Raw genomic sequence first — 141871 nt, 5'->3', positions numbered from 1 at the left:
ACCCTACTTAACAGAAAGCCGGGACTCCCAATTGCAATCAGAACACACTATAAATATTCGGGTCATTGTTCCTAGTGATTAATCCAGTTTGTAATCTCAGGATACCGATAGTGGGGATGTATGTGAAGAATGTGGAAGGCGCGCCTCCTTTTAGACACGTGTGGTTATGTTTACATGCCTTTCTGACCCCCTGCAATATGATGTTCCTGTCAGAGGTTATTAAGGGACGTTGGGGTTTGCCAGCAAGATCTTCGTGATGCTGCATTTGGTTCTCACTCTACATTGCTGCTTAGGCAGCAGGCTGAACCTCATGGGCACATGGAGGTTCCCTCTCCATCCTGTAGGACGTTTAGTGAGGGTGCTGGTGCAATTCTATGACTTTCTAGGTGAGTATCAGCTTTCAAATGCCAGGATCAACTGGCAGGGTGATGTCACTGTAGAAGACAAGGGTCTGTTAAAACAGATTACTGGGGTTAGTGTTACTTGAAATATCAGCCTTCCGTCATTCTCTAGAGCTTGTTTCTCTATAAACACAGCGCTGCTCATTTTGAATACATTTCCTTTTTAATGAATGTTTTTCAGGCTAATGCAGAATATTAGACTTTTTCTATAATACTCTGTGGTTTTGAGGTCTCATGCTCTAAGAAAAAAATAGATGAATAAAGCTCCCAAGGATTATGGGATTCTGCTTGTCAAACAAATGTCACTGGGTTTTCAGACTGGCGGGACAGTGTGTGGCGCTCTTGGCTCCAGCCTCAGTCATGGGTTCGAGTCCCACCGCGCCATGTGTGTGCATGAGCAGCTTGCATGCTTGGGTTTCCTCTGGGTGTTTTTGAGTAGAGTGTGGTTGTGTGTCGATTTGTGTATGTAGATGCCCTCTAATGAACCGCGGTCCCATCCAGGGTGTCCCCCAGCCTTGTGCCCGCCGCCACCTGGCATTTGCTCCCCCATGACCCTCATCAAGATAAGTGTTGGAAGATGGATGGCTTTCTAGCTCTGTTGTCTTTGTTTGAAGTGGTACTACTCTCAGCAAGGCTTGTTCGCTTTCTAGGATCACAGTAGGGACCATTTGTGTCCTGCTGGAATTAGGAACCTCCAGTTGGTTCAGCCTCTATGTCCTTGACAGAGGCCAGCAGGTGTTTTCCAGTGGGAGGAACGACTGAGAAATGGAAGCAGAAAAGAGATGCTAGTAATCCAGCAGGATGGACTGCATGGCTATAGAGAGATCTCTGCACTCTAAGAGAGGCTTCATCGACACACAAAGGGGAACTGTATAGGGATTGAACAATGAAACTGAAACAATGGCCAAAATAGTATTATAGGTTGCATGCCTATATATGCACAGCCTGTGGCCAGTCTTCACAGTCTGCAAGTTCCGTCAGTAAGAGTAGAGTGTGAAGGCTGAATTAGCAGAGCAGTAGCACAGCTGTACATACATCACTGCAGTCCACACAACAGATTGGGAGACGCCTCAGAGTTCAAAAGACGACAAATTGTTGGTGCACATCTCTCTGGCACATCTGTGACCAGGACAGCAAGTGTTTGTGGTGCATCGAGAGCCTCGGTATCCATGGTAATGTCAGCATACCAACACGAAGGATGGACCACATCCGAAAGGAGTAACTGTGGATGCCAGAGGAAGCTGTCTGAAAGGGATGTCTGGGTACCAACCTGGTGTGTATCCAAAAACCACTGCAGAGTTAAATGTGTGTCTCCTGTTTACACCAGAACTGTTCATCAACAGCTCCATAGGAGCAGTACTCATGATTGAGCTGTGTAGCCAAATCTTTGGCCAATGCCGAACTTCAGTTTCAGTGAGGCCAGAAACTCAAATCTTGGGCTATGGACGATGTGAACCATGTGTGGTTCTCTGATGAGTCTCCCTCACTGTCTTTCTGACATCCAGGAGCGTTATGGTGTGTAGAAACCGCAAAGAGGCTCACCACCCACACTGTCGTATACCCAGAGTGCAGCATGGGGGTGGATCAGTGACTGTTTGGACTGCAGTATCAAAACATTCCCCAGCCCACTAATTGTTCTAGATGGGTTTGTCTCTGCCAAGGACTACTGAACCATTCTGAAGGACCATGTTCACCCAACATTGTACCCTGAAGGTGGCGTCCTGTATTAGGATGATAATGCACAAGAACCATTCCAAATGGAAAAAACACACAAACAAACAGACAAAGGCTGGTGACAGAGTAGTTTGGTGAACATGAAAGTGAAGCTGAACATCTCCCATGACCTGCACAGTCACCAGATCAGAAGATCACTGAGCCACTTAGGGGTGTTTTGGAGGAGTGAGTCCGAAGATGAAATTTCCTCCACCAGCATCACATAGTGACCTGGGCCCTCATGTATAAATGATGCGTACGTACATTCCTAGTTTTGTCCGTACGCCATATTTTAGTGTGAATTCCACGCACGTCGTTATACATGAGGCCTCTGGCCACTGTTCTGCGAGAGGAATGGATCCCTCCGCCACTGGGCAGGACTTTGATGCTGTATTGGCTGCAAAAGGAGGCCTCACACCATACTAATAAATTATTGTGGTCTAAAATCAGGTGTTTCAGTTTCATTGTTCAACCCCTGTATGTGTCTGGTCCTGAAATGGTTCATGACTTTCATTGTCTCACATTGTCTCACTGTGAGATGCACATTTTTGACCTCACACCTTTGGAACATCAAGCAAGTTCTCCATGAAGTATTACTGACATGAAATGTTTGGATTTTCCTTTTTTTGGCATGCAGATGGAAAAAATTAAGCTTGAAATCCCACAGTGGGCAGGATTACCGTGAGCTTTCAGTCACTGCCTGGTTTAAACCAATTTGAAACAATAAAGTGGACCAGAGAGCGACTGACAGCACACATAGATTACCCCCAAGGCTGGGTTCAAAACCTCAGTTCCCCCAATATGTCCCACCTGTGAATCCCCTTAATGTAGGACGTCAGGCATGCACCATATCATGCCTGATCAGTTTTTGCTGCCCACAAGATGCAGAAACTTAAATTCCAGAAGATCATAGTTACACAGGGACTGCCTGCAATTCCTGTGGTGGGAAAATCCAGTTAAAACCCTGGTGTGAAAAGGGGAGGGCAGTTTTCAAGGATTCCAAGTTTTATTGTCATATGTATAAAGTACAGTGTACAGAGTAAGGTGAAATTTTAACTTTTTACTAGTTAACAAAGCAGTGCAACATTACAATAAGTAATTTTAAATAAACAACAGACAATAAACAGCTAACAAATAAGGTGCACTAGTGACCATGAGCAGCCATAGCAGTGCAAGTGTGAAGTGATTTTGGCATGTATTGCACATTATAAGCATTATTATTATTGCACATTATATTGCACATCGTATTGAACATTATGAGCATTATTATTATTGCACGTGAATAAACCTCTATACCTCACTAGTGTATGTGTTTATCAGGAGTGTCCGTCACTTGTGAAGCAGGCAGGGGTGTTAAAGGGGAGCGGCAGGGCAGACGCAGTGGCCGTGTTCAGAACAAACAGTGGACCGGCACCAGTTGGGGTATTAAGTAATTAATATTATCGGGAGCCTATTGATGAGGGTCAGGAGGCCACCCAACCACAGAACTGCTGACAGCCCCGTTCAAAACAGTCGTTGGCTGGGCTGAGATTTGGGGGGGGGGGGGTGGATTGGGCAGCTGGTGTTTTTCTCCCCCTTCCATTCTTTTTTGGGGCTGGTTGTCAGGCATGCGGCCCGGATCCGAAGAGATGAGGTGATTGGATAGCAGTCTGGGTACGGGGGCTGACTGGCGAACTGCCACTGCGAGGGCAGGGTGGGGGTGCGTGTGTGTCTGTGTGTGTGCGTGTTAGAGATCGGAGTGTGGGATGAGGGTAGCTGCTGAGACTGACGCTTCTGGTGTTCAGGGACAACTCCACACCCCAGACTGGATCTGCCTCAGCGGAGCACATGGGGGACGGCAGACCTGTCATGTTCTGCCTGAAAGGTAGGGGGCCAGGTGGGACCCAGACAGGGGGCCAGGTGGGGGACAGCCTCGCATGTGACTTGCAGCATAATGTCTGCAGCTCCGGGGAAAATGTTCTTTGTGGGAGACAAAGAAAACAATCAGATTTTCTGCTGCCAGGGGTGAAAAAGTGCCGTGTCAGCCTGTTTTCCTGCTCCGCAAGCTTCCCCTGTTGCCCAGTGAGGAAGTGGCCGGTCACACTGGGAGTTATGGCAGTTATGTCAAAGTTTAGCCTGCGATACATGCGGCCAGCTGGTGGTGTGTGTATGTGTGTCAGGAAGAAAAGAGCCAATTCGCTCATTTTGTGATGCATTTTCTAGGAGTTGAGTGGTTAATTTTGGCGTATCGATTTTTGGATTTACTGTTTATTTTTTTTTGCAGCTGCCCTGTGTGAATGAATTGACTGGCACTAAATAGATTTTGTTTTGTACCTTCCTTAGGGGTGCAGCACTGCAGTGCTGAAAGCTATTGTCAAGTGCCAATCACAGCACAATGGTAGTAATAATTGTTGGACAGACGAATGTGGTCCTGGTTACTGTCTTGAGCGTTTCACTGTTTTTCGGAGGTGTCTGTTTTGCTGATGTCATCGCTCTGAGATGTGACAGCTGGACTTTTCTGGTCGAGAAGTTAACTGGAGCTCCATCTATACCTGCCCCAGAAACTGGAGCTGAAAATATGTAACTTGTGTTGATGCTAGTCTTCTGCATGTTTTCGGGAAGTTCAGTGTTTCCAGTTGCAGAGCTGGAAACCAGGGCTGAATGCGAGTGCTATAGCGCCTCAGTGTCCTCCGTCTCCCTTGCGTGTACCGAACCTCAAAGGCTTCAGTTTAACCAGATCCTGCGCCAGACCATTCGACCGCGCTGAACTTGGGCTAGTCACTGTGGGTACGTAAAAATTACACGGAATGTCATCTGAGCCAAATACAATATGTTCAGTCTTCAAACCACTAATTACCTTTGTCCTTTTTAAACCAAACGACCTCTGCTTTTTCAGCTCTTTCGTTCCTCCATGCAAACTGCAGACCCAAGGCATGGTCTTCAGACGCGAGTCAATCACACCAATCCATTGCAGTGAATTTGTTGCCATTAAAATGATATTTCAGCCTCTTCCTGTAAGACTTCCATTGGATAGCAGTGAAAAAGGCGACCGCCTCGATCCAACACACTTATGTGTGAGAACCACCTTTCCTGGGGGGAGACAGGGATCAGAGGGTATGGGGTCTACGAAACTCAAACCCAGACATACTCAAAAACCAAAAGTACTCAAACATACACATGTTTCTGAGCACGAGAGAAAAGTGGAGGAAAGCAATATGGATAATCCCAATCATCACCCTGATATGGCCAACGACTGGAAACTTGGCAGCTGTGCCACTGTATTATGGAAAGATACTCCTGTAGCATTTGTATCTGTGATCATGCCAAAACCAATGTTCAACAGCAGTGTGAGGCAGATAGCGACGTGAGGCAGATAGCGACGTGAGGCAGGTAGCGACGTGAGGCAGGTAGCGACTTGAGGCAGGTAGCCACGTGAGGCAGGTAGCGACTTGAGGCTGGTAGCGACGTGAGGCAGATAGCGACGTGAGGCAGGTAGCGACTTGAGGCAGGTAGCGACATGAGGCAGGTAGCCACGTGAGGCAGGTAGCCACGTGAGGCAGGTAGCGACGTGAGGCAGGTAGCGACGTGAGGCAGGCAGCCACGTGAGGTAGGTAGCGACTTGAGGCAGGTAGCGACGTGAGGCAGGTAGCCACGTGAGGCAGGTAGCGACATGAGGCAGGTAGCGACGTGAGGCAGATAGCGACGTGAGGCAGGTAGCCACGTGAGGCAGGTAGCAACTTGAGGCAGGTAGCTACGTGAGGCAGGTAGCTACGTGAGGCAGGTAGCGACTTGAGGCAGGTAGCGACTTGAGGCAGGTAGCGACGTGAGGCAGGTAGCCACGTGAGGCAGGTAGCGACTTGAGGCAGGTAGCCACGTGAGGCAGGTAGCCACGTGAGGCAGATAGCGACGTGAGGCAGGTAGCCACGTGAGGCAGGTAGCGACTTGAGGCAGATAGCGACTTGAGGCAGGTAGCCACGTGAGGCAGGTAGCCACGTGAGGCAGATAGCGACGTGAGGCAGGTAGCCACGTGAGGCAGGTAGCGACTTGAGGCAGGTAGCCACGTGAGGCAGATAGCGACGTGAGGCAGGTAGCGACTTGAGGCAGATAGTGACGTGAGGCAGGTAGCGACGTGAGGCAGTTAGCAATGCGCTTGCATAAGTGCTTATTCACAACATGGATTTAATCAGGCAGCCTCCTCCATAGACTTTAGCCTTTCGCCCTTAATGAGACAGGCGGAAGACATGAAAAGCAAGATTCCCCCCACACCATCAGGGAGTTATGTGTAAAGAATGATTATGCCAGTCATGGGGGGCTTGACCCGAAAAGTTCCAGGAAATATCCTGCTGTTAATATCCAGAGTAGATAATAAACCGCTTTGGATGAACATGTAAGATAAACAGATACGTGATAATAAAATTTCAGCTCCGTTACATCTACTGTACTATGGTATTTGAGCTGGCCTTAGTGCCTGGGGTAATTAATTTTATCATGCAGTCAAAAGAACAACACTTGTTGTGAAAGGCAGAAGATGTAGTGTGCTATTATTCTGATTTATTGGTTGGAGCGGTTAATGCTGTCCAAACGCGTTGTCTAAGTACGGTTTGCTTTGGCCCAGTGCAGTGTTGGCTCCCTGATTTATACCCAGCCTTCAAACTGGCAGTGAGCTGAGCTCCATGTCTGCCGGTGCCTGTCTCACTAGCGCCGCCCTGCTGGCCTCCGACATGTTGCGCTTGGCAGCTCGTCACCTCGCCGCGGTTGCCACTGGTACTGGCTAGCATTGCCGTTCTTAAACGCTGGCCGGGCCCCTTCTGCCCTGGCCCAGTCATTATAAAGGGGCAGCAGTCTTATACGCAGGAGACAGTGATAAATCAGATCCTGGGGGTTTCGCCATATGTCCGTGCTGGCCTGGTAATAAAGCCAAGCAGAGCGTTATCTCTGCTGGCATGATTTCACATACTGCAGGCCGCCTCTAAGCTTCTAGACACATAAAATACTGATAAGTCGGCTTATGATGTATGATCATGCATACATAGCTGTGTTCTTGTATTCTAGTATTTTTCTGTATTCAGTGCAATATTTTTTTTCCCTTGCGGAAATTCATCTGCATTACTACAGGCATGTAACCCATAATCACAAAACTCTCAAAAATAATGTCACCCGTGTAATTATATTCCTCAAAATATGAAGGGACAGCCTGAAATAGTGAAGAATCTCCCAGATTTAAACTGGCTTCCGCTGTCAAACAGTAAGTTGTGTTTATTGTTTATTTGTCAGACATGGTTTGGAAAATGTCAGACGTGGGTTCTCAGTTCCTGCTTGATGCTGTGGTCGACGTCTGGGCTTAGTGAAGTCCTCAATCCATTCCACCGTCTCCTGTTAGGTCCCGGAGTTCCAGTCAGTGCTCACTGCTCTACATTAAATCAATCGAATGCTTCTAACGATTTGCTGCATCGGGCTCACAGCAAATTCTGTGGTTGCCCCGTGGCTCTCGTGATGGCCCACAGATGTCCAGCTGTGGATTCTCCGTGTTGGTACTGGCTGGATGGGCTGTGTTAGTTTGGACCTGTCTCCCTCCTGCCGTGATCTTTCTTTTTTTGAGTTTACTATGTGGCAACCACCCTCCCATTCCTGACCCAGACTTCTTAATAATCATAGATACTTGGTCCCTGGTAGGGAGTGCTCCCTATGCCTTCCTCACCTTGCTCTCTGTAGGTGAGAGCAAGCTGGCACGGAAGGGCAATCACCTCTTGCTGCAGAGAGCTGGGGGCTAAGGGCTTTGCTCGAGGACCTCCAGATGTGCCAAGGCTAAGCTTGAACTGGTGACCTTCTGCTCCCAGGCACGGGGGCTTTCACCACTGAACCACATGTTGCCGGCCACGTTTGCTGAAGAATTAATGGGTGGAATAGGAACCTGATTTTTTCTGGAGGGGAAATGCGTCTCCTTAAATGGAGTCAACTGGGATAAGTATCACCAATCAGGTCCAGACTTCCCTAATGGGATTTTCATGGTATTTTCACTGGTCACTGTTGCCTGGTCCTCAGTACCCATGCTGCAGTGGTTTGAAAATCGAGGGTAATGCTAGTTGCATGGCCTTGCCTAACACTCCATTTTGGTGCAGTACGGCTGTACAGTAACTGTTCAGTGATACAGTGACAATATACAGGACCCAAGCTGTAAAATTGCACTGTGCAACTGTGAACAATCCTGACATGTCTTCCGGAAGGACAACAACCGGAACAGCCCTATCGGTGAACAAACAGTTCTTGAATGATGAAGGGAATGGATTCTGTGTTTCACTCGTAGAGTCTAGTATGGATGAGTGGCTGATAGTGGGTTTACAGGTTCAGTGGTGATAAAGCGATAGCCAGTGAACAATGATGATGGTGCAAACAATAAAAGTAAATACAGGCATACAAAACAGACATAGAAAAGGAATCTCCACTATCTTATGCAAACACTGAATCTCCTCTTCTCTCTCATATCCTCCTTCCAATTTCCCTCTTCCTGGTACAACACCTTTTTTTAAATGTAGTCTAAGGTCCACACCTGAGCACACCCCCCCCATGTTTACAGGAGGGCACAATACACCAGGGGGCTCAGTGGTGACCCTCAGTTTTTCAGGCTTAATTTTTTTGGTGTCACATGCACCCAAACTGACCCCCTGCAAATTTCCCAAATGTGAGAATCTCAACTGCATCATTCCTGGAAGTGGGGGGCTTGGAAAGGTTTTTTTGGGGGGGGGCACTATATGGCTCAGTGGGTGCCGGATAAATGACTGACCCTGCGCTCAGACCTCGAGCTTTGCACTCGACAGTATGTGTGTGTGTGTGTGTCTCACAAAGGATAAATGCAGAAGGAAGCATTCCAGTGTACCAGAATTTATGTAAATAGGAAATGAAAGAAGACCCCATGTTAATTAGGATGTCATTTAACGAGTTATGGGATTGGAAAAGTTCCTTAAAATGGTGACCTTTTACGTACAGCACGACGGCAGCTAGCATAGTTGTCAGTGATACAGACTCATAAAAAATGAACATTGGCATTTAGAGTCCCAGCAGAAGTTAGTATCACGTTACCATGCACAGTTCTATGTGATTTTTCTCATGTGGGATTAAATAAAGCATATCTGGTAGAGCAGCCTGCGGTATTTGCGGTAAAGACACATTAGCGATAGCTGAATGCCAGGCCACAGTGCGCCGCCTCGGTTAAACATGTCCCTGTTCGCTCTGGGGGCTACATTCCATCAGCATCAGAGAGACATCTGTCTGTCTGTCTGTCTGTAAGTCTGTACGCCCTGGCACCGTTAGCCCCCCCCGGGATAACCTGACGTGTGGCGTGTACTCAGACACCCCCACTGCGTTGGCCCCACCATATTTCATTAACCGTTACAGTGAAAAATCTGAGACTTATGGAAAAAGAATCGCTTGCCATGGTGGGCTCAGCTATGTTTCTGTTCTCTCGGTGTGGTTTTGCTTGCAAAGCTGTTCGTGTAGCCAGAAATACTTCTATTCGATAATGGTATCTGTGTACAGGACTGGAGTTTGACACCCCTGGTACAAACCATTGTTTCCTGGTTTGAGAGAGTAGTTGCAAAATGATTCCATTCTCAGCAGCCATTTCTCCCTAATCCCCGGGCCTGTGCGGTTAAGGCATGACCAGGCTACGCTCTTTGTGCCGCTGCTAACTCTTTGGTACGTCATGTTCCCACCCCTTGCCCCTTGTTTGATATTCCTCCGACCATTAGGGGGCATCGGCGATCTGTGTCACGCACATGGACTGGCAGGCATTTCTTTCAGGCTCAAGGATAGTAGATTTCTCTTTTTTGGGAACTTTATTCATGCTGACTGTGTACTGTGTGACGCCTTTACGTTTAAAATTATAATGGAGGACTGGCTGCATTCTGTGTTTGGCTTATTTTATTTACCCAGCTGGACTGAAAGGAGAGAGTTTTTAATTCAAAAACACCAGAGGAGAGGATGTTAGTGGGTGTATCAGCAGCCGGGGTTAGCAAGGACTTTGGAGTCCTGCGCTGACAGGTCTTACAGAACAGCGATACCACTCAGGAGGATCCACATGTGTGGTTGTCAGCAAACAGGGAGGGTTTAAGGAAACTCTAGTAAGAACAGTCGCAGAATGAGTAACGAGCAAAGAAACCTTGCGGAAATGTACCGTCTGAACCCCCAAGTTCAGGATGGATCACTGCTTTGCCCGGCACTGCCTCTTCACCATCAGAGTGGCTGTATTCTGCAGCTTCAGGGGTCACTATTGATTACATAAACAGTTGAGCAATCTGACAGTTCATCTAGTAATCGCTTACGTACAATATAATAAGTGCGAGGAAAGAAACGACGAACTGTCACAGGATGCCCGCTCAGTGACACGTACGGTTAGTTTACGCACTGCAATTCACTGAAGTAGCGCAGTGTTGGAGAGTGGAAGGAAACTGGAGGATCTGCCAGAAAGCCAGACACACACAGGGGCAGCATGCAAACTCCACACACGGAGAGCACTGGTGTGTGGCGACAGCGAGATCCATCGTGCCGACCCCAGCGTGCAGGATGTGTGATGTGGAAAGAAGGAAGGAAGGAAAGATTATTACTAAATAAATAATTATTATTATAATTATAAATATATGGTTATTATTTATTGTATTATGTAAGGTGACGCGACTAAGTGACAGGCTAACCTTTGTTTTAACAGTGATTATTCTGATATAGAGGAATCGTACAAAGTAAATTAAGCAAAATAATGTAAGTCAGTGACTACAAGGACAGGCTGGGCTACTCCCAGAGGCTAATTGGCACATATCTATGCTAACTTTGCAGTATTGGGTGAGTCTGTCAAACCCGAACATCTTCTTCTTTAGATGTATCTGCATTGCAGTCATGCTCTGGTGAAAGTTCTGCTTTGCAATACTGACAGTCGACAGAACTGTCATTCACTTTTAATGTGAAATGCTTTGCGCAAAGATGCTGCTTTCGTTCTTTATTTAGACCCTTATTCACTATGCACTGTCTACCTTCTGCCATATTGCCGAGTAAAGGAGAATGAAATTTTTAATCGATGCTAGTTTTAGTAATTGAATAATCAAGTTTAATCACATAATCATGGCAGCTCTGTTGAGGTGCATGTTCTGGCTTTAGTCCAAACCCTGTTCTTGTGCCCCCCTCCCGCCCAGAAGAATGCTTAAAAGATACTTGGCATGACACCCCTGACTCATATCAGTTGCAATCTGCCTATGCACTGCACCTCCGACAAAAGAAGGAGGGAGGAACCTTTCTGATTGGTTAATGGGGGTGGGAGGTGCCTTCCTGTGATGTGGATTCATAAAAGCTCACAGAAGTGGCTGAACAGGAAAGATCACAGCAAAGCAGGCGGAGCCATGAGTGGGATCTTGCCAGGAGAATAGCATCCTGGTGGTGGAGGGGGCTATTAAGTGATATGGGGGGAGGGGGGCATTTTATGAGGACCCCGGCAGAGACCTTGTTTTTTGAAGACCCCAGAAGTGAACCTCAAATTTGGGGTAATGAAAGAACAAGCTTTTACCTTCCTTGGCCTGTCCCTCTGTCTCTCTCTTCCTTCTCAGTATGGCTGGCATGTAACAGGGTAATTTAGTCTCTGGCATGTGTGAGCACTGGGAAGCTCTTTGACAGAATTCTTCCTGCTCATCAAGACACGCAGAGAGTAACAGAGGGCAGAGCGGCAGCGAGCCAAGCCTGCGAGGGTCTCCCCTCCACCTGACACTGTTTCGTACTGTTAATCCGTTCGGGAGGGTGCCACTCTGCCAGAAACGCCCCCCCCCCACCACTCCTCTGGGTTATGGGGGGAAAGCTGTGAGGAGGATTCCGACAGCATGGCCTGCATGTCGATTAGCCATGTGGACCATGAGCACCAGGCTGGCTCTTCCATGCCGGAAGTACGCCCCGGTGCTGGAGGCAGGCCCCGAAACAGCCTTCCTCCCCAGCACGTCTGTCGTGGTTCATCGTTCATCCGGTTTTCCCTCCGTTTGTTCAGAAAGAGGACTGTGTGGCAGTCAGAAAGGTCGTGTTGGTTTTTAGGCGCTTGGCTGTAGTTGCTTAATATATACTGCGTTAGGAACAGATTCCCTCTGCTGTAGTGTTGACTAATATTATATTATTATGTTGCTGAGGTAACATTTTGCATATAGGTCGATTGTAAAAATATGTAAATGCATCTTAAGATTTGTTTCATTAGCATAAGGCGCTTTCAGATTGCTCCCCCTTGTGGTCCTCTGCTGTAAAAGTCTTCAGTTGCCTTTATGACCAGAATATTTGGGGCTGTTTGTTTTAGGTGCCTTCATCGGTCAGTGGGAAGCTGCAGTTCTGCTGGTCCCTGCTACTAAGCTCCACGAGATGCCAGGAGGCCACGCCAGATTTCTGCACGCTTTGCTGGTGCGCGATCAAAGACTGTGGCTCCTTCGTAAGGGCCAGGTTAAGGACGGGGGGGGTGACATTTGTGTCAGATGTGGGGAAGGACATTATGGCACATTAGCCTGGAATGAAATGGAGACCCGACGCTGCCGGTCAATTTTTTGGAGGAGATGGATGGGATCGATGGTTAAGATAAATGAGTCCAGCTGACCACGTGTAAGAACGTTAGCCCTGTTACCGTGGAACCTAAGCCCGGGTCCCCCTCCCCCCACACTGTCACATGGTGTAATCATTTGAAAGAGGATCAATGGTAAGGCTGCAGCGCGACTCCCAGCCCTCTCCCTAACTGTTAGGCCAGTCCGCTCTCCAGTCTTAACAGACCGTGTTAAAGCACAACACCAGCACATCTACGTAAATGTATGTTTTTCAACATTCACATAGGGAGCTAGATGTTTATGAAGTTCTACTAAGTATCCGCGTCTCCACAAATGCTTCACACCGGCAAGTCGGCTGCATATTCCTGGGGCAGTGCTACAAACTGCTCCCAGAAGAAGCCGGGGGTTGGGGGCATAATTACCTGGAGTGTGACTGCCATCTGTGGCCCTGGCTCCTGTCCGGCTCACCATGGAGACTTACGGATAATCTGGGTTTAGGGATTAGTAGCCGCCTTGGGAACAAATACTATGAAGAAAGAGGAGAGAGAGAGAGAGAGAGAGAGAGAGCGAGCAGGTTCACCAGGAAGAGGAAGTTGCCAAGGAGACCTCCTGGATCCCCACACTGATTCTGCTAGGTCTCAATTAGTACTTTTTCATCACAGGTGAAGAGCCGGGCGATGAAGCATATTCTGGATGTTACTCTTGTGGGCTGTTTGCCGAAAGGCAGAATTCAGCTGGTTCAGCCAGACGAGTTGAGTTCTGTCTGAAGCCGGGTCTTGTCAACTGACACTGAAGGGGTTGGGCTCTTTGTTAAGGAAATCGATGTGATTGAGCTGAAGCCCCAAGGAGAGCCCATCTATACAGAAGGCTCCCCGGGGGCCAGTGGTAAACAAGCTCCTCCCTTTCTGTGGGGGGGGGGGGGGGTGGAGGACAGCAGGAGGCTCCAGGAGAAGTGAGTGGGGGGGTGGATTGCTTACTGGCCCCCTGCCCCCCCCTCCACCCAGGCCATCGCTGATGTGGATGGGGGGACCCAGGCAGCATGACTGCATATGTGCACTGCCTCTCCTCGGAGCCAGAGGTCAGCCGCTGGCACGAGTCCTACTATGAGGACGAGGACGGGCTGCAGCCGCTTCACACCCAGAACCGCATGGGCAACACGCCGCCCAGAACCACGGGCAGCCTCCGGCGCCGGCCGCTCGCATCGAAGGGCCACCAGAAGCAGGATTCGCTGTGGGCGCCCAGGCCATTGCTGGGTCCCGAGCCCACGAGAGGGCCACCAAGTGCTGGCTGCTCCCCCATCCACACCCACCTGGACTGGAAAGGTAGATGCACTTTCTCCTGTTAGCGTGAGACTTTAGCCATGAGCTAATCTTCTTTGCTTTCACGAGAGATTCACTTAGAATAGCTTCAGGGAGGATGCATTTTATGCAGAAGAACTGCTTAGATGTTCTTGCTTTGGCTGCCATTTTTGATGTCTTTTCCTCATACATTGGTTCAGTGTAAGTACTCTGACTTGTGTCGGTGTAGCTGCCTGCCTGGTGTCCATGGAGTTGCTTAGAATGTGCCCGTAAGGATGTGGGTTACTTCCGTGTGCAAGACACCCTTCTGCTTGGCCTGAGGAACTGTGGGGTTCATCACTTTGAAATGGTGCATGAGTGCTCACTCAGTACATTTCCGTCAGTGGTCTTGTGTCATACTTTTTGTAAATTTATATGGCAGATTGATCAGTTGGTAACTTTCACAACAAAAATAATCTCTGCAAACTGGCGGTTTAAAGAAGGCTAGTTCACAAGCATTGTTTTTGTTCATTTAATTGACGTGCATCCCAGCGTAGGTGTGTGCTGTGTAATATTCTCTTTCTGTGCCGTTTATATCCATACTGAGGTCTCTAGTAAGAGAAGCAATTTTTTGGGACATTGCTGAGGTCTCCAGTAAAAGAATCTCTTTTGTTATGCTTTTGGGTCCTCCCAGTTTGCCCAGTCATCCACAGCAGGGTTTGGCTTATTGGCTTAGAATCTCATAGCAGTGCAGCGTATGATTTTCTTAACCACCCCCCCCCCCTGCCCCCGCATCACCCCCAGGGTTGTCTAGCCACACTGTTGAAGATCCCTCGCCCGCGACCATTGCATGGGGGGCTTTTTGTGGTGAGCTGGTCTTTTTTTATTTAAATCCCCCCTTCCTAATGAGGGATCAGTCACTGCTGGGTGGGGGGGGGGAAGTGATGGGTAGAGAAAACATGGAAAACAGCTTTTTGTCGTAGTATGACAGAAGGAAATGGAAAACAAAACAAGAAGAGAATTAACATGCATTTTTGAACTAACTAACTAAATCTAAATTCCAAATTTATCTCTTTAACAAAAGTGGACAAAAACGAGGTCCTCTGCAATCCCCTTAACCTATAGGAAGACGGGGGAGGGGGAGGGGAGTCCCACCCAGGGGAATCCCACCTTTACATGTAGGACCTTTCCCAGCAAGGTTGCCCAAAAAGCTGCACAGATATTTAGAATCGATGGGCAACAGGAGTTCAGTTGCCCAGATCCAGCCTAAGAAGGTGAATTCGAAATACGAAAATGTTCTTAGTTGTAATCTTTGCTTGTACTTTCTGTGTCTCTGACCTGATGGATGGGATCTTCTCTGTGATTAATTACTCATCCCCAGCAGCAGCGTGTGCATGAGCAGCTGTTCTGGGCTGAGCGTTAATCAGTCACGCCGGAGAGTATGCACAACCCCTGTTCTCGGTTTCGGACAGCTCAGCATAAAAAGAAAATTAACCAATGACACCAACGACATTACCTTTTTAAATGCTTTTAAAGGCTTTATACATTTAATAATTCGACATTAACCTTCCGATCTTCTTCTATTTTATATAAACAGGTGTGATTGAATGAAACAGTGGAATGGGGTCAGTAAGTGGCCCGTGAATGGTAGCCCTCTGAGAATAGCATGTCTTCTCGCCGATAAAGCGCACAGAGAGACCTTCGGGCATTATTTGCCATAATCAGTCAGCGTGATATCTAGCAAATCTGTTAGCATGTTGCCTGGCTAATCTTTTAGCATGCTGTATGCATAATCTGTTAACATGCTGCGTTACAAATCTGTTATTATACCAACAGGCTAATATTTTAGCATGCAGTATGGCTAATCTGTTAACATGCTGCGTTACAAATCTGTTGTCATGCTAACTGGCTACTTTATTAGTGAGCCGTGCGGATGGTCCGCTCATACAGTGGCAGAAAGTTCCGTCTCTCTCCGCGAAGCAGGCAGGCACCGTATCTGCTGTGGCCGATTAACCGCAGCCTTTCACAGTCGGTCACAAAGCAGTTTTGTTACACCGTGGCCTGGCTGTCCCCCCGCGCACACCACCTCTGCTCCGGTGTCCCCCTTATATCTGACTCGCCAAAGGAAAGACCCGGGAGAGACGGGCAAGGGTGGAGAAGCACGGTACAGGACTGTTTCTAAATGGGAAACAGACCATTGGGATCCATGTCCATATTCAAGCACAGGCACACATTACCCGAGGGGGTCTGAGAGCAGCAACCTGTAAAGCTACAGACGGATGGACAGATGGAGGCAGGCAGGTAGGTAGTAGACACATAGATAAGCAGACTGATCCTATTAATCCAAAGCAGGATGCTCTGGAGAAGGTGAGACTGGAACCAGCAACCTGACGGTTTATTCTGTACTGCTGCCATCCTCGGTCAGGGCTGGACTGGAATTAAAAATCGGCCCTGAACTTTGGGGTCCCTGACAGCCATTTTACCCGCCAGAGAAATGCACCCCATGCCAGCTGGTCAGTCCAGCCCTGTTCTCTGCTCTACGGGAGGGTCTATCCACTCCCATATAAACCAGACAGATAACCTGATGACTGCGTTGATAGTAACAAACGTTTATTATGAAGTTGTATTATTTTGTTCTGCTGATCCGTTTGAGTACGGGTTCGATAACTGAATCACGTGAATATCTAAAAATGAACACAGTTACTGGAACCATATCTGCTTGTGGTCCATCATAAGAGCATAATTTTCCGGTAAGGGTCCCTGCCGTGGACGGAATAGGGTTCCAGTTTGGGAGAGTGAATATGTAATGGGCTGTATGAGGGTGTGGTGGGGGGAGGCATGCAAAAGGTTCACGGTTGCTGCTGGAACATTTAGATTGGAGACACATTTTCAGATGACACTAATAACTGTAATTAACAGTAATTGATGTGCTGGGGGTGTAAAATCTGATGTTCTGTGTAGGCCTGATTCTGTTTGTGCCACTCAGGGGAGCCTGGGAAACGTTGTAATGAAATCACAGGTACTTCTCTTATCTAATTACCCCCCACTTTAAAGAAAGAGTACAGGGATTGTCGGACCTGTGCTCCCCCCTCAGTCTGGATGGAAATCCCAGCTGTGCTGACTGTCTGCATGTTTTGGGCATGAGCCTTATGGGGTTGAGGGTCGGGTTCCTGCCCGGTTCTCCTTTTTCGGATATTGCGTGATATTTGCATGGGCTTCCTGAGGGTATTCGGTTTTCTGCTTCAGCCCAAAGGCAGTTAGGGCAGACCGGTGTTTCTGGATTAGGGAGTGTGTGTTCTGCCATTCTGCCATATAAACTTGTAACCCACGGGTTGTTGGTTCAAGTCCTTGTCATAGTATTTCTGAGTGAGGGAGCTTGAAACAGCTGAATTGCCTGTTGTTGTCATTTAGCTTGATTGGTGTCCCCCTTGTTAAGTGACAGCTTTACGATCTCGCTTTGTAATTGCTCTGGTGAAATACCCAGCTGTACAAACAGTAGGGAAAATTATAGGGTGTGCGGATAAAAGCAAATAAAATAGCAATGTGCTCCAATCAGCCGGCTTTCCTAGGCGCCCTTCCAGGCCTCCCCCTCCAGAGAGGTTAAGCGGTTGGCACTCGCAGTTCTCTGGCAGACGTCCCTGACTCAGCTGCTCTGTAATCTCGCTTTTGTTTTCAGGACAGGCTCCTTTGTTTACAGAGGGCTTCATGCCATCCTGCAGGCCCACAGGCAAAGCAGAAAGGTCTGGGGACCTCGGGGGAGCCTGGCCCAGTGCCAGAGGAGTTAAACGAGGTGTAGAAAAGCTGTTTATTACAGTACAAGACCCAGTTCCTGATTTGAGGTCTGTAGGTCCCCCTGGGTAATATGGAGGGTATGGGGAAGGGTCAGGGGGGCGGGGGAGGGTGGACAAGGCGGAGTCAGGTGACCATGACCAAAATCCTGCCAACAGTCCGAAGCACTGGACCTGGAAAGTGCCTGATTTGGCATACAGTCTGTGTGAGGCATCGAACACAGATCAGTTAGACTGAAAAAAATGATGGCAGAGATGTGCTAGTGATGATGAACTTGTTCCTTCACCGCAGAACACCCTGCACTCCCTGTCTGCTGTTTGTGTTTCATGAACCCTCTACTCCAGTGATTCCTAATCCGCTTCTCAGGGACCCACAGTCGCCCCATATTTTCGCTCCCTCTCAACTCCTGGTAAATGTGGACTGTCTGGCAGGGAACTGAGAGGGAGCAAAAACAGAGCGACTGGGAGTCCCAGAAGACTGGGTTGAGAAACACTGACATTGACATAGGATTTATGGAGAGGTGCTACATGGAGATAGTAAAGGACACTGCAGGGGTAAGACGGACCTAACCTCTGGGCCAGGGGAACATCGGTCTGTCTCTCACAGCTCAGAGCTTAGCGACAGACAGTAAAGTAGGTCAGACACAGAAGAGCGTCAAACTCATGAGCTCAGCGTTCATTCGCCTATATCTCCATAGTCTGTTTACGTCTATTACTTTAATCAATTGGCATTTGTGAGGTTAAGCACTGGGCTTTGAACCAGTAACCTTCAGATCATTATAGTTTATGTCCTTAACCTTGATATTGTTCAGCTGAGTGCTGTCCATGACTGATTAAGAAAGCATCACCATAATGAGACTGGTAGCTATGCATAAGCAGAGTCCTAATTCATGCTAATTACTGTTTAATTGCTTTTCAAATGGGCTTTATTAGGTCTGGGCAGCTACTCAGGACCCACCCACAGGCTGCTGTCACCAAGCACTGGGACTCCAGTCACTCAGAGTCGCCTCTGTTACGTGGCCTCCTTAAGGGGCCTTGTTAAGATCTCTGTCATTAGTTGGCTGACACATTAATGACGCATGAATTTAATAATTTTACACTTATTTCTTATTGTCTGACAGTGTTCACTATTTGAGCTGCTGCCCATTTTTTGTATTCATCACAAAGTTTCTGATTAAATCTTGGGTTTTGTGCACTTACTTTCTCATTTCTGCTTTATAGTTACACGTTTCTCACGCTCCGGGTAATTCTTCCGCCAAGGTGTGAAACGTCTTTCGCTTCAGTGCCATTCGGACTCTTTTTTTTTTGCTTGTTTATAATACGTGATCTGTAGCCTTCGTGCAGTGAAAGCCGCTTTTTAGGAGTTTTCCTGGGCTTTCCTTTTGTTTTTCCCCGCATTGGTGTGACTGATGGTTGAATGGGAGGAGAAACCCATTGTTTCCGTACTTCTGCTATTCGCACCTCGGGCTCCTGAAAGTCGCTTTTTCCTCGATGATTTGAAAACCCCCGTTAAGCGGCATAATAATGGACCCGCAGGAGGAAACGGGGACCGCAGCGGGAAGCTGCAACTGAAAGGGCGGCGGGGCTGAGCGCCTGGGTCCGGCGCAGTCGGCGGCGCCTTTGGGCTTCGGAGTCGGGGCTTACACTTAGTAGTATATAAAGACGCTTATCGATCGCAAAAAGGTGCATATATTTTGAGAATGTAAGTAAGAAAATAAGTGAAAAATATACAATTCATTGACGTGAAATTAAACTTTATAAAACTGAACCCATCATTCTCTATCAGATCTGTAATCATCGATTTAATGTGATGTGCCTAGTAAAATGACATTGTTATAGTGTTATTTCAGATCATGAACTATTTCACAGTTAACCTATTTGCAAGTTTAGTTAGTGTTTGATAATTTTTCTGATCTTTCCATCACTTTATCGACCGTTGTTATCTATCTTGCACACACGGTGGCGCCACATACCACATCGTACCTTCAACATGAGGAGATCGTGTTGTAATTAATTTTTCATTATCCTTGTAAGACATATTGACATACACAATAAAATGTCTGAAGCAGCTAATGGTCGCAAACTACGAAATTAATGTTTACTAAATGCTAATTTAGAATTAAATTATTCCATTAATACGCCAAGCCATCAATAACCAGTCAGAGTAAAATGTAGCATTAACTGTGACCAGTCCTTTTCATGATGTGTCAATGTGAAGTTGTTGATGTCCCACACAGGGGCTGTTCTGAGCTGCCTTCCATTGTCAGCCAATCTGTACCCTTGTGTGTCTTTTTCATTATATTCCCTTAATCACTTAAACGTGACATTGAAACATAAAGGGTTTGGGATTTACTTCTAAGCAGCTGTCCCTTCCGAAACTGGCAGAGCTCCCCTGAGATCACTTTAGTGTTATAATACATGGGTAACCCTCCCCCCCCCACGCCACCCCAAAATCCTTACATCTTAGCTGTGCTCTGCCCAGCTTTTCGTCCCGTATATTGATGGTTTTTCCCTCCTGAATTACGTCTCATGTGCCAGACGTAGTTTTGGCGGCACAAACAGTGCCGATTCCCCCACCCGCCGCACCATCCACCAAAAACACGCGTCCGTGTTTCAGGGCGGGCGACACTGCAGAGAGCGCCGTGCCCATCCTGTGCCAGGCTACGGCAGATGGCGCTGACTGCAGTCGCCTAGGGAGGGCTGGCGTTGGAGAGCCGTCCGCTAGACAAGCAGGCAGAAGCGGGTCTGTCTGGGCTTCACCTTATTTCCGTCTTACTCAGTATTGACTTTTTTTCATTGTCTCGTCAACTTTTGGTTGTATGCAATTCTTGTTTGAATCTTCAGATCTTCCTATTAAATTACTCTAGATGAAGATCTCAATAACATACGTCTTAATATTAAATTAACAGAACGGGTGTGTGAATCGATGTTATTAATCGAATCGGTCTTATTTACTCATTCGCTTGGAAGAAAACTTATTCTGCAAGTGTTATGAGCTTTTGGGGCGTCTTTCCAGGTCTGTGAACCAGTTTTTTTTTGTTTGTTATTTAGTGGTTGAATACTGGATCCGTGTTTCCGTTCATCCGCCGCTAATGAACGCCCCGTTTTTACGCCTGTTTGCGTTCCCGTGGCAGCACTCCTCCTGTTTTCACGGTATCCATTTCGTAAAATACTCACCATCTTTATTGCTCAGCGTCCACAGCTTTGTTGTTGTTGCGCTACTAAGGACGTGCCCTGGTAGATACCTAGATGCCCATGTGTTGTACCCTCATTTCCATGGAAACCCCCTCCCCCCCATGCTGCTGGCAAATCTATAGGCTTCCATCACTGAAGCATGCAGTATTAATGAGAATGGACTGCAGCCCCTGGAGACTCTCTGTGATGCAGAGCCCAGGGTGTGCCCGTCCAAATGACTCTGACTACTTGAAACCTTATTGTTCGCATGTGCCAACACTTCATAGAACAGGACTGTTTAATGAAGGGCGTATTGAGCTTCTCAATGGCCTAATTAATAGAAACATTTGCACAGTGCTTATTTTGTAATGTTATATTTTGTCAGAAGTATCTGTGGGTTATTTTAAATTATTTGTTTTTTTTTTGTATTTGAACATCCTTCCTATTGATGACCTTCTGCACAGAATGTCTGGGGGTAACCTGTGTTTCTATGACGATTGTTTGCCGAGGAAGTTCATGTAGGGTTCAGCTACCCGAACAATGCGGACTGGGATCCGGGGAGCCTGCCTACTGACTTTCTGGCTCTCATCCTCTGCGATGCCTCCACCACCGGAGTTAGATACATTAGGAACGTAACAGTGACAGGTAGAGCAGTGTGATCTTTATCCGCTGGCACATGTGTGAGACACCCTAGACAGAATAAGACGTCTCTCCCAGCTGAATAAGGCTGCGGGGCTGTGTTACCTCTCCCACCATGCATTGGTATGTTTTGACGTTTCTTCAAAAGTCACCTTCTCAAGATACAAAGCCTGCAGCGGTCTGTGGGAAATGCTGAAAACTAGTTGCAGAATCTCCATACTATGAACCCAACGAAGACCATCAATGGAGATCAGAAGAGCTGCCAGTTTAGACCACGGGGTTAATATGAAGATAGCCAGGGAGGTTATAAGCTTGCGTATTGAGTAGCAGAGATGCTTCCCCGTGGCCTTGTGTTTGGGTCTTGGCTGAAGACCATGGTGCTTTACGGAAACAAAATGTATGCCTGTATTTGTCAGTTCCTCAAGCCTACTGGGGCAGCACCGACTGATGGGATGGACACAGAACTGGTCGGGCACATGCTCAGTCACTCAGCCACATCCAGTCTGGTGTCACTGGCAGGTTGCACGCTCATAAACACATTGTTGCTTGTGTGCTGCTTCTATCCTAACTGCAGAAAGTCCGGGATGAAGGACAGGAGCGTGATGTCAGAGTATAGTTAATTAGGTAGTCCTGATGGATTCGCTGGCATCGTCTTCCCTCTTTAACAAAACATGGTATGTCCATGGTGATCCTGAACATTCCTGGGTAAGACCCTTTACTGTTATTGGTCTTGTTCAGTGCCTGGACCAAATGGCGAGACAAGTGGTCCCAGCTGAGCAGTGTGGGACCCCCCCCCGGCAAGGCATGGGGGGTGGCAGGAGTTTGGCGATTCACGACTCTCCTGTCTCCATGTAGACGCCCAAGTTGCTGGATTATTAATGAAGGCTGTCTGCTCACCATCCCCCAACCCAGAAAGGCCTAGACATTGCAAGTTTAAAGGGAAGTGTCGATGGGCGGACATGGGGGGTGGGGGGTTTCAGGGTCTGCAGCACAAACACTAAAGGCCCTGTGCTTATTGCCTCTTGAAAAGGCGCCCCTAGGAAGGAAGACTGGTAGCTGTTTTTTATGCTTTTTTTTCCACAGTTGGAGTACTGGAGTACAGGTAAAAGGATGGTGACTTTGACATGGATCTCAGTATGGGAAAACCCCCAACCCTGTCCCACCGAGGATGGATCTCAGTAGGAGAAAAACCCCAACCCTGTCCCACCGAGGATGGATCTCAGTATGGGAAAACCCCCAACCCTGTCCCACCGAGGATGGATCTCAGTATGGGAAAACCCCCAACCCTGTCCCACCCAGCTCTACTATGCTGTGAGAAACACAGAACAAAAAATCCCAGTTAATTCTCAGGCTCTTACCCTCTGCTTCCCTTGGTCAGAAGATCGGTGACTTGAATCTTGGGCTTGGTGGAATGGTCACATAGGCGTTGGGCCCTAGGGCAAGACCATAACCCCCCCCCCCCCCCCCCCCGAAAAGTGAGGGGTGCCAGACAAATGGCTAACTCTGCCCTCTGACCTCAAACTTCTCTTTCACCTGTATATGTGTCTGTCCCTAAGAAGAGCAAGATGGAATTTGTCAAAACTGAAGAATTGCAATGTAGCTTTACTAATGGTGAACAAAGCATCATTGTTATTAGTGATTTCCGCTGCATTGTCATAATACAGTGATTTGCGTCACTATCTTCTATGTACCAGGTGGAAATGACAAAGCCCAGCATGATACAAGGTGAACAGTATCATCTGCAGCCATGTAGCCCAAAGAAATTCGGTTAGCTCTGGGGCTTTGTGATTTTCCATTGTCTCGAGACACTTAATAACCGTAAAACCATTGCGATTTTGCCTGAGTAATAAGCTCCCATGGTTTCAAAGCACATTGGCTAATTCTACACTAGCTATCTCTTCGCAGAGCCAGGCTGTCGTCTCTCAGCCGCATTCGAACCGTAACCCCCCCCTTCCTGCACCTGCTCTGAGCCACCCCCCTCCCCCCATCCACATCCATCAAGCGACATCAAAACATCCTTTTCATGTAATGGCGCTCAAAGCTCATAATTGTGTTATTAAGCTTGGTGGAGATCCAACGATGGCTTAGAAGTTAAGACCATAATGTATAAGGCTTCACACAAGGGCGCCCCACCCTTATCCGCGTCTTTAAAATAACTCTTTGTCTGGCAGGTTGTTGGCTTTGGTTTGAGTAGGAGTGCCGCCGCGGCCGGTGAGAGGTTTCCTGCACGTTCTTTGACAAACTGGAGAGTATTGCCTTCGTTTGAACGCGCTTGACAATGGGCCGGAACCCAGGTCCAGGTTGACACACCAAATGGCCTCACGAGACAAAGCTGTTTCGTTCGCGTCGCGTATTCGCAAACGCCGCAGAATCCCAGACGCTGCTGTCAGGGGCCCGGGGGCCGTAGCTGGCTCACCTCAGGGGCGGGCACCCCCCTCGCGGGAGTTGAGAAACCATCATTCAGGATGTATCCCTAAAAAACGGGATTGTTGCCGAGGAGCGACGCCCACAAACAGCAGCAGAGAATGAGCTGCGTACTTCTAATGCCTCCTGCCAGTGGACGTTGCGAGCCCCAACTCCCCCCCCCCCTCTGTTTTTATACCTGCCCTCTTCACCCCGAGAGGGTGGCAGCTTGGTCTCAGTCCCAAGGAAGGTTCTGCACAGAATTGTCTGAAAATTTATGTCTCTTTGTAATGAAAAGGGTGTGAATATTAACCTCGCCTTTGCCTCTGAATCACGTCCAAGTCCAGCCCAAACCTTGTCATGAGGTCACCCTTTGGATTTATGGCCAGATACAGGCTATAAATCAAATTTCCCTTCATTGCTGATGGTAGATGTTTATATTTACTGGTATGTTTATTTATTTGGCTTGAGGCATCGATCCAAACTTATATAAACTTAAATAAAATAATACAACAAAACACTGTGCACAATAAGTTAAATCTGCACATATATGGAAGTTTATTGTAGTATATTAAATCTCTTTGTTACAGAATATGTTGATTTTAGATGTAATCCAATCATAATAAAATTTAAAATTGTGTATTTCCAGAGAGCAGTTCTGTATACCAACAAGACAGCAGTCACGCGACAGTGTGATCTAACAGATCCTGAAATACATGGGGGATTAAGGACCACGTGCCTAAATTGCAGTGGGGATTCCTTCGGGGGCTGAAAAGATCCAAGTTTCTGCTTTTGAAGAGCGGGGGGAGCACATATCACAGAGCTGTTCTGACTTCCTGAAGCAAGTTTAAAAAAAAATAATAAAAGGGGTTAAACGGCCTGTTTTATGGTTGTGGTTTGCCCCGGGTGGAGCAGTGCTAATAGACGCATTAAAGGTATCCCTGTCTTCAAAGAGGACTCTGCCTTCTTTCCTTTGAAAGAACTACATTCTCCAGCAGGTGTCTGCATGAAAAGGTGCAAACATGGGCTCCAGCTGCAAGACAAACCAGAAGCCTTTCCTTTTCCATACATCTCAGCGGTAAAGTGACGTGCCCAGAAACTAACAGCACGAGTGTTTGTCTGAGGGAAAGACAGCCAGAGTGTGGGAGGTCCATAGCGTGGGATTAGAAAAAGGCTTCCAGCTTCCAGGTGGGGACGGTTAAGGCTTGAAGCCAGCAGATGAAAGATGGTGTCCCGTGTTTGTGTGTGTGTGGGTGGGGGCGGTCTGGGCGGGGGTAGGGGTACAGACATCCAAGAATACACTGAATGGCTCAGCAGAGACAGGGAGGACTGCCTTACCCATTGAACATTGCTCTTACATTTTGAAAAACACGTTTGAAACCACACTTGTTAATTAAAAGAGAGCTTAAACTTGACATGTTTTACAGTTATTAGCAGAAAAACATATTGAAATATTTAACTTATTTACTTATGTGATTGATTTTTTACACAGTCTTCCTTTACGTGGTGGATTTTGAGATCCTCTGACAGACGTTCATAGCAAAGAGGTCAAACGTGTGTTAAGCTGGTGGCTGACCTTTGACCTTTTGAGTCACCTGCTGCCATCGATGGCGACGATTTGGGCCCCAGTGCAAATGCCGCAGGTGCGCATGCCAGAGGCACTCTGCTTTTCAAGAAGCTTCTGGATCTCGTGTTCAGTTCTATCAATGTCAACACGAAATGTGTAAGTTGCATAAAATGACCTGGGAAGTAGCTAAATAATGCATGGGGGGAGGGTGGGAGGGGCCTAGTTCTTACCCCCCCCCCCCCCCCCCCCCCAACATATTCACTTAAAACTTACAATGAAGCCCCATGAGCTGCCAGCAGCGCTGACCAAGGTGGAATAAGAGCACTGGAGGTGACAGTCCCCCCCCCCAAACTTCTGGGGGGGTTAAGCCTGAAGGTGCACATTGCCTCCACACAGCAATACAGAATTTCACTACTGCACTGCGCCTCTGTCCATCATACCTCGTGTTACGCACCAAATAGATTTTCTTTGCGTTCCATTTCCTGTTTGGAATCAGCTATTCTTTGCGTTACTGAGCTGTCGCTGGGCGGATGAGAAGATGAGGCCTCCTTCCAGACTCGGGCTTCTCTCTCTTCTCTCAGTTCCCTTTAAACACAATGGAGGAACGGAGGCCTTCAATGGAGACGGCCTCCATTGACCTCGCACAAAGGCCCGAGTCCCTCTTGAACTGCTCCGGGATGCACAAAGCTGCCCCTGAATTGTATTCTCAGCTCCTCTCACAGCAGAGACTGAAATGCCCTAGAACATGCCAAACTGTTTCCATCCATCCATCCATCCATCTTCCCAGCTCTTATCCAGGGCAGGAACACAGGGGCGGGGATCCTGTCCCAGGCAGCACAAGACACCAGGCAGGGAGGCGCCCTGGACAGGATGCCAGCCTGTCACAGGACACACACACACACATACAGTCACACACTGTGGGCAGCTTAGAGATGCCCCACTGCCTTTGGACTATAGGAGGATATTGGTAAAACATAGAGACCCTGTTTTTTTTTTTTACGAATGTTTGTTGAGTGGAATCAAGGTGAAACATCACACTCAAGACAAGACAGAATTAACACAAGACAAATGAATTGTACAAACCTAATTTTTGGCACCTCGTGGAAGAATTCTGGGAGCAGATTTGTGCCACCCCACCCCGAAGTCCTCTTCTCACTTCAAGGTCTCCCTGTGACCTCATCTCCCAGACGTCTGAGATGGGCCTCTCTGACTCCAGCTCCTTGTTCTGAAATTTTCTCTCTTTTTTTCCTTCCTCGCTTTCTGTGACCGGCACTGCCCCCACACAAAAGAGCAGGTCAGTCGTAGAAAGTTGTGGGGGTAGGGAGGCGTCCCTCTCCTGCTATGCATGACCCTCAGAGGATCCAGTAGTCAGGCAAAGCGTAAAGTATGAAAAAAAAATTAATTTAGAAATGGAAAAACTACTCCCTTCACAAAATCTGTCCCTTCAAAAAGCTATTTTAGTTTCTTTTTTTTATCATTTTATCATTACAATTTTTTTTTTATAATTACGTTTTACAAAGGGAAATTGTTTCTGAAACTCACTGCCCCTACCACTGCTTAAAAAACTGAAAAACCAAGATTTCCTGCCTGATCTTTTGATTCGAATAGATCTTTGTGGCATTTGGGTTACCAAGGTTTTGTGTAGCTGTCAGTTTTTGGAAGTTCCGTGGATGTTGGTTTGTGTAAAGGGGACATTTTATAACCAGTAAATAAGCTCAACCTGATGAGAATGTGAGAGACACTTCAGGAAACTTGAAGTTAAGTTGGTCTCCCTTAGGGAAAGCAGATGTGTTAAATAATCTCACCCCATAGTTTACTCCATTAATCCATGCTGGAAAGAGATAAGTAAGGAGATAAGATGTTTGCAAACCATTGGGTGGTGGAGTTTCAGGAATCAAGGCTCCTTGAATTGTTCCCAGTCATCCGTGTTTTGGAAGGACAGAAATGAGAGCCGATTTGGGCATGAGTGAAAGGTGATATTTTTGAGCTCTTGCTGGGGGAGGCAGGGTTATGTTCTAGAGTGCTTTGACTGTGAAGAGACCTGGGGGAGGGATGGGGGGGGGGGGGTTGTGAGGAGGTGTTGGGGGAGTGTGAAGTTTGGCAGACCAAGAGGTGAAAATGGGCTGGTTATTCATACAGACCACTTCAGGGGTCGGGGATGGGGGTGGGGGGTGTGGATAGGAGAGCTGGGAGGGAGTAGAACTTTGTAGATCCATGCTCTACACGGGTTTCTAAAATGTTATGTTTAATTCAGTAGAAGTCTGTTTGTAACAGGCGAACACTGCCTGGTGCGCCGGTTATGAGCCGCCCGCGGGCCGATGTGTCTGTGATTGACTGGAACCATCCATCGCCTCTTAATCTGCCCCCCTCTCATATTCTCCAGCCTCTTCTTAATAGCAGATAAAGATGTTGACCGGCCTATTTGCATTGAGAACAATGGAGCTCTAATTAGACCGTTTTGGTCTTGAGAGCATTATCTAGGCTGCGAGCGTGACGGGTAGCAGGATGCGTCCAGATAGCTGTCGCTCTCGGGTTCGAGCCGCACCGGCAGCCGAGCGGGTCAGTGAAACAGGGGAACTCCCCAGCGCACATTTCCAATGAGCCGTGAACAGAACCGGGGTAAGAAAAGGGAGTGAAAGACCCTACTACACAACCCCCCCCCAGGCTCACACAAAATTGGTGACCCCATTGAGCTCTTAAGCCCTCCCTCCTTTCACACTCCCCCGACTATGAAAAGAAAAAAAGGGTTGCCCGGGAGAGGGGGCCGTGGCCCCCGGTGGACAATGGGAGGATTGTGAGCGATCCTTGTCGAGCTGGAACAGATTCAGATTGCCCAACAGCATGTCAAACACGGCAAGAGGGCCTGTCAGGCAGGCCGAGCAAGAGGGGCAGGATTACACTGGGAGAACGGGGATTGGGGGGGGCACCAAAGGACGAGCCGCTGCTGGGAGGTTAGCACAAGCAACAATTCCTTGGTAACACTGCTCAGAGCAGCAGGGGGGGCAGGTCCTTCTAAGCGGCTGTTGAGCCATTGGGGGGTGGGGTGGGTGAGTTGTCAGGGAGGAGAGGGAGGGGTGTGGGCGTAGCTGAGAAAGAGGCGGAGGTTTGATCTGAAGGTGTGGGTTGGGTTTCGGCGGTTTGAGGGTGGGGGGTGAGCTTTCATTGTGCCCCGAGCGCAGGCTGGTCGCGTTTCGCTCACAGCTGCACTGCGTCCGCGGCTGGCGGCACAAGCAGACAGAGCATCTCGTCCTCGCTCCAGAACCAGGGCTCCATCTCCTCGGCCCCCGGAGTGCTGCCGGACTTGCCGGGGTGGGGGGGGGGGGGAGGCGGGGGGCCCCTGCTCACGGGAATAATGGTGTTTATTGGCAACGCGTTCAAGTCTGTCATTAAATACTTCAAGAAGAAGAAGGGTAAGTGTGTGCATTGGGTTCCGTTACTCTGGCTTGGGTCAGGTGCATGGTCCGGGCTGCCGGGTTAATCTGCGAGGTATCGCTGTGGTTTTTCTGGATACCTGAGCAGGGCACTGTCCGCTACTCATCTGGAGATTCTGTAGTGAAGCTTTTACTTCCTCAGGTGCCGGTCTTTCTGAGAAGGATGTCTGCACCCGATTCTCCGGAGGTTGCCCACAGGGTCGGACAGTGTGGAAGCTTTTTGGGCCAACTGTGAGCTCTATGAGGAACCTGTGACAGGATCCTGCTTGGCCTCACCTTGTGCCCCAACTGCCTCTCCACTAACTAAGGGCTTGTGTGACTTTGGTTTGGATCATGTTGACGGACGTTTGTCCTTTTTGAACGATCATCAGCAGTCATTGTATTCACCTCTAGGGTTTGTGCACGTTTCACAGATCAGATATCGGCATTAATTGAGTTACTGCGTTACAACAGAGCACTGAGATTAGTTTTTGGGGAAGTCATTGCATTTTGTACACTGTACCTTGTTGACCTTTGATCTAACAAGAGTTGTGCAACAGGTATTCTTGTGCCTTCCCTTGCCTTGTTTCGGAACCAGAATGTGTGGGTGTGTTTGCGGGCAGTTAGCTCATTGATGCAGCTTGTGCATGGTGTTTACAGCCATTAATTGCTTGAATTGCATCTTGAATTAGCCACTCTGTTTAAGTCTTGGAGATCTATGCGACTGTAGCTTTTAGGCGTCTGTAAGATGCCTGTTCGCAGTGACGATTAAATCTTCACTGAAGTGAAAGAAATGAGCAAAAGACCAGCCAATCTGAATTTGGCACAGAGTAAAACCGTAATTAAATTTGCAGATGCTTTTATTTAGAATTATATACTTTTTAAGACAGTTATAATCCAGGATGTTTCATTTTTAAAGTTTCACTAACCTACCTTAAAAACGTACCGCAGTAAAGTCCTACCCTGTCTTCAGATTGAAAAGTTGTACAGTTAAGAACTTAGATAAAAAGTACATGATACTGGGGTGACAGGTGACATTGGAACTATGCACTTGAAAATTGCAAAATTGATGCAAAACCTTCAGTGAACCCTAACCCCCCCCCCCCCCCCATACCTATTAGGCAGCAGCTCCTAGCAGGTGAGAGTTACTCCAGAAACGCCCTTTTAGCTGATGAGTATAGCAGCTGATTCTGTGTGTTTACTTAAAGCATCGGCGATAAGTGGACCTTCCTGGTGACGTGGCCTGGAAAGGCCATTAGCGCCAGAGACGTTGGGTTCGCGCCTTCTGTCGGCCGTTTGTGCTTCTCACCCAAGGGGTGGAAGCTGTCGATCTGCAACTTGGGAAATTAACCTCAAGCTGTGCGACCTTCTACATGTCCAAAGGAACAAAGGAAACTTCGGAGCAAACTGCAGAAATGGGTTTGGCAGAAGAAACTCGATACCTCTGCTGGACTTGGTGAATCTCAAACATTTGTGTTGCACAGACTTTGATGGTGAATTCCCAAGTTTCTTTACAAGCAGCAGTTTCACGTTTTAAATTTGTTCATCACTGCACTCAGTCTTTCTTTGGCTGTTGGACCTTTTTTCTGCACCTCATCCAAGCTCCATGAATGTTTGCAGCTCTCAGTTTAGTTGCTTTCTTGTAAAAGTGAGACAGGCTCGGCACGGTCTCCCATGAGCCTCCTTGCCATCATCGAAATGGCGGCCTGTCCTTTTGTCTCCCCACAGCGGTGTCTAATCTGGACGAGGAGAGCAAGTGGGCAGTTCACTATGCGGCTCCTTGGCACCAGCAGGAAAACGTCTTCCTGCCCACGAATCGGCCTGCCTGCGTGGAAGACCTGCACCGGCAGGCTAAGGTCAACCTCAAGAACGTGCTACGAGGTGAGTCCGGGGCTGGGGAGGGCGATGCGTTCTTCCGGGTTTTGCGGAGGGTCGCTCTATGTGGCACCAACTGGGTCAAATACATGGCCAAGAACATGCAGAACCGTTAATTTGACCTCAGTGTGTACCCTGTGATGGACTGGTATACCATCCAGGGTGCTTCTTTGCCTTGCTTCCAGGGACAACCTCCGAAGTCACTATAACCTTGTACTGGATAAGCAGTATGGAAGATGCATGGGTGGTTGGATACATATAGACTAGCCCTGTTAAATGTCCTGCATTAATATCATTAGACATGTCTAAAGTGGCCTTACCTCCTCCCTCGCTGTTATTCAGAAAGTTTGCATGGGATACTGTCCCCTATTCCCATGATACAACTCACTGATTACCATGAGTCCGAAACTCCAGTCACATCAACTAGGGACCAACATAGCTTACAGCGTCTTGGGTCTCACGTTGGGCTGTACTGCTGTCAAGGGCATGGGGTCATGGAGAGGACAGGTGATAGTCATGGGGAAGCAGATGAGTTCAAACAGTCGGCGGTATCTTATCAGCAAATGGACCTTTTAATAGTGCTAAGTAGGCACAGCGGGGGGGGGGGGGGGGGGGCGCGGGGGGCTGTGAAGAAAGGAACAGCAAGCCGATATCTGTCTTTTGACTATTCCCACCCCAACCCCCTTGGCTACCTGCAGAAAATGGCCTGTTGTCCTTTGTTAAACTCAAGAGTAGCTGTTAGATCTGCGTGGGACCCTCAACATGCCCTAAGAACAGGCATGACTTGGGCTCAAACCATAATATAACCAGTGAATCAGTTCTGATTTTTGTCCTTTACAAGGTTGGCCGTCTTCTTTACTCCAGCGTGTGGGGAAGGGGGTGGATCCTTTGGATTTGGTAGCCATGAAGCCCAGGGATGCCCATACCATCCGGCGGTGTTGAATGTGCGCCATGAGGCCGGCCTTGCACGCCAGGGGGCCTCTTTGGCTCTCGGTCCCGGGTGTCCACGGCAGCTGATGTCACCAGGTGGCAGGCGGGAGTCTCCGCCAGAAACATGATATCAGAGACCGTCGAGAGGGTCTGCATTTCATTGTTCAGCAGCATTTCGTAAACAAGAGAATCCATTTGGCCAGTATTCCATAATAGAGCTTCACGTCTTGCTGCCATCTTGTGTCATTCGTTCAAATATAAACTGTCCATCACCTAGCATCTCCTGTTTGTGGACCCATCCTGGCCAAGGAATCGGAACCAACCTATTATTAGGATTTCATATGTGAACAGCAGCATTAGATATCCAAACAAACAGTTAAGCTGCCATGGAAACAGAAGCTAACCAGCTATTGCTAAGTAACAATACTGATGGAGAGTACAGAGATAAACACCCTTTTTGGTGCCTGTGAAAATGGAAAGTCTTTGATTTTTATGTTCACCACCTACATTGACAGATATGCAACAATTGTGGCCTTTCTGAATGTGTTTGTAAGGATGGATAACTTTCAGGTCGCATGTGCTGATGCGTGACGGTCTGTTAAAGGGAAGGCGGCTGCACCAGCCTGCATTTCTCGCCACATTTCAATCGGCTTCTCCCTCGGATCTGCCTTAGCCTGCATGATGTCATCCATCAGGACCACTTAGTGATATTGGAGCGGTTCTGAAAAGCTCCCTATGCAGTCAGCTGCGTGGGGCTGGGGGGGGGGGTGGCCCCCTGGAGACCCTGCTTCTAGGTCGGAGGTCTTCACCAGACTGCTAGAAGATTAGGTCCCATCTGCACTTTGCCATTCGCTGCACAGCGGGGGAGTGTAAGGAAAGCCTTCCTTATCATCTGTCACATGGGTGATGTTTCTTCCATTGAGGGGGGGGGGTGTTGACGTGTATTTATCAGTCCATGTTCTGCTTTTTCTGGAGGAGTAGAACAAGTGGCCGCTTGCATACCTGCGGGTGACGACTGACTCCTGTCACCCACTGGGCTGCATGCATGCACTCTCCTCCCTGGCCTCTCAGTCTTCTCTGTACAGTGCCTGCTGTACCACTCTTACCCTTCTGCCCCATATGCCGTCTGACAGCTGCTCACCCTGCCCTCGGGAGCAGCCCTCCTCGTGTGCTGGACCCTTCCCAATCGCCTAGCCCAGTCCTGTTTACCTGCTTCAAGTTTTAAGGGCTAAGAATCTTAAAGCTCCCCAAACATGGGAATACCCCCCCCCCCCCCCCCCCCCCCCATTCTCCTCAGTCGCTTAGCTTTCTACTGAAGTGTCTCTGTTTTAGCACTGGAACGAAAAAGCATTTAGTTTTACTGTGCTTTGAGAAAATTATCTGGACATTTTCATACTGTTAATCCATCCAGCATCCAAATGCGAATCCCACCCAGGAAGCATGGGGCGCCAGGCGGGGGGGACACCTGCCGATCCATCGCAGGACGTGCACACGCTCCACCAGCGATAAAGCGGGTCTGATTCACCAGCTGCATGTCTCTGTGGAGAATCCCGGAGGAATCAAGTACTAATCCACACAAAACAGGAAGAACCTGCCAGGTCTACACAGAGCTGGAGGCTGGGAGTCGAACCAAAATCCTACGTTTAGAATAAGAATAGAATAGAACAGAATACAATAGAATAGAATAGAATATTTTTATTGTCATTGTACATATACCATTAAACCTTGGGTGTTTGTGCCACCAGTGGTAAATATCACGAATAAATAAAAAATAAACGTATGAAATTGATAACATACATAATATGGATATACAGTTTAAAGCTGAATAGTGAACTAAAGTGCAAAAATGCAAACACACTTTTAATACTTAACAGTATTAAATGTATCATTGTAGATTTTGCACTTTATGTGGTTTGCAGCGTTCATGTGGTTAAAATTAGTGCCCCGTGAACAGTCAGCTGTTCGGAGGGGCAGGCTGGCAGATGGGTGCATACAGAATGCAGGCGGGCGCAGTGGCGTGACCTTTCTTCAGTTAGTTGCATCTTTCTGGTTAAGATGATTGGTGGCTTAGGGGCAGACACTGTTCCTCAGTTGTAATGAAATTTGTATTTTGAGTGCGAGACCTTTCACAGGTATCTCGTGTTATTTGTCCTTCAAAACAGAGGACAGAAATATAGGCCTTGCTGTAAACAATATTCATAAAGACTGCTATAATAATCTGACAGCATTTCTAACTGTGGCCCTTCGACTGAGACGGCATTACGTCACTCTGAAGGAATGGAGGAGGAATCCACTTGTCTGATTGTAAGGTCTTAAACCCCTGGGCTGCAGGTGTGGAGAAACAGGCTAAAGACAGGGGATCTCCTGGGAAATTTGTCAGATGGAATCTCAGCGGGGGGGTTGGGGGGGGGGGGGTGATGTCTAAAGGGCGAGGTGTGTACAGGGGTCACTCAAACCCCTGGGAGGCTTCACAGCCTTCGGCAGCCTTTGCTAAAAGGGACTGCAGGTGCAGTGAGTTCTAGAATGTTGATGTTATGTTTGTTTTAGAAGATGGTGAAGGTTATTGGATTGATGCATGGCCACTTATGTAACATACCATCTACAGGTGAATAATCTCCAGAGGTAGAGATTTCAGGTCCAGAGAATACGAATCCAGACAAAGAATTTGTTTCGACCAGCCAGTTCAGTATAAAGAGTCATAGCCGCAGAGTACTCAGCTGGTTGGTTGAAACAAAATCTTGGTCTGGATTTGTACTTTCTGGACCTGAAATCTGCACCTCTGATAATCTCCTCTGCAAAGATTTCCAACAGGAAGCAGAAGGACATGCATGCATTTGGCTATAAATGGGTCAGACCTGAAGCATGTCATACGCCCAGTGTTGACCTTACCATTCCTGCGTGTCCTGCTGTCTTCCAGACTGTGACAAACTGAGGAAGGATGGCTTCCGCAGCTCGCAGTACTACTCCCAGGGCCCCATGTTCTCCGGCTCCAACATGTCGGATGACAGCGCGCAGGAGGACGAGGACATGGACAAGAAGGTGGGTCCCGAAGTCAAACTGACCTGCTCGGTGCTGTTAGCATAATTCCTGTGCAATTAGCAGAGATGCAGCCGATTCAAACAGCAAGGGGTTAAATTAAAGACAATTAGGGGAGCAGATGGAGGGAAAGCAGACTGACTGTGGATCAGGGTTAGCACGCCTAGGGTAATTTGCTCATTTTGGAGGTCTTCTTAAGAGGACAAAGGCAAATTGCTTTATCTCCATAAATTGAAAATGTATTCCTCTGTTATAACAAAAGAAAATTTTACAAGCCAAGTAAACAAGTGGTAGATTATAGTATAAAGCTTGATACTGTTCTACACCGACAGTTATGCCTGTTAGCCCTTTCAGATGTTGCATATAAATTTTCTTCAAATGTGACTCTTGAGTCATGTAAAGTAAATATTAGCCAGTCTCTGCTTTATTGTTTATATCACAAGACAAGTATTTATAGTCTCAATCAATTTAGTGATACGGGATTTGTGGATTTCGAAATAGAGGCTCCACATATCCGAGAGGTAGTCGATTGTTGAGACAATCCTGACCTGACCTCTAGTGGCAGAGAGTGGAATTGCTTCTCGCTTTTTTCCGATGCGGTTCTCCTAGTTATACACCAACTCTTGGCGTTGTGTGTGAGTCTTTGGGGCCGACGTGACTCTATTTGTCACTCTATTCGTGACTCGAATGATTCTATTTGTTACTCTTCCTGCATCCCTGCCCGTCTCTCTTTGCCGAGCAGCCTGGTCTCCCCTGCCTTGGTGTTGTCTTACATTGTGATTTGAAACGCCGGGAATCGAAGGTATTCTCGCTTCTGCGGCGTGTCACAGCCCTCAAGAGCTAAGCGAGGTAGCAGCTTCGGGTTAGCGTACTCATCCCCAACGGCAGCCACATCGGCCCCATGGACTCCTCCATGGACTCCTCCAGGGACTCCTCCCCTGTGAGTGTGTGGCACCGTTGCATGATTTCCTGCTCTGTGCCAGCAGGGAATAGCGGCAGATGGTGCTGACATCAGAAGGTCTGGAAAGTAATAAACAAACAAACAAACAATTAAAAAAAATGAACAAATAAATAAATAGGCAAGCAAATAAAAAGATGAATAAGCAAACAAACAAATAAATAAGAACCTGGTGGAAACCTTGCTATGGAAACTATGGCACTTGCAGTTCAGAGGTGGAGCTCCTGCGAGCGTCCAGGGTGAAGCTCTGGATCATCTCCGTGTCACCGTGGTGGGACACACTAAGTCACGGAGCCTTCAGGGAAGGGTGGATGCTCTTAATTTCCTTTAACCGCCCTTAACCGTTTCTCTGTGACTGAAGGTCCTTATAAAAAATAAGCATCTGGGTCTTGCAATTGTTTGTGTGACCCTTTAACATACCGTCTAAAAGTACAGCACCTTACATGGTCTGACTTCATCTTCTTTATGCATAACTAGTACGTTTATGGACTGGAAATTCTCACCATTTGTGCATATATTCATGTATGTGTATGTATTCATATCTCTTTGTAGAAATGCCAGGCTATTATACAATGATATGACAGTTTTCCCGATGAATAAATTTGTTTCTTCCCTTTCTTGAAGTGAATCTGAAAAAAATGTAACCCTACTAAATACATATAGGTTTATTCTTATATAATGTCATTCCTAAAATAGTGCATAATTTACCCCAAAGTGCTTCACAAAGATAAGGCGTCAAATTAAATATTACTGTATATGTTGTCTTACGGTTATGTGCAGCTATCCTTGTATCTCCATGTCACTGAGGCTCCACCCTGTTTCCCACCAAACACCACTTAGGGACCTGGTCCGGTGACCAAAGCCAAACTCTGTGTTCACAAACTGGCCTTTTACATTGCAAACTGGGCCTAACTAGGCCCTTAATTATGGAAGGACACAGCCAACGTTCCTGGGATCTTAGGCCTACCCCACCCCCTCTTCCTGTTCCATGTTTTAGAACAGGGTGTCAGTTAGTGGTGACCCCCCCCCCCATCCTGTCACACCCACACAAAATTCAGGAAAGACCTGACTTGTTGTTGGACAACCTGTTCTCCTTCTAATGTAGTGGAAAAGCAAGTTTGCTTAACTTTAGCTGCAGGTAAACAGTTAGCCAATTAGCTCTTTGTTGTATTTCTAAAATAATACTTTTTCACATTTTGGCCATAAAAATCTATGAAGACATTCATAACACGTTATAATACATTCATAAAGCATTATAAACATGGCTATAAATATTTATAAAAAGGCATAACACTTTATAGCCATGGGTATTATGCATTATGAATGCTTTATGAAGCTCTCATCTACAATGCACTATAGAAATCGTCATACCGACCATTATAATGCATTATGAATGAATATATATATATCTTATTTGCATAAATGCATATCAGTTGCATTTAGCATATGCAGGTAAACTCTATGCATTTTCAGTTACTCTGGATATGGGTGTAGCTGCTCCATTGGTTAGGCCCGTTTGACGGATCAGTTTCGAGTTTGCCTACGCCTGTTTCACCTCCTCCTCCTTCCTTGTGCCACCTCCAGTCCGAGGTCTCGTCAGAGGACGAGGAGGAGCCGACGTTGCCGGTGAGGCCCCGGACACCCCAGCCGGCAGACAGTAATGATGCAGCTGGTAGCGGCTGGAGCAAGACCATGCCCCTGCCCACCCCAGAGGAAAGAATGAGGCAGCAGGCTCAGGCGGTGCAGACCGACATCGTCCCCATTAACATCACCGGTAGGCTGCGGGGTCCCTGCCATTTCTTCACTGCCACTTCTGGCCCCTTTCAACGTTTCTTGTGTCGGTTCTGAAGATACCCAGGTCATGAGAAGTTTATAGATACGCTCACAGAAAAATGTAGCCTCAGTCCTCACTCGGTCGCTGGTTCAAATCCCAGGGTCGGCAGAGTGACTTCACCATAGGGCTCTTGAACATGACCCTTACCCCTCTTTTGCTCCAGGGACCGGCTGACCCTGATCTCTCAGCTGTATGTCACTTTGGTTAAAAGCATCTGCCAAATATGTAAATGAAGAAAACATGTCGATAAGTGTTCTGAAAGCTTACCCCCATATTTTGCGATCAAACCGCAATAGCAAAATGAATCTGCAATTGAATTATCCCCGATTGACCATAGTCCCTAACTTGCACAATCACTGATCTCTTGGTAGTATCAAATTGTACTAACCCGACTCACTGTATTGATATTAGGATGGGAGGGGCCCTTTATCAGGTCTGGCCCCCAGTCCTCGCACCTGCATAGCATCTCCCTGTCTGCAGATGGCCCTACCCACTGGTCAGCCGTGCCATTTCTCTCCCCCTAAAACTCTCCATCACCCGTCGATCCTTCATTCCACTCAGTCCCTGCTCGGGCCGCATCCGTGTGAGAGCCGGACCCTCCGACGTATCTGGAGAGGTTACCGCTCTACCGCGGATGTGGCAGTGGAGGATGCACCTTGATCTTGCACTAACCCCATCGCTGGCCAGCAGATAAACTTTGGAACCTTTACCTGAAACTTAATGATCCATTTATAAGCCGGTTACGAATGTTAACTTTCGATTTAATGATGTTCCAACTCTACATCAGTGTCCACCTTGGCGGATGGACCAGAGGGACTTTCGCACGATCCCAGATTGTCTCCTGGCCAGCAGGATATGATTTAATGTGTATGCGTATGAATGCCTCTTATCTGGGTGTGTTTATTAATGTCTGTGCGTGTCTGCATGGGAGTCGCATGCCTTTTCAGTAACCAGCTGGTTTGCTCACTCTCGCCGCCTCACACCAGGGGAGACTTTTGACCGGCAGGCCAGCATCCGCCGCTCCTTAGTTAACACTGACACGGTCGTCAGGCGGCCCAAGAAAGTCAAAAGGAGAAAGACAATAACAGGGGTTCCTGACAGCATCCAGAAGGAACTAGGTATGACTTACAATGCTGGGTCCTGTTCCCTGTCATTTTATTCGGTGCAGGGCTCCCCTTAATAGAATCCCCTCCTTCGTCATGTACAATCACCCTTGACCTTCTCTAGAGCCCCTGAGGAAGGATCATAATTCATGGAGAGGTTGAGCTAACCGCCGTGCTAACGTATCGATTTATCCATCTCACTACATTTGTGAAGCCCACACAGTATTTTGATATCACCAGAGGAACCATGTTGTTAAAAGCCATGATTTGAGTCCCAGTTCTGAAGGTTGCCCTCTTGTGGCACCCTGTTGAAATGCCCCGATCTTTGCTCAAGGTTGGTCCACACTGTGTGGGGCTCAGGCCAGTGTATAGGACTATACAGTCAAGAACTGGCTGATGTATCTGCTGTGTCTTCAGCTCGTTCAGTCGCTAGATCTTTAGAGTTTCAACTCTAACTGCAGAGCTGTTGAGCTAGGCCTTTAACTGCAGAGCTGTTGCGATGTTTTACGTCTGTTTGTCCATGATACAACTGTAAAATACAAACCTATAAGAAACTGGTATTAAGAAGATTTAATCATCACCCTTCAAAATATGAGAGTTTACAAGCCTTCTCATGAACAATACCACCAATGTCCCAAATTCACTGGGGTAACACTAACACCAGTCATCTTTCTGTAGCTTTTCCAATGTTCCCTCCTGATAAACAGTAGTGCTAATGGTCCAATATCTGTGCAGTTATTCCCTAAATGTTTCTACACAATAATCCCCAAACACTACAGTAGTGCTTCCCTCATGTTAAAAGCACAGGATAACCCACAATCCATCTCGACCTTTCCATCACTACTTAATATTGTGCCATGTGGGAGATGTTTGTTAATAATACTTTTGAATTTGAAGCACTAGATGTTTGGGGAGGTGTAGGGGGACAGAAGACGTGCACCCCCACACAGGCTCTCAAACCAGCAGGGGTCATCCCAGCCATATGCATTTTTCATTACAGTTAATGACACAAAATTGACCTGTCAATGCCCCCCTTCTCTGTGAGCCTTGGGGGTAGGTGGTAGCTTGGGGGAGGGGTAGCGAGATGGGGAAGTGTAGGGGCTGGGTCTTTATTCCCCCCAGTAGTCATTATGTCAGTATTGCCCACCCTGACCTTTGACAGCTGGTCAGTCAACAAAAATAGCCGAGGGAATCACAGGAGCTCAACACGCTTGTGTAACCCGTGTTTCAGATTTTGATGTAATTCGTATAAGGAAGGCTGTTTTTTTTACGTTGTGCAATGAAGAAAACAGCAATTATTGATGGTTTATACTCAACCTTTATAGCTAAATAAAAATATATTTCTTAAAAGCATATGGGTCATTAAAAGCAAAGTCTGCTTCTGCAGGTTGTTTAGAAAGGCCAGGTTCCTGCTATGGATGTTTAAGGGACTTTTATTGCTTGAAAAAAGCTTTCAGTGGAAGCAAAGCCTCTTCTTCATAGTTATCACTGTGATATGCCCGAATGGTGAAAGAGTTTCCGGAACATTCTGCGTGGTGATTTCCCTCAGCCTTATTTTAATTAAGCCTCAAAAAGGGAAGTAAGCACTTCAGAAGGGCAGCTGCAGATCAAATGAATTAGCCTCCCAATAGATAGGCTTCATTTGCCTGACAGCCTAGTGTCAAAAGTGAACGAGTCTGAAATTTCCCACATTTGATCTTATCCTCTCTGCAGCAGTGACAGGGCACGGCGACCTCCGCCCTCACTCCATGTACATACCTGGTCAGTACTCTACGCTGGGCCGAGTCGGCAGCATGAACTCAGGGCAACGCCACTCTAACACCCGCGACTCCAGCTGCCAGACAGAGGAAGTGAAAGTTGTCCCCCCTTCCATGCGGAGGATCCGGGCACAGAGGGGCCAAGGCATCGCGGCTCAGATGGCCGCCTCCTCAGGGACCCTCCCTATAGCGAGCGACAGCTCCAGCACCATCTTCGCCCCACAGCATAACGGAGGCAGTCAGCGTTTCCATAGCTTGCCCCGCCAGGGAGCCCGTATCTCCTTGAACTTCGAGCCCGGCTACAGCAGGGCCCCCTACAGGCCAGAGGACTGCTCAGCGGGAGCGCTACCTAAACGGATTGGCGCATTACAGGCCGACGGTACCACGGTGCAGTTGCGGAATTCCCCCAAGGCGATAGTGCGACCCAAGTCCGAGGAAGTGAGGAGCACATTGAGTGAGCAGGCCATAGTGGGTCCGGCCTGCACGGTCTCTCCTCATGCTGCCTACTCCACCTCGCTCATCCCCAATGCTACATTGTCATGCTCATCTGAGGTCATCACTATCCACACGGCAAACAGCTGTAGCGGGCTGGGCAGCCCGCAGATGCAGTCTGTCTCCTCCTACCCAAACGACCGGCCCCTCAGTACCGCCGTGGTGAACGGCGGGTCATGCCAAGCTCAGTCGGCCGCCTCCTCCCGCCGTGACTCAGCCGTGTCCCTCAGCACCAGCACTGAGGTCGATTCCCAGTGCAGTACCCTGAACGGGACAAAAGGAAGGAAGAGCCAGGATACCTCAAGCGAGTCTAGCTACTCAGGCGGAAGCTTACAGAGTCAAAGCACAGTCGCCGCCGACCAGTGGGTCAACGACACCCCAGAGAACATTCTACCGAAGAGGCCCCTCACCTCCAGCTGCTCTACCCCGACAAATCATATTTACAGCAGCCCCGAGAGATCCTCAAACAAGACGGATGCCAGTTCTCTGCACTCCATGGACAATGACGGATACTACACTTCCATGCACACGGATTCCGGCATCAGGACCCGGAGCCATAATAACATGCGTGGTAAAATGAGGCACAGTATGTACGAATGCCGCATGTACGACGTCCAGGACGACCCCTCCGGCTTCTACAGTGACAGATCCTTATCCCGGAGCATCTCCCTCCGCAAGTCGAGGAAGCCCCCGCTGCCACCGGCTCGGACAGACTCCTTACGACGCAAGCCAGGGAAGAAGACCAGCGCTAATGGATCGGTCCTTAATGAGACTCTAATTGCCACCCTGCAGCAGACTCTGCAGATGGGCATGAAGGGCAAAGCGAGTCCATCATCCTCTCAGAGCCCCTGCAGCGACTACGAGGATCCTTGGGTGCCGCGTCCGCGGAGTCAGAGCAGCGTAAGTGCTGGGAGCAGCGGCTTGTCGGCCTCCATGGCAAACGTTTACTATATCTGTCCGGTTACACCATCGCAAAGTGACACGAGTAGCCTGCGCTCAGACTACACCGAGACCTGGGGTTACTATCCCGACTACCCTCGGCAACATGGGGAGCAACCGCATTCCCCAACTAGCTCCAGCGGTGCCCCTCCCGAGTTCTCCAATGGAAGTTGTCTGCCCAGCATGTCGCAAGCATCGCGGCCAGAAAGCCAGGACCGCGCAGCGGTGGTCAAGCCTAAAACTTCCTCCCCGGACAGAGTGCATAGACTCACTTCCCCCTCCAGCGGCTACTCCAGCCAATCCAACACACCCACGGCAGGCACCCCCATACCCTCTGGCATGAGGTCAATGTCTCCAGCAGGAGCAAAGTCCAAGCCCAAGGTACCTGAAAGAAAGTCTTCTCTGCTGTCTTCTACATCTGTGTCATCATCCTCCACGTCCTTGTCCTCCAACACCTCAGATTCAGCAAAAAAACCCCCACCTCCTCCACCTCCACCCCTGCCTGGCCTCCATACTTCCCCATCAGTGTCGCCAACCTTCACACTTCATGATTCTAGAGAACCACTATTCAGTCCACCTCCTCCACCGCCTCTCCCCCCCTCTACCCCTGCATATGTGGGTGGGAAAATGATCCCTCCTCTACACAGAACTCCTGAGACACCTGAGATGTCCTCCTATAGCTCTTCTTCAGACTTTCCTCCCCCTCCACCAGAACTTTTGTTTGATTCTGGCTTGCCAGTCAGTAGTGACTTCTCTCCACCTCTTCCCCCTCCGCCTCCTCCTCTGCCACATACTGTTCCCAAGACACCTCTACGACCTCCATTGCATGCTATGATCACACCAGCGGCTCCACCTTTCGGCATTAAAGGTCAGAAAGAATCTCTCAGACTTGTGAATGCTGATTTCAAGGAGAACATAGCCAAAGAGTCAAAATTACCTCCAATGCCCCTGATCACTGCCCAAGCTCTTCAGATGGTGCAACTTAGGTCTGTCAAGAAACTTGAACATGAGGGAGGTGTTCCTACCAAAGCCCAGGACATAGGACGTGCCTTAGAGTCCAACAAGCCTAAAACACCAGAAAAGCCTCAAAAAGTGGAACCTCCTAATGTGTTGTCATTGGCTGTGTGCTCCTCTCGTGCTGTAAATGAAACTGAGATGCAGCTGTCATCTACCAAGAGATTTGGCCAGGAGGCTGGTGATCTGGAAGACACACAGAGTGAAAGCTTGGTGGGCCACCACAGCGACTCTGTGTCCCCAGAAGAGTCCCCGCATCAGTTGTCCCCTACTGTTCCAGCAGTAGCATCACTAAATTTTACACCCAAGAAGAAACCTCCAGTTGTCTCTAAGAAGCCAAAACTCATACTAAAGGTGTCTCAGTCTCCCCCTCAGCCTGTTTCAGAAGAGAGGCAACCTGAAGTTGTGGACGGGGAGATGGTTGTGGGGTTGAGTCCCCAGACTGGGTTGTCGGTGTCAGGGATGGCAGAAGGCCCTGGTGCGACCCAGCAGCAGCACATGGAAGATCATTCTGGAAGCTCCACCACACCCATGACACAGGGCAGCGAGGCCTCCTCAGAAAGCCTACAAGAAGCCAAGACCTGCACAGCGGTAAGCCAGGAGCTCCCCTTCATGGGTGAGAAGAGCATTTCGGATGGACACAGAGACAGAGAGCAAGATCCCAGTAACACCATGGACTCCATCAGCTCAAAGGAAGAAGACAATGGTAAGCAAAACACTATTATTTATACTATTTTTATTAAGTCTACAATATAGCTTGAGCATATATCAGCAGACACTAGATACACACGATTTTCCGGTATAAACTATGGACTCCACAGCTGCCATATTTCGTGAGCTGCCTGTGTTTCTGGACAGGGTTCACCGTAAACAGAGCAGCTGTGTGCTCACCTACCATGGCCACCCCCTGGGGTGGATTCCAGCTCCGTGGGGGTCAGCAGAATTGCAGAGGTCATAAATAGCCCTAATTTATAGCTCTATCCTTTGCTGACCTGCTTGGAGACTCTGTCGCTATTCTGGGGTTGGGCTCAGGCCCAAAGGTCAACATCCCCCCCCCCCCCATACAGGGGATCACGGTAGCATCACACTGCGGCAACAACTGGAGCATTTTCTCCATCACACTCTCCTTGTAAGTCCCTCTCACTCTCCCTCTCTCTCTCTTTCTCCCTCTCTCTCGCTCTCTCCCCCCTCTTTCTCTCTCTCTCTCTCTCTCACTCATATACGCACACACTGACTTAGATAGGGAAGGACAGTGTTCCGAGGAGCAGGCTGGTGAACGGCTAGAGAAGCGGGGGAGGGGGAGTGGCAGCAGGCTAGCATGACATCCATCCGCAGCGGCTTAGAGAGCCTAAGTGCAGATGTTGCAAGGAGGCAGCAGGACTAGGGCAGGGGGAATTGGAAGGCAGGAATATAACGTCCCAAACCCCGCCTCGCTCTCATGCCGACATCTGTCAGTCTCGACTTCAGGGCTGGCAGTGTTAGCGGAACAGCGTGCCGGTCTGCCGGTAACATGTGCTCCCTTACGCTTCCCAGGCGACATATTTGAGGATTCCGTCGTATCCTGCTCCACACCAGTTGCCGACGCAGATGTCTGTGAGGACATGGTGACGCCCACGCGACCCCGGACAACCGAGGACCTTTTCGCCGCCATTCACAGGTATGCATATGTGCCTGCGCCGCTCCCAACCTCCAGCTCGCCCCTCTGTGTTTCTGCCCCGTCCGTTCAAGCAAGTTTTCAGCTTGTGGACCTGAAGTACAAGTTAACAAGACTACACTGCATGCCTGGCCCATCGGCGCACACTTCGCTGTGACACCCTAGGCTTACGCAGTTCAGTCGTTCATGTGGCGTGAGCATCCTTTGGTCGGTTCCCTAATCCTGGAAGCAGAGCTGCTACAGGACAAACTTTATCTATGTTTTTCAGTCACTGCAATTTTTTTTTTTTTTTTTAATTTCCGTCCTCTGATGTCCTGATATGTCCATCACTGCCTCTGAGTGCCTTTCTGTGTAGCCGCTCTTTTGAAGCTCGAGTGTCTGTCCCCCGTCCCTGAGTTTCCTCACACCTGTCTCCCTCCTCCCCTTTCCTCTTCCTCTTTTCCTACGCAGTCTGGAAAGGCTGAAGGTGTGGCACAGGCTGGCAAGTAACCCAAAAGTTAGCTGCCCGTCATTTGTAGTGAGATCTTGACAAATCGAATAGATACGCTGCTTATGAAGATCCAATCACAAGAATGTTATTTCATCTGTAATGGTGCTACAGGGAATCTTTGACCTTGTAAACAAGGGCGAACTAAATATTCTGCTGTGGAGTAGACCCTTCTTGTGATGCAGCATGTATTAGCAGGATGGTGCAATGCCCCACTAGTGCCCCCGAGTGGAAGGGCCTGTAGTAGCATTTAAAGTTACTATTTATCATCATGTTAAAGCTGTTTCAAACCTTACTGAGCAGTGCATTATGGGACGCCAGTTAAGTGGAGTTTATGGCTTTCTCTGTGGAACCTAATTCCGTTATTCAGTGCTCATATTCCAAACTGTGTGATTTTTCTGCTGGTAATTCAGTTCTCCATAGAATGATATAAAATATACATTTCTGCTCAGGGGGAACCGATATGAATTATGTAAAAGACAATTTCATTTTTTTTTCTGAAACACTTGCAGCCATTTTTGGGCAATTGAGGGCCTTTGCCGTACTGCAGATGCTAATATCATCTATCAGATTACATGATAGGGTGGTTCAGCGTCCAAATTCGAAAATATGTTGGCCTCCATCTTTCTTCCTCCATCAGGATCATGCCCTTTAACAGACAGTCTCTGCCCCGATCAGGTCCAAACGGAAGGTGTTGGGCCGGAGGGAGTCTGAGGAGGAACGGTCGCGGGGCCATTCGCCGTCGCCCCCGGTAACGCCTACGAGCAGCTCCCCCAGCTTGGCCTCACTGCCCCGCCAGGCGAGTTCCGTCCAGCGCAGCCTCCGTAAGTCGGCCACCAGCAGCGACAACTTCAAGGCCCTGCTGCTGAAGAAGGGCAGCCGCTCTGAGACCGGCTTCCGCATCTCCGCCACCGAGATGCTCAAGAACACAGACCCTCGTTTCCAGCGGACGCGCTCCGAGTCCTCCCTGGAGTTCTCAGCACCGGACAGCCCCGGCGGGTCTCCTAGCCACGGAAAGCAGGTGATGGAGGAGTGGGCTCGTAGTGAAGGCTTCTCGCCACGCTTCCCTGGCATTGGCTCCTCCTCCTTGGGGGGGTCCCGGTATGGGCGGTCTCGGACACCACCCTCAGCGGCCAGCAGCAGGTACAACGCTCGCAGCCGCATTCCGAGCAGCCCCATGACTGTCATCTGCGAGGGGGACGGTGAACTGATGGAGGCCGGCGACGACTGTGAGGAAGTAGGGAGCCCCCTGCAGGATCCTAATGGCACTTCACACAACAACGATGGCAGTTAAATAGGAGGGACAGCTTTGGACTAGAAGCTATGCCCCAGGGCTGCTGGTCCCGGGTTTGAAGTGGACACCGGTTTTACAACAGTTTTTACCACTAACATCCTGTCATTTTAACGTCTGTTTCCAAAAGCAGTGGCAAGATTTCCAAAGCCAAGGTGAGCGTTCTGTTTTAGTCGGGTTTGGGTTGATTTCTTCTTCTGAAAGACAGAGTAGGTGTGAGAAGGATGGACCGTAAACTAATGCTGAAAGGAAGTCATTGGAGAATGTGGATCCTATATAGTAACTATTATTTAACAGAAAAGCATTGTTTAATAGTTTTGGGAAAGTGAAATAGAAAGCCTTTCATTTTAGCCCTGTAGATGCCTTCCTTTGCCTTTGGGTGAGTGGTGAAGATGGCAGCTGGGCCAATAGCTGAAAATATGTGACATCTAATTTCCTCTTTACATGAACAGGCCGAACGAGAAAGGAGGTAGAGATAAGATGGATTTTCTGCAAGTTTGGCAGATCTTAATAGTGTCATATGAGTTAGTAGATTTGCACTCTTGGTTGTTTTTCGGTAGTGTTGTGTAAAAAAGATGTTAGGATAATTTACTAAGTGGAGATGAAGAATTGTATGTGAAACTTACTTGAAAAATCACAAAGTCCCGTTTTACTTGTGAATGTTTAGTTACCAAAGAACTAATAAGATTTAGTCTGGATTATTATAAGGATGTGAGACAAGTCTGATGGATTGTTCTAGACTGGATGTGGCCAATCTTGTAATGGAAACAGAATCTTATCTAGACTCACCATTAATTTAACTTTAACTTTCTATAATAGATTTCTTTCCTGTGAGGTTTTGTACTTTTTTTGTAAATATATAGACTGTAAAAGTAACATTTTGACTTATTTTTCACAGAATTTGTACATTTTTAGTACTTTGTTATGAAAACACAGGGAGTGTATCCTTTTGTAGACTATTTATTTTAGCATAGTGAAAAAATGGATGTAATTAACCCCCTCCCTGTGTGATAAGGAAGTGGGGGGCCCTACAGGCCTAAATATGCTGTTTTGGGTCTGAACGACGAGGCCTTACAAAGCTGGCGGGGGTGAAATCGGTGCCACATTGTAAAATGTTCCTCTTGCTTTCAGCAGTAGCAATAGCCTCTTGAATGTCTGCTGCTGGCAAAGGTGAACATTGGAAAATCTATGACCGTCAACGCAAATATGTCCAATACACTGAATTTTATTTTGTCTTAAGTATGTGTTTAACAAATAAAATAATTTGTTAACTGAGTTTTTCCCCTAATTTCTATTAATGTCTGTGCATCATTTATTTTTACACAGTACCAGAGTTTTCATAAATGTTGATTATTCCCTTTGGTATTTTATCCAGTTTCCGCATCAGCGACACCTCACTGAGCAGAGTGGAATTCTACTAAAAACACAGACATGGATATCAGAGGTCCCACTCATCTGCCTTTTGTCACAGCAGTTAAAGTCTCAGTCTCCCCCACCCCCACCTGTCACTTTAAATATTCCTGTGGGACCGGGAGCCCCCCAGCCCCCTCAGGGAAACAGTTCACCACCTGCCCCAGGTCCTGTTAAATCAAGCCTCTGACAGCATTTTCAATACAATTCCTCTAGAATTAGATACTAGACAAGAAGTTTTAAAAAGATCCAAGAGAGACTTAAACCAGCGATTCCGTAACATTCCCTATAAACGGCTTAAAATTACAGTAAGGATTACAAGGGTGATATTTTATTCCTCCCTGTGGGAATGTTGGATCGTTTTTGCACGTCCCATCTCGCTCTCCTCGAGACACAGACACACACATACATGTCCTGATTAAATTAGATTTCAATTTATGAACAATATTTCATTTAAAAAAAATTTGAATTTCCAGTCTGAAAGATGTGAGAATTGAGAAATACATTCATCATTTGGTTTTGAAACACAATAAATAACAACAAACACCAATGCTCAATCACTCACTGCAGCAGTAATAGCGGTATTACAAAAAGTAATAAAAAAAAAAAGTTTATTAAAATAATAAGAATAATAAGTTTCACCACTAATTGAACCAGTGGTCGGTTATCTGGTAACAATTTTTCACCAAAGGTTGGCACGTAGAGCACTGGGCACTGGGCACTGGGCATCAGCCAACGAACCAGCACCACCTAGAGGGCTATCGGGCACCTGCAGTCTCAGGTAATCAGCTGTTTCCTGTATTATGACATAATAAAATGCTGAGCATTTTCATGTTAATTACACCAAATTATAATAAAAAGACATTCTTGTTTCCCCCAGAACCACGTGTCCTTGGGTAAAAGACACTCAGATGTATTTTGTGCATAGAGTTTAGGAGTGAGATAGACCTCTTAGAGTTGTAACACTTTACATTCATTTATTAGGCAGATGCTTTTGTTCACAGTGACACACGAGTGAAGCTCAGCCACTGTTCTTGGAGCGACTAGTGCCAAGGGCCCTGCTTAAGGGCCACATGATGGCATCACGGTATCAGCCGTGGGATTTGAACCAGCAACCTTGTGATCACAGTACTAATGCTCAGAGCCACACACCATGTGAAATGAGCTTTATAAACATAATTTTAAAAAATCGCTCTGCCAGTGCTCCATGGACATCAGCGAGGGCCGACAGGCTGGCGTCGGTGCCCTCTTTGCCCCAATGGCCACCCCCTGCAGGCTTTGGACGGAAGGTCAAGTACCCTGATGTAGTTCTCTTCAACCACGGAGACTTCCAATAGCAGCCTCCAGGGCACACAGCAGGGAAGATCGTAAAACAGCTGTCGATGGATACATGGATATATATATATACATACATGTTCCTGATATCCTTCCCAGCTCTGGAGCTATTCGCAAGAACAGCATCCTGGAAGAAATCACTGATGGCAGGCAGCATGCTCTCTGACACCATCCCAAAAAGCAGAGTACAACAGCAGTGAAAAACATTTCGCAGTGATTTCACTGCTTTTCTTAATCAGGGGATGTGCTCCTATATGTGCTTTTCATGTTTTTCTTTCTTTGTGCTATCATTCTTAATAAACAGACCAGGAACACCAAACTCAATGCGTGTGTCTTACACTATCAAACTGTACTTAGCCGAAGGAGATGAGAGAATGGTATTAGAAAGCAGTGTTACACTTACTGAAATACAAGGTCTCTTGGCTATATGAAAAACCTTTACTGTATGCGAAACCTGATTATCAAACCTGTTGATGTGCGGTTCTATATTACAATGCAGCGAGACAGAGTCATAAACTCAGCGTGTCTGACATTATGTAATAAAGAGCAGGTATCATAAATAATACCGGGATTCCGTGCCCCCTACTGTAAAATTCTAGCACAGCACTAGTGTAAATGACGGTGTGTGTATAACAGGGATGATAAAGCACATCATTAAACGTTCCATAAGAGAGTTCTCATTTCCATTTACAATTTAAATAATGTGGGTAGCATGGTGACTGGCATGCTCACTCTGTGAATGTGCACGTGTGTGTGTGTGTGTGTGATCCTGCCATTGGGTGTTATCTATCTATCTATCTATCTATCTATCTATCTATCTATCTATCTATCTATCTATCTATCTATCTATCTATCTATCTATCTGTCGATAGTCGTGTGAAGTTCAGTTTTATATTATTTTATGGTTAAAATCGTACGATTTAATCTTCTAATCCCACCTCATACTACAACGACAGCCAATAAAACCGCAGAACATCTACTCCAACTCTCCGGTTTCCTAGCGACGGCCAATGGGAATGGAGAATTCGCCTTCCTGTCTGAGGCCGGCCTTCTGTCACGTGTTTGCATGGACACGTTTACGCTGCTCTTCCTGGTTATTTCTGGACGTGGAAATTCATTATATGTCTGCAGAGAAGCAGGATGACCAAACCAAAGGAACAAAAGAAGGAGAAAATAAGTGTTGCTACAGAGGTTCGCTAGTGGCAAAAAATGTGATCCCAATTCAGACAGCTAGCTAAATAATAAAACTTTTCGCACGCTGGGGACCGTCTCGGTACAGAGCAATTTAGTAACGTTTAAAACGGCGGCATTAATATTTCAATAACATTCTATAGTTTAAAAGTTAGTAGTTGTAATCGGTTTCGCATTACCGTGTATCTGAATTGCAATCGCCTTTCTCCTTTAAACATATAGTATGGATTGTAGTGGTGGCCTCTTTCGGTAATTGATTTACACGGAGCCCACGATTCTGAGCAATGTGAGCGATGAATGGATGTTGGATGGTTTGTCCGTTTGCTAATAACAACGTACAGGCTTATCCAAAAGTTGCTTTTTGATTTAGATTGACCGGGTGGAGGAACGGCGATCGCTGTGCCAGAGTAACCTGGAGAGGGCGGAGTACCGGCAGCGCCGAGAGCAGCTTTCGGGGCAGGACAGGTGGGTCCAAGGGCAGGGATCGCAATGCCGCTTCTTCACTGGTGAAAATGTGTTTAACCCGTTTACCTGCACCACGATTACTGGCGTTGGAGAAGTGACCCATTAGAGACAGGTGGAAACTTCAGGTCCAGGAAGTACAAATCCAGACCAAGATTTTATTTCAACCGACCAGTTGAGCATAAAGAGTCAGTCAGTGAGTGCTCAGCTGGTTGGTTGAAACAAAACTTTGGTCTGGATTTGTACTTAATGGACCTGAAGTTTCTACCTCTGTCTGTAATGGATCACTTTTTTTAGTAACTTCCCCAGCATTGTTAGGGTTAAATAAGAATTTTCATCATGTAAATGGTTCCAAGATTGTTGTTCTGTAATGCATATAAAAAGAACCATAAAGGCCATTTGTATTTCCCTCTGCTGTCTAATAAAACTCTTTAACCGAACCATGGTGATGATGTTTTATAACGAGAATCTTTTTAACAGGCAAACGCTGGAAGATGAAATTACACTAATTAAAGAGAGAATCCAAAAATATGGTAAGTATTTCCTCTGTGGTAAAATGTGTAACCCTGTGGATTTAGAAGCGGGCTTTGGGTTAAGGTCGGCTGGTTTCCTTGCTGGGAACGTCTCTCTGTCCTCTCCATACAGACCGTGAGCTGGAGGTGCTGCGGCGGGAAAATCGCAGGAACATGCTTCTGTCCGTGGCGCTGCTGGCGATCGCAGCTCTCTGCTACTACGCCTTTATCGCATAGCACTTCCACCAGTCTCCCTCAAGCAAGCCTTCTGTAATCAGTACTCACCGCTTAGTCTGGGTCATGTCCTGATCAAGGGCACATCTTTGGGATGAGCACTGGGGGGTTCAGGTCTCCACCCATTTTAGGGGGTCCAGGAGATTATATTGGCTGGCTTTGATCCCATAATTTATGCCCATGGTCCTGATGCACCTTGTTCTGTCTGAAACAATATCTGCCTTTGCTGGAGGTGTGGTGGATGAGAAGTGCAGGTCGCTTTTAAAACGGTTACCGGCTTTTACCAGTAGATGGCAGGATTGTTCAGACTTTCACCATCATAGGCAAAAGTTACTTAACTAATCTGTGAGCTGCACCCCAGAGAAAATAGAGAAGACCCAGTGATTTCGAGTTATAATACAGTTTTCCATGTGATTCTTTTTCTGAGCATACAGATGAACAGAGTATTGACAGACTACAGCAGAACCGTATTCGAGTACTCATGGCTGCTCTGAGGTCGCATGGGTGTTAGGAATATAAAGACTCATGCTTGTAGGATTTTGTGAGGTTTGTCACTGTACGTTCACTGCCATTGAGCAGAGGGACCTTGGTGGCAAAGATCAGGAAGCTTGTGTTGGAAGACTGTCATGATTAACAAGAAACTGTATGTGGCACAGTGACGAGAAGGGAAGTCAGACATAACTGTGCTGGTATGTAGGGCTATAGCCGGAAAACTGGAACTTGAATTATGCTCCATTTTGTCTTTGTATAAAATCCTTTGCCTATCTGTGTTGTCAGAATCGTACTTATCAATGCGAGTGATCCTTCCAAAAGAATAAAACGCTCATCTAAAGGGATCCATCTTTCATTGATGTGGCACCTTGATGCATAAACAGGTCTGGGGAAAAAAACTCAGTCAGAATTCAGTGCTGATGCTTGTAATATGGAAAATGATCGGTCATTTGCCCCTTCTGTTACCGGGTGCAGCACCAAACTATGAAACGAGGACAGGCCAAATTGACTACGATTCCAAGTGTATTGGCTGTTTGTGGGAAGCGGGTCAGCAGGAAATATCACCAGTGTTGGAACCACATTGGCACACTCTGGTTTCTTGCATACTGAGTCATAAAGGAGTATTTCTGGCAGTGGGGCTGTTTTCAGGTTGTTTTTCAGTTGTTAGAATTCTGTATTAAAGACGCAATAAATACAGAACACTGGTATTGGGAGTTTGCTGTAATGCACATTTTATTGGGAGGATGTAGAAATTCCTGGATTAGTGTATGAGCATCATCCAAGAGACCAGAGATAAGGGGGTATGTCATTTTCTAGCTGTTTATCACTGACGCCTGGCCTTGTATTGTGGTACCTTTGCGGGAAAAAGAATAGGATATGGATCATTGTTCAAGTCACCATGAAGGAGCACAGTTGCTGTCATGCATGCAAATAAAACCAAATATTTGGGTCTTTCTCCAACTTTTTTGGTATTTTACTTGGAATAAGATGCTTATTGCGCTCAGTTCTGGAAAGTTGCGTAAATGTGCATCTGGGATGGGAGAGTGTGTATCTGCGTCAGATTGAGTTACAGTCTGCAGTGAGCTGCTTCTGACCGTATCCTTATGTGCAGGATTACGCGGGGGAGTGTGACCAGAGACCTAATGAGATTTATGGATGCTGACAGCCAGCATCTGGTATCAATGTGCGATTAATGACGGATGTTCCGGATGGTTCTTTATACTGGAGGCCGTGCATGAACATGAATGAAGGGAACAAGATGAAAGTCAGGCGAATAGACCCGCACGCCTAATGTGATTTCCACAGCTGATTAAACAAGAATCTTAAAATCAGTGTTTAAAATAGGTGCTTTGAATTTAGGATATTGATTGTGCCAATCTGAGAATAATACCTGAAATACTGCCTGTTTGAGTTTGGGGGAAAAAATTAAGCCATTTTCTTATAAATATAACATTTTTGCTTAGCTTTGTTTTGTATTTCAGTTTCTAAATGCAAGATATTTATCACATGCATGAATGTAGCAGTAAATTGAAATTGCCTAAAACTCCAAACTGCAATAAGGTAGAAGGATAACAAAATTAAAAAATGTTTCAATTAAGTACTAAAACTACAGAAATATACAGGAAGTAAAGATAAAAAGATATCAGAAAATATTTAAAGAGCAGGTAGCGGTCATGGCTTATTTTAGTTTCTGATCAGTGGTATTAATGTGCCTGATGCCCCTTGGGTAGAAGCTTCTCCTCAGTCTCAGTCCCGCCCATAAGGCTCTGGAGACGCTGCCTGTGTGCAGCCGCCAGGACAGTTTATGGCGTGGATGGTGACTATCTCCTATATTTAATGCCCTGGACCTACATATGCTGGATGTCGATGTCCTATAGGGTGAGCGGGTCTGTCCTGATGGTTCTCTCCGCGTTCCGTATCACCCCTGCATGGCTCTGTGGTCCTCGGAGCTGCAGCTGACAGAACAGGCAGCGAGTCTCCCAGAAAGCACCGGAACTCCAGAACCTAGTCAGTAAATAAGACGTAATGACCAAACGGTATTGGTAGATCTGTCCATCTTCCGACAACTTATCCGAGGCTTCGGAATGCTCTATTTAATGTAAACAATCTAATCCAAAATATTTGCAACTAGAATCATATATGGAATCATATATAAGACCCCTGGGGATTCCTTGCTTAGCTGGATAACTTGTTAGATTTAAAGTGGTTTGAGCTAGATGGACTTTATTTACTCATATTTAGTTCAGACTACCTTAAATCCAACAAATTATCCGGCTGAGCAAGAAATCTTTTTCCGTTTGACAGGCCCCTGACAGGATTTTGTATTCTTATTTATAGCCGATATCACAGCGCAGCTAGGTGTGGCTGTATGGAGACCGGGATACAGATGCGAGCCAATGGGCTTTATTGAGCGACATACAAGGTAGATAAATACAACTGGGGGAATTTGGAGGACATCTACACTGCCTCCCGCACCCAGAACACTAATGTCACATTCACAACAGCACCGGCAGGGGCGGACACTTCAGGTCCAGAAAGAAAAATTCAAACCAACAAATGTGACGCTGACCAGTAGCACTTCACCCCAGAAGACTCGAACCCAGGTCCCGGAGGTGTGAGGTAACAGTGCTAACCACCGCACCACCATGCTGCACCGTATCTTTAGATATAACACGTCCTGTATTTCCCTGCACTCCGTTCGCCAAACACTCCAGTAATCCTGCAAAGATGCGGCGTATTATCGGCTAATGCCAGGGATTATAAAGCGGCCAGAGGCGCGGTGGGCGCCCGGGCAGGACGGGCGGGTGAGAGCCGGTGTTCGGGGGATCGCTTCGCTGTCAGACGTTGCAGAGGTGATGTTTCTGCGGATTCCCCACCTCACACCGGGCTATATCAGATGTTTCGTTTCTATGGTCATTAATTATTTTTATGCTGGTGCAAGGAGTTTGTCTGAAGCATGCTCCATGCCTTTAATAAATTGAAAGTTTCTTGCAGGGACGCTTGTGCGCTGTAACAAGTTATGGAGACTGAAACACAAAGCCTACAACTTATTTATATTAACAATAAAATAATAATCATGAGGTGAAACTGTAGTATTTACCTTAATGATAAATATGGAATTTACATGAATATTTGCTCTTCTCGTGACTTTAGGCGACAGCAAATATACGCAGATATATTTATTCAGACTCGTATCAGGAATAAACCGGTTTGATATCGTTTAATCTCAGGAAACATACTCATGCGTGCAGTCACACACCACACCGCTTCACTTTTGGATTACTGGTTAATTTCTAAACAGTCTTCTAATTACCCACGTTGTCTAGGCTGCATGAACACGGCTGGGGGGGGGGGGGGGGGGCAAACTCACAGTTCATAATTACCCATGTTCTTAACAGCTATGGGTTGTGTGCTTTGATTTGATGTTTCTTGCATGCATTTCACTGTGTGAGTTAGCCACGCTGCAAAATGGCTTGGCCGTGAATTTCAGATAAAGAGACTGAACACTTCCTGAAAATTAATAGCGAACCTCTTAAGACATGACTGGATCTCCCTGGATTCAGTCAGAATGTAAAAAAAAACCCTTAGATACAGTCCTAAAAAGCAGAAAGTGTATTCGGTGAAAGTTAACTAACTTCAACCCCCCAATTCATTCATTTCCTAGATATATATACACTGAACAAAAATATAAACGCAACACTTTTGTTTTTGCTCCCATTTTTCATGAGATGGACTTAAAGATCTACAATTCATTCCAGATACACAATATTACCATTTCTCTCAAACATTTCTCACAAATCAGTCTAAATGTGTGATAGTGAGCACTTCTGCTTTGCTGAGATAATCCATCCCACCTCACAGGTGTGCCACATCAAGATGCTGATCTGACATCATGGGTAGTGCACAGGTGTACCTTATACTGCCCACAATAAAAGGCCACCCTGGAATGTGCAGTTTTGTCTCACAGCAAAATGCCACAGATGCCACAAGCATTGAGGGAGCGTGCAATTGGCATGCTGACAGCAGGAATGTCAACCAGATCTGTTGCTCGTGCATTGAATGTTCATTTCTCAACCATAAGCCGTCTCCAAAGGCGTTTCAGAGAATATGGCAGTACATCCAACCGGCCTCACAACCGCAGACCACGTGTAACCACACCAGCCCAGGACCTCCACATCCAGCAGGTTCACCTCCAAGATCGTCTGAGACCAGCCACTCAGACAGATAATGCACGGCCCCATGTTGCAAGGATCTGTACACAGTTCTTGGAAGCTGAAAATGTCCCAGTTCTTGCATGGCCAGCATACTCACCGGACATGTCACCCGTTGAGCATGTTTGGGATGTGCTTGACCGGCGTATACGACAGCGTGTACCAGTTCCCACTAATATCCAAAACTTCGCACAGCCATTGAAGAGGAGTGGACCAACATTCCACAGGCCACAATTGACAATCTGATAAACTCTATGCGAAGAAGATGTGTTGCATTGCATGAGGCAAATGGTGGCCACACCAGATACTGACCGGTTCTGAGTCCCCAGACCCCCAATAAAGCAAAAAACTGCACGTTCCAGGGTGGCCTTTTATTGTGGGCAGTATAAGGTACACCTGTGCACTACCCATGATGTCAGATCAGCATCTTGATGTGGCACACCTGTGAGGTGGGATGGATTATCTCAGCAAAGCAGAAGTGCTCACTATCACACATTTAGACTGATTTGTGAGAAATGTTTGAGAGAAATGGTAATATTGTGTATCTGGAATGAATTGTAGGTCTTTAAGTCCATCTCATGAAAAATGGGAGCAGAAACAAGAGTGTTGCGTTTATATTTTTGTTCAGTATATGATTTGCATTTTTTATTCTTACGCAGTGACTGCAGAGTTGCACTTTATGTATATCTGTGTGTGTTTGTGAGCTCACAGATGTCCCAAACACTTCTACTCGGAGAGATTTTTTTATCCAAAATTATCTTGGCACATCGAATGGCTTAAATTAATATGTGGAGTCTACTAGTTACTACATAGTGTGAGCCTTTGGGATAAATACCAAGATTTAAGCTGGGGGTCCAGAGAATGAGGACGTAACCCTTTGTAGTCTGAAGAGGAGGTAACCAGTTAACTAATTAAATAAATGTATCCGCGGAATAGTCTCTTATTCTTGATGGAGCTGTTAAATAAGATGTCACACCCAATAACTAAAACATGAAATATATGCACATTGTTTGTGAAATAGTTACTAGAGGCTAAAATGGGGTTTAATGGTGGGTTTGGTTGTGCAGATATAAATCTATAAATGTAAGTAGGATTGTCCTGTAACTTTGAAGAAGAGCAGATTATGTTCTTGTTGGGTCACCAGTCCGGTGGTGTCTGTGTTTTCGGCCCGGTTTTACTGCCCCTAACTGAATAGTCTGAAACTCAGAGTTGGAGATGCTGGTCTGTCTATAGCTGGACTCTGTCTGTCCAAGAAAGTTGCCAATAAATACTGTTTCTACCAAACATCTGGACGTTAACACGTTTTATTATTAAAAATCACTTTAAAATTTCAACATTTATCTACATTCAACATTTATTCTTATTCAACATTTATTCAACATTTATATACGGTGATTAAATGATGCTATAAACATGTCCAGCAAACGATGTCCAGTCATTCCCAAGTATTTTTCGTCCAGGATTTTTGTTTGTGGTCAGCAGACACCCAGCTTGCACCAGTAGGCCTGGCTTCATACTTAGTGTTTTTTTGTTTTCCAGTAAGAATAATAATAAAACGAAACAAAAACGCACAGGTCATTTTTTTGAAATTTGAAATGCCTCTGCGTTTCCACCAGGGGCCAGTAATGAGTAATTATTTTATTTATGAGCTGAAATTATCAAAACTAACATTGAAATTTCGGTGACAATTTTATATTAATATACATAACTATAAACTTCAGTGTTGTGAGTTAACAGCTAATGCAGACACTAAGATAAACATTTCAAAAACGATTTGTGATCCTGTATTAGATAAGGGGCTGGAGGTGGATGGATGGGACTTAAAAAAAAAGAGAAAACCTCAAATCAAAATATCCCTGTCATGTACTGACCTGGAGTCTTTCACATGAAGATTTGGGTCGGCACCATGATGCAGACGGATGACCTGTACTGTTTTTGTAGCCGATCATTCTGAAGTTTGATGAACAGCATAGCATGACCTTGAGACATATATGAATGTGAGACCAATTCCTCCCCTCAGGAAAAACATCTGATGTCTCTGAGCTTCTCTTGGGAGCGTAAAAACATCCGCTTAACGTGAGAATGGAGCAGGGACTTGGTTCCCAATTTTGGGTTTAAAAAACTGGGGGGAAATACAAAACAAAAACAAAATGCATCCACTCTAGCAGTGTTTCCCAATCCGGTCCTTGGAGACGCACAGCCAGTCCATATTTTTGCTCCCTCCCAGCAGCTGGAAGGGAACAAAAGTGTTGACTGTCTGACAGGGAATTTGCATGGAGCAAAAACGTGGACTGGCTGTGGGTCCTCGAGGATCGGATTAGGAAACACTGCAGCATACGCTTGAAAAAGGAGGCACAGGATGGAAAACAGGACAAGCTTCTGGTCTGCTTGGGTTGGTCCAGTCTGATGGGGCGATGGATAAACAGAAGGCTTTTTTATATTATCGGAAAGTAGTTTCTGCTGAATGAAGGGGCCTGTCTCCTGACATTGCCCTGCCGTGGGCCTTGCACACACCCTCCCCACGTTTTACACTGTTATTTTTTCCTATATTAGTCCTTTCATTCTGCCTCCGGGGCTTCAGATTAACAGCCCTGCAGAATGTCGCTCTGGGTTAATGAACACGGCAGATTAGCTTTTACCCCAATTAATGAGCTCATGGCCGGTCGCAATAAACACTGACAATCTGTAACATGTGCATTGGGTTTGGTGATATCTTATGTCCACCCAGAAGACAGATCCAGAGTAAAAAAATCAGCGAATGAAAAGTGCTGTAAGATATGTGTGTGTTAAATTAAGTACTGGATTGACGCTGTATATTTATTGAAATCTCTATATTAGCTTAGGGTGACCAGCTATTCCATGTAATCGGGAATGTATGAGCTAGGACAGGGATTATAATCTACCGTTTTAATTAAAAGGACCTAGATTTCATTTAAGCACTGAGTTCGTGCTGTGTGCTCATTGGTCAGTCTCCTATAATCATGCATGTGTCACTAATGTTAATGTGATGACAAACCCATAACAGTGCAAGAAGATCTGAACTATTTAGCCGAGCACAGGAGCCTTTCAGATTCAAAGCAGTTTGTAAAACCTGAAGCAGCTCAGCGTCACTCCTGACATGGATTAGAGGGTCAGTCTATATTAGCTCCCCATCAGGGACGAGATAAGAGAATCTCAGGCAAGATTTCAGAAAGTCAAAGTGCCGGGGTTACAGATCAGGTACACTAACGATTCGGCATTTAAAATAACAGCAGTCAGTTCTAATGACCATCCAGAGTGATTAAAGGGAGCGACTCGTTTCTGGAGGGAGCTGATTAATCTGATTTGTCAGGGTTTTCTTGGACGGATCTGGTCAGGTAGCTCAGGGGTCACACACCCGTCACCAGGCCAGTGCACTACACTGCGAAACCTGGAAAGTGCCACAAATGTCAATACAACAACACTGGCAAAACATTTACACGGCCCCTTATATGACATGGAAATTATTTGCATGGAAGAAGTAAATGTGAATTTCGTACAACATGCGTCCACGACAGCGCAAATAAAAAAAGCAACGTTATCAGGTGTACGAAGAATATTTTGACAATGAAAGACTGAAGTAGCTCCTTCTGTCACTGTCCCCATCGCAACCTCGAAATACCGCAGGGCCGGAATAACAAATTAAATTGGAATTCTTTGGGAGTCGTGCAAAAGACACACATGACATGCGACGGCCAGCAGATGATACACAAAAAGTTTAGTAATTAATAAATGCATGAAAAACATGTACAGTGCTGATTTTTAGGATTCCAGGTGCGTTCACAGCAGCCTCTCGCAGTCATCTTTCTATGTCACATTCCTTTGCTCAGTATGCAAATGTGTTGCCTGCCCTCCTAACTCCTGTGACGTGGAAGGGTCACCTGTAACAGGTTTAATACTCTAGCTGCTTAAGACTGAGGACTGAGTAAGACACAAATAATACAGACAATTGCTTTCATTATGGATAATGTTGCTGCCCAGTTTAATGTTCAGTACAAGGCACCAAGAGGCATTAAGTGACACCTTGGTGAAATCATATCCATTTATTTGTCCTATATCAGTAAGAACATAAGAACATAAGTAACAGACCATGAAGTCCAGGTCAAGTGACCGAGTCTATCCAGGGAAGCAGAAAATGCCAGTCAGGGTCATGTGACCCAGAGCCTATCCATGGGAGGAGAAACTGCTAGCCAGGGTCATGTGACCCATTGTGCATCTGAGGAAACATGGAGTGCTAGTCGGGGTAAATTCTGGCAGCACAAGGCATGTGCCTCTTGTATAACTGGTCGCACTGCAAGCCCTCCTCATGGTGGGGCTTGCATTCCTTTGCCCCCCTCTCCTGTCATTACCTCAGACATTAATGTCTTTGTTGTGGGCGGCTTAGGCAGGTAACCAGATGCCCTGAGGGGGGGTTGAAAGTGGGGAGGGTAGGTGGGAGGGGCAGAAAAGCCCACATGTCACCCCATCCCCATTGAGAAGAGCAGGGGCACATAATGACCTGATCCACCTCTCTAAGCCCCAAGGAAAAGTGTGTGTGTGTGTGTGTGTGTGTGTGTGTGGGGTAGGGGGGGGGGGGAGCTTAAGCCTTTTATTGACTCACACTAGAAACTGTGTTAATCTGAACTCTGACGGCATAAACTCAGAGGCTCAGGTAACTGAATCTCAGCAATTCAGACTGAAACTGAATCTGTTTGTGTGAAGAAAAATCACCCTGCAGTCATTCTGATTCATTTCAGCTCAGCAGAGACTAAACAAACAAAACAAAAACGAAAAACATCCATTAACTTAAATACTCCATCCATGTCCCAGCCACTTACCGAGTACTGGCTCACAGTGTCCCTGAAGCCTATCCCAGCCTGCACAGGGCACAGGGCAGGGGAGTACCCTGCACCCTGGATGGGATGCCAATCCATGGCAGGATAATTAACCTTAATAATGGCATTTTTTTCAGCCCTGATTTTCACGAACACTATACCACCTTATTTTCGCATATCTATACAAGTTATAGTCAGATGTAAAGTAATCCTAACCCTAACCCCTAACCCTAACTCTAACCCTAACAACACATAAACTGTTGACCACTGAGCAGATTCTGTTAAGATAACAAGTGGATCATTGTAACGCTGGCTGTGACGTTAGAAGGTGAAATACGTGCACCAGACCTTCCCTCTCCAAGGACACGCCTGCCGCATCTGAACCCGATACATTTCAGCCTGAGTTCTGGCTACAGTTTTTTTCCCTCCACCCTTGGCCTGCTGTCGCTCTAGTGCCCCACGGAGAGAAAAGGTCCCGCAGCAAACTGTCCAGCTGACATGAACAAGTTACCGCAGAAGCTGCCATTGTGAAGTTAATTTGATGTCATTTTAAAAGACAACCGACAGAACAAATGCTGTACTCATGGCTATTAGTTAGTTCAGTAAAATCCCCATAGTATAAAACAAGACAAAGTTTTCAAACACAGCGTGGGACAATGTCACTCAAGCATACAAACAATTTAGAATTTAGTGATTAATTGTCATTATTGACACACCACAGCACGCAGTGCACAACACCAAAATATGTTTAAACAGTGGGAGCAGATGGCTGTGAGTACAGTATATACAAACAGTGTTTTGTGATGGGAGACAGCATTTTGGGCCAAACCTGGACTACAGATGTTGCTTTACAGTTATTTTTCATGCCAAAACTGTAAATTATTACTGTAAACTTGCCTCAGCAGATAAATTCCCATAGATGTTTTGATGACATCTCCCACTCAGAATCCATAGAGCAAAAAAAAAAATAACACAGTTCTTTCAGCATAAAAAAATAATAAATAAAAAGAGATAACTTTATACACTGATTAAGTGAGTCTGTTGAAGAGAGAAATACAAGGATATTCTTTAAATAATCCGAGCCATACGAGCCAATCCAAAGAGTATGAAAACCTCCCCACGGCTCACACTGATGGATGCACTTGATCTATTTTATTTAACACTTGACAAGATTTTCTCTTGCCCTGTGAGCAATATTGTGGCAGAGATTCACTGAAATTTCCAGTGACCAGCTGAAACGAACACAGATATGGTCAAGGAGGTCAACTTTATTTTCACAACCAATGTTTGATTTATGCACCGGGCCTTGAAACGTACGTACGGTAATTGCAGAAACTAATCCCAAAATATTTCAGCCTGCCTGGTTCCTTAATCTTTCACTGCACATGCATTCTTCATAACTCTCTGGCCAGCTGTACTGTGCCTGGACACAGTCACAACCAGCCAGGGGGAAAAAGCACAGTAAAGTTTCACAATTACTTTGCACCTCATGTCGTAATTGCATTTTTTTATATGTCAAAAATATTTCAAACTTGATTACCATGAGAAAAGGTCTCTGCTTTCCTCAATCAAATAAAATTCAAACAAATTCAGTCTGAAGCTTTTAAAGATCATTGAGGTATACACATTAATAACACTAGCAGATGATGAATTGAAAGGCTGAGGATTAGTATAGAAGTTGCAGAAAACATTTTGCACTCATTTTAATTCTGAATGTTGACTTAGCTACGAAGCCAATTTTAACTAATTGTGCCCTATATAATCTACAAGCCATAATTCAAACAATCACACATAAACACCCTTTAAAACAGCACAGATCGAATATTTAAATAGAAAAATTTTGCTACAACTCGAAGTTTGTGCAGTAATGAAATAAACATGGCTTAAAATGTTGTATTGCATCAAATGTATAGTTACAAATATTATTTGGATGAATGAAATGCCCAGCCATGGCTCAGGCCTGATTCTACCTAGGATACATCCCAGGTGTCACATCCCAGGTGTCACGGAAGGAGGATTACTGTGGATCTGCACCATGCGGATTTTTCTAATAAATAGACTTATCTGTGGTTGTTTTTCAGCTGGCTATTAAAAAATGGCATAAGGAACATTTACAAAAAATGTAACCCTGGTCATGCCTTGTATGCCCCCCCACGCACCCCCGCCAGAGTCACCAAGGATACGAAGCCGTGCAACAGACGGGTTGCGCAAGGTGCCAAGAGGAAAGCCCATCTGAAGCTGGCAAAGTTTTGCTTCACGAATGACATCAAGCCAGTCCGCACCGGCAGCAAAGGCATCTGGGACATTAAAGCTTCATTGCATGACTCAGCAGAATGACTGGTGGCAGAAACGTCTCTGAAGCACTAAACATGAAGAGAGGGGAGTAACAATTCCCTACATATTCATTCATTTCATAAGGGGCGTCTACCACTCCACTAGCTGACCAGTATAACATAACCATACATGACCAAAAATAAATCCCTCTGATGTCATGGAACAGTATGAAACAAATTATCAAACATTTTTTTCCCTACGTCACAGTATAACCACCAACCGTTTCAAAATGCAAATTTCATTTCGTTTTGAATTTCATTTTCAGCCTGGTTTGTTATCCAGTAACTGTTAGCAAGCATTTTCAACGGAGACAGACACAGGCTGAACCCCGTGTTGGACATGAATGCGAATACTGTACCTGTTAAATGATTTGAATAGGAGCGTTTTACATCTTAATTCTGTATTTTACCTGCATCTCTCTGTGTTAATTTCCCTTGGATTATCAGTCGGAGGAATATGTTTATATACGACGCTGATATATCCTGGAGCTCTGAAACCAACCAGCTGAAGCCACAAATTCCAGGAAGGAATAAAACACACAAAATAACACTTACAGAGCGTTAACAAGGCTAGAGGAGCAATTTAAAAAACAACCTGCCACTTGCTTTTATGTCTGTTTCGTGTGCGGTGAGATGCCTTGCATCCCAGCATAAAGAACAGGCTTAATATGTTTTACCGTGAAATCCATAATCAGGGATAGTCAGTGCAGTCCAAATACACCAAAATCACATTACAATACACTCATTTACTTTTGTAGACATGCATGATGTATATAGTTAACATACAGGTAAGTAATTCTGTGGCAATTTTAACTGGTTATGTCTAATGCTCAACAAATTCGTCTTTAATAACTTGTGATCCTCTCTGCAGCCAGCAAATCAGGCTACATTTCAGTCTCAGCTTTGCAAACAAGAATCTAAACATGAATGACTTAGCGTCTTCTATTTGTATTCTGATTTGTCTGTTACTTACATTTAGTTACTGTTGGTATTTGCAGGTAGTGTGCAGTTATATTTAATATTATACAGCAACACCCTTACTTAAATTAAGTGCTTCTTACTTTACCACAGAAGAAACGGGCTACAGTAAGGTGAAAGTCTTAAGTTCCCCACTATCATTAAAGAAATAAAATTAACCCTGTTAAATTCACACACCAATAACACAGGCGCCTCAGTCCAAAAACTCAACCTATTTATAAAGGACAGGTTTTAGGCTTATGCGTACATTTAAAAGCAATAGCTATAACTTCAAAGTACTTTCGATTACAAAATTTTATTATGGATTGTTTAAAATTATACTTATCTAGCTATAAAGGGGTAACTGGCAATGCTACTTAATATTTGTATAACCATAAACGGGACTGGGGGTGCATGATAGTGGGAGGAGCGACTTGTGGGTCCAGGTGTTAGTTTTGCGGAAACTCCGCATCAGATAAGCGCAGCATTTTCGGAGCGCATCGCCTTTGCGGCGCCGCCGTCCCTGTTAAGCATTTCGGAGACTTTTACTAAGGGCGCCTTTGCGAGGCTTTTCCGCAATTTAAGGAGAGCAGTTGCGGCCGGATCGCCAGTGGGCTCGCCAGCCTTAATGGTACTTTTCCTGCGATCCAACTCCCGGCTTCCTCCTTCTCCTCCCACCTCCTCCTCCTCCTCCTCCACTCTGAACATCGCCAAGTCACCGGAGACGATCGCTTCTCCACCAGGCCAGACTTTACACAACCGGGAGGTTGAAAAAGGCACCGACGAAGTGTGGAGGGGTTAAAGAAACAGAGTAAAAAAGAGAGAATGTTTAAAAGGAGCAAAAGCCAAGTGCTGGTGGACGACACGCCGGATGAGGGCGAGGAGGCTCAATGGCATCGCCGGCACACGGACGTGGTAAGGCGGGCTGGCCGGGCAGAGCCAGGCAAGATAACAAAGAACTAAGAACAGCGATTAGTTTATATTGTTTTAAAGTAAGCCACAAAACATTTAATCGGAAAGTAACAATTCAGACGTAAATATAGGCTAATTGTGAACTGATATTGTTTAAATAAATACTTCTAGTATTGCATGCTTTATATTTGCACTGTTAAACAATGCATTTTTATAAAAATAGGTGTTTAATTAATGTAAAATGAGACCTCGGCATTTAGGTTAACTTGTTTAAACAGTTATCCCGCACGCGTTACCTGTGCGCGCCGCCGACAGTGACCGTGACTGTGACCGTGAGTTCCTTACCTGGACGTTTAGCATTTTTTCCGCATCTATTGGGGCTTTGATCCGTGTTCATTTCCGATGGGCTGCTTTCCAGCTGATTTACGGGAGATCAAATGGGAAAAGGCCAATGACTCCGTACGTGTTAAACCACAACCGCCCGCTTTGATTGTAGCTACTTCAGTAAGAATAACTTTAGTGCAGTCCTGTGATCACTGTAATCACCAATGCACAGACCAGCCTGAAGGGTTAATAGGGTGCAGTTTCTTGCTCGTTCTGCTATCGAACACCTTGTCTGTATTCGACAAATGTCATAAATCGTGAATTGGGAGTAACTTTTTGTAGGCGATGTCAGTTCATGAATCAGCCTGGTCTTTTTCCCCAAAACTCTCACCGGTAACCGCTTATTTGTCTTGCAAACACCCCGATTTCTAGGTGTGAGATGGTACATAAAAGCAGGAAGAAGGATTTTTTTTGTGGTTGGTCTGACATAAACACGACTACGCCACTGATAATGATTACATGTTAAGGTAAAAGTTAACCAGACCACAGATTTTCTCCTGATTTACTGACATCCGTGTACCGTTATATGAAGTTTATTGTTTTACGTTTTAATTATTAATGATATCGACCGTGAAAGGGATGGGTGAGGAGATTTCTTGACGCTCAACTGGAAACTAATGAGCTGATGAACTGATTTTTCAAAAATAGATTTTTTTGCAATTCATATTTTCCCAGCACACACATAATTCTTTTTTATACAGTCTCACAAATTATGGAAAATAAAATGGCCAATGGTTCCTCCTAGAATCAAGTCTAAAATAAGCAGCACTACTGACGTCCTGACAGTAAGTGCTTCACATCAGGGATTCGGGACAGGAGGAGGAGTGAATTTTGCCGTAGGTGTCTAGTACTGACTGCTTTTTGAAGGCAGTCCTCAGCCAGCTGTAATTTCTTTGTCCTGCCCCGTGATTGGTGCCCCCAGAAAACAAGGAGCTTTAAGGGACTTAAAAAGTCAAGATCACAGGCACAATGTTTTGAAGAGTATTTTCAAACACGTAAGAACAAATAAGTCCACTGTTGTGTGCACAGACAACAAAAAATATATTAATTGGACTTACAAACAGGACATACAGTGTCTGACTAGGAGCCAAAGCCGAATCAAATTATTGACGTAAGAAAGTGTTTGGAAGGGGGCCAGAGATTTTTTTTTCTTTTTCCTCCGCCCCCTAATGTCCTTCATCCTTAAAATAAATAAAAACTATTAAAACAGTCTGTACTCTTTCACCCCTTTCTGCACTTCCACTTGAAACCTTCTGCTAGACTTAGTATTTCTAACTGGCTGGTCGAAGTTGTTGAGTGCAGGTTAGTTAGCAGTGCGGACTCTCCGCGCCAGGTTAGTTAGCAGTGTGGGCTCTCCGCGCCAGGTTAGTTAGCAGTGCGGGCTCTCCGCGCCAGGTTAGTTAGCAGTGCAGGCTCTCCGTGCCAGGTTTGCTTGGGTGTTGTGTTGTCATATTCCCTTAAGCTCGCAGAATCTTCTAGAATTCCGTTTGGGTGAGTTGAAAACATGATGGCCTTGGACAGATTAATACTTAGAAGTCACCATCGTGGAAGAATGTGTCAGTTCATCTCTAATGGAAACATTAAAAAAAAACACAAATATCTTTCGGTCCTAGTCAGAGTATACCCTAACCATACTGCACACTTAACACGTTTATTTTTCGCAAACTCATTTATGTGCAGATTAACTACACTGACTGACTGAATTCCACCAGGAGATGCAGCAGAACTGGTTGAGATTCTATCTGTCTGATCTTTTAAGCTGATTTCTGTTTTGATCTTCTCTGGTGGTTGTTTCGGGCAGGTGATGCACCAACACGTCCAGACGAATCCAAAAGCCTCCCCCTAACCCTCCTAGAACAAAAGAGGTGTATCCCCGGGCATGTCTGTTAACTTCTGATGGTAAAAATCATCTTGTGGTGCAGTCGGGTTCTGTGCTTTCTTTAGCGGTGGCTTTGAACCGGGTCCTTCTAGAGGTGTTCGGGCAGTGGAACATCTGAGAGTCTCAGCTGTGAAGCAAACACGGGAGCAGATGACGGGCAAAACAAAATAATTAGAAATGCCTTTTTAAATTGTTGGCCACAAGTCAGGATGTGTTCTAGGGTCAACAGGCAGACGAAAAGGAAGTAAGTGTTTTTTCGATCTTGCAGGCGATGGAGAGCTAAATCACTGGATGTGTTTATGCCTCACAGACCTGCAGTGTCGGTTGTTTTCACGTGTATTTCAGGCTGCGGTGAACAGTGGCCACTGACAGAACCAGGGCCCCTCTAGTTGTGGAAGGACCTTACTGTTTACATGGCTTGTCCTGCACAGGAAGGCAGTTGTGCTTTCTCTACTGAGACCTGGTTCCTCACTGGCCTTCTGTGGGCTTGTTTTTTGCAGGATAAGGAAGAGGATGGAGAGGATGAGGAAATCACAAGCCCAGCGTCAAAGGTAAACACAATCTCAAGCTTGGCAACGCAAGGCTGGGGGGGATGGTGTCGTATATTTTTTTCTGTTGTAAAAACAGCACCGTTTACCCCACAGCTCCAACTGGCCAATGTCTGATCCTGCTGAATAGGCTCCTGTCCGTGTGGGAATGTAAGATCCATTGTGCCTCACAAAGAGAGCATAAGACATAAATAATTCAAACGTGCATATTGCCCTGGTACCGATGGGTAACCGGTACATAGTGGTGGAAGCCAGTTGGATGCCGTGGGCATCCCATAAATGTGAGATGCTGCTTCCGTGGCAACTGTTCAGGATGAAGAATCCCAGGGCAAATGCGTTTGAGCGGCACTTTAAATCCCGGTGCCACCCCAACCTGCGGGAGACGGCAGGTTGGTAATTTTCCACGGCATGTTGAAGCACTTTCCTTCTTTGGTGGGGGGGGGGGGGGTCGTCTTTAAGCTCCACCCCTGTGAAACTGTCTGCTGGATCCCCTCTGGCCTATAACGCTGTGTGCTGCAGGTGTGTAACGTCCACTTTTGTCTACTTCACACATGCTTCTCTCTAAGGTAACTTGCAAGCCGCCACATAATATTGCACGATTCGGCTGACAAACTGCATCCGCATTAGGTGCAGCCATAAATGCATGCAGGCTCGGTTTCCATGTAAGGGGAAAAAACAGTACTTCATATACACACAGTGCCCCAAGGCTAGATATATTAAACTGTCTTCAATCCCCAGGCAGCGATACTAGATATACAAATAATCTCATAGCACAGACAGCGACCCTGAGATAAAGATACGGTGAGGAGAGCATTCTCTGAAGGCTGAGGGGAGGGAGCGTGGCCTGAAGGGGGCGTGATCGTCGAGGTATGCATGGGTGCATGTGAGTACAGGAGCAAACGCATGGCTGGCTGAGAATGTTAAACACTGTGCCAGGCTGACACACCTTGACTTTCGCTTCTTTTAATTCATTTTTGGCAGCGTTGAGGGCAGAATGTTTGATTTGTCTTCATAATTTCACTTGATTAGAATTATTTGAATGTAACAGAACCTCATTTTACCCTGAAAACAAAGTCAGGTTTAAAAAAAAAAAAAAACTGTGCTTTTGAGTGGCAGAACTGGAACAGCAGAATTTTATATTAGCCCAGTGCTAATACAGCGGGTTCAGCTAATCAACCTGTAGTCAAGGCCTTAATTATCTGAATTGGGGTATTACTTGAAGGCACATCTCAGATGTACTGTCCCTGCATGGGGTGCCTGGAAGGGGGGGGGGGGGGAGTCTGGGAAAAAATACCTCTAACAGCAAAATGGAGTGAGAACTACTGTGAACTGTTAATTCTTCTTGACCATTTAAAGGTTAGGGTTAGAGTTTAGGGTCCAGCATTGAGTTTAAAGACCCAACATTTCTAATAGACAAAATAAGGGTGTCAGTGTGTTATGTCAGCTTGCCTCCAGCTGCCCCTGAATTGCAAACAGAAACACACTTGTTATGAGTCTGTACCCCGTACACTGAGTTATCCGGGCCGGACGCACAGCCAGCACTGTGGACATGTGTGTACTGCTGACAGAGAGGTGCTTGTGGATGGAAGTTTCCAGACCACGGACATTTGTTGTCTGTTCTTTGGAGCAGTTTGTTTATTTCGAGGCCTGCGTTTCGTTGAGTCCTGTTAACATGACAGTTTGAAGTATGAAATTGCTATTCTGGACTCAATACCTTTAAGCTACAGCTGGGAAAAAGCTATTTTTACTGAAAAAAGTTTTAAAAAAAGTATTATGTTCAAATCTGTGAAGGTGAAGAGATATTTTTTCCCCAAAAACCTTCCATTTAATAAATATTAAATATACAAGAAAATCTAACAAGTCTTATTATAGCTGAAATGTGGCATGAAAAGAATCATCATAAAATGGCCCCAGCTCACACAGTGCATTTCGCCATCTAGAGAAAATAATTGTCCACTGTAGTAAACTGCATTTCTCCCCGTTTCATTGTTTAAGTACTGCAGTGATCTTCTGAATGTCAGTACAGCGAGATCATAGCTGCGGTCAGAAGTCCGCCACCCATTTGCGATCGCTTCCCTACTTTTTCATCTGGAATAATTAGCCATGTGTGAGCCCGTTAGAACAGACACGTGGACCATCTGACCAGGCTTTGCAGGCCAAGCGCCACTTCCTGACAAGCCGGGGTCCTTGGCTTCGAGGTTTGGAGGGAGGGGAGACCTCAGGGGAACTGGCCAAGGTGGAACGTGCGGTTCTTTCTGGGGGTGTTAGTGCTACACAGGGCAAGGCCGGGTGTCGGGCCTAACTGGGGACGACACGCAGGCGAGAACGGAGGGTTCCCACTTTTACACGGTCCTGCATATATAAAGACGTGGTTTGAAAAACAGACCTGAGGTTTAATATTGTACTAGCATTTAGCAATGGTGTAATGGTTCTGAAACTGAAATACAAATGTTCACAATCTCCTGCTGCATTCTTCCCCCCCCCCCCCGACCCCAAACCACTGCTGCAGGTGCAGCCAATTGAGCTCTCATTGTGTTACTAATGTCACAAAACTCATTTTTTTGTTTTACAATTAACACTGTAACACATGTAAAAAACCGAAATATTATTCCTTATTATTGAAGTTAGGGCAAGCTTTATATTTTGTAGACATGGTATATTGCACCTATTTTAATGCCTCCCAATTGCATGTCATGTGACTGTTTTGGTCCAGTCATGAACTAGTGATCATGCCTGCGGTAAAGGTTAGCTCAAGATGGATTAGCTGAACGCTAATTAGCATGACCAACTTTTTTTTTAAACTGTTAGTAGAACAATTAACATTTGCAGGATTTAGTTCCACTCGCTGTAAATCCGCTAACATTTTTTCGCTAGTAAAAAAATAAAAAAGTTTAATGGTCAAAATCACGCACATTTGATCTGGTCTATTGTGAGTGTGTCTGCAATGGTCTGTCCAGCATACATTGTGTGTATTGCCTTGTTCAGTCTGTCATCTCCCTATTTAGCCAGCAGATGGCACTGGTCATCCCGTTTTCCTGATGTTTGCCTAGGTTGGCATTGTTCTGTTCCCTAGTGTGTTGCCCTGTTCCCTGGGCCGCAGTGTGGCTGAATGCGCAAAGCATGTGGCTTAGAACCATGCATCCCTACTGGGTGTACTTTGTTGGACCCTTTAGTGATATTGTTTTCTGCATGTTAATTATGTTCTTGTATTGGTCCTTGTTTTTTGTATATTTTGTTTCTGGTAATCACTGGTCCATGTCTAGATTTGTATTTATATTCACATACATGTTTCACATATATTCTTAGTTCCTCCCAGTATTTTAGTCCTTAGTGCTTATTAATTATTCACCTTTTCCCTGTAGCTCCTAGTCCCTTGTCTGTTATTACTAATGGCCCACAGCTGTCCCTCGTCATGCCCTTATCTGTATATATGTGTGTCTGTCCTTGCTCTTGTTCCTTAGTCGCCGTTGTATGTGCTACATTGTGTTTTGTTCCTGCATGGTCCCTATAGATGTTGTATGTATCACCTGCAGGTATGTCTGTCTGTTGTAGAGTTTGGGTGGTTCCTTGTTTGTGTTCCCAGTGCTTTTCCTTGCTTTTTTCCCAGCCACCTGCCTGGGTTTTGACCCCTCATGGTCCTTTTCTTTCCTGTTTGTCTTTTTTTTTTTTAGAAAAACCCTTTTTTTCTTAGCTCCCCACACTGAGATTTTCCCTCCCATCATGCTGCACCATAATAAATACTCACATTGTATTTCTATTTTAGGTGCGTTTTAATTCCATCTGAGCTATTTACTACATTTGGCTGTTTCTGTGATCAGCTGTACTAACTACATTTCTTATTTTAAGTTGAGGAGCCGATTCCGATTCTGATGTTTGCATGTCTTGTTTATTTAGCAGACTGTTTTATCCCTGGATCAATTAGGAATTAAGGGCCTTGCTCAAGAGCCCAACAGTCAAATCACTATGCAGATTCTGGGATTTGAACCAACTACATTCTGACTACAGGCATAGTATCCTAACCCACAGAGCCACGCACCTTTGGCGACAGCAAACTTAGATTAGCATTGAGTCTGTGTCCTCTGTGTGTGTTTAATCATCTCAGATATATCAGGTGGAGCCTGATGAGGGACACGGTAACTGCTCAGCTCAAAGTATAAATACTGAATTTTAAATGTTAAGTTAACCACAAATGTCAGCACATGGCAGGCGTTCCATAGGGATTATGTGTGTGTTATTGAAAAGTGAGGAAAAAATAAAATCAGTTCTTCAAATAAAAAATATGATGAGGCCACTGAACCTATGCACCTATAAGGATCCTGGTAGCTGTTTTTAATGAAATGTATCTGGATTGCATCCTCCAGTTTTGCTGTTTTGAGGCTTATTAGAGCAATATAAATGGGACCATACATGATGGAATCCATCGTGAGTCAGACAGCGAACTGAATGTGAGGCAAAGAAACTTACTGTTCTTCAGGGTATGTAAGCTGATTAAAATATGCGCTTTTTAGAATAAGTAAATACACAGAAACGGTTTGACTGCGAAAGCCAGAAAAGTCCCGATGAAATCGCCAAGCTGGCACGGGAGGGGTCCGAATTCGCAGCATCCTAAAGCTTCTGGCCCCCTGGATGGTGCGGAGAAAGTTCCGTGCCGTTTATGACATGTTCCAGCCGTGACTGCGGCAATTTTCCAACACTGATTAAACAGACTGGGGGGGGGGGGGGTATCTAACAAAAATAATGTCTTAGATAAGTAACTGGCTTTGCAGTCTGTGGTGTTATAATAGCTCATCCGTTATAAAAACTGTTTTACGGTTACTGGTTCTGAGAAAGTGAAAAGGACTGTTCTGTGCCCCTCCGCTGCTTTGCAGACAGTGAAATGCATTAAAAAAAAAGACTTTATTCAGTGACGCCTCAAAAAGACATGAGTGTTAAAAAGTGCTAAGCTCTGCATTGTTATAGAAGCTTCACCACCCATGAAGCCTATTTCCACGCTTGACTGTAGATGAGACATTAATTTGTAAATTAAGAAAGAAACGCAGTCTTCAAATGGTGCAGGGCATCCCATAAACACAGCCGAGTGACTATCATAGCTGCTGACAGGAACCAGCACCGTTAAGTAAACTATAATTAATCAGGTCCAAATTCCAGTGTGACAGAAAGAATCGGAGAGGTGGGGTGCCGCAAAACTGGGCCAGTCTCTTGGGGGATGCAGTTCAGAGAAATTAAGTAATAATTTTGGTGGATGCATTGTGGGGAAAATATATGCAGTGCCAGTGAAAAGTATGGACACACCCACTGGAAGCTATTTGTTTTTCAACAGTTGTATAAGTAGACCTGGTTCCCACAACCCTCTGACCTGAGCCCTGTAGAGCTGGTTTGGGATGAGTTGAATCGATTCTAAGAGTAAGAGCAAGGTAACTAACTAGTGTCCAGAGGTTGTGTTAGGGTTCCTGTTCCAGGGGGCCCTGCCTAGAAGCTAGCCGAAAGGACGCCAAGAGTCTGCAATGCCGTCATCCAAGCAAAATTTGAGAAAATTTTTTGCACACTTCTCTTGGTTGTTGCTTTTTACTATAAGGTGAATGACACAGCAGAAACAGAGACAGATGCATTAAAAGCAGGTGTGCCCAGATTTGTCACTGGTGCTCTCTGCTGTTTGCCATTTGATTAGTTTCGGGACGCTGACGTCACCATTGGTCTGAGAGATGAACCCCTTGTAACTCATCCCTGATTTACTTGTGTTTCTGCACTAAGCCTTTCTCTGATGTAATCCTGTCACTTGTTTCTTGCAGGATCTCAAAGTTAAAATAATCAGATCCAAGAAAGATAAGAAACTCTTTTCTTCTGAAGATGACGAGCATTTTCTCCTGACGGGAGTCACTCCGTCGGAGGCCAGAGGGTATGTTCTGTAATGACGTCATGCTTGCATTCTGTACTGTCAAACTTGCTCACAGGGTAGATGGGAGATGTGAGTTATGGGTATTAGTGCATGTTCTGTATTACTGCCGTCCTTCATCATTTTGGGAAGTAATATCAACAGGAAAAAGTAGTCAGTAGAAAAACAGTCGCTTACTAATAACGTGAATAAAGAGGTTTCCAGGCCGGAACTGGTCAGTATATATATCATCAGTCACCAAACTTGTATGACTTGCTATTCCCTGTTTTATTGGTTCCCATTGGGTTAAACTAGCCAATGATTGATAGCACGTGTAAAGTAGTTTCACCCACTCTGGGTTTGACGTCACTCATTGGATGAACCATGTTCACGCTGTGCAATTATGGAGCAGCGGATGTGTGAGAAATGAGGGGGATGCTTCCTATCCTTGCATTTGATCTAAGCTAGCAAAACTAGCATCTGTGCTAGCCAGCCGTGCCTCCCAGAGCGTCAGGCTTGTTTCCAGAGAGATGTTCCGTGCCGCTAGAAGCAGCTTTTCCAGGTCAGGACCCCATCCACAGAAACCACATGCCATGCTCTCCTCGCGTGCCTGATGAACGGAATGAAATATTAGCCTCTGGAATGTTACTGAAAAGACCCTTTATGATAAGATGGCACCGTTTACGCGTGAATGAGCCTCACCACCTGCTTTTATGCAGCGCCCCCTCTGCATTCCTGACTCGGGGGGAATGTGTGGAATATTGTTTCTGTCCCACCCATTTAGCTTTCTGAACGAGCTGCATTTACTGGATGAAGACAAGTGCGTGGGGAGCCTGTAATCTTTAGTACTGCGATAATTGAATTATCAGGTGGATTCATGATCCGCGGGATGACCAGCTAAGTCGCTTTTCTGAATTTACACGCTGATGTTTAATTGAGAACTGCATGCAGTGCAGTTCACCAGGGGCAGATCCACCCGACTGACTGCGTCGTCTGATGCCACTGGAGGTGTTTGATGTTAAATATTGAGACGTAAACAAAGATGACGTGTTTTGGTAGATCTGCCAAGAAGAGTAAGGAGGAGGATAAGAGGACATATCTGGAAAAGGGCCAGTGCTTCTGGGACAGTGTCACCATGACTATGAAGCAGATCACGCCCACAAAGAAAATGGGTAAGCTGGAAGGCTGGGAGCCGCCGAGCGTCGGCGAGATGACGCAGGCGACGGACGAGCATGTGGCCGGGGACACTCTCATCCACCATGACGCGGCCCTACCCTGGACGGACCTCGAAGGGGACTTGTCCAAATATGCCAGCCTGTCGGGGCCACGTGCCCCCGGGCCCCGATGGACCACCAAGGCCAAGGATAAGCTGGCCAGTATTAGGAGGCGGAGCCTCTCTGAGAACTGGGAGGGGCTTAAGTAAAGGCAAGCCCACTGTCCTATGAGAAAGCAGCACCTGTTTGTCCTCTCTGTTGTGCGGGATCAGCCTTTAGTTATTGCAAAGTTAACACACCGCTTTGTGATAGCAGAAAGGGCGACTTTGACAAATGGGGCAAAAATAAAATGTGTTGGTGCATTAAGCCTCAGGAAGTGGAATAAGTTAATCTGGATGTCTGTGGCCTGTTAATGAGGGCTGCAGTGGAAATGAAGTGGAAAGCGAGAATAGATGGAGTCGGAAAGATAAAAAGCCTTACAGCAGCTACAGACAGCTTCTTAAAGATGACAGACACAAAGATAAATGACCTTATGCAGGACACTTTTTAGAATATAGCAACTCTTGTTATTTTTAACACCTTATGTTTTTGGTTTTGAAAGGCTGGTTTACCGCCTGGATTAAGCTGCACAAGACATTTTTACTGAAATTGTGCTGTTGATGAATGTAAAATTCAGACAATATGAACTACTGTCAGCACAGACTAAATCTGTACATTAACTATTAACTATAAAATCCACAATTGTTGTATATATTTTTGAAAAATTTGTTTTTTAAAATGACCTTATTTTAGGTTCTGTCCATAAGGTTGTTTGTCCAAATGGATGGTTTTATATTGCATGGAAAATGCAGAGCGGACCAAACGATCTCCGCCCGCGTTTTTAATGCTGCCCTCTTAGGCATATTCAGTTTCTCAGTGCTGTTCACCTTTTTCGTGACAGTTTCCAACTGCATGCTCTCATCCCAGCCCTCTGGGTCATACCAATAGACATTCTGCTATTATGGGCCTTCCTGTTATGCTCCATTCACGGAAGCATACAGGTTCATTTCTTCTAATCGATTGTTTTCTTGCCTTTTTTTGCAGCTTGTTTGAATCAAAAGTTATCTTACAGCAATCAGTCTATTCTGACTTTCATCCATGCACAGGTGCCTATTATTGTAGACATGTAAACTGTATTAAAATACACGCTTTGCTCAAATATCAGATCAAAATGCCTGCTTTATTCCACTGTACTGTATAAATTCAAAGCAATCTGCCCGTTTGTTTAAGTGATACCCCTTCATGTGTTCTCATTTAGTTCACAATTATTTGTGAATTACATTATATGTAAAACTAGTCATATCTAAATCTGAAGTATTGCAAAAATGCACAATGCCACAAATCCTGGTGTAACTGACATCATTAATCTGCTGTATGTCATACTGCATTGCGTGACAAAATGTACATATTTATTTAGTTTAATTAAGGTCATGCTGAAGTCGTCCTCTTTCTGCTGTCCTGCCAGCAGTCGTAAAGACTTTCGAAGAAGCATTTATGGTGGGTGTCAGGAATTCAATTTAACCTTCAGATACAGAAATAAAGGCAAGTGCCCCCCACCCCTTTAAAACTGCAAACTACTGATGCATTTCAGGTTTAATGAAAGTTCATAGCAAAGAGTCGTGCTAGTTGTCCTTCCTTACAGTTAAGTATCAGTTACTGGAATGATAAGGTAATATTACAAAAATTCAGAATACAAAAAGACGATTTTCATAAATAGTGCCGTTAATGCTGTTCCTCCTTCCTCTCCATAACAGGCGTGACAAAAGGAATAATAAAAAAATTCATTGTACGTTAAACACAAATGCACATTTTTTGTGTCGCTACCTTAGGTAATTGCACAGCACAGAAAAGGAACACAGGTAAACACGAAAAATAGACCTACTGGACATAAAGTGCATTCCAATGGAAATGGCGATAGACCCAACCATCTAACACGCACAAAACCAGACCACCCCAGGAAAACAACAGATCATTTTAAGCGCAGAACAGCCGATTTTCTGTAAACATCAACAGATTTCAAAACCAGCCCAACTGTCTTCGATGTCCCACGGCAGCCACCTGCCACCCTGCTTGACGCCCCTGCCATGTGCGAAATTCATTTGTGATCATTTATTAGGTTACGGGGGGGGGGAGGGGGGGGGGGAGGAAAGGAACAAAAAAAAAAAAAAAAAAGCAAAACGGTGAAAAGAAAACACTCTTATGGAGCCCTTAAACAGAAACGGCACACGGAGCAGCGTGAAGATGACGTCTCCGATCCTCCGGAGAAAGACGTGGGCTGCTGGCAGAGAGCTAGAACCTGAAGAGGTCAATGAAGTTCTGTGGAGACACCGACGTGAAGCAGCTGTCGGGATCGTTGGCTGTGCATGGATGTCCGGAGTCCTGCAGAAGGAGAGAGATATTCATGTCATCCGGAGTGACCCCAGCCCCACAGACACCTGCTACAGGCACATATTACACTGGCAGTAATAAGGATGTCACCTACCGTTACCCAAACCTGTACAAATCCATGTTATACCTAATTATAAAATCACCAACCATTCAATTACTTAATTGTTCTGGATCTCGGATCCAGTGCAGCTACTGAAATTACAACGCAATTAAGTTTAACAATAATGAAGTTTATGGGGAACAAACTGAAAAGCCAAGTAAAAATACTCTTTATTAAGTATAATACTTATACTTAATAAGTTAGCTTTGTTATATAATGTATTAGAGGTGTCTTCTGGAGGCATAAGGTAGCCATAGATACATGAAGATATCGATGCTTAATTGATTTTTAATAACCTCTTGGGGACAAAAGAAGTTTTTTTACTAAAAAAACTAAACTGAACTGAGGTTGTTGAGGTGAGGTAGCTGGGCAAATTCACTCCCTATAATACTTACAGGACACTGGATATTTACAGACACCTAGGAAATATCATATGGAAATCAATGCAAAAAATGATACCTAACTGGTAAGACCAACACAAAATCTGATCACACATAACTATGAGCAAACGTTTTACACCTTCCTACACTTTCACACGACTTTCCTTTCTGAAGAATTAACTCAAAACAGACTAGAAAGTAATTCAGCTGGACTGTATGTATTATACTGAAGGCTAGTGGTACTCCGCGTTACAGGGCCAGAAGGCTAGTGGTACTTCGCGTTACGGGGCCTGAAGGCAAGTGGTACTCTGTGTTACGGGGCCTGAAGGCTAGTGGTACTCTGTGTTACGGGGCCTGAAGGCTAGTGGTACTCCGCGTTACGGGGCCTGAAGGCTAGTGGTACTCCGCGTTACGGGGCCTGAAGGCTAGTGGTACTCCGCGTTACGGGGCCTGAAGGCTAGTGGTACTCCGCGTTACGGGGCCTGAAGGCTAGTGGTACTCCGCGTTACGGGGCCTGAAGGCTAGTGGTACTCCGCGTTACGGGGCCTGAAGGCTAGTGGTACTCCGCGTTACGGGGCCTGAAGGCTAGTGGTACTCCGCGTTACGGGGCCTGAAGGCTAGTGGTACTCCGCGTTACGGGGCCTGAAGGCTAGTGGTACTCCGCGTTACGGGGCCTGAAGGCTAGAGGTACTCCGCGTTACGGGGCCTGAAGGCTAGTGGTACTCCGCGTTACGGGGCCTGAAGGCTAGTGGTACTCCGCGTTACGGGGCCTGAAGGCTAGTGGTACTCCGCGTTATGGGGCCTGAAGGCTAGTGGTACTCTGTGTTATGGGGCCTTGCTTGCAGGCTCCACCCACACGTCAAACTGCCCAAGGTAAACTGGGAAGCTACCCCCGAATCTGAGCTTCTCATACTGTGAATTGCCTAAGCATCCCAGCTAGCTGCCAAAACTGGATTCAAACATGCAGTCCTTTTAAACACAAAAAAATAGGACCTATGAAGGTTATATTTATGCAAAAGGTCTATAAATATAAATACATTTCTGCCACACAAGTACAAAAGCCATGTGTCTGATTACCAACACATCAAAACACGGCCATAATTATCAGACAGCCACGAGAAAAATAAAGTAGCATGCACCAAAGAAATGCATTCTGTGTGTGTTAGCGATCACAGGTGAATGCATGCCGAACGGAAAACACATTTACTCATAACACACAACCACCAAAAAGTATTTTTTCAACGATGAATGTGATTGACAGACAGTGATGATAGCTGACAAAAGAGGCGAATGAAGTACCTTGAAGACTAAAGCCAAGCGGTAGTCCTTTAGAGATCGGAGAGGGAAGAGAAAGAGAGGAAATGGGCAGAGAATATTAAGGATTTCCTGGTGTGGCCAAGCCTTTGTCACACAAAGTACCCAGACAGCAGGTGGGGAAACACAATGGCGAGATAGGGGGCTCAACTGGAAACTAGCAGGGAGGACACCATGTCCAGCAGGGGGCGGTACAAGCACAAAAGCCAGAAAGTCAAAGCTGATGTGCTGGGTCATACTCAGTATCACTATATCCCAGTCGGCCAAACTTTTTGTTTGTTTATTTTGACTGTGGGAAGGCCGAAGGTTCGGGTGAGACAGCAATACGCTCAGTTATGTCACGTTATCCAAAGATACCTTTCATCACGACACACTAACCACATCACATTGTGAGGTCTGCTTTCCAGTCACAAATGACAGACTTACCTTCCAAAACAAAATGCCGCAATGTTTACAGAAATGCAGGGTGTCTCCGTAGACCTCCTTTTTGGGGTAGTACTTCTGCAGGGTGAAATACATCAGCTTCCAGTCCACATGCCCCTTTTCCGACACAATTAAATGTCTGCAGAACTGGAAAATGAAAAAGACAAACAAGCTCCTTAAATCTGACACCAAGCATAAAGCTACAAGACACAGACATATTCAAAACTACAGGTTTTTAGAAATACAATTAGCTTAAGTATAAGTTACAGATATAGGCAGCAGGCCTTTCTTTACACAGTCATTTTTAAAACAGTTAAACAAAGTCATGCCATTCGCCATCTGTACAGAATTCCAGTGGCCCTCTAGTGGGCTTCTTGTGCACTGCAGCCTCAAACGTAGCTGGCCTGCTGTATTGCACTGACCAGTGCGAAGCAAAGCCTTTTCTACATTTTGGTTTCATTTTTAACTTTTCTATATTATATAATATGACACATGGGTTATAGCTTGTAAAAGGGAACCACCCTTAATAAAAGATAAATGAGAAATACTGTAGGGACCAAGTATTCTTTTTAATATTTTTTACCACTACAACCATATAATGAAGAACGTGAATATGGGAATCCGTAAGGCCACGCGAAAGACACTGAGCGCGTCTCACCTGCTTCTCCGCGAAGTGGAACTGGCACAGCTTCTTCCAGAGCTGACGGTCCTCACTGAGCATGTGCAGCGTGGGCGTGGCCTGGCCCAAGTTGATGATGTCCCAGGCGTCGGAGAACTTGTACAGGATCCTGTTTTGCATGTGCAGTGGGAGGTCGCTGAGGGTCACATCACCTGTTATTTGCTGGGGGAGATAAGGGGCGGGATGGACGCGCTCAGTGAACGGACCACGGGCTGACAGTGGCCGGACCCCGGGCCGACAGTGGCCGGACCCCGGGCCGACAGTGGGCGGACCCCGGGCCGACAGTGGGCGGACCCCGGGCCGACAGTGGGCGGACCCCGGGCCGACAGTGGGCGACTGATGCACATCTCAGGCACGTAACACCATTACCCTGTAGCTATAGAGCACCGCCTATCAAGCCTTAATAACTCAAACGCACACAAACTGCCTGACAGATTCCCTTAATGATTAACTGCAGACCCTTCCAAGGAAACGCTTACCTAAAAAAAATGACTTGGTCACTTTCCTGCTATTTAAAATCTACAGGCTCCTAAATGTAACTCGTATGAAAAATTTCACTGCACGTGATGTTTATCAAACTAACATTTATTTTTACTTGCGGTTACCTATTTGGTTCACTGGTGTGATTAATAAAGCTTGGCTCTTTGAGTTGCTTGGCTGCCATAGTTACCTTGGTAATCTGAAGGTTGTCGAGCTGCTGTTGCCAGCTCAGGATGGTCTCCAGCCTGGAGATCCAGATGTTGATGTTGCCCACCAGCACGCACTTCCCCACCTCCCGGATGAGGATGCAGAGGGTGGAGCTCAGGTCCCGGAGCAGGTCTTTGATGAGCCGCGGGTTCTGCTGGTCTTCCAGAACTGAATCGGGATCAGCAAAACAGACCGGCTCAACAACCAAAAGCTAGGCTGATTCTGTTTCTCCAGATTATAAGAACAAAGTCCTCGGTTGGGCTACAGTTACAGTTACAATAGGGGTATGGAGCTCCAGATCGCTGAATGGTAAACTTGGTGTAAAATGGACAAATGATGATGCTTGAGATATCACACACAGCTTATGTCAGGGTATCCGGTCACAGGGGAATCAGCACCACTAATGTCCGATTGGATTTCTGTACGAAGACTGCATCTTTACTCCAAGGGTAAAACTAATAACCTTGTGCCATTCAGAAAGCGACAAGGGATACATTCACCTACATAATGCATCAAACGTAAGCAATGCCATTATCGTAACCAGATCCCTGACTCATCAATATGGGTTAGAACCTCGCTGCTAGAAACGGCAGGTTCTAAGTGGCTTTCCCAAGTCCCGGCGCTCCTGGCGGGCGGCACGTATGCAGCTACGGTGTTGCAGCTACCTCTTACCCTTCCTTACGATCTTTTCCAGGACATTGAAGTAGTTTTTCTGGGCGGCGCCGCTCAAGGACGTCAGCTGTGACTTCGCAATCAGCTGCAGCAACTTTACAGTGGAGGGAGAAAAATGGGCTCAGATAACAGCCGCTATTGGGCGACTCACCCAACATGGCCGTCACTCAAGTCTTACCTTGACCACGTAGTTGAACCTCCGGATGTCCTGAATCGCACTGGAGAAGTCTAAGCGGTTAAAAGCCTCTCCTAAGGTACAGTAACCATGTCTCTGATAAAAAAAAAAAATAAATGCAATAAAATTCATTCTGAAACAACATTCTGAAGTATTTCACTCAACGTCTTTGTCTACACATTTTTGTTAATTCATTTTCCTCAAATACAATTACAGTGTAATTACGTGGTGGAGGACGGTGTGGCATGTCTCTCCATAATGACGGCCAGCTGTCTAGCGAGGCACCTGGAGGATCATTATTATTAGGTGTTGACACATGGGCTAGCTGAAACAGCCCCCTCCCTCCATGCCCGGCCAGCAGCCAATCAGCACCAAACTGTCACCTCGCCTTTTTTTTAATCCCACTCACCAGATCAAATTTGCAAGGAAGGTTTGATCCGAGTAACTGCGCGCCTCGGCCAGAACAAAAGCGGACAGACCTTGAAGCCCACTGAAAGCTTCAACCTGGTCATCACTTCATCACCATGACAGCCAGTGGCTTCCAGCTGCAGCCGATCAAGCGTTGTGCTACTGGACAAAGTTACAAAAGCTATGGAAGTAATCGGCTTCAAACTCCCTCCAGTACTCACTTCTCTTGTGCTCTCCTTCTGAACATAAATCCACTTCTCTTGAAAGAAAACTGAAAACACAAACACAGTCGGGTTTGGGTTAAAAATAAACATTTAACATTAATATTTACTGCAGACGCCGACTAGGCATAATGGGCAGGTTCAGTCCTGGTTTGTCGGCTTCCTGTATGTTTATTTTCTCTCCTCATACTGGGATTTTATCTATATTTGGAAGCCTGAGAGAATCCGCCAGGGAGCCGCACGCTTACACTGAGATTTCGTGCTGTTGTTGAAGAAATCCTTCTTCCTCTTTTTAGCTGCCACTTCGCAGACATCTTCTACGAAGAGGTTCTCTTTGTTTTCATCATGCAGCCTGCTTGAAGAAAAAGGCCTGGTCATGAATCAGGGGGAGGGTGGGGGTTTACCGACCCTGCATGTTTAAGGGGAGAAAAGGCATGTGACCTCGCATACTCCCAGAATAAGCTGATACACACAGACAGGTAAATTAATTTGAGTCAATCTAATAATTGACTTCACAGTTCATTCCTTTGACACAAGTTTGGTTGCACGAGCGGTAGTTTAAACAGAGCAATTAAAATATAGCGAGCAGAGTAAACACATTAAAGAAAAAGTTTGTTCCTATTAATCATTTCAGACTAATTTCATGGGCTGCAAAAGATGAGGGCAGAACCCTGCACACACACATCAATAAGCCTCAATTTCTATGGCTGCTTTTTGTTAAAAGACCAAATATTTAGTGTTTGGCAACAGAAGCAGCTCCAGAAATAGTTTACGGCGTGTGCATCTGGCTGAGGAAGAGCGGCTCTGCCGAACTTTCCGGGAAGCATCACCCACATCCACGGCAGATACATTACAGGGATGACAGATCAAAGCATTTCCTTAACGAACTAAAGGCAGAGCAGCTCGCAATCGAGGCCTTCCAGCCTAACTCTCCTTCATCACCCTCTGCGCTGGAGAGAGGGGCAAACCGACAGCTGAAACGTGGCCATTGTCTGACGACCTTCTGTAAGGCGTCACTCACAATAACAAAATCCTGCAGCTGAATAAGAGTCACGTTCAATTCCCGAACGCCAGTAATGAAAACCACTCCCTCAATCATGACACAATGGACATAAAGGATTAATGAACATGAATGCCACAAATACCTGCTTTAATCCACTGAACAAACGCAGAGGTTCTGAGAAAAAAAAGTTAAGTTTTATGTTGAGATGTTTCCCTTCTAAAAAAACTAAATTTTAACAATTAACTTGAAAATATTCTCCAATCTTAACTGAAGAACATGTACTATTTATTGTTAATAATGACATGAACAGGACACCAGACAAGACACACATTTCAAAGGAATGGAGTCCCAGTACAGTGTGCATAAATCCAATACATTATGGATATCACTGACAGCAACTCCGCTGCCCTTTTACATTAGAGTCCATCAGACTGATTTGACAGGCTGATTTGGGTCATACCATTTCTCCAATCAACATTAATAAATAAATTACAATTAAATATTAAAAAGGTCTTATATTCCATGCTTAGAGAAATTATGTTTGTGATCTCATGCCTTCCAGATGACTGGCCAAAACTAACTTCACCATCTCTCTCTCATATATATATAAAAATAATCAATGAGGGGAACCATGATCTACGAAAACTGTGGCCACAGGGTCATGAGGCTGTTACGAGCTTCTGGAGTCGTCCGCATGCCTGTCTGTCATTCAGCTCGGCCGATGCGGAGAAGCCCGCAGGTATCACCGGCTCGTTCACAGCAGTGAAGCGGTGGATCACAGACGGTGTGTGGTGTGGGATCAGTGCGTCGCTGGAAACAAGACTTCCTGCCGGTCTAGTCCTGACTGCGCTTCACACACCAGCACAGCTCCCAGCTGGTTATTGAGGGCGGCAGGGCTTAAACTCCATTACGGTTACCCCCCCAGGAGGAGGACTGCCCAACCCCCAGTCCACGGACCGGTTCCCAGCTAGTATTAAAGCAGGACAAAGAATGCCGGGGTACTGCTGCCCCCCATCCTGCATATTAGGGGATCGTCCCGTATTAAAAACAAAACGCTGTGGTCAGGATAATGCACAATTTATCCCATATTTTCAAGCACGTCAAAACGTGGAAAAGCCCTACCCTAGAAGGTCCAAGGGGACAGTTCCAGTGTAATGCTACTGAAGAGCAGCTCCATCAATATTAAAACCCTGGTTTTGTCAAGAAATAACACAAGGTGTTTTTGTCCATCCGTAAATTTACTGACAGAATAAGTAGTAATTAATTTCTGTTTTGCAGTTAAAATTAGGGTAGGTGGGCGCCTTCAGTATGTATAATAAGCCCTTACAGCAAGTGCTTGGAGCAACTAAGAACACATTAAATACTTAGACAACAGTAAACGGTGCAGTAAACCAAGAAAGATACACCAATTATTTATGACACGCACAAAATCAAACACTTTTCTACAGCATTCATATTCTATTGTACTGCATTGTGTTGTGGATGTTATACATTTGTTTGTAATTATGTAAAACACAACTGTGGCCCTAACCCAGTGTACTGTGTACTTGTACATGGATCTGCTGAAACCAACATACTAACGTCGACAGCCAACACAAAAGAACCTTGGTACAATTACCCTTTAACTAGGAAAAACCCAAGATGACAAGGAATAGTTCATTTAAAGCACTTTATTTACATAAATGTTAAACTAGACAGTAATTGCTCAAATTTATGAGTTGTCAGATGCAGATGCGGGGTGTTTATAAAATAGCAGCACATTTTATTATGCAAGATCATGCCAAATATCAAGAACAAGCTTCTAGTTTTCAACAAAGTGATGTGGTTTCTACGGCCAGACCGACAAATGAGTTGAGTACTGTGTACCCAGCTTGAGGCCTGTGTACCGATGTGTAAAGATACTTTACATGTGACATTAAGAACAATAAGAGCCTCTAATACAGGTCTGAGTGTACAGAATGAACTGCTTTGTGGAAACGCAGCAGGACAATGATGTCAGCACAGGGGAGACAGAAGACAGCTAACCCACGCTAATGGCCACACTCTTACTCTCGCTCACTCCCTACACCCCCCGCAGCGGGAAAGCGTGCCAACACGGGGAAAAAGCATACTTGTGCTGACTGCTGATCCAATTTCATTGTTAGTGGTCAGGGCGGAGGGCTTTCAGAATGCTGACATTGTACCAGCCCCAGTGCATTAATCGCGGTGACCCCATCAATCTGGGCAATGATGAGGGACCAGCCCTCCCTTCCCTAAAACTTATAGGTCCCCTTCTGTCTCCGGGACCAACGCTCAGGGCACGGCTACAGCTACAGGCTTCTCCGGGACCAACGCTCAGGGCACGGCTACAGCTACAGGCTTCTCCGGGACCAATGCTCAGGGCACGGCTACAGCTACAGGCTTCTCCGGGACCAACGCTCAGGGCACGGCTACAGCTACAGGCTTCTCCGGGACCAACGCTCAGGGCACGGCTACAGCTACAGGCTTCTCCAGGACCAATGCTCAGGGCACGGCTACAGCTACAGGCTTCTCCGGGACCAATGCTCAGGGCACGGCTACAGCTACAGGCTTCTCCGGGACCAACGCTCAGGGCACGGCTACAGCTACAGGCTTCTCCAGGACCAATGCTCAGGGCACGGCTACAGCTACAGGCTTCTCCGGGACCAATGCTCAGGGCACGGCTACAGCTACAGGCTTCTCCGGGACCAATGCTCAGGGCACGGCTGCAGCTACAGGCTTCTCCGGGACCAATGCTCAGGGCACGGCTACAGCTACAGGCTTCTCCGGGACCAATGCTCAGGGCACGGCTACAGCTACAGGCTTCTCCTGTAAAAATCTGTTGATTTTTACCCCTTTTTGATAATCGACAAACATGCAGTATTTATGCAGGGGGCCAAACTGTACCCTAACCCCCCCCCCCCCCCCAATTCTGTGTTAGCCCCAATTTGTTAATAAAATGGAGGTCATGTTTTTCATAGGGGGATATGTTATGTTATGCCCCAAACACAATCACTCTTGTTACTGTGGCTATTTCCACACATCTTTGGACTTTCTGACAGTTCTGTTCCACCTGAGCTTTTGGCTCGCAGTCCGTGTTCCTTCTGCCCTTCTCCTGGTGCCCTGGAGGCTAACACTGTAGCGGCTCCAGGGTAATTATGGGACGGCGCTCGCTACTGCCATCTATAAAGTACTGCAGCACATTAAACAGACCAAGAAGCTTCCTGACTCCCGTCATGCGGGTTTCTTCTCCGACCGGAGCCCCGAATACGCCAGGGCACTAATTCTCATCCAGTCTCTAAATAAAACCACATGCGGCACAATAGATTCACGATGAGATCCTGAAGCCCCAAACTCCACTCAGTGCCAGAGACAGCTAACTGAGGACCAAAGTGTATCTCTAATCAAGTACACTGAAATACACCTGAATGCAAATACAAATAATAATAATAATAATAATAAAAACAACATCACTTAGTGTTTCACTAAAAAGGAAGAAAGAATCTTTTATCCCTCAATAATATACTCTGCAAAACTAATAAAATTGATGACTGCTTCCAGTAATACCGTAGTTAAGTTTAATAAGCATACACATGTATTTGAGTTTAATAATATCCACTAATTAAACATGCAAATATGACCGAACAAACTGTTATTAAAAACCACAACCGATTAGTTAAAAAGTTGCCAACTCTTTCGTTAATTAACTAAATTAATAATAACAAATAATGGGATGCACAATCACACATTAAAGTAAATTTATGGTAAACGATGGCTTACTCTTCCAAGTCAAGTTCGTTGTTTTCGCCCATGTCGGGATCAAAGAATTCGAAACGTTTCCATCCATCTTCGGTCTTTATCCAGCTCCATCCTGGAGACCTCCAGTCCTGGCCCAAGAAAGGCATCGTCTCGCTGCTTAAACGGAACAAGACCAGTAACCGATCAGCCGCTGCGCCCAGATACACACAGACAAATCGCTTTGACAGAAGAAACCAGACATGGTCTGCTTAACTAAACCCCGCTTCTTAATCATTTATCACCGTTCCTGGTAAATAATGAAAAACAACATGCTGGTTTAAAAGCGCACATTTCCTGACACAAAGCCTCTGTCAGCTTCCTGGTGGTTTGTCTCCCTCTAACTTACGGCAGAGCGGACACTGCGGGCACCATACCTAGCTAAGCGACGTCGGCTGGATAAAAATGCAAAAGCAGCTCCAAAAGCACCAAACACAACTGAAAAAGCACAACAGACGCGGCACGTCGTGCGGGCAGCGGCCTTTGGCTGCTCTTACGCCCCGTCGGCGCGCTGACAGTCCCTTCGCCAAAATCTCTCCTTTGTTGCGCGTCGTTTCGCTACAATTATTGACGGAAGTAAACAGCGTCTCTGCCGGATTGCAGAGAAACGCCTCCATGCGACCCCTGATTGGTCGCATTGTTTATATTTACTCTGTTGCTACCCCGTTCTCCGGTTATTCATTGGCCGACGCACCTGTCAGTCACCAAGACATGGCATCTTCTCTGTTTTGCTAAGGGCACCAGCCAACACGTGACAGGGATCCCTTGCACATGTACACGTGTTTTGGTTTTGATAGGTGAGGGAGTGGGGGGGCTGTTGTGATTGTGTACTGGGAGAGTCGCGGAATATGAATGTTCTCTATTCATGAAAAAAGATGTAGAATAAAATGCACTAAGTTTCGTTTTCGATAAAATATTTGATAAGATGGTAGTCCTACCATTACGGATAATGTACATTCTATTGTGTATATCACCGTGTTTTTATGTTAACCAAAATACCTGAACGGTAAAATAATTTAATTAATCAACACAGTAACCCATTGTATCTTTCAGCGTTCCAATTGTTTACAAACAAAAGAGTAAGGAATTAAAATGAAATACACCATACAAAGAACGATTACTGTACATTTTAATAGAAATGTAATTTGTATTGAATATATTGTACCATTTTACTTGACTGAAAATTTATAGCTAGATACAACAAGCTACATGCACCTTTGTAATGAAACATCGATCTCTTTGCTGTGCGTGTTGAATTGTTGTCTCTAAATTACTCTAGTGTGTAAGTGAGTGTGTTGTGTCCTGTCCAGGGTGTACCCCAGCCTCGCCTCGTGCCCTCTCCTGGCTTCACCCCGCCCCAGGTTGGCAATGGATTGATGACACAACAATAAATAAGGCAACTGTCTTCCCATGAGGTTCGCGTAATTTTGCGGGATACGCAAACAGCGACCTCCTCTGGTAATAATTGAAAAATGCGAATATAGATGTATAGCACATTACACGTTTTTTTTCGCGCACGGCTATCAATCGTACAGTAAGTAGGGCACTGATTTTTTTTTACTTCTAATAAGAAGAGAAGAACAATCCAGGCACATGCAAGGAGTGAGCCTTTTCAATTACACTGGCTTTGCAATAAAGATTTCGTCTCAGATACCCCACCTTGGCTTGGCATTGATTTCAAGGAGGTGGAAATTTGTCCACCTGGAGGGTGTGCGGTGGGTTGGGAAGGGTATTGGCGGTAAAATATATATCGACCCCCTGATAGTGGAATACATGGTTAACATATTACATTTTTTTCACACTGTTAAATTGTTGCCATGTTACATTATACCCATGTGATTTCATCACTTTGTAAACATTGACAGGGACACGGTAAAACTCCTACAACATCCATTTTCAAACTATGTACAAGGCTATTTACCCTTAGCAAAAGTAGGGAGGAAATGCACGGCATTCAGGTATTAAGTGAATAATTTTTCTTTTTTCCTCATCTGCTTATACGTATACAGGCCAGGCTGTGATTTGCTCCCACTTTCCTACCGCGCCGTAGTCTGCGATTTATTCACTTTATCTACCACCAGCAGGGGGCAGCAAATAATATTACTCCTATTAAGTCATATTAAGGGCTACCACTGATTGTCTTTTCGATCGGATTTAATCAAATAGGGCTACCGAGGTTTGTATAGCCAATATCAATTCTGATGCCCCCGGTGTGGGAACGGGGGCAGGTACTGTCGATACATTTTAAAAATTGATTGATTGCTGCAATTCTCATTAATTGAAAAGATAGTTTTACTATTAATCCAAGTAATATTAAGTCATTCAGATATTATCAGCAATGTTTCAGTCTGCTGTAAACATATTTATTGCATTTGAAAATAATGTAGCATGGCACTGATTATATAAAAATGTAACAGTAACCGACACACTTTTTTGGCTGGACTCAGTCAGCACTATACAATAGTGTATTATCTTACTTACCAGGGGCAAAATCTCAGTGTAACTTATCCCTGTTATTTTCCACTTAACTCATAGACCTGACTTCTAAGATCCTGGAGAACCTGTTGGGAGAGATGGCGCTCCAGATGGACCACAGAATTGGGTCCTATGCATTCAGGGGAGCAGGCTAGACCAGTGTTTCCCAATATGGTCCTCAGGGACCCACAGGCAGTCCACATTTTTGCTCCCTATCAGCTCCCTAGCAGACAGTCCACATTTACTAGGAGCTCAGGGAGAGTAAAAACACGGACTGTCTGTGGTCCCTTGATGACTGGATTGGGAAACACGGCTCTAGACTGTATGGCTTCCCTGTACTTAACATCCTAGAGATGCACACTCAGAAGAACGGGAGCATGTATTTACCTGCTGAATGCATACAGTATAAAGGACAGTACCAGGGATGAGTGTTAATCACAGCAAAATTCTTTGGTTTGATAGACTAAAACCTGCTCATTTTAATTATGTTTTACTTTTCTTCACAGAAGTTCTGCCATATGAAAATGTCATCTTTTTAACTTCAGATGTTTTCAGACTTGTGGGATTCCATGTAATTCCCAAAAAAGAGGAAACATGCTTTGGTTTAAAAATTGTTCATTTGTTTTGTTTGGTCTTTTGTTTGGTCTTTTGTTTGGTATCCCATGAATAAGTACCAATGCACAAGGAAGAGCTGGTGTGTTTAGATATATTAAAGGATGAGGCCTGCCGTCTCGAGCTGACCAGACGGGAGGATGAGGCCTGCCATCTCGAGCCGTCCAGGCGGGAGGATAAGGGCTGCCGTCTCGAGCCGTACAAGCAGGAGGATGAGGCCTGTCGTCTCGAGCTGAGCAGGCGGGAGGATGAGGCCTGCCGTCTTGAGCTGACCAGATGGGAGGATGAGGCCTGCCGTCTCGAGACGTCCAGGTGGGGGGATGAGGCCTGCCGTCTCGAGCTGACCAGGCGGGAGGATGAGGCCTGCCGTCTCGAGCCGTACAGGCGGGAGGATGAGGCTTGCCGTCTCAAGCTGACCAGGTGGGCGGATGAGGCCTGCCGTTTCGAGCCGATCAGGAGGGAGGATGAGGCCTGCCGTCTCGAGCCGGCCAAACGGCACCTAGAGCTGTTGTCAGCATCACTGGCATCCATGTGTAGCTCGTGAGCTTGGTGATAATGAAAATGGTGCCGATCTGAATGCTGAAGGACCTGCTGATCCTCCTTAACTGCTTCTGCTTCCTGGCCAATCAGGACAGCAAACTGCCCTTTCTCTAGTGAACCTGTTCTTCCCGTCCCATAAACACATTCCAACACCCACCCTCGCCCCCTTTTCTGCTTCTGAAATAATGTATTCCTGCATGCAAGTCTTCTGGTCTGAGTGTGGTGGGTAAACTGTAGCCTGATGGAGATAGGGTCAGTGTGATGTATGTTTATTAAAACTTAGAGTAACCAAACCCACATTCATCCATATTCCATCACCGCTGGGGGGCGGAGGCTGCATAAAGACAGGAAGACAGAGTGTCGAGGGTGGGAATCAAACCCCTAGCACTGCTGGGATGAGGCTACAGTGCTAAGCTAAGGGGTAAGGGAAAGATTATAGCTGGGGGGGGCATCTTACAGCAGGCCACCCTGCCACAGAATGCCCCAACTGTCTAACTCTGGCTGGGAAAATGCTACATGCACGAAACTTGCACCAGATACTCACATTTACCCCTTATTTGTGCTGTATAAATTACTTTGAGCTGGGCCATAAGCGGCAACCATCTGATCCGAGCTACGGAGGTTTAGCTCACTGAGCCACATGCTGCCACATCACATGAAGAATTACCACCAAAAATCTAAAATATTAGTCTATTTAATATATATTGTTTCCCTTGATTTTGTTATTGCCACCATGTTGGAAATCCAGTATTGGTTGTAGCCAATGAAATTGCCTCGGTCCGCGCTCAACATGGGCGGAGTTTAAGGGAGGGGTGGGCACTGCCCCCCTAGTCGCCTAAATCGAGATTGCAATTAATTAGCAAGACCAGCATTGCACATGTTCTTGCGTATGCGGTTTGTCATGGGGCTGTTATTGTAGCAAAATTATTTGCAAATGTGTATGGAGAGTTGTGTGACTGTATCTCAATGCGTGAGGGTAATCAGATTTGTAAATGTGTAAAAGAATTTGTAAATGTGTATTCACAATCCATGTGCGTAATCAGATTCATGTCTAAGTGTTTTTGCTCAAAGAACTGTACATACCGACAAGTCACCAGTTACAACTCAGGCGGATCTCTCAATTGCCTGTATTTTTACACATGATTTTTGCTAAACTTCTGCCGTGGCAGATCTGTAAATGCGTGTGGAAGTTTCCAGGGTTTAGGACTTAGCGCTGCCCAACTCCCAAGGTTTTGAAGGTTTTGCGCAAATACCGAACCCTGCGTATTCCCCATGGAAAGGCATGGGGCAGTCCACCACCTATGTCGCTTGTTGGACTAAAAGGCGTTTTGCCGAGTTTTGCATGCCTGCCGAGGACTGCATGCACCTTGCAAAGTTTTTTTGTCGGATGAACTGCTGATTATAGCTGTAATGTAATAAATCCCCTATGTTTCAGGCAAACAAAATGATTACATAATGTAACTTGAACGTCTCTTAAAAGAAACAATAATGTGATACGTATTTCTTTGCAGAGATGATGATAGCTATGCCAAAAGCGCCCCAAATATGTACTGGTACCACAATTTGATCCTAAGCTTTATGAAAAACAATAATTTAATACAGGTGAATGCATTATTAGGCAAGACATATTTTGTAGCTGATTTGCTTTTTCGGCAGTTCTCAGCAAGCATGCAAAACTCGGCATAAAACCCGCCCTGTTGAAATCCGATATTTTCTGTTAAAATTTATGGTCAATAATTCCTCCTATAGTAATAAACCTGGGAACCTCCGGTATTTCTTACTTAAATCTTTATTATTAAGTAGACTTCCACGTAAAACTGGATGCTATAAGGTATACAAAAGAATCAGAAAACTTGCATTAATCCAAAGGAAATTATTCGAGACTACACATTACACAACCGCACAAGACAAAAATAGTGCAAACTCTGTATTACGATAAAGCAAAATGACATGTAGAGATTATAAAAAACAAGTAAGTACGGTAAATATTGCACTCGAAAGATAGTTACTGGAAAAATATGTATTATCGTACATATTATTTCACATGTCCTGATTAATTTACCGATTGTACAATCTGATGTGCATCGGAAGGAATGATTTCCTCAGACGTTCAGTGGTGCATTTTATATCGATCTGTCTGCGGCTGAAAATGCTCTTATGTCCAATCATGAGAGTGGCAGTCCGTGATCGACCGGAGATGGACAGCGTCCTCCTCTATGCAGCAGTGTCCATGGTGTCCTTTTCCTACCACAGCACCGACCCAGCCTTCCCCATCAGCTTTAGTCTGTTGGCATCCTCCATCCTCAATTTGCTGCCACGGCACACAACAGCACACAAGGCGAAGCATTATATTTCACACGAGCCTCTGTAGACGAACTGCCAGCTCTGACCCTTATTATAGAGGGCGGTGCCGTTCATAGACCAGTCTAGTTTGCTTACAAGGTGGACACCCATGTACTTATACATGTACGTATCCGGCATTTTTCTGTCCGATCACTCAGGGCTATAGCTCCGGGTATTTCAGCCCCGATGCCAATCTTCCTTCAGCCCCAAGTAAACTTGACTTAGCCCCTGATCTTTTCAACAGCTAGAAACTCCACTGGTATCCCGAGACCGTGATGCTCCGATGTCCACTACCAGCTTCATCCTCTTACAAACGTTAAGTTGTAAAGTGATTCCTTTCACACATTTTCTCGTCTGTTCCTTTGCTGAACGGCGAAATGACCTTCGATCGTTTTAAATTCTATGCGGGCAGATTTTCTCAGCATTGCACATTAATGGCTGCTGTCAGAAGTGAATTGGCGAGAGACTCCTGCAGATCCCGGGATTTCTGCGATCTTTAGACACGCGCTACTTCCATTGCGTAGCATATGACGACATACATGTCTAATTACTATTCAAGCGGAGTTACTTAAACTTCGCCCCTGTTTCAACATCTCATGCACTTCCGTGCCCGAATAGGCCTGCGCCGGGCAGGACAGAACAAACCTCGGATGCGTGGAGGGGTTGGCTGGTGCCGTTCATATAAAAACCGGATCTACAGACCATAGGAATATATTTGTGAATTCAATAATTTCATGTATGATAAACAGATTATAGTGTTTTTATTAACCTAGTGATATCAATAACAATCCTGGCATGGGACATGTTTCATGTTATCCCGTCTGTATTCATTCTGAATTGCACCACAGACGTTTACAATTGAAATGAATGAAACATTTCCTATTATGGCAAATGTATTATCCATGTTTGATATTGTAACATGAAGGAGTGCAATTATTATTTAAACGCCATATCTTTTAATTTGATTATTTAATTAGATATATAATTCTAAAGACAATTTCTTAAAACCTTATTTTTGAGTGTAGACTGTCGTGTTGCGTGTGCAACAGAAAATTCTGTATAGAGAAACAATATCGCGCTAGACTGCATTACATACAGACGTTTTTAACAAACGTAATTTATAGTCCATACTCCAGGAAATACAAAAGCAAAAACCAAAACTTATCACAAGGCCAGTCAGTACGGCAACAGGCCGATTACAAAGTTTGTGCTTATCTTCTAGGCCTACAAGCTGATGACGCTGAACACGTCTGCTACCTAATTTCACAGTGGAGTAGCCGGTAAAGCGAACATTACAGTGATTTACGCCGCTCATGGACACTTTACTCCGGTGAGCGCGGGGATGATGCGCTCCTCCCGAAGTAAGCCCACATGAATGGTTTTGTATTTACAGTTCGCCTGCCATATGCTGATGGGATAAAAATAGTACCAATTAGCGCAAATATTAGGCCTACTGTGTGTTTGAACTCTAAGTAAAATACATTCAAACAAGTTTACTGAAGGTCTCGTAATACTTTTCCCGATTCATTGGCATTTTTGCAGCTGTACAACCATTTAATGATTCGGGCATTGCGCTCGACTATGGACGTATTCTGGCGACTTTTTTCGGCGAGTTCTTCCTCTAAGAGTCCGTCGCTCTCATCGCTTTTGCACGAAAAGCCGTCGTCAGTCTGAGACTCGCTGACGCTCCTGGTGCGATCGCTCTGCTCATTCGAAGGCACAGAAAAGTTCTCCTTCCCCAGGGTCTCGATAACGTCGCCGTCCAGTCCGCAGTACTTGAAGAATGTTTCAAACTCGGAGAAGTTTCTCGAATACCTGGAACTTATGTCCGAATGCGATCGGAGGACCGTATTCCTGGGTTTAGCTCCCTGGGGTGGAACGTGGCCATGGTCGTCGGGGAGCCGCAGTCTAGCCTTGATCTCGGGCTTCTCATTCTGCACAGGTTTGCTCACTTTTCCTGGGTCGCATTCCTTCACAGCTGCCCCGGGACACACGCTTATCTTGTCCTTTTGGGAGCCAGGAAACAGCCGTCGCACGAACGTCCCCTTGGCGTTCTCAGTTCGCGACCCTTTTGCGTTCTCGCACCTCTGCCGGTGCACCAGGAGAGAATCCGGTCGCTGCCTCTTGGAGCTGCCCGGCCGTGCGATGGCGGCGGCTTCCCTTCTCGCACCGTCGCCGCTCTGCAGTGTGGGGATCCGCAACTTGTCACCTGCGCTCGGACTCGAGCTCCTGCTTGAGGAGTCGCTGCTGCTCGCAGAGGCCAAACTGAACGTCAGCAGCGGTTCCGGCTCCTTCTCCGAGGCGATCAGCTGCGGACTCTTCACGTACTGCTGTTTGCTGGCAGCCAGCCTTTCCGCGGCACTCGGGCGCCCTTTGCTTTCTACTTCTCGATCGATTTGTTTGCGAAGGTATTCAGGACCTTTGCCCAGGATCCTTGAAGCCACCGCGGCCTTACTTGAATTCATCTTTTCCGGTTAAATGATCAAAACGACAGTGTTGTCGTAAATGTTGTAAATGTGTGGCACTGTCGAGTTGAACGTAAAAGGTGGTTGGGACACGCTCTTGCACGCCTAACACCCTGCACATCCTGCCCTGCTTTTACACACGCCACTCCCCTAACCTGGCCCGCAGGTACATTATTTTAAACCAAGCCCATAAACATGGTGTAATAGTCCAGGGTGGGCTGCCTGCGCGACGGCCGAGCGACGCGGTGACTGATCGCTGGCTTTCCCAATTAGGCCCGCTTTCCATTACTTAAGCGTGTTTTCACGAAGCATGGCACACTTATACTATTTTAATTTCCAGTGCAGTTGTAATCCAATTGACAGGCATGCCTGCTAGATATACATCAAGTATAGGTTAAAAAGTGCGTAGGTGTCGAAGATATTGCGTGGATATTGCGAAAACTAGGCTACAGTGCAAATTTAAAGATGATAATTTAATACAAATTACAATTACAAAGTGTTTATTTACGTTAACATGTTTATATGTAAACTCCGGGGCAGTCCCCCCCCCCCCCAGGAGTGTAAATTAATTTTCCTCCAATTTCAGTATTTACAAAATATATTAAATAATTTGTTTCAACTGCCGATCAGGATTTGAGAGTTTTGAGATATGACATACGATATGATATGATATGATATGATATGATATATATATATAAAAGCCTGTATGTATTATGAAGTATCAGTAGAATCTTCACTGAAGTCATGAGAAAATCTTCCCGCACATAATACACTGTTTGGTGTAACATTTCTATTCTAATGCTTTTGGCTTTGAGTTCTGGGGAACTCAGTTTTAGCTAGACTGTAGTCGTTGAGACAAAAAAAATCATAATTTAACAATGAACATCTCGATTAAGTAGTAAAACACTGGAATGCGACACCAGTGTTTAAGAGCTTACAACACAGGAAGTAAATGCATGTCTGTACAGCAGAAAAGCTTGGCTATTTAAGGAGGAGCACATTATATGTTTAATGTTTAATTTTTAAAGCAATGTATGATTTCAGACTGCTATTTTGGGATTTTCTGACACTCTCGGCATAAATATGCCCAGAACATGTGTGTAGTGATTCTCTTTAAGGTCTGTAACCCATGGAAACGGTGCAGGGCTCTGTTTTGGTCTGTGGGTGCTATTGTATGACATTGCTCAGTAAGCAGCATGTTGCTGTGCCCCTTGAGGGTTAGGGGTTTGAATCCCCGGCTCGCTCTGTGTGTGGAGTTCACATGCGCTTGCTGTACTGCCTGGTTTTGCTCGGGGTACAGGCAGACCCCAGGTTATAAATGAGATCCGCTCCCTAAATCTGTCTTAAAATTGAATCTGTAGATCAGCCGTAAAAATAATAATACAGCCCATAATAATAATAATTATACAGTAGCGCCTAATAATAAAAGTAACCACATACGGTACCGTACTGTGGGTTTTGCAAACATTTGTTTTACGAGTCATATATTTAAAATGAATTTTTTTATATAACAGGCTTTATGGCAATTCATTCGTAAGTATGAGTTTCCTGCTGCAGTTAGACACTGTCAGAAAATACAGTAAGACAGATTTACAAAGCGTGGAGCAATGAGGAGGTGGTGGTGCCCCCGGATCTGGAACAACGTTAATGCTCTCCGAATGGTACGAAAATGTTCCTCAGAGTCCAGTGGAACAGCACACAGTTTGGTGAACTGGTGTCTCTGAGTTGCCCAAAGTGTCTGTGTCTATGTACCCTGTGATGGACTGGCATCCCGTTCAGGATGTGCCCCTGTCCTGTGCGCTCTGCAGGCCCCCTGTCCTTCATATGCCCTCGATTGTGGATGGATGGAATATTCATGTTGAGTGTATATTGTATATATAGGTCTCAGCTGGATGGTGTTGACTTTGTTATCCCACTCTTGGTCCCCCAGGTGGTACTTTGCTGGGCAAAGCATTGTATGAATATTATATGTGAAATAAAGTGAATTTTGAGTCGGCCCAGGGCCACATTCACATGGTCAGAGGCCCTGGAGATACCTGAGCTGTCGCTTCTCTCCTGCTGTTTCCTGTGGTCGTTCTTGACCGGAGTGGAATGGGCCACCGAGTTGCAATGATAAAAGGTGTTGACTGGGGGGGGGGGGGGGGGGTTACTCTATTTTACAGAGTAAGCTGTCTGCAAAGGGCAGCCACCTGGTTCCCAGGGAGCTGGGGGTTAAGGACCTTACTCAAGGACCTGCAGACGTGCTGAGGCTGGGACTGGCAACCTTCTCATTACAGGCACACAGGCTTAGCCCACTGAGCCACACACTGCCCCTGCTTTATGTTGGTTCGCTGAGATTTGAACCCACAACCTTTACGGTTGACTTACTGTAATCATGCACAGCAAATTTTTTTTAAAAAAAAGAGATTTTCAGCCCCAGCACACTGGGCCCCCAACTCAAACCAATCCAAATATTTTCCAAATTTTTTTTAGGGCCCCTGTCACTGAAGGGCCCTTGGAATCATTCAGACTTTCTACTTCTTTATGGGGCCCCTGATTCTAATATGGGTACTTTTTTCTCTGCACTTATACCAACTTTGTATATCAATAATGCTTTGTAGCAAAAAACGTCTGAAGAAAAAAAGGATGGTACACATGTAACGAACCCAGAAGCTGTACAAATAGATCAGATAACAGTATAATGACTGACAATAAAAACACAGGTGATTTATTTATAAGCTTCAATATAGAAAAAACTCAGTTGCTTCTCCACAGTGCCCAAATAGCAGTTTATTTACATTTTATTTATTTTCCATATGGTTTTATCCAAAGCGACATACATTGGAGAACGTAGGGTCAGCCTGTACCTGGAGCAGCCAGGGGCTCACGGCCTTGCCGGTGAAATCCCTATGCTGAGCAGGAGATCTGAACCAGCAACCTTCTGATCACAGGCCCAGCATCCTAACCGCCCCTGTTTTGATGCTCAAAGTTACAAAGCATGCACATTATGTTGATTTCAATTGCCCTTGATATCGCAGCAGAAGACACTATTTTATTACATAAAAGTAAAAATGGAATTTGAAAACACAAGTGGAGAACTGGCACATAATGGCCACGAGGGGGCAGCATTGCATTGATTATGCGCAACACGTGAAAAGGAATGAAACCCTAGACCAGTGGTTCTCAAACTCGGTCCTCAGGCTCCACTGCCCTGCTTGTTCTCCAGCTATCCCTGCCCTACACACTGCTGATTACCTGGATCAGGTGTGTTCAGTCAATCAGAAGCTAAAAGACAGCTGGGACTTGTGTGTGGGGCAGGGATAGCTGGAAAACAAGCAGGGCAGTGGGGCCCGAGGACCGAGTTTGAGAATCACTGCCCTAGAGACAGCAGAAAAGGGCACCTATTACATCACCTATCACATATAAATGACCTCATGGCAGCTGGGACTGAGGTTTCTGTGTTGGAAGCATCTCAAGGGCTCCATTCTGTAGAGGTCAAGGATTCTAAACTGACTGTATGTCAAGCATACAAATACCAGTCAATATCACTACAGGTACAGTGTCCTGCAGGAGTTAGGGTATCGACAATGAAATTTAGAATTTTGTAACTGATTTATAAACTTCCATGTACCACTGAATGTTTTAAGCTTAGAACAGTTCGTATCAGGCTCATAGAAGCAGGATTGAAGCAAGGAGGAAGCACTTCATTAATGAGAAATGGAGAAGAACCAGGCTGCAATTTGCAATGAAAAAGTATTATTCACAGACGCAAATTTTAGAATGAGTTGAAACGTTGCATTTCCCCCCTGGCTGCATATTGGTTGACTAAAAAAAAGTGACTAAATAAATGTTATGATGATTATTGATATCACAAGTTGTGTGTTTTAATATTGAAAGTAATATGTGAAATATTTAAAATATATTTATGGAAATAAAATCTACCCGTATAAAACCATATAACTTCAGCTTTAACAATGTAAAAATTTCTGTTTTACTATATCGTGGAAAATGTCTTACAAATAAATTAATCAGAACCCATCGGCCCCTTTTCCATCGTAATATATTTTGGCCACCCTGAGACTGTTGGATCCTCTTCTTCCTCCGCTTGCCTTTTGGCCCATTCTTCATACCCACGTCTCCCTGCCCCTTCTGGACCTCAGCTCCACTCTCCTGACTCCCATTTAATGCTGGGGAGTGTAGAAGGTCACTGTGTAGCACGTCATGTCCTGGGTGCCCCTGGTTTCTCCAGCAGATTCAAAGCCCTGATTGGCATTGACATGGTAGAGAGTTGGACCATTAATTTCACTCTAATTTGAAATTTTGACTCATAATTTCTTACCAAGTTAAAAAAAAATGTAAGAAGTGGACACAAAAATGAATAAGCAAATCAAATTTCAATTAATAAAAACTGCTTAAGAGATTATAAATGACATTCTAAGAGAAAGAGAGGTAAGGAGCTCATACGGATTACAGTGTGTAAAGAGCATGCACTGATTACAGTGTGTAAGGAGCTCACACGGATTACAGTATGTAAAGAGCATGCACTGATTACAGTGTGTAAGGAGCTCACACGGATTACAGTGTGTAAGGAGCATGCACTGATTACAGTGTGCAAGGAGCACGAGCTGATTACAGTGTGTAAGGAGCACGCGCTGATTACAGTGTGTAAGCAGCATGAGCTGATTACAGTGTGTAAGGAGCAGGCACTGATTACAGTGTGTAAGGGACACGCACTGATTACAGTGTGCAAGGAGCACGAGCTGATTACAGTGTGTAAGGAGCATGCACTGATTACAGTGTGTAAGGAACACGTACTGATTACAGTGTGTAAGGAGCACGAGCTGATTACAGTGTGTAAGGAGCACGAGCTGATTACAGTGTGTAAGGAACACGTGCTGATTACAGTGTGTAAGGAGCACGAGCTGATTACAGTGTGTAAGGAGCACGAGCTGATTACAGTGTGTAAGCAGCATGAGCTGATTACAGTGCGTTGCCGCACCCACCACACAACAAACCACCTCAGGGATGAGAACCTGGGTACAGCCATGTGGTGGGTGATGCCTCAGCACCACACTAGTCCGAATGAATCAGTGTGAGGTTTTTTTCCCAGTGGCTGGAGTCCCAATTCTGCCACAACCCCCAAATTACTCCTGGCATTCACAGGATTTGAACCAGCAACCTTCCGATTGCTGATACAGGGCCCTAGCCTCAGAGCCACCAATCCCCCCCCCCAAATTCTAAGGACAAAACATAAAGTGTAAAACAAATAGTCAAATAACAGTAGCAATATTGTAGTAGAGTGAGATCAGTGTTTATATCAGCAATCTGGTTTGATAATCTGCAAAACAATTCATAAAGTTAGAGCTTTAGTACAAATTTACAAATTGTCAGTGGAGGGTCATTAATTATATGACATAAATTGTGCTGGTAACATGTCATAAAGTCCACACTTCGTATGATCTCTCCATACTCTCATGTCTGTGTGCAGTGATGCAGTGCTTTGTGTGGATCTGCAGCCCATGAGAGAGACTCACCTGGTTTGTCGGTGTTAATTCTCCTGTTTCCTGTGTCTTACTGCCATGATTCTGCCTGCTGCAGCTTTTCCTGGAAATGATGAATTGATCAGGAACAGACTGTTAAAAGCTGTATATCAAAGCAGGTACCTTTTCATTCAGGGGGAGATTCGGGTACAGACACTCACTTGAGAATAATTGTCAGTAAGATGCAGGTGAGAATCATCCCAGCAGCCCCTGCTGCAGCGCCAATCAAAGTGGGTGGAGCTTTGACAGCTGCAAACAGAGGGTGTCCATTATATTGTATAACATCCTTCAGATTTGCTTTAAATTTGCTTTAAATTCACAGAAATTCACACCTTGTTTCAAACAACTCACAGAAATTTTACAAAATATGCTCTGGAACATTCAGATTTACACCTGTGTGGTATGAATGTAACTTTTGATAGAGTCCCTGTTATACTATATGACAGTATTGCTGTCACCCTCAGTCACTTTGCACTGGTTACTGCCCCACTTTGGTATAATCATGGATTTGGCAAGAATGTTTATACTTATGTTCAAATAAGGAGGAAAACCATCACAGGAGAAATAGAACATCATCACTTACTAAGCATAAAGTGATACTGAGTGTTACTTACATTCACAGTGGACCTGCACAGTGCTTGAATTCTGCAGGCCGTGTTCATTCTGAGCTTGACAGTAATACTGTCCACTGACCTCAGCGATATTACAGGTGAGGTTCTGTCTGTGTGAAACAACTTTAATTTCACTCCCATTCACTTTATACCAGGTGTAATTGTTCACTGCTGGGTTGGCATCACTGCTGCAGGTTAGACTCCGGTCTTTTCCAATTAACACCGAAGTGTTTTTAGGAGAATCTGTGGGAATGTTAAAGAAACGTTCTAGGAAAAACTCAGGAATAAGACTTACGTCGATCAGGAACTATATAGGTCTGATTTTAATTCACACAGAGATTATGATACTAGATCTCATAAAGAAATTTCATGAAATGAAATATGATAAAAATGGACTCACACTGAACACTGAGAGTCACATTTGTGTGGGATGTCCTCTCACTGTTGTTGGCTTGATGGCTGTAAACTGCTGTACATTTGACTTCCTGCTTATGGTGGAGATGTGAGGCAGTAAAGTTCATAACAGAAGATACATGTTTAGTGTGATCATCATTCTCCTGAAATACAGTGATATTGTCACTCAGCTTGGGGGTCCATGACAGAGACGGGGGGAGTGATGGACAGGGAGCTGGAGCCAAACAGGTCAGAGTCACAGAGCCCCCCTCCTTTACCATGTCCCTGTTTATGGTGATCTGGGGGCTGGGTGGAGAGTCTGGAAGAGATAGAGACAAAGAATCACTTGATTCATATCACATTGTATCACACGTCTCACACACACCTGCGGGGGGGGGGGGGGGGGGGCAACTATTTATTACTTCAAAGTATGTCAGTGAATCTCAGATTCCTTATAATGTATACATGATATGAGTTTTCATATTTCTCATTCTGAGCCCTTCAGTTGCACATGACAGTGTCACTGAATGTAACTTTGGGAAGACAGTTCCTGTTACTATGTGACAGTATTCCTGTCACCCTCAGTCACTTTGTACTGGTCACTCCTCCACTGGCAGCTGGCTTTGCTGCTACTGGGTGTCACGTCTGGAATCCAGGAAGGATGTCGGTCTTCACAAAAGTATCTTTTATTTATGCTAGTAAAGACTAGAAACAGATTTACAATCTGTGACACACAACAATGACTGAGCTGAAGAGCCAGATGAGGGCAGACAAATATATACATTGGTAATGAGACATTAAATTCTAAATACTAATTATCAAACAAACACAGGTGTGGACGTTTAGCACACTAGGCTGGAAACAATGACCTCTGTTGGCCAAACGGGCACATGACAGGCTGAGGAGACTCGTCCTGGCACTGGGGGTTATTATTATTTTATCATTTTCATTTTCAATTTATTTTTCGCAGAAAATATCTCCCATACATAATAATGGATTTGACGTCTTTGCACATTTGAAAAATAAAGCGATAAAGAATATATTCTAATTTATATAAAATGATGTTAAGTCTGCAGCAGATTATAAGAACAGCAGAACACGTCATCTGACCCCCTCACTCCCACCCTTGGAATCTACAAAACAGCTGCAGCCATAACACCATCAAACAGGTGAAAGACTCTTCTGATCCTTCTCAGAGTCTTTTTGACTCCCTCCCATCACAGAGGAGGTTCTGCCAGGGACGGATTATGGGTTGTGTAGGCCCCTGGGCAAAACATTCGCGAGGGCCCCCCCCACCACCACCACCAGCACCACCACCACAACCACCTCAATTCAAGGGCCCTTGGCAGCCAAACGCCCTCCCTATAGGGTCAGGGGCCCTTGTAGGGAGAGGATCAAAGAATGTAGGCCCTCTAAAATAGACAAACGAAAATACATTGTTGATAAGCGTTGCAAATTGTTTTGGGCTAGGGGCCCCAGGGGCCCCCTACACCCCAAGGGCCCCTGGGCAGCGACCCCGCTGGCCTGGTCCGTAATCCGTCCCTGGGTTCTGCAGGCTGCAGGCCAGAACGTCTGTATGTGTGTTTGCAGGACACTGAATCTGAATTGATAAAATCCACTATTTGTATCACATGATCTGTATAAACAATATAAAATATAACTGTGTATACAGGGTTGTCGACAATTTATTGTGTCTTTCCTTCCAACCCAACCATTCATCATGACATTACAGTACAGTGTGGATCACCAACGCTGTCACCTTGTCCAGGAACTTACAGCTTTCATTTTCTGACCACATGTATGATTTCTGTCAATCACGTGTTTTGCTTTGTATAATAGCAGGAAAATCAGATGATATCTATCAGATTATGCAGCTTAACTCCTTCTCCGGACACTTATCATCTCTTGACTAGAGTAATATCACTCTATACTGCCAGGGCTGTCAGCACGTGCTGTTTAAGCCAATGCAGATGGTTCATAAATGCAGCAGTTTTCCTGATACTCAATCAGCTGAAACACTCTCCCTCTTCCTTCTGAATCTCCATTGATTTGCTGTAGGCTCTTGCACCAAGTTCACCTCCCATCTCTTTTAGGAAAACCTCACCAGCTCATCCTCCCACTGACCCTCCAACTCTCTGCCTTCATAGACTTTCCAGTGTTATACTTTCACTTGGCAAAATTAAATGCTTTTTCCTTGTATTTTGCATTTGTCCTGTAGGAACCAAGTCCTTGTTGTGTTATGGTTTGAATAGCTTCTCTGATGTTAGCTTCTAATAATGGTTTATGCCATTCCTAATCCAATGATAATATGCAGCTGCATAAATTCAGCCTGGCGGCACTAGACTTAAACTGGCTCCTTCAGACGTTTTATCTGCCTGCCTTGTGCATATCCTTGGACAGTAATGTCTGATAAATAAATAAATGAGAATGTAATGGAAATAAGGGAAATTAAATAATTTGAGAAATACAAGTGATGAAAATCTGTAGAAATTCAGATGTTCAGATAAATACAATAGAAAATTATAATTTATCTGATCAGGAAGTTACATTAAGTAATACTCACATTCACTGTCGAGCTGCACAGTGCTTGAACTCTGCAGGCCGTGTTCATTCTCAGCTTGACAGTAATACTGTCCACTGACCTCAGTGATAATACAGGTGAGGTTCTGTCTGTGTGAAACAACTTTAATTTCACTCCCATTCACTCTATACCAGGTGTAATTGTTCACTGCTGGGTTGGCATCACTGCTGCAGGTTAGACTCCGGTCTTTTCCAATTAACACCGAAGTGTTTTTAGGAGAATCTGTGGGAATGTTAAAGAAACGTTCTAGGCAAGACTCAGGAATAAGACTTATGTCGATCAGGAACAATATTGGTCTGATTTTAATTGACAGAGAGATTATGATACTAGATCTCATAAAGAAATTTCATGAAATGAAATATGATGAAAATGGACTCACACTGAACATTGAGAGTCACATTTGTGTGGGATGTCCTCTCACTGTTGTTGGCTTGGAGACTGTAAACTGCTGTACATTCGACTCCCTGCTTATGGAGGAGATGTGAGGCAGTAAAGTTCATAACAGAAGATACATGTTTAGTGTGATCATCATTCTCCTGAAATACAGTGATATTGTCACTCAGCTTGGGGGTCCATGACAGAGACGGGGGGAGTGATGGACAGGGAGCTGGAGCCAAACAGGTCAGAGTCACAGAGTTCCCCTCCCTCAGAGTCACAGAGTCCCCCTCCCTTAGAGTCACAGAGCCCCCCTCCCTCAGAGTCACAGAGTCCCCCGCCCTCAGAGTCACAGAGCCCCCCTCCTTCACCATGTCCCTGTTTATGGTGATATGGGGGCTGGGTGGAGAGTCTGGAAGACACAGAGACACAAAGAGTCACATGATTCATATCACATTATATCACAGCTTAAATCCACCAATACTCACATTCAGTGAAACTGAAATACATCCAAGAAACATGAAGTCAGGTTTTTGTAAATCTCTCTGTATTAGTAAAATAATAATAAACACTAATATCAAATATAAAGCAGCTGTACCTTTTACATGAATTTTCACTTTCTCATCAAAATTATACTTAAAGTTACCGGTGCCTTCAATCCTAAGGAAATAACCATCAGTCTGGTCCTTTGTAATATTATACAGGATTGTGGTGCAGTTTTTCTTTGTTAATGTTCCGATTATCTTTCCTTGGATGTCATTTTTAAATGTTTCATTAGATGAAAACACATAATTTCCTCTCTTTGTATTTCTCCTCCACATTCCGATTGGCTTTTTCAGATTTCTTGACTGGTCAGATGGAATCTGGAATGTGCAGGGAATCAGCACACAGGATCCATGCAGAGCTTGTATGTTCTGAGGCATCCGGGCTGACCAGGTACTGCACAGAGCCCCTGTAATCATACCAAGAAACACTGCTGTACATTTACACTGTAACACACACATCAGTATATTACATTAATGTCATCAATTTTGAAATACAGGATATTAAATTAAACTGAGTCCAGCGATTGCTGTACACATAGGAAACATAGTAAGAATAGACCTTAATGAAGACTGTCTCCCCCCCCCCCCCCCCCCCCAACGTTGGCCGTGTCTCACCTTGCAGCAGGCAGCCAATGAGGATGAAGCTCTCTGCCCCAGTCATGTCTCCCTCAGCTGAAGGGAAGCTGTGATGCAGGAAAACACTCATATGTACACAGAATCTGTTTAAGTAATACTGCATACTAATCTTTCAGGGACTCAAAAGTCATACATCATGTACTGAACATTGTACTGTAAAATGTTAGTGTATGCCACTGGTTCTCAAACTCGGTCCTCAGGCTCCACTGCCCTGCTTGTTCTCCAGCTATCCCTGCCCTACACACTGCTGATTACCTGGATCAGGTGTGTTCAGTCAATCAGAAGCTGAAAGACAGCTGGGACTTGTGTGGCAGGCAGGGATAGCAGGAAAACAAGCAGGGCAGTGGGGCCTGAGGACCGACTTTGAGAACCACTGGTGTATGGAAAGACAACGGAGAGCCAGCTGTACCAGTGTGTAAAAGCAGGAAGGAAGCAGCCATTCTGCGGTAAGTTACCCTTCTGACAGCTGTTACATGCGATCAGTGTAACCAACATGCAGCAGCCTTCAGATGAACAACGCAAAACCCGAATGCTGTGAATACTTCCATAATTAACATTCATGTGCTGCTTGTAAGAACTGATCATGGCGATCATACAGTCAAGCTGTTTGACCACAGAGTCTGTGCTCCTATGTTGTTCAGAAACACGTTAATTTCGGAAATAAACTTCATTTATGGAAATATTAAGTTTAATGTATTGATGCATTTTTATGATATAGTGTCAGTACAAACAATGATCAATTTTTTTGCTTTTTTGCATGACCCAGCAGTAGTGTTACTGGTTGCTGGGTGCATTAGGGTTACTGGTTTTTGGCCCAGCACTGGGTAACTGTACCCCTGTTGTCATGGGAACCTACGTTATCCAAAGCACTGGAGCATCCCTGAGTCGGCTGGGCTGGCATAGATGTAACAAGGCGAGCTGGGTACTTTTAGTTCGTTGTGTTATAATAATATTTATAATAAGATAAAATGGTAATATTATTATAAAATAATAATAATGTTAATATTAACTGTTTTTGAGCAATAACTTTATGCCATCTTTCGTCTAATGTCAGCTAGCTAACATTAATTAACGTCAGTGAACATTAGCTAACTACATAGCTGACTGTCAGGATCGGTCTCTGCCTCTTCCAGTCCTGCCAGTTGCTTCCCTGTTTGGACAGCAGGGGTCTCTGTCAATTCCGTTCGTCCCCCTGTGTTTAGAACCTTCTAGCCCTTCGTTGATTCCATGTCTGTTATGTTTATTGTGTGTTTGTATTCATGTATTGATTCTACTTTTGTGCCTCTGTTAGGTACCCTTACCCATGTCTAGTTTTGTTTGCCTAAACAATGGAGGATGAATAAGTCATTTTTTTAGTTATTGCAGGGATCAATCACAATCAAAATGGGACACAGCCTTTTATTCATATTTTACTTTATATGACCTGTGACACGTTCATGATACTTATCTGGCCAGCAGATCGATCTTTTGTTTTCCACAGAAAAAATATGTAACGTTAATCCACTAATAAGCACTGGCAAGTTTCACCACTGGCACCAGTGATATTTGACACAATTATACTGGCTAGTGATTATCATCCATAACTGGGTCATGATTTCTGCTGAGAGACATTGCTGTTGAATTTTTCTAATGCATTTTTTTGGCGCTTTAATCACCACAGAAAGAATAGCATTCAGTGCCATTATATTCCAGAGAAGACCAGCATTTCTATGAATCCCTTATAGAAACTATACGCTCATGTTCACTTCCCTGCAAAGATTTGTTTAATGCTGCTTCCCTCCTGGACTATGGCCAATGAGAGCCAGCGAGCCATGTAAGGGCATGCTATAAGTGAGCGTTTGATTGGCTAGAAATTAAACTTGGGGTTGAATATATATGCCTACAGTGAATAAACGACCGAGTTGGTGAATGGGTATATAACCTACATGTGCAGTAGCTTCCTATATGCTGCAACTGGATTTTAGAGATGCAACATTTTCAAGATTTTCACAGTTTAAAATGATGAGGTTTATTAGCATTTCAATTTGTTTGCTGACCATGCGATGTGCTGTTAGGTTTGCATTTTTGACTAACATGAGTAGCTAAGGTACAGTGTTTAGAGGCGTAGACTATAATTCAACAACAAATATTATTTTTCTCACTTGTCATATTAGTGTTGTTTAGATTACTCCTTAATTATGTACACTAAATAATACGCTGTTTTTTAAAAATATCAAAACACAAGTGTTTCCAATCTATTTTATACAAACAGGAAGTGCCACTGAATGAGTTGGTGAGCGAATCAGAATGAATATTTTAGCTGAACAGAATCAAACAAACTCTGTCCCCAGAAAAGGGTCTTTTTGCCCATTATTGCTCTCCTGTCTGTCAAAGCTGCAGCGTGAGAAAATCTTGCGTCACACACCTACTCTACCGGCAGGGAGAGAGAGAGGGAGGCATTTCAGCTACTGACCAGCTGCTGCACAGCAATGCGACTCATAGGGAACATTCTTAAAGTACCGATATTAAGGAAACGGAAAATAGTATTGTTTTTAATCAAAGGAGTATCGCGGATCATTCTTCAGTATCAGTGTACCGTGTAAAACCTTTCTGGAGTACTGTAGGTACTAAAAGAGAGTTCCGGTACATCCTCTGAGGAGCTACCATCGGGCTGACTTCCAGTGGTGTGAACAAAGCAAACGTTTCTGGTTCCAGAAAATGGTTCTGGTTCCAGAAAAAAGTTCCAGTGGTGTGAAAGCACCTGTTACTTTATTTTTATCAGTGTATATCTGTGCCTGCTCTTATATTCAGTAGTAGCAAGAAACCTTGGGAGGAACCAGACTGAGCCCAACCTCCGGTGGCCGGCAGAGGATGTCAAAAATAGCAAATAGTGTTTTATCAAGTGATAGTTAAAAATGATAAACATCGATGAGTCAAAACATTATGGCCACACATAATGGTGACGAGATTTTGTTACACAATAAGAAAATGTATAAAAATTTGTGTTAAACGGTACAGGACAGGGTGTCCAGTCTTGGTCGTAACCTTGCTGTTGGAACTGAAGACTGAATCTGAAGATCTACACAAGTGGCTTCTGACCCTGAAACACAGACTAAATGCCCAGTGCATAAATATTCTAATAGACAATGTATGTTTATTCTTAGACAGACTGTATTCTTATAGATTCACATTGCTAGCATTTTCAGCTTTGGAGACAAGAAGTTTGCAGAGCAGAATAAAAGACTTGCTACACAAAAGAGAGGAATGTCTGACTGAAACATTGTGTGTTTACTTATCCTACAGATACAGTCATCAAGCTGCACATGCTTCCATACAGGACAAAAACAGACACTCCATGCCTTCATTTTAAACACTAAAGACATTAATATAAACAGAATTCAGACACCCTGGCAGAGCCTGGTTTAGATCCTCTGTCACGTCTGACAATCATCAACCTCCAGATCCAGAATCCAGTCTATAGTTTCTACAGAACCAGTTGATTAGTTTCACCTGTTAATTATTACCGAATCCCATAAATATCGCCATTCTTCAATGTTCATTTTGCGGGTTTTCCTGAACGGTTTCCTGCATTTCTCTGCCCCAATGCACTTTACATGTGTGTGCTGTGATACATTACAACATCATCAAGACAGAATAGTACAAAAACAGGTAAATGTTGTTATTGCTCAATGTGCATCTTGCATGGTATTGCACGTTTCTTCGTACATTTCCCTACGTTTCTTTGTACATCTAACTATTTCGATTTTGTTCTCTCCCTGCTCCTGTTACGACTCCTGTCTGTTTCTGCGGATTTGACGTTTGTGTTCTGACTTTATTGTTATTAACAAATGCACTTGGATCCTGCATGTGGACCCCAACCCAGTTCATTACATCATCAGAAATGTAAAGGGACAGATTCTGTCATTATTAATCTGCAATAGCACAACAACTGAAGAACCAGACAGAAGACAGAACATTCTAGATTTTCCCAGCTATATGGTCTACAGGAGTCAACATGAAGTGGACACCAAATAAGAATATCAATCTGCAAATCACCTTGAGTATATAACAGGTATGATTTACCTTCTTCTGAAGAAGATGAAGCCGATGGAATGATGGTTCGTAAATGTCAGTGTCCCAGATTCAGATGAAAGAATGTAAAGTCTGCAGTGGGATTGTGTTGAAAGTCACAAGCGATATTTTGTCACCTCCTTCTACAGGTGTGACAATCAATATAAAAGTAAGATGAATTCTGTAAAATGCTTCCTGACACATACACATTAACACCAGAGAGGTTACTAGTTACTTTGGGTAGAGCTTAGTAGGGGTCCGCTTATTATGTCATAGGTGGGATGGGGCGTATCACGTTTTTCTGATTGGTCAAGGGGTTATGTCCACATATGGCAGGGGTGTGAAACTCCAGTCCTGGGGGGCCGGAACCCTACACAGTTTTTGTTTCACCCTCATTTAACACACCTGATTCAACTCCTTCTGCTAATTACCACACAGCTCTTGAGCTGAATCATTTGTGGTGGAACAGGGAAAGAACTAAGATACACAGGGCTCCGACCCCCCAGGACTGGAGTTTGACACCCCTGATGTATGTTATCAGTTGTGTTTGTGCCACATGCTGCGTATATGCTGATAAACTTTATGTTATAAAGTTTATATTATAAAGTTTATATTATAAACTTTAATAGAATGAGAATACATTACAAGCGTTTATTAATGTACTGGTTTAAATGCGTTTTAAGGAATAATAAAACTTTTAGCAGCATAATTTTAACAGTGCTCTGGACTAGTCGATCTTTTCTAGCTAGAGATGAAAGAGGATTCAGCCATTTTAAATGGTATAAAAACAGTAGCTGTGTTTTGTTAGCATGTTCTTTTAAGCAAATACATTAATTTCTAACGGCAAAAGCGCCATCATCATGTTTAGACATGTCTAATAAGTAATGCCTGCAGCGGGGGGGCTAGCACTGTCTATCGTGCTGTGATCGATAACACCAGCTGTGTTCAGGGTGTTCTGTCCATCACCATGGCAGCCAGTCGCCATACCATATACGGTACAGCAAAACAGGGTCATTAGTATTTAAAAGAATTAAAATACATTACATGTGTTTATTAATGTACAGACTCTGTCAAACTCAATCAAAAAACATCAGACATATATAGTTCACATTTTTTCTTAAAGTTGGCCTTCCTAGCTAAATGGGGACCGTCCATTGATTTCCATGGGAAAAATCCCTAATCCAAATCACAACACCCCTAACCTCTACCCAGCCCTAACCTTAACCATAATTAACCAACCCAAATACAAGACTTTTGGCACTTTTACTTTTTTGATTGAAGTCACAGATTTGTATAAAACTGAGGTTATCCAAATGGGGACCTGAAGAAATGTCCCCAAAAGTAAGGAAGATTCAGGTTTTACCGCACTTTGGGGACATTTTGGTCCCCAAATGTGATCTATGCAAACCCACACACACACAGAAAAAGCACGGACATGAGCACAAGCGCGCACCCAAGGATCGTCCTTTAGAGTTTGATAACTTAATGTCTGCGAGCCAGTTGTAATTCTATCTATCCAACAAAGCAAACTGACAAGACAGTGCAGGCATTGGGCTCGGGGAAACATATGATTATGTCAGGAGGTTATTATCGAACATGCTCGCTGTCTCTGGGGAGTAGGTCCGGATAGGACATTTTTTTTAAAACTTTGACAGAATAACGTCTTAGTTATTTTGATGAGCGTTTTTTCAGTAATGGTTGTTCACACTCATGTGCACAAACATATCATGACGGTCGGAGGCTTTAGAGTTTGATTATAGGTCTGTGAAAGTTGGGTCGCGATGTGTATCCCCGTGTTTTTACTCGTAATAAGGGGCCTTTTTGAGCCGCAGTTCGTCTGATTCCTCACCCAGGACCTGTTTGCCTTGGGTGACCCTACCAGGGGCATAAAGCCCTGGGCAACTTAGCTCCTGGGATCATTGGAACACGCAAACCCCTCCACCACGATAAGGTGTCAGCTCCAGGAGACACTCATCCCGCTATACCTTTATTATTATTCCTTAAAACGCAATTAAAAATATCACATTAATAAATACATGAAATGTATTTTTATTCTATTAAGGTTTAACGGTCCCCTTACCAAACCACACATTCCCCAAAGGGACTAGTAACCTCTCTCTCACTCTTCATAAGCATCAAGCTTTCACACCAGCCAGTTGACACCCATGGTGTTAAGAACCACCCATCTTAATTTGAGGAAGTAAATTAATTTAACGGTAGGCAGCAGGAAGTTGTGTGAATGATGTGTTTCTGCACACACAGTCAGAAAATGGAGTACCAGTTTGTACCTTTGCTTATCACTGGGGCTGTATGTTCAAGGGTAAATGTACCTTTTAATATACAGAAATTCATTATGAGGAACATTTTTGTACCATTGGGGGTACATTAATATTGTTTGTACCTTGGGGATGATCTACAGAGTACATTTGTGTACCTTAAATTAGCCTGAGGTACATTGACCAACAGCTAGGGCACCATTGGCAGAGCCTTGACAGTAACTCTCTTTCTGACAGTGCAGAGTATCCCTGGAACTTGCCTTTAGATCATCCTGATGCTACACCTCATACCCAGATGTCCTGTCTGGAGCAAGATTGTTTGTCAGATTCCATTAGGTTTTTGATGCGAAGCATTTTTTCTTGAGTTTAGGTAATTGCCTGGTGAAAGCTACCAGTTTTTTTAAATTATTTTTTCTAAAATAGAAGAAAGACTTGAGACTATTTTGTTTCTGTACGTAATGGGAGTTGAGTACTTTCTTCTCAGAAACAGCGTTTGACGTGATCACACGATCAACAGCGCTTCCCCTTTCAGGCTTAGACAGTCTGTGGTTTTTGTCGTTACAGTAAATACAGCACAAAACTGACACTGCAGATGACGCAAAGAAAATATAATATTTGGCCAGGATGTCTGATCCTTGGGGCGGCCATCAATCAGCATCAAGCCTAAAGCCAAAACAATTCACTTCATAGGTTTTGGTGAGAATAGCAGACAGGTGTATGTAATTAATATTAATAAACCAGGTCACATGGGCTTTCACTTGTGAGGTGGCAGTTACACTCATGGAGTTGTCAGTTAAACAAGGTTAGTTGAGGTCCCTTCAGCCCAGGTAATCCTGCGCATTACACATCACTACAATATACCCATGATTCCGTGTTTCCATTACGTCGGAGCCGGAGTCTGACCAGCAATAGCATATTGCAGCTGTACAGAAGTTAGGGTTGTTGCTGTTGGATCAGTTACACCTTGACAGGCCAAATGACTGCCGCACCCATGCAGTGTGATTCAGTCTATTATTTTAAATCTGAATTTTAAAATCTTGCATGATTAGCTGCTGTTGTACGTGCCGGCTGAGTCGTTCTTATTTTACGTTCTTCTAATTAATATATAATCATAATGGCTGTACATTGACAGCTGTTCTCCATTATGTCCTTTGGCGCAATTGTATGTGGAAGTAATTTCCAATATGTATTTTCCTCCCAAATGTTGTAAACAGACTGTATAAATATACGGCAAGTGAAAGCATTGATTAGTATTCACATGAAAGTTTCGTCATGACTAAATAATTTTCAATGAGTAAATTTTAAGCTTTAGGGTATTTCTTATGAACTTTTAGAATATTTTTCTCATATACGCTGAATACCTTCAGCGATGATACAACTGAACAGATGTTAAAATAAGACCACTGGAGGGCGACATAGTTTCATATGCATGGGGTTATTAAATCATACGTCCAACAAACGAGGATTATATTGAATTTGCAAAGCAGCATGCAAGTAAAATTAAGAAAGAAAAGCCAAAAAGTCGAAACAACACTTACTTTTTTGGTCAATTTGCTTAAGCCTAATAAGATGTACAACCTCTACACTTACGACTTTGTTGCCACACTCAGCTCAATTTCCTTCGTGAAATTTGCTGATGACACAGTAGTGCTCGGCCTCATCTCCAACAATGATGAGTCGGCCTACTTGAAGGATGTGGGGAACCTGGGAAGGTGGTGCCTGCATAACAGCCTCAAACTGAACGTCAGCAAAACGAAGGAGCTGACTGTGGACTACAGGAGGTAGCAGGGCTCTCACACACCTGTCCACATCAATGGTGCTACGGTGGAGAGGGTGAGAACTTTCAAATACCACAGTGTCCATCTACAGGAGGACCTCACCTGGTCCACACACGCATGCACCCTGGTCAGCAAGGCGAGGCAGCGGCTCTACAGTCTGAGGCAGCTGAGGAGGTTTAAGGTCTCTCCTGCTGTCCTTAAGGCCTTCTACTCAACTGCCGTAGAGACCATCCTGACCATCATGGTTCGGGAACTACTCTGCCCAGGACCGGAAAGCCCTGCAGAGGGTGGATAGAGCAGCTGAGCGCTGCACCAGATCTGCCTTGCCCTCCCTACAAGACATCTACAACAGCCGGTGTAGGACCGGAGCAACAAAAATCTCCAAGGATCCAACCCACCCTAATAACTCTCTGTTTAATTCTGCTGAATTCAGGCAAACGCTTCTGCAGCCTATTGACCAGAACGGAAAGGTCCAGGAGGAGCTTTTTCCCCAGGTCATAAGGCTCCTAAACCAGGACGATACTCAATGTGCCTAGGTCTTCCACCGGACTCCACAGTGACTGTAACACTGACATCACTCTGTGCACATTGTGTACGGGTGCCCATAATCCTATAAGTACTCCTTACATTCAGTTTATACTGTCCAAATTATCGGTACATTCCTCAGATCTCTTACACATCGCGTTTATATTGCACAGCACCATCACTTTGACCATGTCACTTATGTATGGATTATGTACAGCTGAACAGTTCATATATGTTTTATTTTATAATATTTTTCTATATTTTGTTATTCTCTTATCATACATAGCTGCTTGGACTGACCAGTATTACATTTCACTACATGATGTATGTGTATAACTGTGTATGTGATGAATACAGCTCTTGAATCTTGAATGTCCCAAGACTTAATTTAAAAAAGACACACTTTTTAGTACCAAAAGCAAGAAGTAGATTACAGAGATAACATCAATGTAAAATTTAAATACATTAGCTGAAATTAAAAACATTTACACACATACTAGTTGTTCTTGTGTAGCAGTTTCCACTAACCATGTACCTGAAAGACCCCAAACAACACTTAGCTGTCTGTCAGTGTGCCTGCAATCACAGAATAGCTGAGTCTGCTATGGCAGTGATGTCACTCTCGGAAATTCCCGTGAGAGCATGATGTATCCCCTGATCTCCTGCCTAGTAAATCTTGTAGGGTGTGGCACTGTGGGTCAATGGTCACTGCTGCGCTTGTCATGCCTGGAAAAACATGCCATAAATTTCCCACAAGGCTTGAAAGAATGTTTTTCTTTTCAAGGCTATCAGCAGACAAGTTGTAGGAACGCCTTGTTGAGCCTTTTCACTTTCAGCTTTGGGCGGTGCGTGTGAGCTACAACACCGTGCGTCACTGTCTCGTATCAATCATTGGGCTCACTAGGTGCCGTCTGTTGTGTTTAAGTTCCTGTCGTCACCCTCGCCCCTGTGTGTCGTTACCTTTGTGAAGTGAAATGGAGAGCAGTGGATTAAGACCCCACAAGTCTGTGGACAGAGACATGAAGAGAAAAACAAGGGAACTGGCAATGACACAGCATTCTGTGGCTACATGCTAAAATGCTAAGCTAAATGATTCCGTTTAAAACGGTGAGTGGAGTCCGGCGTGTCTCGGGAACGTTTGTGACGTTAGGAATGAAGACCTGCTGATTCTCTCATGTCGATTCTGTGAAACTCCTGGTATTTTAAAGCTCTGCGGATGGATGATGCTTCTGCCATCTAGTGAAAGATCAAGCTACATCTGAAATAATCCCTGCTGGCGGAATATCGGAGCTGGGCTCCTTCAGTAGGTCCTGTTCCTCACCAATCCCTCTGGTCTCTTACAGCTACACAAATATTTCTGCACATTTGCACTCAAAACATGCTAAGAAACAACTGAAAAAAAAATCAGACTTTCACAACATGACGTGGTTGCATTTCGTAAGTCTGCTCGAATCGGCATGTTGGTGACTTACACCGGCCACGGCTGAAGTTCTACAATAGAAGACCGCTGTTAAATTTCATGTTCAAATAGGTTTCAAACTCTTGTTTTTTGGAATCACTTGAGGTCTTAAATGTATGATGATCTCCCACATGCTGGCAACTTAACAACCATTTCCAAATATTCAGCTGCAATGATCCAATTCACTATTTATAAGCCATACAAAGAGAACAATAATTCTAACTGTTTGGAGTTTAAAGAGAGCCTGAGGCTGACCTCAGTCATTTCATGACCATGTGATACCAGAAGATTCTAACCTTAACGTGGCTGCGGCCCTAAGAAATTTGGAACATTATCTGACTGATCTGGGGGTTGGGGGCCCAATATAAAATGCTTTCATGGTAACATGTAGCAACAACCCCCCCCCTCCCCCCTATATATTTGTTTGTTTGTTCGTCCGTTCGTCTATTTATTTATTTATTTGCCCATTTGTTCTTTCATCTATCTGTTTATTTTTGATGAAAATGGTCCTCTTTGTACATGCTGTTCCCCAGATTCTCCAGACTGCATTATGCCTAAAAAGCAAAAAATAAAATAAAAAATACATTGTACGGATGGCTTATATATTCTACATATTTTGAAACGGTAAAGAAAAATCACAAAGGAAGGATTAAGAATGTCAACGGTGGGACAAAAACACAGTCAGGGAACAAAACACACAAAATTACTAAGTTGTCTAGCTTGACTATCTGAATAATATCAGAATGATTAAAATGTCATCAAAATAATACATTACTGTACAGGGATCAACAGCGTGGCAATTTTTGACATCATTCCTAGAAGTTTAATTATAAAACTTCTGTATTAAATACTGTTGATCGATCCTGTTTTATTAACACAGCAAACAAAAATAAGGCAACAAATAAAACAAACAAATGCTCAATAGCACTTCCTAACGTCTTTTTTAAAAATGCAGGGAATTTGTGTGTTATGTGGACACATAATAAATGTGTGTGACGTCTGTCATCTCTCGTGCCGCTGAGCTCCCCGAGTTCCATGAGCCGTAGCTGCAGATGATTCACAGTCATGGCATCATCACTGGAATGCACTGCGGGAGTGGAATTTTACATGAGTACGCATCTCATGCCATTTTACAGACCGTGAACCCAAATGATACATGCCTGGGCCAAGCAAGGATTATGGTCTCACATTCTTTCCATATGGATGCCAGTGCTATATAATCCAGTGCAGAAAAGCTGTGGTGGCATCCGTGTGATTTCCTGCTAAATCCTGTTATCCGAATGCCTTATGATGTTGCCTAGTTTCCAGGAAGTGTACGGTGTGTAAGCTATTAGCTCTGAGTATTGTTCTTCTGATGTGGTGCACTTAATGAGCAACTTTCATATTCAGGAGAGTCGTTCTGTCTCTTTTATCTCCTTCACATTCAATTTTCCATACTGTGATGTCAGCGTGGAATTGATACATTTCTCTCCAGGATCTGTTTGTGCGGTTTTCTGCGTGATTTCAACAGGACAACTGAAGAAAATCCAAATTATTTTGGAGTACTTGCTTGAGTAAATTAAATCCGGTTGTAGATTCTTTCCCTTCTCCTTCTTGCCTGTCCAACCTGCCAGTTAGTAATGTCCTAAACCAGAATTGACCCAGGAGGCCTAATCGAGGCTGCATCAAACTGGGACCAGCTGGATTTTCATTATTACTTTTTTTGTCTCATCATTCCAGATCTTTATATTGTATATTTGTTCTTTATTTGTGCATTTAATCCAATTGTGTATGGAGCAATTCTTCTCTTCATTGTTCATTGTTTTCAGGGATATTGTTCTGCTACGCTTATCTAACATTTAATTCAGAGTTTTGCTAAATTGCCCATAGGTGTGCATGTGTGAGCAACTTGTGTGTGAGTGTGCCCTGCGATGGGCTGGCCCCCCATCCTGGGTTGTTCCCTGCCCCGTGCCCATTGCTTCCGGGATAGGCTCCGGACCCCCTGCGACCCAGTAGGATAAGCGGTTTGGAAAATGGATGGATGGATGAAATCTTCAAAACCAAGTTTTCATGAGAATCACCCAGACGTCATGGGTCTTGAAAGCTCATCTCAATTAGCCTTCAAAGGGATAAATAGAACCCTCTTCCAAAACAAATGTTTGTCAATATGTAATTATAATTTATTTGTTTAAATATTCATAAATACTAGTATATATCAAGTAAAAGAGAATATGATTTTCTTCTGCATTAATCGTAAGATGTTAAACAGTTTTCCGATCAGGCTTACCGAAAAACAGCTGCGTATGATGTAGTTCAATGAAGGACCCCGGGACGCATGAGGCAAACATGGCGTCGAACAGTAGGAAATCCGTTCTCTTCGTATGCTTAGGTAAGAGTCTGCTGCTTCGCCTGCTTCTGCACATGGACGGGGAAACGCCTGGATCTGTTGTTGTGAAGGTGTAACAGGAATAATGTCGCAGTTCAGAGCTGTCAGAGAATAAAGCAGCAGAATGGCGTAAACAACGGAGCTGTCCGCTACTAGATGCCAGCGCCGATAGCTGTGTGACATTTGTAATGAATAAGTCGAAAAGGAGGCATAAAACTGTAACGGGATAATCCTTTTTATTTGCATTCTACATTATTATTGATTCAGTTTACAGCTCACTACAGCGTTGGCAGCAGGCTTTGGAGTTTTCTAGCTGGTCCAAGCTGAGTTGGTAGAGAGGTTATTAATTAGCTTAGCGTGTAAATTGGTGTTTGTCGTGAATTATTCCTTAAAGTCTACTTCCAGCCCTACTTTGTTACGGCTAGATGACTGGAACTAAACTTAAAATTGCATTTAAACTAGTGATTGGCATTATAGTTTCACTTGTATACGTTGTCCATTCACATGGTCCCCGGAAGTTGGATGACACAGCAGATTCTCATACACTCAGAAATTAAACGTAAATGTACCCCTATACGAAAAACTTAAATGCTGATGCTAATCTTGGTTATTACTAAGACAATGAGTTGCATTTTATAAAATAGTTGAACTTCTGTGTTTAGTAGTATGACCTTTGTGGAATATTGCACTCCCACTTATGCAGAAGTTATCAAATCTAATCTGAAGATCAGATTAGTTTTAGACTTAAATTACATGTTTTGGTTGGAATTGCATAATAATGTATCTGTAAGTGACTCGTATACATGGATAAAAATTATACAGCAGAATTAGGTTTAGTATTTGAGAGCAGAAAACTTGCTGTCGCATCACTAACAGCCATTGTCTGTTATCATTGTCCTATAATGTGAAAAATTAGCCTGAGCGTCATGTAGATTTTGTGTATATGTGACTGCAGAGTCAAGTGACATGGGAATATCAGCCATCAATACTGGCTGTTATTATTATCATGACTTGGCAGATTTTTTAAAATCTCAATAGCTTGCATTTTGTTAGTTTTTCCTATGGTTGGACCTTAACCTAAGGCAATTCAAATGAAGCTTTCTGGCCAGATAATTCACAAGATTCCTGCTGGGATGTGGAAGGGGACCCTTCAGCTTAGGGTGCCCTGTGACATGTGCATCTCATTGATGAAAGACCATTTGCCCAGACTCTAGGAGTGTAGGTTTTGGAACAACTTGAAATCATAATAAAGTATTAGCACACAAATATTGACATTATACACATAAGATTATTTATAAAATATTATTTTCTAAATTGGGTTAGATAAAGGTGCACAATCTGCACACCTATCATTGTGACATTGATTCTCTGTTTTAGTCTTTCGTCTGAATATGTACGTCTTCTGAACGCTTATCCCAGTCATGGATGTTGGGAAGCACAAGCCAGTCCCAGGCAGCATAGTGCTCAGACCTTTGTCTGCATACAGTGAGGAATAAGTTCTGGTGTAGAATAGTGATCACAACCTGCCTTTACTGAAGATAACCTTCACCCCTATCTCTCCATAAGGGAATATATGCCGATCCCCGATCGCTGAAGCAGTCTTCCGGAAGATGGCAACTGAAAACGGAGTTGGTGATGATGTAAGTGTTTCTGAGCCCGTGAGACCAGGGCTGCTTAACGAGTTTGGCACTCGCTCCTTTGCGAACAGCTGTACTCCTGCTGTAGTCATACATATGGCTGATGGTCTCTAGATACTCACCTTGTGGATGGAAGGAAAACCATACGTTTGCTTTATGTTAAGCATGAACAGTGTTTAAGTTTGTTAGTATACTGTGTTTTCACATTACATTATATTAGAATTAAGTCTAAAATAAAGGATACATGTGTTTGCATTTGATGCAAATTTGCATTTGATGGATGTTGTTGAAAGGCTCTACTTGGCAGTCTTTAGTTTTGGCAGCAATACTTTTCTTGGTTAAGTCATTTTAAAAACAGCCTGTAGATGTTTTCAAACACACTCCTTCCACCACACCATGCCGCTTGTGCCTCTGTGTAGCTGGCTAACACATACCTGGCGGCCACGGTCATGTTGGTGTGAGCCTCTTTTTTTCCCCGGTTGGCACATCTCTCTGCCCGCCTCTCTCTCCCCACGCAGTGGAGGATCGACAGCGCTGCCACCTCCACGTATGAGATAGGCAGCCCGCCCGATGATCGAGGGCAGGCCTGTATGCAGAAGCATGGCGTCCCCATGAGGCACATTGCCAGGCAGGTACGACATTCCCCCCAGCGTGGGCTACTAGCGATGCCTCTCTTTGTTGCAGTGGATGATAGACAGCGGCGCCGTGTCCGACTGGAACACAGGCAGCGCACCAGACAGCCGTGCTTTGGCCTGCCTCAGGAAACATGTCACTGAGACAGATCACAGGGCCAGACAGGTAGATTGACATGTGCCACCATCCCCTGTCATTGCCTGTGTGTGTGTGAGTGAGCACATGCTTGTTTTCCTGGACTTGTGGGATTATGGCAAAACATACAAGGTAACTTGACCCCTTCTTTGTTTTATATATCTTGTGGGGCAGAGGGAATCAGTTTGGCATGAGTTGATATGAAATCCCCATGATCACAAGTAAACAGACACGCACCAGTTGGTGTCTAGGTGGATTTGGGCTAAATATGATGTCATTCAATCCATAAAAACCACACTGAGATTCAAAACCAGCAACTTCTTCATTTAAAGAAGAGCAGACAATGTGAACATCAGTACGTGGATTTTAGGAGGCTGATCGCAGCTTTCTGGGCCTGCAGTGATGTCTGAGTCATCTGGCTGTTGGCTTTCTTGAGGGAATAATGGAATTAAAGTGAGTGGCAGCCAACAGCGACTCGGAGGAGAGTTTTATACTTTGGGGTCACGGGTGAGTGTTGGTGTAAACAGAATTGAGAAGTACATAATGACTAATGATTTGTGCATGTTCCTCTTAAGATAAATATGAGACTGCTGACCAGCTTTATTATTCAAAAGAGATGGCTTTTAATAAATGTAGTCATTGGACAGCCATCGTCTCCCCCAAGTCAAATGGATATGAAACAGTATCCGCTTTAAGAAGGCCTCCAAGCTCAGGTCTCAGTCGGAACATGTCCCTTCCCGCTGAGAGAGAACAGCGCTAACGGTGTCGCTCGCACAAATGATTTCTATCTCCAGTATCGACTCTGCCAGTCCTCAATCCAGTGTTATAAAGTTGGGGTAACTGCAGTCCAGCTTTCTCTTTTAAATGTAAAGCCAACCTTTGTTCAGTCCTCTGAAGAACAAGAGCTGGGTAGCTTTTCTGGGGATCGGAATCGATCCCCGAGACGTTTCGTTTCACATTGCGGTGTCAGTGATCCAGATCAGGATGGTCTGTCCTGTCTTTTAAATGGCTGAAACTATGTAGTTGGTGAATATACCCTTTAAAATGTACTTTTAAATGTCCTAGGAATTGCTTTATCATGGAAAAGTTCCTGTCAGTATCGAGAAATTTCGCAGTGTACTTCCTTTGATTGATAGATCTAGAAAAGTTTAAATAGTTTGGCATTTACTAAAAGACATGATGTGATTTGGGTTGTGAAAGACGGTCTCCTCTGCTCCCTGTCCTCCCCTCAGCCAGGCGGCTGTTTATTTCATTGTCGGACGTGTTTTTAATTTAAAGTGTAAGTGATCAGTTTACTATAGTTTTGTTATCTTGCATGCAAATTGTGTGGATTACAAGTGAGTTCTTTCTATTTTAAATTGAACAGCCATTAACCTAATTTTTTAATTCAGGTCATCCATCATCCATCCTTCAACAGTCTGTGCTTTCTGGGATAAGCTGTGGACTCACTGTAACCCTATATTAGTTCTTAAAATGATGTTTGTTTTTTTAGGTGACAAAAGGAGATTTTGAAACTTTTGACTACATTCTATGCATGGATGAAAGCAATTTAAGGTATGTGCATATATTAAGCTGTTGTCTTCTGTTGGATTGCGAAAGTTTTCCTTCACAAATCAGTTTTATGATATTTTTGCAGCTTACCTAATATGGGGGGTGACATATTTCAGTCTTTTCTTCCAAGATCTGCATTTAGCAACCCAATACCGAAGAATGATTGCAATTTTTACAGGGAAAATATCAGACACCTGTTAAGATCAGACAGTACTTGTATTTTCTGAAAGGAGTATGCAGCACTGATGAGTGATGAGTGCCGTTTACACCTGCAGAAATGCATTGTGGGTGTAAAAAAAATCATAATCAAAATGCACTATAAAAGTAATTGAATATAGGACAATTGAATCGACAGCGACCTCAAGAGGAAAGCCAACGCGGTGAAGAACTGCAAAGCTAAGATCGAGCTCCTCGGGAGCTACGACCCTCAGAAGCAGCTGATTATCAATGACCCATATTATGTAAGTGTCAGGGCTTCACTGCGGGCCTTAGGTGTCCTCGCCTTTTTTGAAAGCCCCGTCTGCCATCTAGGAATAGTAGTTAACTTGGCAACACTTTACTTAAAGTAGTTATATAACTGCAGTATACATACTCTCATTATGCATTATAATGCCTTTATAAAGTATTATAAACACGGCTATAAATATTTATACCCATGTTTATTATGCATTGTGAATGCTCTGTGAATCTTTCGTCAGTAATGCACTATAGATCCCTTCATAATGCATTGTACTGGTCAGTATATGAATTAAGGATGCTTTGAATTGCATTATGAAAGTATTTATAATGCATTATAGCTGAGAGAATTCATAATGTGTAATAAACATGGCTATAATGTGTTATATGTATTTTTTAATATCCATTGTCTCTTGATACTAGAAAACTAGAAATTCTTAATATTAGCTATAATACTAATATTTAAACTATGTATTCAAGCTATATTTGTAGTAAATTGTTTAATATTTTTCTTTTTTAGGGGAGTGACAAGGATTTTGAAACCGTTTACGATCAGTGTCTTAGATGCTGCAAAGCCTTTTTGGAAAACAGCTCTTGATACTTCTGCCTGAGTGCTGTTGGTCAGTAACATCACAGCAAGTTCGATGCAGTTTCACATTTTCATTAGCTGTTGCCTTATCAACTGCCAGTTAAAACATTAATATGAAGGTGATCACTTACGTTGAATATCTAAATTAAAAACACGATTGTTTCTTAGAACATTGATTTGTCTGTCAATAGTTTTATGGAAAAAATATTGAGCAGTAATATCATAGTTAATGTAAAAATCCAGATTTATCTCTCTTGGTTCATAAATACTTGCGGTCAACTTTCGTTTTGTGATCAAAATAAAAAACATCTCCTTCCAGAGCTGCAAGAGTGATTAGATTGACAAAATCCTGTTATACTATTCAGACCCTGTCAATGAAATATAATGGATATATTAGTGTCATATTTAGAAAAGCGTTATCTTAATTGAGCCACTGAGACCTGAATGCTCAAATAAGGGTGTGATTATTTTTCCTGGCATTCACTGGAAATTCAGGGCGGAAAAAATAATGGATTGCAGAAGAATCAGACCCTTGAATAACCACTAGGAGAAGGATTGTTTTGGCATCTCGAGTGGTTCTGTGTTCCCGCAAATAAATGCAAACGACAGATGACCCTAGTTACACTTTGGTAAAACTGAACCCTCTGTAGCTCGGCTGGGAAGGTGGAGGATTGTAGTAATCATAAAGATGGACATTCATAGGTCACTGGTTCAATTGCGACTCGAAGGAGCATGGATTTTGGGTGCAATAGGGGTCCAGCTTTACCTATGACCAGAAGGTTGCTGGCTCAAATCCTAGAGTCAGCAGAGTGCATGTGCCCTTTAGCCTAATTAACACCCAGTAGCTCTGGAAACTACCTGACCCTGCTCTCTCTCAAAAATGCACGTGGCTTTGGATAAACGTTTTCGGAGCCTCCCAGAGGACCTTCCTGGACCTGACTGCTGTGTCCTGCTGGAACGTGCATTTCTCTCAAGCCAGCAAGACTACAGAAGACTTCAGGCCCTGTCTCGCCGCAGTGCTGTCCCCTTTTTCCGTGCTGAGGAGCAGCGATGGGAGGTGTGACTGCTGGGACAGAGCCACTGTCATGGCTTCCTCACAAAAGTCTGATTGAGAGGGATGAAACTCCACTTGTATGTGCAATTCAGTTGCAGCTAAAGTTGCAGTTTGCTAAACTCGCGGCAACCACGAATGATGTCATGACATCAGTAGAGCTGGCAGGTCCAAAGTCACATTAAAAATAAAAAAAAAAGCATGTAGCAATCTTATTTAAATATTTTATTTTAAATATTCCAACATCCATTCGCATTATATACCAAACACTCATTTTAAATATTTTTTACACTATGTACATATTGCACAATAGCTAGAATGTTACACAAAGTACAAAGACAGAGGCTGCAATATATGAATATACGAATCTCAACCAAATGGAAAAGAAATAGTTTGCTTTTTCTTCTTTTGCAGAATGTAAACTATCCCGCTAGTGATCGACCCCAAGTCTCTGCGCCAGGAGTCTCGCCAAGCCAGAAAGTGCCTCCTCACACACTGAATAATTAGTTAATAATTTAATCTCCACTGTCGGTGAGATCACAGACCTAAACTCCTGATTGCACTCAGCAAAGACATTCTTCTTGTCAGGTAGATGCCAGTTAGGGCGCGAAAAAAACTTAGGAGCCAGGAAGGCAAGATGTGAAATGCGTCGTTTCTTCAGCAACAACGACAAAGTCTTTCTGTTGAAAATGTCTTTAGGCAGCAGAACAGGCGCGCACTTTCACATAGCCTGTATCCTTGATTCATACTGTTTGGATGCGCTGCCTTCAACAGAGCCGAAACTTACGAAGACAAAAATAAGTCTCTGTTCCCACTGTCACCGAAGGGGTTTTCATCGATTGCATTCGGCTCTCTTCTCGCTTACGTTCCAAGGCACTTTTCTCCTTCCTGCGACTTGACAACACATGTCTGGTGTTGTTTAAATCTGAAAAGAGGAATTAAAATGGACTTTAACACCACACTCTGAGGACATGTGCTGTTTTGAAAAGTTGATAAAATGACGAGAACTTGGCGTTCCAATACGTTTAACGACTGAAAGAAATTAAAAAGCCATAAAATACTTCTCTGAAATTTTCATGAGCAGGCCTACAATTTTTGTTTCATTAATCAAGCAGAGAAAAGATCGTGGTCATCCCTGTAAACCATTAAACCGCAAAGGCGAAATACAAAATGAACTCGGTAGAATCTCTGTCTTGCTTTAAATCTGTGTCTAATACGTAAGGCATTTAACCATATAAACAGTGTATGCCTAAGAGGTTCCAGCCTTAACATTAGTTAAAACGTGGAGGGAGCGGCATATTGCTCCAGGCATTTCTACCATACAAGCACAAAATTCGACCTTTTCTTACCTGCTATCCTACGTGCATCGCGCACTCCCGGCTAACCTTGTGAGCAGTCTTGCGCATCTTTTGTAGTCTGGAAAAAAAATCAGTACTTATTGAGTAGCAGGTCTACCAGCGGATCGCCTCCACCCGCAATTTGGCTTCCCCGCTGCAATCCAGTCCTTCGGTCCTGAATAGCTATAAAAATTGCATGAAAGAGAGCTTACATGCCGGCACGGTGCAGTCTCTGGTGTTGTGGTATAGCCTGTAAACATGCTTCCTGCACTTCGGACTAATGTACAGCGGTCCTGAGGAAAAGCAGAGCAGCGTGTCGGACTCGGCGCATGGAGATCCATCATCCCCCCCCCCCCCCCCCCCCCCCCCAGCCGCCGACCCTCCCGGTGCCTCACCTGTTAAATGCTTTATAAACTTATCCTTCTTCCTTAGATCTCTTGGGAATATCTCTGCAACATAAAACAAATCGACAGTCAAATACAACACGCTTTTGGTCTGGCAAGGAAAAAAACGTAATTTCCTCCGGGATGATCAAAGCATTCTGATTCTGATATTGTACTTTTACAATCATTCGATATCCATCCATTTCGACCAGTGATTTTTGACATTTGCCAAAAGCGCTTAAAATATTTCTTCTTTTACCGTATACCGTAAATGCCACACTAATTTAAAAGCTTCGAATAGTTTTTAAGCACATATGTTCATGTACCACTGCTTACCAAGAATATGGCCCTCTTTATGGGATTTATATTCTTGCAGCTCCATGGGATCGGACGAGTGGTTCTGCTTCTTCAGCGCAATGCTCATGGTGATTTCCGCGCTGCCCTCCTGCTGCTGCCCCTTTATCCGTTTCATGATGTCCATCATCTGCTCCAGGACACTTTTCTCGTCCCTGTGGTTCTTAGTGACGGCTCTGTACTTGCAGGACCCCGCCGTGCACAGCAAGATGACCAGTCCCACGGCACTGTGCTGGCGCAGCCCGGTCATCGCTGCTGAGGAGACCCTGGAGCTCGCTTCTAATATATATAGATATATATTTACATTTATTTAGTTTTTATAAACCTGAAATAATAATCTGAGTGGTTTTATTAACAGTGCTACACCTAATACGAGCTATCACGAAAAACACATTGCGGAGCAGACGTGAAGTATTTCTGAAAACTTCCTTATCCAGTATGACTGTTATGAATAAAGTGATTCAGACGTTTTTTCATGATAAAGACAAAATCGCAACCAAGTAATAATTTTACGTTATATTTTTTGTAAATTTGTAGCCCAAAATAAGTTTATAATGGAAAAAAACATTGCAGTTTATTCTCAATGTAAAGACAATTCAGCAATCTTAAACACGTATAATAATGTAACAGACTTCAGTAAGTACACCAAGGCTCTATCATCTGTGATCATATAGTTACCTGTAGCGTATTGTCTCCTGCTGCAGGTGTATATAGGGTCGCGCAACTGAAGTCCCAAAGCGCCCGGTAATTCTACACAGTGGTAAATTTCAACAACTTGCGCTGCTTTATTCCCATTAATTTCCAAGATCAATCACTGCACCATGGCCCAAAGAGGTTTCTTGGTTTTATATATTTGATTTGTTCTTAATCTTCTCTTGTTGGAAAGTGAGAAGCGTTGCGCTCACAAACTTCTGTCCGCCCCCGGCAGGGTCTCTCACTTTTTATCCTGTGCTGTAGACTCGGGGACCCGTCCCATGTGGATTATCCCGGCATGTCTTTAATTAGAAACGCGTTAAGACCGGATTCGAAATAAGGCATTTTATTTTCCTAGTCATGAGCCGTTCGGTGCCGTGCAGCTCCCCCCCCCAACCCACTCGTCTTTTCCGTCAATCCGTTTTCCGTGAAGGGTGACCGAGTGCGGCGATCGGTAACAGACGCAGGTGAAATGCTCTTTTGTCTCTTAATTTCCTCCTAAGGACGCCTGGCTCGTGTTTCACACAGTCCCCATTTCAGATCAATGCCGTATATGCGGTTATCAGCGATTATGACAAGTGAGGACATTAGTGTAATGCGATCAAACGAGCGTCAGTTTAACGGCGATCGCACCAGACCTAGCAAGGACTGGAAATGTGCTGACTTCCACTTTGTGTTTACTTTCATTTGCACCACTCCCTTTAAGCAACATGAAATGCACGCTGTGACTGACTCCTTCATTGCCTTCACCGACTCTGCTGCCCTTCTGGGTTGTGTGTTGTTCCTGTGCAATATTCAATCTTATTTCCGCAACAACAGTATATCCTACGATACGCTTTATGAAGTTTAAGTGAGCTTTAGTCAAGTAGTTAGACAATTTGTTTTGTATTGGAGTAATATACCGCCACTTAGCGAATTATATACAAATACGGACACTATTTTTTCGACTGGAAGCTCAGATAAATGAAACCGTTTGTGTATAGATAGATATAGATATTACTTTTGACCTCTCCCTCGGATAAAGCCAATTATTCATTTAGTAATTTAATGCAGCACTGATAAATCCATCCTTTTCAAAACACTGAAAGAGCAGTTGTTCCTTTTCACCTGAAGCATGACGAATCATTTAATAATGTGAATATCCTGACCGCACATTTATAAAACATGGTAATTAAGTATCTGAAAGTGCAGCCTATTGGACTGATATCATGATTATTAAAATCCAAACTACTTAGCCCTGTACCTGAACCTGAACTTTGGGGTGGGGGGTTGCAGAGCTGACTTTACAGCCGGGAAGCATCTCACTGCCTCCTGGAAATGAGGCACAAACCACAAGATACAAGATTTCATCCTCCCCTTCCCGGCTATCTTCTTCTGTTGATTCTCTCTATTTTCTCTTCTCTATATGCTTTTCTCCCTCTCTCTCTGCCTGTTTGTCCTCTCTCTCTCTTTCTCTCTCTCTCCCCCCTTGTCTCCCTATCCCTGTATGTGTCTCCCTCTCTCTCTGCCTGTCTGTCTCCCTATCCCTGTATGTGTCTGCCTCTCTCTCTGCCTGTTTGTCCTCTCTCTCTCTTTCTCTCTCTCTCCCCCTTTGTCTCCCTATCCCTGTATGTGTCTGCCTCTCTCTTTGCTTGTCTGTCTTACTCTTGGTCTAGCCCTTTCTCCCTAACCAGCTCCTCTAACACTGATTCACATTTCTCTAACAATACAGCCTCTCCCAGGGTTACAATGGGGTTACGATCTGATACACCTATCATAAGGCAAAAATATCGCAAGAAGAAAATGCATTTAATAAAGTACACCTAACTTAACAAACATCATAGCCTGGCCTATGGCTGATGGTGACTGATAAAAAGCTCAGTATTTCATGACTGTGTGGACAGATATTGTGAGCTCATAATGACCATCGCAAACAGATCTTACTGAGAAATTTTTCCAAAGAATCAAAGCAAAAGCTGGACGCGGTTTCCCACGCACAGCCAGACCAGACAAATAAAAAAATATCAATACATTTGCCCATATATCTGATGCTTTTATCCAAAGACACTTACAGTAGAGGGATGGGTCACAATTTATGTGAAGTTCCTGGGATTTGAACCCAGAACCTCTGTATTGTTAGTGCAAAACTTTTCTTGTACATGCTGTAGGGTTACAATTTAATACTGAAATACAGCAAATAATAGTGTCTGCATTCTCATCAGTTGTCGTTAAGCAGCATTCAAAGCTAAACAAATCCTTTCATGAATGTGAAGTGCAAATGTGATTCATCACAAATTGTAAAGCAGATTCCAGGGAATTACAGTCGACAATAATACATACTTTATTAATACTAAATATCCCTGGTTTGCTTGTCTAGTGCAAATTCGTCCCTGGAGCCTGAACCAGTACCGGGACTGTCACAAACAGAACACTCCTGCCCACTGCCGGTGCCCCCCCCCCACACACTTTGCTGGCTCATTATGCAATTGCGAGTTGTCAGCTGGGGGAAGGGGGTGGTAAAGGTTGTTGATGGGAGGGAGTCAGTGCCCACTCAGGAGATGCCATCCTGGGCAGGATGACCCTCTAATCCATGTCAGGAGTGACACTGAGCTACTTCAGGTTTTACAAACTGCTTTAAATCTGAAAGGCTCCTGTGCTAAATAGCTCAGATCATCTTGCACTGTTACTGGTTTGTTTCCTTGATTGAAAGACTCGTCCATCTGTTTCACATTAACATTAGTGACACATGCATGGTTATAGGAGACTGACCAATCAGCACACAGCAATAACTCAGTGCTTAAGTGAAATCCAGATTTTTTAAAATTGAAACGGTAGTTTTCAAATCCTGTCGTAGCTCCAAGCGTCCTTCCTCACGTTACTTAGGTGGTAACCCTAGAAATCGGCCATCGTGCCCCCAGGATCTGCCCCCACTCCCAGCACTGCAGGCTTCATAGGTGCACAGCTTTGATAAAGTAACACATCCGGTTTTGCTGTACTGCCAATGGAGCAATTGCTTCTCCATCCAGATTTTCAAGCGATTAATTGAATCAAGAATGCTTTTTTTCACGTGATAATTGCAGAGCCAAATAAAACAATGCATGTCCTGCGCGCACTCAGTGATTATTTAGAGTCAGGACCAAACTTTGTCCGCCACATTGGTTACACCTCGCAGAATCAGTCCCCCCCCCAGCAAATGATTACACTGGGGCCACTTGACAGCAAATCCCAGGTGCTTTCTGTTGCCAGTCCACCCCTGGAAGTCACCCCTGAGAAAGGCTCTCCCTGTTCCAGCACAATGGCTCACACATGTGGGTGATACCTGTCAACGGCCTGTCTGGGGAAATTGTGGTGCCCCCCCCCCCCCCCCCCCCCAAAAAAAAAAACAGCACAGTGATCAGCACCACAAGGTTAACACGATCTTCAGCAATCCGTTCATGGCTCATGAAGCTCTCTCACCGTCTCATTGCCACAGTCAAGCACATTCAGATCATTTTATTTACTCCTGCATAAACTGCATTTCCACACAACAGCAACAGCCATTTATGAACTAAAGGTGAATAACTGAGCAGTTTTTCTAAGGAAATGCACATCTCTTAAAACAGCTGGCTAATGTCCCTTGTGGTAAATATTTTGTGATAAAGGGATGTTTATCAACAAAGACTGACGGGAACTGGGTTTTATTTGACTGCTTGAAGCGTGTGTGTGCTGTCTTGATGTTTGCTGATTGTGAGTAAATACAGGGCTGGTCCCACAGCCAAAAATCTGCCTGGGATCTTTGTTTTAATTACGTTGGTGGTCGATTTACTGGTGTGTCCATTCTTCCAGTCCCTCAGTTCTTTGTTTCCTCTTGAAAACGAGAACATATGAAGAAGATTTTAGAAGTAAGGGAAACTGTGGTGTAAACGGCACAGGATGCAGCTAAAACTCCCAATTAGTGAAAGGTATACATAAAATTAAGTAGGCCTATTTATTATATTTTATCGTCAAAATGTGCCAACTACAAATTATCGTAAATACAAAGATCAGTTTTACAGAACCTTTGATGATTTGTTCTAATTTTGAAGGGCAAATGTTGCGCATCTTATCCTGTTTACATTTTTAGCATATAAATAGCTTATAGTTTACTAAATGTTACATGAACTGATGAGAAAAGTACTATGTTTAGGGGTGTAAACATCAGGTCCTTCTTCCCCAGGAGAACAGCACGGGTGTGGGTGGTCAATCGCATAAGCAGCAGAGGTGATTCGCTTAAATTCTGGTTGTGTATGTGGCCCCCACCCCATTTATTGCTGATGCATGGGGCCCCTCCACCCTGAAGGAACAATCTAAGGACAGTAACTGACACGAGAAATAGAGGTTAGAACCCTATATTTTCCATGCCTTTCTTTGTCATTGTTTCCTCCCAGTTATCTGCGTAACCAAGGTGTAAAATCATTTATGCCTGGGAAGGGCTGGAGTTGCTGCCAATGATGACATTGTTAGTACTAAATACAGTGTTATTTATCCTGACAGGCCATAGTTATTTACAGTCACTGCTTTGCATGGTACTTATTGTACATGTTCCTTATATTAAAAGATTTACGGTAAGGGCTGAAAGATATTTTTTTAAAGCATGCCCAAGCTTGATTTGTCATTTCAGGTTACCTAACAATAAAGGAGCACAAATTGAAAGAGCTTAAAACAATAAATATATTAACAGAATGGTGACATCTGTAAAGACCTTTATTAGTTCAATATGTTGTCAGTCAAGCAGCCCATTCAAGTCAACATGCTGACAGATGTCTTTTCAGTCAGTGTGAGCTGAGATGACACCCGACAGTCTAGTCCAGTAAGAGATTTGACTGCTTATTTACTATCAGATCAGTACTTCACTTCAGCACTATACCGACTTAAAGCTCTCTGTCATTTAGGAGCCCTTCCTATTATGCCTACTATGAAGGTCAATCTCGCAACCTCACACCCCCAAAAAGATAGGGGATTCCTCATGAGTGCAAACGCTTGCCAACCGAACCTGCAACCGAGGGCTGCAAGCAGTTATGCTTTTTAGCAATCTGTGGCGGAATGAGCTGCTGGGAAAAGGTGCTTCAAGATAGTGCCCCCAGGACCGGGTGGTCAGAACTGATTTTCTCCACTTTTGTCAGCATCTGTTTCTCTGCAACTGCCTCTAGTGGGGTCAGGGTCAGTCCTGTGATGGAGCTGACCTTCCTGATGAGTTAGTTCAGGGTCAGTCCTTTGAGGGAGCTGACCTTCCTGATGAGTTTGATCAGGGTCAGTGCTGTGATGGAGCTGACCTTCCTGATGAGTTTGATCAGGGTCAGTGCTGTGATGGAGCTGACCTTCCTGATAGTTTGATCAGGGTCAGTCCTGTGATGGAGCTGACCTTCCTGATAGTTTGATCAGGGTCAGTCCTGTGATGGAGCTGACCTTCCTGATGAGTTTGATCAGGGTCAGTGCTGTGATGGAGCTGACCTTCCTGATGAGTTTGGTCAGGGTCAGTCCTGTGATGGAGATGACCTTCCTGATGAGTTTGATCAGGGTCAGTGCTGTGATGGAGCTGACCTTCCTGATGAGTTTGATCAGGGTCAGTGCTGTGATGGAGCTGACCTTCCTGATGAGTTTGATCAGGGTCAGTGCTGTGATGGAGCTGACCTTCCTGATGAGTTTGATCAGGGTCAGTGCTGTGATGGAGCTGACCTTCCTGATAGTTTGATCAGGGTCAGTCCTGTGATGGAGCTGACCTTCCTGATAGTTTGATCAGGGTCAGTGCTGTGATGGAGCTGACCTTCCTGATGAGTTTGATCAGGGTCAGTGCTGTGATGGAGCTGACCTTCCTGATGAGTTTGATCAGGGTCAGTCCTGTGATGGAGCTGACCTTCCTGATGAGTTTGATCAGGGTCAGTCCTGTGATGGAGCTGACCTTCCTGATGAGTTTGATCAGGGTCAGTGCTGTGATGGAGCTGACCTTATGGATGAGTACTTGTGCTTGTGTTTTTATCTGTCTGTTTAACCCCTAGTGTACATACTGTGTCTTATTTTCTTTGTTAATTTGAGTTCCTTGAGTTTAATTATTAGTTCCAGCTGTTGCCTGTTCTTGTGCCTGATTGTTACCCTACACCCTCTCAGATTGGTTAATTGTCTATGTGTCACTCCTGCTGTGTTGTTACCTGGTTTAGTTTTTGTATTTAAGTTACTGATCCTGTTCTGTTCTTCCTGGAGTCCTGGATTGTTATTGTTGGATGTCAGTGAAGTTTGTATGTTGCTAAAGATAGTTATGTTTAGTTCTTTACCTGCCTGTCAGCCTGCTGCTGGTAACCTTAATCCTTTTGTTATTTAGCCTTAGTTATTCCTTTTCAGTTTTGACCCCTCGTGGTCTGGTTCTGTTTTTGTAGTTATTTGTAGCATTTTTCTGTTTAAATAAACCCCATTTTGTCTGGTGAGCCGCAAGTGGGTCGTCCACCTTCCTATCTGCCTGCATCATGCCTCGGTCCTGCACCAAATCCGTCCATAACACATAATAATCAATCCCATATAATTATTATTCTAGTTAATAAAAAGGCCAGTTCTGTCTTACTGTGCTTTACAGGCAACTTTGCTATAGAAAAGAAACTAAATACAGTCATATTCATGGCGACTGCCGTAAGAAAGCAGTGAAAGGAGGAGGTGTGAATGAGCTTTTGTGGGTAAGTAGTTTTTTACATTTATACTGATTAAGTAATTTAGATCATCTTGGTATAAAATGATTTAGTTATTTTGCCTGGAGATGCCTGATTTAATATATGCATTTATTGAATGCGACTGATACTGTAGTCAATGTCACACACCTGCTTGTTGTTAAGAGCTGAAACTTCTGACATCTGAAGTAGGACAGTATTAAAGATCTCACGTGTGACATGACAGCGTAAACAATCGGCCCGCTCTGAGAAACGGGAGATGTATTATGCTAAGAGTACCTTTCAGAGGCTTTTTTCCCCAGGTTTATGCATTTTGAACTAATGGGAACACTAAGTGTAAAAATCCACTGGGGAAAAAGCAGTTTTTATGCTGCCATGTTCAATGTTTTAAAGGCACATAATCATCATGTCAAGTGAGTGAGTGTCTTGGTGTATTTTGGAGTGCCTGTGAGGGTCAGGCTGAGCTCCGTCCTCTTGCAGCGGTGTAATAATTTCTCGTTTCTCTCTGTACCTCTGAAAATCATGATTGTCTGTCTGCCTGTCAGGTGAGGCAAAAACTATGAATAGAAACAGTTTTTATTCATGCAAAGTAAGATTCAGAGTTACCCTTATTACAAACAATCCTTTTCAGCACATATTATAAAAAACTATGCTTTTGAAGTTACTTTAATGCTGTGGGTTTTCTGCAAATGCAATTTTGGAACAGACATTTATTTCTTTCCTTTAAATGGCAGCATGTTTAAAAGTTAAACTCTGAATGGCTATTGATATACTCTTATCTAAATGTGATACAAAACATGAATACTTTTTTTATCGTTTTATGATATAACAGCCTGCGAAACCTGTTTTGCCAGAAAAGTCAAATAAATTTGTAAATATCTATTGTCTATTAACTTTAGCCAGTTTTAAGCTCATCGATACTGTCTCACTGTGTTTATTTTCCTGTTGTTGGGGCATTTATATGTTAGGATGTGAGCTGTTGCCCGCCGGGACCAGGGTTCGAATCTCCGTCATGATTTCCTCTGCGTGAAGTTTGCATGTTTTCCTTGTGTTGTCATGGGGTTTACTCTGGATACTCTAGTTTCCCCCACATTCCAGTAACATGCAGAGGTCAATCGGAGTTACCAGACTGTCCATAGGTGTGTCAGTGAATGGTGTGAGTGTGCCCTGTGATGGGTTGACACCCCATCCTGGGTTGTTCCTGCCTTGTGCATAAAAGGCTCTGCACCCCCCCGACCCTGAATAGGATAAGCGGTTTAAGAAAATGGATGGATGGATGGATGGATGAAAGTCATTGGCTGTCGTTCAAGATGTCATAAAATTGGTATATAACTGCAGCAAGTTGACTTCATGTTGAAAAAGTGTTACATGTGTTTCCTTAGCAGCCAGAACATGATTTACAGAAATATGTGTCTTGATAATGGATCACGTGTTATAACCAGCTGAGGTTGATAAGGAGAGTTCTGTGGGGCTGAAGTATGACATGTGTAGGAACAATAACAGCAACTTTGGCATGTGAGACCTCAGCTGGATCATTCATACTGTGTGAGTAATCACACATCTGTAAACGTTTGACACGTGAGCCGGTGATGAGGAAGAACCACGGTCAAAGACTGAAAGGTGGTAGCTTTAAGTTCCAGGGAGGGACCGGAAATTTGACCCTTGAGCACTGCGATTAAACATCTCTCCCCGCACAAAGGAGAAGGAGCACAAACAAACGAAAACCGCGTCGTGTCAGATGAAAGTTCACGCTAAGCAAAGACATTCGGGCTGAAATAAAAGCACACAGATTGGATTTATCACACTGGTTGGACGAGTCTTCTGGTATTAGACAATTTTTGACTTGCTAGAAAATAATTCTCTGACGTCTATAAATAATTCAGAACTTCTGATTTTGGTAAAGCTCTGTGCAGCCTGTGTTTTTATAGATTTTATTCCTGTACAGCCAACAATCCTGCAATATCTTCTATGGCATCTTTTGATAGCCCATTAGTAGAATTACTTTCTCAATGCTCTAAATTTAATTTACGCCTACAGGACAGAATATAAACAGAGGTTGTGTGAAACAGCTGGGCTCCACCATTTGCCAGCTGTGTGATTTTTTTTAGATTTTTTTTTTCCCCATTTTTTTTATTTTTGCATCCGGAAAAATATGGACTGTCCAAGATTTGAAACATGCTGCTTAGAGAGATGGATTGTTTCAAACAAGGTGCAGAATAACAGTAACTATGGAAAGTAAGAGGCAGCAGAATTTGGGGAACTTCAGCCAGAAATGCAATGGAACATGTTGTCTGTTCATCTTTCATAACTGCTAATCAATGTTGGGTGATGGCGAAGTAGCAATGCAGCTCGACATGATGAGCATTTGTGTGTCTTCAAGGTTGTTTTTTTGGTGGGAGAAGATGAATCGTTGAAAAGATTTTAATGACCGACAGTATATTCTACCCCACACAGTGAGGGACTGATCTTCCATTATGACATTTCAAAAACTTATGAAGCATCTTCTGTACGCAGAGTCCTACTCCATCTGCTTCTGATATGGTGTCTCGGTTATACTGGAGGCTTTTGACACCCTTGTAAACTAATAAGAGTAATTTCTTTATAAAATGACCCTGTACGCTAGAAAAAACCGTACAGTGTCAGAAGCTTTGCAAGCTTTAAAAACACAGAAGAAGGTGAGACGTGTCACCATAGCGTTCATCAAATTACCAGCAGGACCACAGTCAGTTAGCACTGCTGCGTGGGTTCAGGACCAGGGGAGGGAGGCGGCATAGGTAGGGTTAGGGGTTAGGGTTAGGGAGGCAGCATAGGTAGTAATGGGAGTGATGTAGAAGGATAAACTACAGGGCTGGACATGAGATGCTGAACTACAGAGCTCACGATCAAATTGTCAATGTAATTTAACACAGCAGTCGTCACCACAATGGGCCAGTTCCCAAGACTCAGCTTAAGCTACATACTACATGGCAGAGCAGGGTCCTTCCACCCAAGTCCTGCTGTCAAAATGTGATATCAGTGTGAAAGCATTCCCTCACTTATAATCAATATTGTAAGATTATTCTAAGTAATTTGTTTTAGAGACTCAAAATATAAAGTACTGAAGACGATTCTCAGAGGCACACAGCCCCCCCCCCCCCCCCCCCCCAGGCAGCTCAGATATCTTCAACCCCGACCCTCCAGATTGACACGACCACCACATGATGTTATGCATTGGGCAAATTGACAATTTGATTGTCAGCTCTGTAGTCCAGCATCTCATGTCCAAACCAATCACATTGAGTCATGCAGTGCAGTGACCACTCAGAAATTAATTAGATGGCCTGCAATATGTGACCTTGTTAACTGCTGCAAACTCGTATTGCACCAAGGGGGCTCTCAGAGCTTAGAGTTCATTCAGTCCATGTCTAACTAGACACAGTTTTGAAGAATCATATACAGCTTGATACTTTGTTTATGGAACGGGGTTGTGAAGCTCACTCACTCACTCAGCCTTTTCATACATACTTCTGGGATCTGGGCCCAAAAAACACTCTCTGTCTACCCTACGGTCTATTTATAATGAATAATCTACAGTCTGATCATAATGAATAATCGGTAAGCACACATTTAAATTCAGATCATTGTAATAATCTCAGTTACTCACAAGGATAAATCAATACGGATATAAGAATACAAACCCCAAATCATCATTGATTACTGTGAGATCATTGACATTAAATTAAAGATCCTGCATAAATATCCCGCTGCCAAAGAATTCATGTGGAGTTTTTCAAACAACAGAATTTCTACATCTTAGCCGGCTGAGGGCTGATTAGATTCTTCCTTAACCAAAGCACGGGTCGAGAGAGCTTCGGTGATACTTTACGGATCCCTGTGGGGAAATTGTCTTTTCGACCCACCTTGCTCTCCATGAGACACACGGACAGCTGGCATGCAGTGCCCCTGGAGCTGGGGGTTCGGGGCCTTGGTCAAGGGCCCAGCAGCAACATCGGTCTGCCAGGTCTGGGACTCAAGCCAATGACTTATACACTGAGTTCTAACCCACTAAGCCACAAACCGCATGAGTCTCAACATGGCATAAGCCTTTGCCATTGCTGGGATTAGTGTCAAACCTCCCCAGGGTGGAGATAAAGGAGCAAGAGGCACCAGATCAGGTGGCGCAGGGGCCATTGAACCAGGACCTGTTGAGACGGCAACATGCAGAATAGGTGCTCTTTCAAAAGCACTCAAAAACTTTTAATAAAACCTTCAGTTTTATTACAGATTTTCCAAATGATTTAGCACTTGGATGTTCTCATGCAGATAACAGATGCTAAACCTCTCCTTTTCTAGGGAGCACTGAGAAACATTTGAATATTTGAAGGTTACTCATATGGGGGGGGATGGACATCCCATCTGAGTAACCTGGCAGTTGGTGTTGCATATGCTCTTTGAAGCACCCACATAGATGACCGAGGCCGGGTAGACTGCTGTACTCCCCAGAGAGTAAAATATTCCTTATGACTATATGTACAAGCTTCCTAAACTGCCGCAGCCCAAGGAATTCTTGATCAGAGCTCAGATTGAGCTCCCAGAGGAGGTTATCACAGCAGCTGTTAGTAGCTGTCTGGAATATTACATGCCTTGTATGGATACCGTGGGAACTGACATGTAGGTCAAGTTTTCCTCAACTGTATAAAGATTCTCTGGCCAGTCTTATCTTGTTTTTCTACAGTATATATCGCCCAGTGGGTGCAGCTGCTGTACTTGTGATTAGAAGGTTGTTGGTTCAAATCCCAGGGCTGGCTGAATGATTTCACTGTTAGGCCCATGAAGGACCTTAACCCTAGTTGCTCTGAGGACCCTGATCCTGCCTTCTCCATTCTATAAAAGCATCTGATATGTAAATAATTGCACTCAACCCCAGTTGGAGATATGGTTTTGTTCATGGCCGATGCTAGGTCCGATTACTTGGGGCTTAAGCCCCGATGCCAATCTTCCTTTAGAAGAAAAAAAACACTCCAGCCCCAGGTAAACTTGACTTGACTCAGCCCCTGATCTTTTCAATACACTGAAACTGTTCTCAAGATCCAGCTCACCCAGCTTTACATAAATCAACCACTTCTGTCTGCTACAGTCTCAACATTCTGTACTATTTGCAATCTGCTGTATTTCTGTGAGACTGGGGCAGGGGTGGCCTAGGGCAGGACAAAGTCAGGTGACTGGCCCGTTTAATTCACCTCCCAATCTTATTACCCATCATGTAAGAAGGACTATGTCTCTTCTCAAGCCCCAAACTCCGAATCCTTTACCCTATTGAAGCACCAAGAACTTGAACTAGCATAAGGAAAATCTGTCATAAATAATTTTTTTTTGTAATTTATGAAAGGAAAAAAAATGCTTTATATAAGAACAACTACTGACATAACTGAGATATCGGCTAAGCAAACAGAGGACATTCTTTCCTACAATACAAGCTTGTTAAACCTTTTGGTTAAAGCTTTTGTTTGCCAAAATCAATCTTCACAAATGTGAACAAACAGGATTCGTTTGTTCTACAGGGCAGGTGTGCATGGGAATTCACAAAAGCCTCCTTTGTAGCTGCAAATACGACCTGATTTGTGTCTCTGGTCAGACCCACTGAGTAGATGGACTGCAGCTCCACGCTGTGATTATTAAACCCTCGTCAGTCCGACACTTTAGCATGGAGCAGCACCACTTAATGCTCAGATTCATTCTTCAGTTTTGTACTACAGTGGCTCCTGTAGTTCACGTTCACAATCCGCTCCAGGGAAGTGGTCACTGGGGATTGCAATCTTTCAATTACAAGTGCCCTTCCCTAACCATTAGGCCACCACTTAAGAGGTGTGTCCCAATACTTTTGTCCAGATTTCCACTCACCTCCAGAATATAGATGAATATGTTCAGCAATCTCTGACACTGGATATGCCGGTTTAATTACACCGGGGGTGAGGTTCAGACAGCATAAACCATAAGGCAGAGGGCACCCTAAACAAGACCATTATAGACCAGACAGTCCATTGTAAGGTCCACAGCCAAACACATTCACACGCTAAGGTACCAGATAGTCTATCTGCACGATGTTGGACTCCAGACAGAAAGCAGATTACGCAAGGAGACCCTTGCAACATGCGAACTAATGTGTTATGCTTGTTTTGGGTGAGGACTGCGGTTCATTTTCAGTCCCAGAAGGCTCAAGTGTGAGTCTGCTTTTAATTCAGTCAGAATTTGGGGTCCGTTGGGTGTTAAAATAATTATCAATGCTCACAAAGACAGAAAGTCATTTCTCTCTGTTATTCCAGAATTTCAAGTTTATCTGACAGATACGTTTGTCCAAAGCAACGTATAAGCAGAGCAGATGAGACATCATGCAGCTGTCAGAAAGGCAGCTTACATCAAAGTACTGTTTGGCTGATCTTCCAGTAATTGTGTAGAAACACTGTGTACGTTAGCTGCGAGAAATGACATAGATACTGATATCAGTCAAAGGAGAACTAAGACAAAAGCAATGGCTAGTTAGTGGTAAACGGAGAGCCAGTAAGGGTCAGTGACAGGGGTTGGAGGCACTTATAGGAAACCAACTGAGGGAGGTAAGGGAAGATGTAACGGGAGTGAAGGTTGGCTGATTGTGCTGCTGTATCTTCAATCATCTGCAATGGGTTCCAAGCGCTTGCTGGTAGTGCTGCCAGTAAAGAGGTGCACTAATCTAGTCATGAGATGAAAAGTGCCCGGTCAGTGTGCAGAGTGGCATCTCCTGACAGGTGAATGGCGTAGGAGCTCCGTGATCTTACACACAATGATCCTATACGGCTGCCTGGCCCACGTCACCAGTGTAGGCGAGCACGGCCGATTTCAGGCAGCGGGCCTGAGCGTCCCGACAAGCTAAAAGAAACCTGCAGGGCCTGTGCTGGGCTGCCCATGGGCCTGTGCTGGGCTGCCCATGGGTCTGTGCTGGGCTGCCCATGGGCCTGTGCTGGGCTGCCCATGGGTCTGTGCCCATCGCCACGCGACGTCCGTTTTGGCGAGAGCAGCTTACACTCTCATTTCCATGTAAAGCTTTCAGCCTCATTGTTATAAATCTCGTTACAAATTCCCCATTCAATTACTGTTTACCATTATCATCCAAATCCAGTAAAACGATCTGATTTTACAAACAAATTGTTACGGGAAAGAAAGAAAAAGATTTTTAATGTCAGTCTTTGAAATATATATTCTAATTATAAATACAGTCAATGAATGCAGTAACTGATACTATATTACTGTCAGACACACTGTTAAAATTCTAATACCAGACAGATTTCAAGGCAACCATTTTGTTCATCATTTTAACCTAAAACCAGGTTCCCAAGGCAGACAATTAGCTGGCTTTGTGGGAACAGAATCGGGTCTGGTAATGTACAAACTTCACATTCCACAGAATTTGGTCATGTAGGCAGCATCCTACCAGAAATGTTGGTTCTCTAATTCTTTTTTCCACTGGAAAAAAACTTAATATTCAGCAAACTGTCCAATTAAGCCAATAGCCTC

At 44.6% G+C, this 141871-nt stretch overlaps 8 protein-coding genes and 2 long non-coding RNA genes across 20 annotated transcripts; 5 read left to right on the top strand and 5 right to left on the bottom strand.

The window, feature by feature from the left end:
* The first annotated feature begins 3926 nt into the window (after positions 1 to 3926).
* On the top strand, positions 3927 to 47545 carry LOC125715148 (NHS-like protein 1). Of its 3 annotated transcripts, none has more exons than XM_048986425.1 (8): positions 3927 to 3978; positions 30627 to 30779; positions 34621 to 34742; positions 37282 to 37471; positions 38518 to 38649; positions 40348 to 43542; positions 44370 to 44493; positions 45656 to 47545. In XM_048986425.1, the coding sequence occupies exons 1-8, from the start codon at positions 3942 to 3944 to the stop codon at positions 46269 to 46271; spliced, it is 4569 nt and encodes a 1522-aa protein (XP_048842382.1). In that variant the 5' UTR covers positions 3927 to 3941; the 3' UTR covers positions 46272 to 47545. The 3 variants fall into 3 exon arrangements, with proteins under 3 accessions (XP_048842382.1, XP_048842380.1, XP_048842383.1); XM_048986423.1 differs by lacking the exon at positions 3927 to 3978 and adding an exon at positions 28694 to 28898; XM_048986426.1 differs by lacking the exons at positions 3927 to 3978; positions 38518 to 38649 and adding an exon at positions 28694 to 28898.
* On the top strand, positions 4055 to 10674 carry LOC125715152 (uncharacterized). Of its 3 annotated transcripts, XR_007383941.1 has the most exons (5): positions 4055 to 5585; positions 5722 to 5840; positions 5926 to 5976; positions 6062 to 6146; positions 6198 to 10674. It is a non-coding gene; the product is annotated as an uncharacterized LOC125715152 (long non-coding RNA). The 3 variants fall into 3 exon arrangements; XR_007383940.1 differs by having other exon boundaries at positions 4055 to 5500; positions 5739 to 5840; positions 5926 to 6146; XR_007383939.1 differs by having other exon boundaries at positions 5572 to 5602; positions 5739 to 5840; positions 5926 to 6146.
* A 2500-nt stretch (positions 47546 to 50045) lies between the features above and the next one.
* Positions 50046 to 52864, top strand: ccdc167 (coiled-coil domain containing 167). Its single transcript, XM_048985416.1, has 4 exons — positions 50046 to 50204; positions 50575 to 50669; positions 51147 to 51199; positions 51312 to 52864. Exons 1-4 carry the CDS (start codon positions 50154 to 50156, stop codon positions 51413 to 51415), a joined length of 303 nt encoding a protein of 100 aa, XP_048841373.1. The 5' UTR covers positions 50046 to 50153; the 3' UTR covers positions 51416 to 52864.
* Positions 52612 to 65832, bottom strand: LOC125714647 (uncharacterized). The gene is made up of 3 exons (XR_007383816.1): positions 65495 to 65832; positions 53756 to 53908; positions 52612 to 52757 (listed from the first exon to the last, which is right to left on the bottom strand). It is a non-coding gene; the product is annotated as an uncharacterized LOC125714647 (long non-coding RNA).
* si:ch211-225h24.2 (uncharacterized protein LOC564539 homolog) lies at positions 64596 to 76244 on the top strand. Its single transcript, XM_048985415.1, has 4 exons — positions 64596 to 65152; positions 67913 to 67963; positions 73750 to 73856; positions 74892 to 76244. The coding sequence occupies exons 1-4, from the start codon at positions 65063 to 65065 to the stop codon at positions 75253 to 75255; spliced, it is 612 nt and encodes a 203-aa protein (XP_048841372.1). The 5' UTR covers positions 64596 to 65062; the 3' UTR covers positions 75256 to 76244.
* Positions 76245 to 76666: 422 nt separating this feature from the next.
* On the bottom strand, positions 76667 to 87931 carry fbxo25 (F-box protein 25). 5 transcript variants are annotated; one of them, XM_048985410.1, is made up of 11 exons: positions 87705 to 87931; positions 87313 to 87444; positions 82781 to 82887; positions 82533 to 82582; positions 81907 to 81999; positions 81729 to 81822; positions 81040 to 81224; positions 80349 to 80531; positions 79694 to 79837; positions 79253 to 79279; positions 76667 to 77464 (listed from the first exon to the last, which is right to left on the bottom strand). In XM_048985410.1, exons 2-11 carry the CDS (start codon positions 87435 to 87437, stop codon positions 77375 to 77377), a joined length of 1098 nt encoding a protein of 365 aa, XP_048841367.1. In that variant the 5' UTR covers positions 87438 to 87444; positions 87705 to 87931; the 3' UTR covers positions 76667 to 77374. The 5 variants fall into 5 exon arrangements, with proteins under 5 accessions (XP_048841367.1, XP_048841366.1, XP_048841368.1 ...); XM_048985409.1 differs by having other exon boundaries at positions 87313 to 87447; positions 87705 to 87930; XM_048985411.1 differs by having other exon boundaries at positions 82781 to 82884; positions 87313 to 87447; positions 87705 to 87929.
* A 6110-nt stretch (positions 87932 to 94041) lies between these two features.
* fam110c (family with sequence similarity 110 member C) lies at positions 94042 to 95906 on the bottom strand. Its single transcript, XM_048986552.1, has one exon. It carries the CDS (start codon positions 95760 to 95762, stop codon positions 94791 to 94793), a length of 972 nt encoding a protein of 323 aa, XP_048842509.1. The 5' UTR covers positions 95763 to 95906; the 3' UTR covers positions 94042 to 94790.
* Positions 95907 to 101170: 5264 nt separating this feature from the next.
* On the bottom strand, positions 101171 to 110694 carry LOC125715105 (B-cell receptor CD22-like). Its single transcript, XM_048986345.1, has 10 exons — positions 110485 to 110694; positions 106402 to 106487; positions 105888 to 106193; positions 105246 to 105653; positions 104849 to 105088; positions 102865 to 102930; positions 102293 to 102604; positions 101896 to 102135; positions 101443 to 101530; positions 101171 to 101345 (listed from the first exon to the last, which is right to left on the bottom strand). Exons 2-10 carry the CDS (start codon positions 106445 to 106447, stop codon positions 101177 to 101179), a joined length of 1875 nt encoding a protein of 624 aa, XP_048842302.1. The 5' UTR covers positions 106448 to 106487; positions 110485 to 110694; the 3' UTR covers positions 101171 to 101176.
* An 8073-nt stretch (positions 110695 to 118767) lies between these two features.
* On the top strand, positions 118768 to 126102 carry acp1 (acid phosphatase 1). 3 transcript variants are annotated; one of them, XM_048986176.1, is made up of 7 exons: positions 118768 to 118878; positions 120442 to 120515; positions 121031 to 121144; positions 122773 to 122834; positions 123187 to 123292; positions 123808 to 123907; positions 125342 to 126102. In XM_048986176.1, the coding sequence occupies exons 1-6, from the start codon at positions 118806 to 118808 to the stop codon at positions 123883 to 123885; spliced, it is 507 nt and encodes a 168-aa protein (XP_048842133.1). In that variant the 5' UTR covers positions 118768 to 118805; the 3' UTR covers positions 123886 to 123907; positions 125342 to 126102. The 3 variants fall into 3 exon arrangements, with proteins under 3 accessions (XP_048842133.1, XP_048842132.1, XP_048842131.1); XM_048986175.1 differs by lacking the exons at positions 121031 to 121144; positions 125342 to 126102 and adding an exon at positions 121197 to 121310 and having other exon boundaries at positions 123808 to 124196; XM_048986174.1 differs by lacking the exon at positions 125342 to 126102 and having other exon boundaries at positions 123808 to 124196.
* LOC125714992 (ALK and LTK ligand 2b-like) lies at positions 125729 to 128298 on the bottom strand. The gene is made up of 6 exons (XM_048986178.1): positions 127680 to 128298; positions 126984 to 127280; positions 126660 to 126713; positions 126477 to 126557; positions 126277 to 126343; positions 125729 to 125852 (listed from the first exon to the last, which is right to left on the bottom strand). Exons 2-5 carry the CDS (start codon positions 127249 to 127251, stop codon positions 126285 to 126287), a joined length of 462 nt encoding a protein of 153 aa, XP_048842135.1. The 5' UTR covers positions 127252 to 127280; positions 127680 to 128298; the 3' UTR covers positions 125729 to 125852; positions 126277 to 126284.
* Between the last annotated feature and the right edge of the window lie 13573 nt (positions 128299 to 141871).

Source organism: Brienomyrus brachyistius, chromosome 19, assembly GCF_023856365.1.
Source record: "Brienomyrus brachyistius isolate T26 chromosome 19, BBRACH_0.4, whole genome shotgun sequence".
NCBI lineage: Eukaryota > Metazoa > Chordata > Actinopteri > Osteoglossiformes > Mormyridae > Brienomyrus > Brienomyrus brachyistius.
The sequence above is the reverse complement of the archived record's forward strand: the minus strand, read 5'-3'. Positions and strand labels throughout refer to the sequence as shown.

Bases quoted from the DNA above. Each gene is read 5' to 3' on its own strand.
- LOC125715148 (XM_048986423.1), top strand. From the start codon at position 28,841: ATGGTGTTTATTGGCAACGCGTTCAAGTCTGTCATTAAATACTTCAAG. The intron at 28,899-30,626 runs GTAAGTGTGTGC...GTCTCCCCACAG, and splicing joins ATACTTCAAGAAGAAGAAGG to CGGTGTCTAATCTGGACGAG. The intron at 43,543-44,369 runs GTAAGCAAAACA...TACGCTTCCCAG, and splicing joins CTCAAAGGAAGAAGACAATG to GCGACATATTTGAGGATTCC.
- ccdc167 (XM_048985416.1), top strand. From the start codon at position 50,154: ATGACCAAACCAAAGGAACAAAAGAAGGAGAAAATAAGTGTTGCTACA. The intron at 50,205-50,574 runs GTTCGCTAGTGG...TTTTTGATTTAG, and splicing joins AAATAAGTGTTGCTACAGAG to ATTGACCGGGTGGAGGAACG. The intron at 51,200-51,311 runs GTAAGTATTTCC...CTCTCCATACAG, and splicing joins AGAGAGAATCCAAAAATATG to ACCGTGAGCTGGAGGTGCTG.
- si:ch211-225h24.2 (XM_048985415.1), top strand. From the start codon at position 65,063: ATGTTTAAAAGGAGCAAAAGCCAAGTGCTGGTGGACGACACGCCGGAT. The intron at 65,153-67,912 runs GTAAGGCGGGCT...TGTTTTTTGCAG, and splicing joins ATCGCCGGCACACGGACGTG to GATAAGGAAGAGGATGGAGA. The intron at 67,964-73,749 runs GTAAACACAATC...TGTTTCTTGCAG, and splicing joins TCACAAGCCCAGCGTCAAAG to GATCTCAAAGTTAAAATAAT.
- fbxo25 (XM_048985410.1), bottom strand. From the start codon at position 87,437: ATGCCTTTCTTGGGCCAGGACTGGAGGTCTCCAGGATGGAGCTGGATA. The intron at 80,532-81,039 runs GTAACTATGGCA...TATCTCCCCCAG, and splicing joins ACAACCTTCAGATTACCAAG to CAAATAACAGGTGATGTGAC. The intron at 79,838-80,348 runs GTGAGACGCGCT...TTCATTTTCCAG, and splicing joins TCCACTTCGCGGAGAAGCAG to TTCTGCAGACATTTAATTGT.
- fam110c (XM_048986552.1), bottom strand. From the start codon at position 95,762: ATGAATTCAAGTAAGGCCGCGGTGGCTTCAAGGATCCTGGGCAAAGGT.
- LOC125715105 (XM_048986345.1), bottom strand. From the start codon at position 106,447: ATGACTGGGGCAGAGAGCTTCATCCTCATTGGCTGCCTGCTGCAAG. The intron at 105,089-105,245 runs GTGAGTCCATTT...ACATTCCCACAG, and splicing joins TGTGACTCTCAATGTTCAGT to ATTCTCCTAAAAACACTTCG. The intron at 102,605-102,864 runs GTGACAGGAATA...TATCTCTTCCAG, and splicing joins CCAGTACAAAGTGACTGAGG to ACTCTCCACCCAGCCCCCAG.
- acp1 (XM_048986176.1), top strand. From the start codon at position 118,806: ATGAAGGACCCCGGGACGCATGAGGCAAACATGGCGTCGAACAGTAGG. The intron at 120,516-121,030 runs GTAAGTGTTTCT...CTCCCCACGCAG, and splicing joins AAAACGGAGTTGGTGATGAT to TGGAGGATCGACAGCGCTGC. The intron at 122,835-123,186 runs GTATGTGCATAT...TTGAATCGACAG, and splicing joins ATGGATGAAAGCAATTTAAG to CGACCTCAAGAGGAAAGCCA.
- LOC125714992 (XM_048986178.1), bottom strand. From the start codon at position 127,251: ATGACCGGGCTGCGCCAGCACAGTGCCGTGGGACTGGTCATCTTGCTG. The intron at 126,714-126,983 runs GTAAGCAGTGGT...TTTATGTTGCAG, and splicing joins TAAAGAGGGCCATATTCTTG to AGATATTCCCAAGAGATCTA. The intron at 126,558-126,659 runs GTGAGGCACCGG...GCTTTTCCTCAG, and splicing joins GTTTATAAAGCATTTAACAG to GACCGCTGTACATTAGTCCG.